The sequence below is a fragment of the Oryzias latipes genome, chromosome 17, assembly GCF_002234675.1.
Source record: "Oryzias latipes chromosome 17, ASM223467v1".
Lineage (NCBI taxonomy): Eukaryota > Metazoa > Chordata > Actinopteri > Beloniformes > Adrianichthyidae > Oryzias > Oryzias latipes.
The window spans coordinates 1,737,803-1,881,981 of NC_019875.2; the positions used below are offsets into that span (position 1 = coordinate 1,737,803).

The 144,179-nt window shown below is 40.7% G+C and overlaps 3 protein-coding genes across 9 annotated transcripts; all 3 read right to left on the reverse strand.

The window, feature by feature from the left end:
* Positions 1–18,518: 18,518 nt before the first annotated feature.
* On the reverse strand, positions 18,519–83,953 carry LOC101158884 (rho GTPase-activating protein 12). Of its 6 annotated transcripts, XM_020710647.2 has the most exons (19): positions 83,678–83,953; positions 74,312–75,053; positions 41,915–42,181; positions 39,546–39,752; positions 37,374–37,454; positions 35,189–35,323; positions 34,960–35,022; positions 31,683–31,757; positions 31,093–31,154; positions 29,909–29,990; positions 29,403–29,504; positions 26,373–26,471; positions 25,780–25,879; positions 24,088–24,201; positions 23,747–23,845; positions 23,529–23,606; positions 23,284–23,418; positions 21,703–21,808; positions 18,519–19,617 (listed from the first exon to the last, which is right to left on the reverse strand). In XM_020710647.2, the coding sequence occupies exons 2-19, from the start codon at positions 74,978–74,980 to the stop codon at positions 19,443–19,445; spliced, it is 2,649 nt and encodes an 882-aa protein (XP_020566306.1). In that variant the 5' UTR covers positions 74,981–75,053; positions 83,678–83,953; the 3' UTR covers positions 18,519–19,442. The 6 variants fall into 6 exon arrangements, with proteins under 6 accessions (XP_020566306.1, XP_020566307.1, XP_011484272.1 ...); XM_020710648.2 differs by lacking the exon at positions 39,546–39,752 and having other exon boundaries at positions 83,678–83,952; XM_011485970.3 differs by lacking the exon at positions 34,960–35,022 and having other exon boundaries at positions 83,678–83,952.
* Positions 83,954–89,665: 5,712 nt separating this feature from the next.
* Positions 89,666–110,871, reverse strand: LOC101155960 (kinesin-1 heavy chain). The gene is made up of 26 exons (XM_011485975.3): positions 110,506–110,871; positions 105,506–105,593; positions 104,770–104,843; positions 104,580–104,684; positions 103,782–103,830; positions 103,485–103,540; positions 103,318–103,405; positions 103,102–103,226; positions 102,860–102,964; positions 100,671–100,816; positions 100,396–100,544; positions 100,131–100,318; positions 99,740–99,808; positions 97,627–97,833; positions 96,281–96,424; positions 96,003–96,194; positions 95,787–95,904; positions 95,497–95,552; positions 95,246–95,355; positions 94,957–95,058; positions 94,818–94,878; positions 93,950–94,021; positions 93,750–93,854; positions 93,422–93,638; positions 92,854–92,986; positions 89,666–91,978 (listed from the first exon to the last, which is right to left on the reverse strand). Exons 1-26 carry the CDS (start codon positions 110,629–110,631, stop codon positions 91,975–91,977), a joined length of 2,889 nt encoding a protein of 962 aa, XP_011484277.1. The 5' UTR covers positions 110,632–110,871; the 3' UTR covers positions 89,666–91,974.
* Positions 110,872–121,730: 10,859 nt separating this feature from the next.
* Positions 121,731–127,009, reverse strand: pold3 (DNA polymerase delta 3, accessory subunit). Of its 2 annotated transcripts, none has more exons than XM_020710650.2 (12): positions 126,854–127,009; positions 126,388–126,443; positions 125,797–125,896; positions 125,673–125,712; positions 125,381–125,513; positions 125,044–125,293; positions 124,042–124,114; positions 123,704–123,845; positions 123,518–123,621; positions 122,548–122,633; positions 122,396–122,456; positions 121,731–122,107 (listed from the first exon to the last, which is right to left on the reverse strand). In XM_020710650.2, the coding sequence occupies exons 1-12, from the start codon at positions 126,908–126,910 to the stop codon at positions 121,902–121,904; spliced, it is 1,308 nt and encodes a 435-aa protein (XP_020566309.1). In that variant the 5' UTR covers positions 126,911–127,009; the 3' UTR covers positions 121,731–121,901. The 2 variants fall into 2 exon arrangements, with proteins under 2 accessions (XP_020566309.1, XP_004078607.1); XM_004078559.4 differs by having other exon boundaries at positions 122,396–122,474.
* Between the last annotated feature and the right edge of the window lie 17,170 nt (positions 127,010–144,179).

Below are 144,179 nucleotides of genomic sequence, written 5' to 3' on the forward strand. Positions count from 1 at the left end.
CCATGATGCTTCTTTGCAAACTGACTCTTAAGCCTTTTAGTGTGCAGTTTGTGTCTGAAACGTAATCATCATGCAAGACCGGAGAGGAACCCGGCCAGCCCGTGTGTGTTTGCATCAAAATGACTGAAGAAAATAGAATCACCATGCAGGAGCGGTTGCAGGAGACACAGAGGTGGTCTTGTTTGAAGACAAGAGGCGAGCCCCGCAGAGGCGGGCGCTGACTCCTAAGCGTTCGCTGCTCTTTCTCTGTCAGATCTCCAGATTACTCCAATTCTGTCAGACATCCGTTCACCCGGTGACATCCCCCACTTCCACTCTTTTAAACACAAAAATAAAAGTAGAAATGTTGCCTTTAATTAAACCCAGTTTCAATGAGACTGCTTCAGAGAGAACCAGATTTCGGAGTCTCTACAGAGAGGAAAGATAAAAGTGATTCATCAATTTCAGTCCATATGATAAATGACCATCAGCAAAAGAAAATACAAATCATCGTGGCAGATTTCTTGCGTGTCTCCATGTTTTTCTCATTACTTACTTAGTTACAGATCCGTGACGTGCGATCAGATGAGGCAAGTGAGGCTCGGCCTCACCTGTCATTGTGATAAAATAGAAAAATGCACATCAAGTAAATATTATTTTCCAGTGATCCGTGTTGAAGATACATTTTCAGTTGACTCAACACGTTTTCCACAGTTTCTGAGGTTAAAAATTGCAGGACTGTCGTGGAGCGGAAACTTCCGTTGAAGCTCCGGAGCGCTTCACCTCACTGCAGGACTCAGTTTTACCAGTGACGTTCAGTCACAGCGCTGCTGTGAGCACGCAGAAAAGGCTGCCAGTGAGGCGAGCCTCACCAGCAGGGGGCAGACGTGAGCTGCCAGCTGCTTTGTAGCTACACCAGTGCCATAGAAATAGAACAGACCGAGGAGTCTTTCTCCATTGAACTATTCAGCTATTCCATTAAACTAAAGGAAAATAAGGAAGACTTCTACAACAGATCACAGTTTTTTGTGGAGAAGGATCGGCGCATCGACTCAAAAGGTAAAGCCGAACATGGTTTTACATTTTTTATTTTTAAATAACATGGGAGTAAGTGGAAAAAAATGTAAGTATTTGAAAACTAAATTTTAGGCCAACAAGAATTATTTTCTGATCATTTTCACAGACAATATTCGATAACTGGTTGAGCACCAGAATCTGAAGTTGGAAAAATACCAGAAATAGTTACAGAGGGTCAAAATGAAATGTGTGCTGAAGACATCTGTATACTTTAATTGGTTTATATGAATAATTTATACACAAGAACAGTGTCCTATCCATGTCTATAAAATCAAAATTCTCTGTAGGACAAATATATTATTGTGTGTATTTTATGAGCTGTTAGCTGCCGTTGGATGAATGGTGAAATATTCAGTTCTTTCATTGTAAATCTGTCTCCAGAGGAGTCGGTGCCTCACCAGCCATCAACCTCACCGCATGTCACTGTTACAGATTCATCACACAGTGCAGCTGTGGAAATTCAGGACTCTGTAGACGAGTTGACAAAAATATATACATTTACAAAAGATGCAATGTAAAAATTCTGAACTTGAACTAGAAATCTAACAAATCTAAAAAAATAAGATGTCAAAAAAAAATCAGAAAGTAAAAATAGGCTTATGAACTGCCTGAGGATAATGCTCTGTTTAAAACCGAACTGTTGAACCAAATCATAGGGAAAGGTGTATGGTTGCATTGCTAATGCATACAGTAGCAGCCTATGTTTACTTTGAAAGTGTCAAACGTGTTGTGCTCATTTGAATTTCAACCAGGCTTTATAAGCCAAATGAAAAGTTTGTCTTCATTGTTACTTGCTTGTTGGTAAATAAAGAAAATTATTTTTTTGTGTTTTGAACTGATTTGTAAAGAAAGTTTATTGTTGCATCCATAGTAATTGGTAATGGTTAACACTGTCACTCAAGACCAAGAGGCCAACGTAAACTCCTGGCATCTTCTGGTCAAAATTGTTTGATAGATTTTGTCCAAAATTATTTCATTTTAGATTCATTCTCAGTGGACCAAACTTCTTGGAAAATTAAATTTAAACACTGTAGGCTACCACCAAATCAGCTTTTGTATCTAATTCTGGCAATGTCCGAATTCCCTCCCTACTCCCTAACTTGTAAAAAACTGTATGGTGCGGGACTATCTAGAACCCTGGATTGTAACCCTTGTGCTATCCTAGGCAACATTGGGAGTTGGGTCATCTAGACCCACTAGACAGTGCTCTGAACCTTTTTCCTTCAATGATTTGTGATCTTCACTGGTGTCCATGGATTACATGAAATCTTTCCACCTTTATCCACCTTTGTCATGATAGGGAGAACACGTCAATGGAAGGGGGGGGGGGGTCATCTAAGATAGTACAAGGGTTAAAAGCAATTTGAACACCATACACATTACTTTTTTATTTTTTTGAACAGCAAATCTGATGCACCAATTTCATTAAGTAAAAACCTATTACATTCAAGCATTTTATGAAGCCACTGTGTTCTAATGATGTAAGCGTTGATTGTTTTTTTTAAAAATTCATTTAAGTAATTTTTAAAATATTCCCCATGTATTCCCCAGTCTAGTGCACACTCTTTTTGCAGAGCTAATATTTTGCCTCTATAGGCCTACTAGCTTTTATTTTCTTTGGCTAATTTAGACATTCTTCCAGTTTTTTATGCTGATTTGGCATTTAACCATTGTCTTGCCAACCAGTTATTTTGCTAATTTTTTTATTTTGTTCTCTGTTCTTAAGCTAATTTTGCATTTAGCTATTATATTGGCAATATGCTAGTGGTTTTGCTTGATTTTTTACCTTTTTCCCATTATTTCTGCAAATTCTTTGTTATTTGACCATTGTGTTTGCACTGCGCTAAATGGTTTCCCCAATTCAGGCATATCTTGAATTACTGGTAGGCTACTTAGGCTAACTTGGCACTCAGACTTACCTTTGCCTAAACTCCAGAGTTTAAAGGAAACAATTCCCCCCAATTATTAAACATTTTTTTCTTAAGCAAACTTAAACTCCCTTACTACTTTGGCAGCATCCTCACCTGCCACATTCAGCTCGCAGCATTCACATTTGAATCGGTTAGTTCAAAAAGGGCCCAAGTCCACAATATTTCAAAATAGAGATATTATATATTCAATGGTCTTCAAGGGAAAAGCTATGTGATTATGTGCAAAAAAGTCCCAAGTCCGTTGTGATGTATTGACTGTGCTTGGGCCTTGGGCCTCTCTTGCATGGGTTTTGATTTATCCCATAGATGGCAGCACTAGTTATCCAATGTGGCAGCACCCCCTTTTAATTCAAGAAGGGCCCAAGTCCAGAGACTTTAGTTTGCGAGTCCTCTGAAATGATAAAAGTGAGGTGCTTCACATCATAGCATTTTTAAGCTATAAGCTGGTTCTAAATCTGGGTAAAGTTTTAATCACTTGGTGTAGCCTCCCTTTAAGCTATGCAGTTAAAATCATTTCCTGGAAAAACAAACCTCTTAGACTTGGGCCCCTTTTGAACTAACCGATTCAATTGCATTATCCCAGGTACTGCTATAGCATTTGAAAGCATACGGGCTGCACTGTGGAGTAGTGGTTAGCACCTTGGTTCAAATCCGGTATAGGTCCCTCCTACGGTTGCATGTTTTCCTGGTGTAAATGTATTTGCTGGAGGCACTCTGGTTTTATTCCAAAAGTCCAAAAACATGCTTAATTGAAGATTCTATATTGTCCTTATGAGTGAATGTAAGTCAGTGTGATTGTTTGACTAGTGACCTTTTAATTATCCTGCCTTCACTCAACAGTAGCTTAGTTGGTTCCAGCAACCCTGTGACCCTGAAAGGGATTCAGTGGGTTTAGACAATGGTCCTTTCCAAACACGGAGCCCTGCTGTACACCTTTGCTGATACACTTAACCCTTGTACTATCTTAGATGACCCCCCCCCCCTTCCATTGACGTGTTCTCCCTACCATGACAAAGGTGGATAAAGGTGGAAAGATTTCATGTAATCCATGGACACCAGTGAAGATCACAAATCATTGAAGAAAAAAGGTTCAGAGCACTGTCTAGTGGGTCTAGATGACCCAACTCCCAATGGTAAAGGGCTTAGGATAGCACAAGGGTTAGACATGAATAAACTGGAAATCCATCCATCCATTTTCTGAACCTGCTGAATCCCTGTTTGGTATCACATGTTTGCTACCCTGCTACTGCAGGGTGAAGGTGGAGTACAATGCGTTCATTTTCCACGCCACCACAGGGCCACACAGACAAAAAACCACATACACACTCACATAAACACCTAAGGGACAATTTAGACACCACCTAACCTCTGAAGCATGTTATTGGACTGTGGGAGGAAAATGGAGTTACCAGAGAAAACTCACACCAGCATGAGGAGAACATGCAAACTCCACGCACAAAGGACCCAGCTGGGACTCGAACCACTCCACGACAGAGCAACCTTAAACTGAAATCCATCAGGTACATTTGATTTTCCTCAAACTTCCCAAACGTTTTCCTGCTTCAGGCTTGTAAAGAATTCCCATTGTATTCGCTGCTATGAGTGATTTGGTCGGAAGTTGGTCATAAACTTTGAAGTCAATATACTGAAAAACAATGAACCAATAAAACAACAGTTAGATACAGTCTGAAAGAAAAAATGTTATTAAAATAGATGTCACGCTGTCGTCTGTGACAGTAGAAGTACATTTATTTGCAATTTGACAGGATTAGATCCAGACAAATGAAGCCAGAGTGGAGTTTCAGTTCAATCAATCAATTTCAATTTATTATTTGTATAGCACTTATAAAAGCCAAGGCAACCAAAGTGCTTAACATAAAATCAACTAAAATCACAAACAATACGATGCAATAAAGAAACAATAGGAATAAAACAATAAAATCAATTGAACAATAAAAGCAATAAAACAATAAAAGAATAAGATTAATAAAATGAACAATGAACAAGCTGGCCCACTAGATATGCTCACTGGAGTTAAAAGCCTGAGTAAAAAGATGTGTTTTTAAAAGAGTCTTAAAATTACTGACAGTTCTGGCAGACCTCACAGAATAGGGGAGAGCATTCCAGAGTTTAGGACCTGCAACTGAAAAGGCTCTGTCTCCCCGAGTCACAAGCCGAGTCCTGGGAACCACTAAAAGCATTTGATCTTCAGACCTTAGGACTCGACAAGGACGATAAACATGCAGAAGCTCAGAAAGATACTGAGGTGCCAGACCATTCAGACATTTAAAAACCAAAAGCAAAATCTTAAAAGTAATTCTAAAAGACACAGGCAGCCAATGAAGTGAGCGTAATATCGGTGTTATATGCTCACACCGTCTGGTCCCCGTTAACAGGCGGGCCGCTGAATTTTGAACCAGCTGGAGGCGGCGGAGGAGAGACTGATCTATACCACTGTACAGAGAGTTACAGTAGTCCAGTCTGGAAAAGATCAAAGCATGAATCACTTGTTGCAAAGCGTGAGGAGGAAGATATGGCTTGACTTTGCTAATTAGCCTCAAGTGATAAAAACTAGACTGGACTACAACACTGACCTGCCTGTCAAATTTAAAATGTCTGTCAAGGTTTACCCCAAGATCTCTAATGAACGGAGCATCTGAAGGGTCCAGGGGGCCAACAGCACTACAGCAGCCTGTCAGCAGGTCAGTCTTTCCAAAGACAAGTTGTTCTGATGGAGTGGCCAGCAGCTCATCCTCTGTTTATCATCCTAAACAGACAGCAATTCAGCAGATATTAGCTCAGGTCTTATCAGTGGTAGACAGTGGGTACTGGGGAACAGATGCTGAGAGTAACGCAGCCCCTCAGAGAGGCGGCTAATGATGGCCCCCGCTGTCGGAGGCTGACACTGCGCCGCAGGCGCCGCCGCTCTGCAGAGGACCCACAGCAAACAGCCTCTGTGTCGTTAAAAGATAGCTAAGAAGATCTGTGTTCTGCAAAGTCCAAGTTAATGCATATTGATGGCAGCTTTCTAATTTTAGCTGAAGTTTATTCTGAGGACACGACTCAAGGTCAGCTTTCAATCTGCAGAAGCTGAGCTGAAGAAGAAACAAATATGATTCTAAAAAGTTTGAATTTCAAATTAAATGTAATCATGTCAATGTACAGAAATAATAATGAATCAAAAACAGTTTTTCTTTTTAATTTTATGTTGAACCTGATGACATTTAAGTCTTTTTTGTCAGATGGATAAGCCATGCAGCATTCAGCTGTTAAAGGATTCCTTCCAAGGACTTTGGGATTTGTGCAGCATGCATTGTAGTCTGATTACAGAGCAGAAAAAGTCCTTCAGTACTCCTATGACATTGTGAAAAGTGCACATCTGTATTCAGTGGATGACGAGCAGAGGAACAGTGGCCGCCCTGACCTCTTCTCTGCAGGTGTGGGGCCATAATTTAAAGCAGGACAGTGTTTGAAATCAGCATATGAGCTCCAAATCCCTTTGCAGCAAAAATGAGGACCTTCAGATGAAAGCTGCCAACTTCGTCCTGGATTTAGGATTTATTTAATATAAAAACAAAATCAACATTATTCACAAACACTTGGCTTCTTTGGAAAAAGTACCACATTTGGGGCAGAATCGTTGTCCTTATTAGTGCAGATTACAGAAGCATGAACTCCAGGAGGAACATCTCCTTCCAGAAACAATCAAACTCAGCCAGACTGGAAGCACTGGTGCTTCTGTGCAGCCTGTAGAGCTCAGCCTGTGAACCTGGAGGCAGGTTCTGTCATGAGCTCTGACCCACCTGAGCTTAGACTAAGCCTACAAGAGTTTTCATTTGTTTTCAAGTAAAGTTAAATGCCCTGCAGTGTGACAGTCGTGTTTGCTTCAGTAAAGGTCTAGCTGCTTCTATCACCATCAACCAAGCTTGGCAGCAGATAATGATCATGGAGATTCATCAATTATTTATCCTTTGACAGAGTTTGAGGCAAAAAAATCAACATTTCATTTTGGAAACAATCAAAAAGTTATTTAATTTAAAATAACAGCACATTCATTATCAATATCAGTGTTAGGGTTACGTAATTATCATACACTATTATCAGCATAATATGATTGTCTCAGTTCTATCTTTCAGGAAGAAAAACCTCACGTGAAAAGTTCTGATTATACAAGTTATGTTGTTCCTGTACTGCTTGATTGAATGAGCCACTTTTATGTTATCAACCCTGGCCACCAATAAAACCAGACTGGATCCACTGGGAACTCCTCTGTGGCAGCTATGTGCTGTGACAGACCGATTCTCCTTCTGCAGAAGTCTAACAGAAATTCTCATCTCCTGTGTGTTTCTTCTCTTTGTTAGGGAAAAGTCCTAACCCTGACAATCAGTACGAATGATTAAGCAGAAAATATTGAATGATTAACTTGTCTGGATGCCAGATTTGATTGCTGTTGTTGGTCCAGTGTTTTTAGCTTTGGTACAATGCAGTCTGTAAGTTACAACGCTTTAAATTAACCATGATGACATCGGTGATTCTGGTGTTTTTAACTTGCTTTTGTGGCATTTTTCTGAAGATGGAGAATATATGTAAATAAAATAATTGTCTTTCTACAGTCGTGTCCAAAAGTTTAGAGAATTACATAAATATTGGTAATTGGAAAAGTTGCTGCTTAAGTTTTACTATAGCAGATTGCATTAACTCCAGAATGTCATTAAGAGTGATCAGATGAATTGCATGATCCTTCTTTTCCATGAAAATTAACTTAATCCCGAAAAAAATATTTCCACTGCACTTCATCTCTGTCATTAAAGGAGCTGCTGAGATTATTTCATTAATCGTCTTGTTAATTCAGGTGAGAATGTTGACGAGCACAAGGCTGGAGATCATGATGTCAGGCTGATGGGGTGAGAATGGCAGACTAGACATGTTGAAAGGAGGATGATGCTTGAAATCATTGTTCTTCACTTGGTGACCTGCAAAGAAACGCGTGCATCCATCATTGCATCGCGTAAAAATGGCTTCACGGGAAATGATATTTTAGCAACTAAGATTGTACTTAAATCAATAACTTATAGGATCATCAAGAACTTCAAGGAAAGAGGTTCAATTCTTGTTAACCCTTGTGCTATCTTAGATGACCCCCCCCCCCCCCCCCCCTTGCATTGACGTGTTCTCCCCACCATGACAAAGGTGGATAAAGGTGGAAAGATTTCATGTAATCCATGGACACCAGTGAAGATCACAAATCATTGAAGAAAAAAGGTTCAGAGCACTGTCTAGTGGGTCTAGGTGACCCAACTCCCAATGGTAAAGTGCTTAGGATAGCACAAAGGTTGCGAAGGCTTCAGGGCGTCCAAGAAAGTCCAGCAACTACCAGAATCGTCTCCTACGGAGGATTCAGCTGCGGGATCGTAGTGCCACCAGTGCAGCGGTTGCTCAGGAACGGCAGCAGGCAGGTGTGAGCACATCTGCACACACAGTGAGGCCAAGACTTTTGGAAGATGGCCTGGTGTCAAGAGGGGCTGCAAGGAAGCCACTTCTCTCCAAAAAAACAAAAAAACATCAGGGATGATTGATCTTCTGAAAAAAGTATGGCAAATGGACTGCTGAGGACTGGGGCAAAGTCATGTTCTTAGATGAAGCCCCTTTCCAATTGTTTGGGGCATCTGGAAAAAGGCTTGTCCGGAGAAGAAAAGGTGAGCGCTACCACCAGTTCAGTGTCACGCCAACATTAAAGCATCCTGAGAACATTCATGTGTGGGGTGCTTCTCATCCAAGGGAGTGGGCTCACACACAATTTTGCCCAAAACCACAGCCATGGCTAAAGAATGGTACCAAAACCCCCTCCAACAACAACTTCTTCTGAGAATCCAACAACAGTTTGGTGACCAACAATGCTTTTGCCAGCACAATGGAGCACCATGACATAAGAGAAAATCGATAACTAAGCGGCTCGGGACCAAAACGTTGACATTTTGGCCTGGAAACTCCCTGGATCTTTATCCCATTGAGAACTTGTGGTCAATTTCAAGAGGCGGGTGGACAAACAAAAACCCACTGATTCTGACAAACTCCAAGAAGTGATTCGGACAGAATGTGTTCCTATCAGTCAGGATTTGGCCCAGAAGTTGATTGAGAGCATCCCCTGTCGAATTGCTGAGGTCCTGATAAAGAAGAGCCAACACTGCAAATACTGACTCTTTGCAGAATTGTCGTGTAATTGTCGATACAAGCCTTTGAAACACATGAAATGTTTGTAATAATATTTCAGTACATCACAGAAACAACTGAAACAAAGATCTAAAAGAAGTTTAGCAGCAAACATTGTGTCGTGCTCAAAACCTTTGGCCATGACTTTAGGTATTTCTTTACTCAAACAATTGTGAATCAGAAGCGGATGACTAAAATGCTTTTTGAAAAAGATTGTGTTTGAGATCTAAAACAAAATGCTGGTCAGGGATACAAACTCCCTGCTCTGCTCTATTCTGATCATCCACTGTCAGACAAATATATCCATGAAGGTCTTTGTTTTTCTCGTCTGACTTGGAATCTAGATCTAAACTGTACGGCTGGATAGCTCCAATATTGCCCTACAACTTTTGTTAGGTTGGGGTTTTGAGGGGCTGTAAGTTAGCAGGAGAGAGTTTAAACAAAGACATGACGGGAAGTCTTGCCAGGTTTACTCCACACCAACTGTCCCGTCCACAACTCAGAGGTGAATTTCTAATGAACGCTTGTCGATCTGCAAAAACAGTGTTCTAGAAAATTACACACGGTTTTTGATTATGGCTAAAAACGGCAAAATCATAATTCAAAGACCATTGGGAACGCTTTTCAAAAAGGTTAAAAAATGATCGGAGTGGGACTTTTTCTGGGACTTTTTTTTACCAAAATGCCATAAGGTGTTTTCACGCCAAAGACACCTGGCAGATTTAACCCTTATGCTATCTTAGATGACCCCCCCCTTCCATTGACGTGTTCTTCCTACCATGACAAAGGTGGATAAAGGTGGAAAGATTTCATGTAATCCATGGACACCAGTGAAGATCACAAATCATTGAAGAAAAAAGGTTCAGAGCACTGTCTAGTGCAGGGGTTTCAAACTCATTTTGGTTCGGGGGCCACATTCAACCCGTCTGATCTCAAGTGGGCCGGCCCAGCAACATAAAAGCAAAACAACAGCTTTATTCTTGTTTTTTTACCCAATTGGAAAACATGCCTCAACCAACATGGTAGCCTAATCATTTCTTATTACACATTCATTCACAGAGGCCAATGGATCTTAAATGAAATTAATTTGACTTTAAAAAATATTGGTTTGTTCAATTTTATACAGACTGAATATTTTAAATCTGACACTAAAGCAATCCTGATAATAATTTCAAGAGGGGCTACAGAAAAAAATGAAACATCTGCTTAAAATGTAAATGTCCAAACGATGACAAAATGACACTAAATTAAACTTGCAAACATTTGTGAACATAAGAGTTTGGAGTTAACCTCCTTTCTCTCTCCTACGTCGCGGGGTCCCGCCGGAAAAGGATGCAGAGGAGCCAAGGTGAGTGGGTTCTTTCTTTATTCAAGAACGGTGAGCTCTCCACTAGCTCCACGCAGGGCCATATCAACATAGACAACTCCTTCTTACTCATTCCTCACTACCTGTGATGCACCCTTTTAAATGATGAGCCCCTCCCATTGGGCGTGGCTCTTCATCATCTTCCAGGTGGCACCACAGGTAGATATTTTATACATAAAATATACAAAAATACACAAAATAAAAACAGTGTGGGCCCCCTCGCCATCTGACGGTGCCACACAGTCACATCCGGAAACTTCACAAGACCGTTAATATCAGGATTCAAATCAGAAACTCATTTACAGAAACACATTTACTGTCATTCAAGTGAGCAAAACACAATGAAATGTCCATTATTATTATCATTCATTATTATAAGAATCTTTCCTGGTTTCTGCCTGAGTTTTGTGGCAACACCTGCCTTCTTCCTGACCTTTGATGGAGCGCCATCAGTGACCAAAATTACTTCATGTGACCAGTTCACTCCAACATCGTCCAGCACAGTAACTAGAGAGCTGACTATGTCATCAGTTGTTGTTGTGTCCATCAACTCCAGAAACTCCACTCTGACGTCTCTTCATCACCTCTAATAAATATGCACAGCTGTACATATCTGTGATGTTGGTGCTTTCATCAATAGTGACTGAAAATACAATAAATGACTGGATTCCTTCATATGGCTGCCCATGTTTCCTCAGAGATGTTAGATCTGATCGTAATTCTTGACAGACTCAGGTTTAAGGTCGACTGCTTTTTGGGAACAAGACTTCTGCAGCCTTCAGCATTTCTCAATAAGTTCATCATCAGAAAATGGATTGGATGTTTGCTCCAACTTGTTTGCAATAAGGTAGCTAGCTTTAACTGATCCATCACTGACGTCACGGCTGCAGTAAATCCAGATGGTTATTTATCGGTCCAGCTAATAGTTCCTAAATGGTTTTTTTTCTTAACTGCAAATGGTGAAACTTTTCTTTGTGGAGAGTCTCATAGTGGTGCTGAATGTTATATTCTTGGAGAACCTGTTGATGACATACCAAGCTTGCAGGTTTGCATTCAGCTCCATGAACAAATAAAACGCTTTCCATTTTCCTGGAAAGCTCAGGACTTCACTTCAACCTTTTTTTTCTTATTGACAACATTTTGTTCATTAGGGTGTCATTACTGATCATCCTTCAGTGGTGAAGCTCACAGGGAACCAAACTACTGCCTACCCAGACACAGAGCTGTTAGGTTTCGTTTTTGGCACATGCAGAGTTATGTTGCTCAACTGTTAAGCTTTTCCTTTGCTCCCCCTAGTGGCGGAATTGCGCATTTCGGTTATTTCTTTAAAAAATCATAACTCGCCACAAGAATGGACTAGAAACTTGCTTTCTTTTTTAAACATTCTTGTGATTTTTACTCTTCATGTGTGGGCCGGACTAAACTACCTGGCGGGCTGGATACGGCCCGCGGGCCGTATGTTTGACACCCCTGGTCTAGTGGGTCTCGATGACCCAACTCCCAATGTTAAAGTGCCTGGGATAGCACAAGGGTTACATATAGTTACACAGGCTGCGAATGATGGAAAATGACAATGATCAAAGCTGTGGGTATCTCGTGTAGTCACAACTGCAGCTCATTTGGGGACAGCAGTGCCTAAAACGACCACATATGCAAACAAAAATAAAACATTTGAAAATTTAGATTTAGATGCTCACCAAAACATATCGACACCATTTGCAACCTCTTTGTGGTTCTTGCTTTTACACATTTTCTGTTTTTGTTTTTCTTTTAATACCCAGAAAACTTTTGTCTTTCATCCCTGATGTAATTTGCTTCTTTTCTCAATGATCTTATAATTATTGACTTTCACACTGTTGATGAATTACATTGGGGTTTAGTGTGAAAGTGCCTGAAGGCTGCTTGGATCTAAGTGTAGCCTTGCTCAGGGACAGGGTAGATGCAGAGAGAATATCAAGCAAACCATAGAGCAGAAGTCAACCTAAGGGAAGGTCAGAGGTCATTTGGGTGATAAGACCCCCAAACCAGTGGCTGTTGTCATCTATCATTGAAATGAAGGCATCTAAAGGCTTAATGAATCAGAATGAGCTAAATTCAAGTCAAATGTTTTGATTACAGGTCACAAGTCTGGGTCTTTAAATCATAGACCTGAGTTCATACAGTATGTCTGCTTTTCTCCTTTCTTGTTTCAGAAGAGACTCATGATGGTTCTCATGGTTGGTTCTGCTGTGTTTGATAGTCTTGCACATGTGTGTCTTCATGCTCCATCCATGCAGGATCTGCAGTTTTCTTAAATCCCGTAAAATTAGTTCTCACTCCTGTCCATTTATCTGCTTGGAACAGCACTCTTCAACTGTGAGAGACAGAATTTTAAAAAAGAATCAAAAGTCAAAAACCAACATTGCTTGATTTTTACATAAAGACTGTACTTGTATGACAGTGCAGAAAGCAAATATTAAGCTCCTTAAAACAAGCACAAACCAGAATAACACAGGGGACCTGGTCAATGACCTGCAGAGAACTGGGACCACAGTAACAAAGGTTACTATAGTAAACAGCTGACTTCCAGCTCCAGCCAAATGAAGCCGAATCAGTGACCATTTTTCCACAACATGGACGCCGCCATTTGGAGCCAGATGAGGTCAGTAGACAGTGATTGGTCCGAGTCGGTCTGAATCAACATTTCTATTGTTGCCAATCAGTAGCCTGTTGGAAGTCCACACCTCTTCCACCTAAAGCAGGCTCAAGAGAATCTGTCAATCAAACATTTCAAGGTGGGGGCCACCGGGAACCACATGCATTTATGGAGGCATCTGATTGGTCAGTATATAGCTTAAATAACTTGTGATGAAGAAAAAACATTATGACAAAAAAAGGATTAGGGAGATATTAAGAAAAATGTATCAGATCAAGAATGGTTATTCTGACCAATAGAATGACTAAGTAACAGCTTTTTATGGGATTTTGGCTTCTTGGAGCAGCAGAAGCCAGCAGAATGCGCAGGGGGGGTCACCAACTCCAGTTCTCAGAGCTTGAAAACGGTTGTAGAAACTTGTGTAGCTATGTTTTAGGGCTGCACGAGATTGGGGAATATTCGCGATTTGCAATATTAGTGATCAATATTGCGATGACGATATAACTTGTGATATGAACAAAAAGCAAAAAGACTAAATGCATAATTTCCGTTTCACTGGAACAGTTTAATTTAAATGACCCTCGTCTGCATAGGAGGGGTGCATCTAAGATCAAAGGGGTCCATCCCATTGGTCAGCAACATAAAGGGTTTTATTCGTTAAATACTTCAAGCTGCCATTAGGTTGTTTTAGCACACTTAAGGTAACCAGTAATCACAATTTTCACAGACTTTTGCGGTATGTGCATTACACACCTTGATATCACGATAAATTTGTGATTTATTGTGTAGGCGTATTATGTTTGAATGTGAAGGTTTTGAATGCGAAAGCCTTAAAACGCATTAAAAGTGGCAGCTTGATCGCGCGTTGCCAAAGGTGTTGTGAACGTAGCTTTAGAGGGAGATAGGATTTGGGTACATTTCTTTTGTCATCCCCGAGTTACAGTGACTTAAATCTAAGGCCATTTTTAATCTTAAGAAGCTTTAACATCAGTAAATTTAATATCTATACAGATGCATGCTATAATTCACAAAAACTTGTTCTTTTGGCAACTTTTAGTCTCTTCTTTTCTGTAGATTTGCATGCAGAGCGAGTGCTGTCAAAGGTAGCGGGGAACAAAAGCCTGCGGTGGCGTTTCACAGCTAAAAGCTCATCTGTGCTCTGAAGCTGACCATGTGGCATGAAGCTCCTCAGACTCAGGCGTGCGCGTCACGTCATATCAGCAGCACCACGCTGTCTGAGCAGCGCCAGTCTGTCTGACCTCTGCCTGTAATTTCACACACGTCTGCTTCCCTGATTCTGCGACGGATGCTGTGAGCTCCTCTTTTGCATCAGGTAGATAACTTCCCCTCAAGACTGCTGTTGTTTAGAGGATTTAGAAGATAAAGCTGATCAGCGTGGCTTCCTCTGTCCGAGAGTGAAAGCTCAGTGATTAGAGCTGATAGAGGAGGGCAGAGGCTTTCATCTGCTTCTGGAGACTAAAGCAGCAGGATAGAATGTTAGAGACTCAGAAAAAGCTGCAGCAAAAGTCAGAATGCCCACAATTTCTACATCAAAGACGATTTCTGCTCGGCAGAATAAAAGCAGACCTTTCCCCCTTTGCAAAGTGCTTTGTATTCTCAGGGAAAAGAGTTTATTATCACGGCTTAACTCTGACCAGACATCAAAGATCTCATTAAAATCCATGAGCCGCACTTCTGCCACATTTTATGCATTTGCATTGCAAACTTTGACTTTGTTTGGCTGTAATAGGGATTTTTATGGCAGCAAGCTGCTGATGAAATATGCTTACTTTGACTATAGTTTAATTTCTACACAGAGGAGCCGCAGAAGTGACCGAGGTACTTTTGTCATTAATGCACAAGTGAATTTGTTTCTATTTATAACAACAAACAAGAAGACAGGATGTTATGGTAAAAGAGAAAAACTGGAGGTTTTCTTTTGGCTGAAACTTTAGCCTAAACATGGAGGAAAAGAGCTAAACTATTTTAACCCTTGTGCTATGATTCCTAGACACTTGAACATTGGGAGTGGGGTCATCTAGACCCACTAGACAGTGCTCTGAACCTTTTTTCTTCAATGATTTGTGATCTTCACTGGTGTCCATGGATTACATGAAATCTTTCCACCTTTATCCACCTTTGTCATGGTAGGGAGAACACGTTAATGGAAGGGTGGGTCATCAAAGATAGCACAAGGGTTATTGTAAACAGCCATGAGTCATCTCTTGATTGCATTTTAGTTTTCTGTGTCGGTCTTTAAAGCACATCTGAGATCAGTGATGTCAAGGTGCTTGTGAAGGTTGGAATGAGAATTTGACTTCAGACTGATCCATTTAGAGATGGACCTGCTGATGTGTGAGAGCAGCATCCCACTGCAGGAACAAGAAGATTTAAGTTCACAGGTCAAAATGGATCATTTTTCTTGTCAAGAACAGATCAGGAGAGATTTTAGGGATGGGAATGATGAAGATTATTTTGGGATACAAGTGTATAACGGTAAATCTTTTGGGCCGATGATGACTTTATCATGGTAGGATCTGCTCAGACCATGCATGGATAAACCCCGCAGCCGAGACGCTGATGGTGGTTGAGGCCAGTCCATATTGGTCCAGGTGGAGAATGGGGCGGAGGGGGGCCAGCAAAACCACCTAGAATGTAGAGATAAACATTCACGAATTTAAAAGCAAAAATATGATTGAGATTGGCTGAGAAAAGAAGGCAGGGAATTTAGCTATTGGTTTAGAGTGAAGGCTTAATTGATGAGTAGATGAGCAGATCCATCAGCAACTTAAGCCGTCTTGAAGTCCAAATTCAATGCTCTAATTCCCCCACTTCCCCTGTTTTCTGCTTTTAACCTCCCATCAGTTGCTGAAATTAGTGAACTCATCCAAACATCCAACCCCTCTTCCTGCCAGCTTGATCCAGTACCCACTGCTTTGATCAAGGCTACTGTCCCTTCTCTGTCCCCACTGATCACCAGCATCAGCCACGCCTCCCTCAACACTGGAACAGTTCCCACTGCTCTCAGATCAGCAGTAGTCACCCCCATACTAAAAAAGCCTGGTTCAGACCCCTCCAACCTCAACAATTTTAGCCCAATATCAAACGTCCCATTCATTTCAAAAATTCGTGAAAAACTGTAGCTGCTCAACTCCACGCTCATCTCTCCGGCAACAATCTATGTGAACAGCTCCAGTCTGGTTTCCGTCCCCTCCACAGCACAGAAACGGCCTCCTCCTTACAACAGATGCTGCTTCCATTTCCATCCTCCTCCTGCTAGCTCTGAGTGCAGCGTTTGACACCGTCTCCCACCCCGTCCTTCTGGACAGACTTTCAAACATTGGCATCACTAACCTTTGCTCAGCTGGTTCCATTCCTATCTTTCAGGTCGCACCCAGTTCATCCGGTTAAAATCATTCACCTCTACCGTGACTCCAATCACCACAGGTGTGCCCCAGGGCTCTGTCCTGGGGCCCCTTCTCTTCATCATCTACCTCCTCCCCCTCAGATAGCACAAGGATTTAAAAAAAAAAACTTATTGCAGTTTATTTCAAGGAAATTTCTGGTGTTCCAGGATTTTACCTCAAGAAGACAATTGGAGAGGGAAGAAGGTGGAAAAGTGGAGCCAGGCTTGGAGGAGATGTAGAGCTGGGTGTCGTCCACAGAGCAGTGAAAAAATGGATGTTGTGTGTCTGATAAATGTGACCGAGGGGGAGGAGGTAGATGATGAAGAGAAGGGGCCCCAGGACAGAGCCCTGGGGCACACCTGTGGTGATTGGAGTCACGGGAGAGGTGAATGATTTTAAAGCTTCACTTCATTGATTACGTGAAGTTGTCCTGGTTTTAGAGCTGCAAAGCAGCCCCAGACCATCATACCTCCATGTTAACTTTTGCTATGATTTTGTGAAATGTGAATAGTCTAACTTTAACTCTAACGAGACGTATAGAAAGGTTATGTTAGACTTTTAACTATCAGTCCACAGAATATTTGTCTTAATGTTTTTGAATCTTTTCTAGATGTTTCTGTCAAATTCTCTTGTGGATTTCAACAAGGAGAGATCTGAGGAAGTAAAGAAGTATTTGTGTTACAGAAAAATGTGCATGAAAGAAGTCCATAACCTTTGGCCATTAGGCTCTGGTCGGGACCATAGATGGATAAACCCCAGAACCTAAACACTGATGGGGGTTAGAGGTCAGACCATGACAAAGCATGGCTCCAGGTAGAAAAAGGGGTGGAGGAGGGACAGCAGAGCATCTAGAATGCAGAGACAACCATTCATGACTTTACAGACGAGAGTATGATTGTGATTGACTGAGAAGAAAACAGACTATTTAGTCATTGGTTCAAAGTGAAGGCCTCAGTGATGATGATGTGCAGAGTGACAATAGGACTCAGTGTACCTGGAACTGAGCTGGATCTTCATTATTGAAATTGCGGCCCAAACCTTTTCGTTAATCTCCAGCTGTTGAATCACAGACTCTGATCCTAACAGAGAAAGCCAGCACGTGTTGTTCTGTATCTTTTGGAACCTTTTGAACGGTCTGCCGCTCCCGGGAAGATTCTCAGTGTCGTGTTTTACAGTTTTAAGAAAAAGAACTACTAAAAAAAAAAGGACAAACGACAAAGGAAGCCCCCCCCCCCAGCACTGAAAAAGCTTCAGATAATTGCTCACTGCCTTTTACAACCGTCTTGTTTTAGATTTTGAAAAATTGTTGGCGTCTTACCGTAAATCATCCAGATATATCTAAAAAAAAGTAGCTTCCGCTCATCTGACAGAATATCAAACTTATGACTTAATCACAAAACATCAGAAATGGATACATTTTAAAAGTTACATCTGCCCTGAATTACAAAGGGAAATAATTTCCAACCCATACAAAAGTAGTAACCACAAAAGGCTCTTCCTATAGGGCTTTTTTTGGACATGCCTACCAAGCTAATTGTTGGTCATCTGCTCCAGTTTGTGTTGACAAATTTGACACATGAATCAAAATGCTTACATTTGTAAATGGACTTTAAATGCAGCAGCACTTCATACATAAACACGAATGACTTTTTTATAATCTGTGACAATCTGTCCAGTTTAAAATTTTAAATGTCTTTTCCCTCATTGTAGAAAGTTATGAATTGTAGATTTTTGTTTTTTGAGTTTTAAGGTCCTTAGTGGGTCCAGAGCTCAGCGGTAGAATCAGGAAGTGTGTTATTAAAATCTGCCACACACAGCTCAAATGGAAGATGAACATTAAAACATGTTTGTAAATAAACAGTAGTAATGATATTTAGTGAAATGTAAAAAAAAGATCAAGTGAACAAAAAAAATATTTTCTTTTTTTTTGAGGAATTTATTCCAGTTTTGTTAAAGCCAGCAGTACCTGTTTGTCAGGTAAACCTCCACATCCCAGTTTATTTCTGTGTGATCTCCACAATCATCTTCCCATCGCTCACATTTCCTTAACATTCCATGCATACAGACTCATATTAACTACTTTTTACAGCATATTATCATCAACGTTATCCATCCACACCCCCCTTCACATGAAAACACTGTACAGATTCATGGTTGGAGCTCAAACGCCATAACATCTTAAATTCTTACAGTAGCAGCTGAGTACCGTCGTTTGCTCTTGTTGCTCTGACAGCTGCGATTTGTTCTACAAACTGGGAAAGTTTCATGCAGATGTAACACGGAGGGGTGACAGAAACCCCGTTATGTGTTCGGAGGGCCTCGTCCCAGTAACGGAGGACACATCAAGAAGAGAAAGACCAAAAAAAAAGAAGGTAAAAAGAGCCCAGAATTTCCTCCCCCTCAGCCAGCTCCAGCTCCATTTCACCTGTCAGGTAAAGGATGTAAAGCTAAGCTGACAGCAGCAGTGGCGTCTATAAGCCGTGGGATCGTCCTCTTCACCCTCCAGTACTGCCGGCCGGCGTGTCTCACAGCCCAGCGAGGCGCTCCTCTGCTGCTCGAGCTGCCGGCCCGCATGAGGACAGGACTCCAGTGTCAGGACAGTTTGCAGTAAAGTGGCACAAATGCAGGAGAAATGAGATACTTCAAAGTGCAAAGAGTTTTGGTCGCTACTCTGACAGGCATTTGTGTTTTGGCTCATGAAACATTTGGGGCTGCATCGATCCAGGAAATAGATGAGCCCGGTGAGTTTGAGATGAACAGAAGCTAAGCCAAACCGAGCCGGGCCGGGCTGGTTTTGCTTAAAGGAGTGGAAACACGCCATTCTCCTCCTGTGGCGTCTACCTGCTGAAAATGTTCTCATACTCCAGCAGTATAAGATCCACTATCTGGTTCTGGTAGACCATGTGGACCGCCATGTTCCAGGTCTCGGTTTCAGGCCGAAGCAGGGTTGGGCCGAACACAATCGCTATGCTTTGGTTGCTCATTCGGTTTTCCTCGCTATGGTCGATCACCCTGAGGGGACAAAAAGAGGAATCAGATGGTAACCATGGAAACGTGGAACAAATTCTGCACTTCTCTCCCTAAAGTCTGACTAGGATCATCATTAGATCTTTTGTAAAAGTGGTTTCTTTAATGATTATGCTGCTTTTAGCCAAAATCAAAAATGTTGTTTTCTAAGACATACTTTCTGCAGAGCAGGAGGAGTTGATTAGAAATTCATCCGAGTTGTGGGCGGGACTGTTGGCGCAGAGCCCCCCCCCTCTTCCCGTCATCCATTTGTTTACATGCTCTTCCGGTAGCTTACAGCCCCTCACACCCCCAACCTAACATAAATACCGGTGTAAGAAAAATGGTAATAATAATAATAAATAATTGATACTTTATTTATCCCACAATGGGGAAATTCTTCTCCGCATTCTTCTCCACTGCAGCCGAACCGCGCTTAGGAGGCAGCAGTGTTTATGGGTCTTGCCCAAGGGCCCCCACTGGGTCATGTTAATTGCTCACCTTTGATTTGGTAATTGCCCCCAGTACCATTGTTTATTTACCATTGTTTTAATGGAACCCCGGATTCCTGCATGGCAGCCTTCTACCTCACCAACCGAGCTACCCAGCCCTTACAAGAAGTCAAACCATATCTGGAGCTCCAATAAAATACCTAAAGGCATTTTTAGTGCACCTGGAGGAGCAGGGGGACATGGTCAACCCAGTGCACCAGAGTGGTTCAAACCAGATTAGACTGGTTGATGCTGACTCCTAGGAGTGCATGGTGTGCATTATTGGAGATATAAAGAGATATCAAGGCAACCAGGCTTGGGACCGGCACAGAAGTAGAGAAGGGAACAGGGAGCAGCCCGAAGTCTAACCCTGGTTTCACGGACGGAGGGCGCCGCAAACCAGCATGAGCTAAACCGGCTCCTGATTTTCTTTCTATCTATCATCAGAAAATGTCATAAGAACACGCTAAAGACGCCCAAAATGTGATGTTCATCAGATCGGGTCTCTAACAGGGCGGGGGATGTATTAAACAGAGTTATACCATGGTCTGGGTGAATACTCGATTCTGATTGGCTGCTGGGTGTGCATTAAAAAGTGATATACCACAGGCTAACCGCACGGTGAAAAAAGAAGTTCCGGTCAGCTAGCTTAAATGTTTTGTATCACTGCGCCGGCTTCTTTAAAACAACCTTTTGCTTCATAATTTGGACAAAAACAAGCGGTAAGAGGTGAACTTTCTCTCTGAACTGATGCTTTATTTAACCCATCGGAAAGATCAGCATATATATAATCGCTTTATATTGGCAAGTATGACTGCAGCGGTGGTGCGGCGCGACTATTTGTTACGTGGTGCGGCATAACAAATAGTCCACTTTTTGTGAGAAATTGGAAAAAAACGAGAAGTAAGGACTAAAAGCGGGTTCATATTCATTTCTTTTGTAAGTGACCATGGTATAAGCGGGTTGATGGCCTTCGTAGTATGCATTATGTCTTTTTAATGCACTTCGCGGAAGCAACCGTCCTCCGTTCAGGCTTCCACAGCGTGCGTTAAAAAGTGATAATGCACACTTCGTCGGCCATTAAACCTTACATGATCATCAATGAAAGATTAGGGATTTGTTTTTTTAGGATTGTGTCTGCCATTTAAAAAAAAAAATCTAAAATGAATAGAAAGCTAGTAGACACCCATATATAAGCACCGTATATTAATGTAGAAATATTTTCTATTCCAGACCAACTGTCAAAAACTATATACATTTTATTGTTGACAAACAACAGAGAATGAGCCAATAAATCACAACTCTACCATTGAGCTTTTAGCGTGACAGTGATTATTGAAGGCCACCAGTAACATGCAACTTCAGAGGGAAATGAAAAAATAGAATAGGAGTTTAAAAAATGTATTTTTAGTGAGTCACAAAAAGGTGCAAAAACTTTAAAGCTCTTCTTGGAATGTCACCACACATCTGTATTTAAAACTCCACATTGATTCTATTATCTGAATGACCTCCTAGGGTTTATAGCTGCTGGTCCTCGTGCACGTTGGTGTGAGAATTCTTAAAAGATAACAAAATAGATAAGCAAGGCCTTAAAGCTTACTTCATGAGGTGTTTGAAGAGCGCCTGCATGGTGTCATGATTGGGTTTGGGCAGCTGTCTGACCAGATCCTTGATGGCCTGAACGCGCTGCCTGTAGTCATTCATTTCTGCAGAAGAAAAGATCAAAGTCAAATGAACCGGCTTCACAAAACAACACCGTTTTCCCAAAGGTATCAAGCTGTCAGGTTTAACCGTGAAGGTGTTGGTGAGACTGTGGGAAAGTTCAGCAAACTCATAAAAAGAGATTGCTGTGAAACAAACGGAAACAAAACTAGTGTTTGAGCAGATTCAGTTTGTCTGTGCATCTAGGATTAAGGATAATGGTCAAAAGGAGAGTTAAGACACTGGGAGACCAGATGTGTGCAACATTTTCAAGTTAAAAGGATCTTGCTAAGTTTAAATGAAGTAAAGTGTGCACAGTTTGCTTGATAAGGATTTTTAAGCCATTTCTCCATGAATTTGCACATTTCTGTTTTCCTGCACTGATGAGCATGAGCTATTTGAGGTTAAACAACGTAGACCAGGTTCACATCCGTATGACAAACGCATCCTGGAAATGTTAGTTTATGTTTCAGTGACCGGAAGTGACATCACATTGACGAGAACAAATTTAAGACCTATTCATCCAGAATTTAGGCCAATTTAATGCATAATAAGGCCTAATTTCAGTTCAGTTAAAGGTAAGACTTTTGAAGGATCTGCAGCCACCCTGATGGAAAGACTTCAGACTTGACTTGGACTTGCAAAAAGAGACGTGAGGATTTCTATGTGTGTCTGGAGCCTCAGTAAAGTAGTTTACACTGAAGTTTCAGAACAATTAGACTGCTCCCTCTCTAGATTAAGGTTCACCTTTCAGGGTCTCACTTTCACTGATTTATCATTTTGGCATGTTTTTTCCCCCAGCTCATTGTGTTCTGCCTCCTGATTGGCTGTTGACCTTTGAGAGTTTCAAGAAGACAGAAAAGTGTGAAAATGTTCACGTGGTCTGAGAAAAGTGTCTCAGGTGTGTAGTGACAAGTTTTACAGTCTTAAAACATCTTTAATCCTTCAGATTTCCCCTGTCGCCAGGTAGTTTTGGAATGTAACCCCTGCGATAAACCAGGGCACACTATGTTTCTTTTGTTTTTATTAACAAACCCCACCCCATCCACTTAACCTCTTTTCTGCATGGAGAAACAGGAGCAGTAAAGCTGTGCAGTGTGGATAAAACCAGACTTCCCAAGAGTTTAAACATCAGCTCTGCACAATCCTGGGTTTGCTTAATCTCACTTTGGCAGACGTGTGCAGCGCTCGCCGTCATCACGGCAAAATGAGTTTATGGTTCCTTGGGTTCTTCAGAACATTTTAAATCTGGGTCACTCCAGCACTGCACTGACAGAATAAATGTTTACGCTGCTTATCATAAAGATCGCAGTGCTGGGAAACAAAGCAAAGCTGCTCTACAGGTCAGAAATGATGTTTATTAAAAAATAAACACACAAAAAACCCCACATATGAGCCAAAACATGAATTTGGTGTAGATGTTTTTTAAATTGTTCTTGATAAGTGGACAGAAGTCAGGGTTGGTGTACGGTGCACGTACTGATGGCGTTAACAAACTGCTGAAACAGAGCGTAGGTGAAAAGCGGCTCCGACAGCTCTCTGAAGAACATCTTTAAAGCCCCAGTGGTCACATGGATGTCCTCCCACTTTGGGTCCGACAAGTTCACCTTCTCATCTGAAGACACAGACCATTTATTTAGTGAGTCTTTTGAACGAAGAGAGTCCGAAAGTTTGGAAGCCACTTCTAAATGTTGGGTATAAGAGTTCCAGAGAGCTCCGACTCACCGTGATTGACGGCAAAGCGTAGTTTTTGTATGACAGCCAGGTTCCCGCTGACTCTGTACAGCCCATCGATGCTCAGCCCTGGAGAGGATCAACAACAGCGCGGTAAATCAGTCTCACAGCCGCCGTGTGTCAAACCTTCTGTGTTATCTCGAGGCTAAGAAGCAAGCCTTTTTTACAACAGCTAAAGCCCCACGATGGGGTTAGTGAAAAGAACTCACCTTTGCTCTCCACGTGATCGATGCACAGCTTGACAAAGTGAGGCACCGTGCTGCTCTCCCTCTGACACAGGCTGGCCAGACTGCAGCCAAACACCTGATCTGAAAATGGATCAGACAGGAACATTAGCTGGTATAGAAAACAAAAAGAAATTCTTTTTCTGTTTTGGAGTACATTTTAGCAGCCAGATTTCATCTCTTTGTTTTTTTTCTTAATCTTGAAGAAGAGGCTGAAGGCCTCTTGTGTTGGACATATTTTACTTTAACAACAGATCTCTACATAATTTGTGTCAATTACATCAGTCAAATCAGTCTATTAAAGTCCAACTCTTTGGGTGGAGTACCTTTAATGTATCCCTTGTCTCTGACTGACTGCAGGGTGGGACGACGGGACAGGAACTTCCTCAGCTTGTGTTTGGTCTTGTCAGAGGTTTCAGTAGCGGTGGCCGGCTTGGAGGCTGCAGAGAAGCGTTGAGACACGACAGCGTTATCCACCACGCGCCTCAGCGCGCTGATCAGCATGGCTGCTAGTTTGAATGTTTCAGAGAAACGAAACCGATATGTTTTTATGGAGCAGCTGGCACATAAGCCTCCTTCAAGCAGCTTCTGTACTTTGCTCTTTCTTGTCGGCATTCTATTCAACCAATCAGTAACGGGCCTTTTGGACACATTTCTCATCCCCAAAAATCAGTGATGAAAGTCAGGCAAGGAAAAAATCCCTGAACTTTTCTTTGAGCGATATGGCGACGCAGAGAGAAATTTTTGAAAAATACATAGTCTTAGATGCATTCTGGTGCATTCTGGCAGCTCGTTATTCACTTCTTAATCAAGAAACTAAGACTAATGGGAGCATCATCATTTGTCATTCAAACCCCTAGTTTGACTCTCCATTAAGGACTTGCTGGTCCTAAAAAAGAATTTGGAAAATTGCTCAAAGTAACACAATCCTACAATCTACGCTTTTCCTTAAAGCTGCAAAACATACAATTGCTAAAATATAGTAACATCAAAGCCCCAAATGGCAAAAAGAACACCAGTAACTATGATATTCTATGAAAATACCTCAGTTATTTATACATTATTTCTGCTTTAGAAATGACTGATGTACAACATCCACTTGCACTGTTTTCTCAAACTATAATTACATCAAAATATGGGATCTGCTTTAAACTATAATTCTATAACATAATACATCAATTCTTTAACACCAATACTAAGTAATCTGGGAAATATCAAAACAAACATACAAACTAAGCTAAACATTGTAAACATTATTTTTTAAGGGAGTGCGGGTCCAAACCATCAAATACTTATAATTAATGTCAACTATACTGAACTAAATCATGGTAATTAGGAAATACAAATAAATTAGATAGATAAATGTATTCAAAATAAAAACTGAAACTCAAAACTAAAACTGTAATTATTTCTGAATTTGGTTTTGAGATTATTTTACACAAAAAGTATTTGACCTACACTACCTTAAAAATCTTTTTTTTCCAGCCAAGACCACTTCAATTTGTTTTTTATCGTCTTCTCACAACTGAGGTCGTGACCACGCTCAATAATGACGATGCCTGCCATTATTTTAACACAAATTTGATCGCAAACTCTTCAGATGTGTTTGTGAAAGTTTAGCGTGGGTCCGCCAGTTTTGGTCTCTAGGGAAGCGAGTCACGCTGACCACGTGGTGCAGACAGAGCCAATCAGACCCGTCGACGCATCCGAAAGCAACTAAAACATCCCGTCATTGGTCAATTAGGCCGGGAAGACGAGAGATGGCCACGACCATAGAGGAAGCGATCCGCGGAGAAATATAGAAAATAAAGCTAAAATTCGCCGATTTCAGACCATTTTCTAATCCGGAAAGCGATTTGTCCGTAAAGATCAGGTCTTTATTTCCCGGAAAATACGTTCGGTTTGCTCAAAAACCCGGATTTCCGGGAATTCCCGGAAGACTTTCATCACTGAAAAATCAATATTTTGATTTCAGAATTGCGTTCATCTGCAGTTCATCATTTAGCACTGAAACAGACCTTTCTCTTTCTTAGACACCCTGGAGTCCTTCTTTTTTTTCATTTCTTCACCAGGCGACTCGGGCAGGTCTTCTTCCAAGGCCTCGTCAGATTCACAGGCCTCAAACACAAAAACAGACACAAAGACGTTAGATACCAGCGGCCATAAAACGTCTCCAGCCCTGACCTTTGACCTCTAGGAAAAAGGTTTGTTTATCTTCTGTTGCAAACAAGCGAGTTCAGAAAAAGATGCAGATACTTTTGGATGTTTCAAAGAAAAACACAGTGCTAACTGAGAAGAAGCAAAAAGAACATATCTGTTTTTTTCTTTCATATTTAAAAAATAAAAAAGGAAAAAGAAAAGCTGAGCTAAATGTCTGTTCTGAAGCAAACATCAGTTTTTACAAACTGATTTTTTAAGTCAGTTTAGTTTAATTGAGAACAATGCAGAGAAATATGCAATAAATATTAACTGACGCTCATATTATTAAGGGCATCTCAGCCTCTCGGCTTTTCTTATGAAAAGGAATCTTGACATTCCATTATTTATTGCCTTATTCAGCTCTGTGGTCAGACGGAGGGTGTTGTGAGAGGGGGGAGGCACTGGTCCTCACATGTGAGTGGACGGTTTCCTCCAGCGCGTTGAACCACTCGGTGATGGTGCCGTCGTTGTCGCACTGGATCAGCAGGTCTGTGCCGTTCTGGATCTTCAGCTGAAGAATCCAAGAGAATTCATTTTTAAAAAGTCTGTTCAACTGGGCAGAAAAGGTTCTTAAAGGAGTTCAAAAATGAACATTGTCTTGGCCTAGCTTAACCCTTGTGCTATCTTAGATGACCCCCCCCCCCCCCCCCCTTCCACTGATGTGTTCTCCCTACCATGACAAAGGTGGATAAAGGTGGAAAGATTTCCTGTAATCCATGGACACCAGTGAAGATCACAAATCATTGAAGAAAAAAGGTTCAGAGCACTGTCTAGTGGGTCTAGATGACCCAACTCCCAATGTTAAAGTGCCTAGGATAGCACAGGGGGTTACATGAACTACTTCATGCTAAATCAACTTATTTGAGCTATTAAACTTCCAACTGTTTTTATCTGTATAGCGCCTTTCATTTAGGTTGAAAACAGAAAAGCGCTTTATATAAAAGCAAATAAATTAGCCACAAAAAAGAAAATTTTGACAGAAAACACAGGACAATCACACACAGTTGGCACCCCTCCCTGACCAGACCCCCCCACCCCCCATATAACCCTGAACAAAAACGTAAGAACTGCAGCTTAATAAATAGATTAATAAATTACAGTAATAAATAGATAAAGACTAGAAGACTAAAATAATGAGGCAATTACAAAATCATGTATATTATATTTGTGTAATATAATATTCAAGCCTCACAGTAGTTTGTGCAGCTTTCCTGTGTCCTCATGAATGAGTGAAGGCTTTACACAAACACATCTCTACTGACCTTCAGTCTCACTATCTGCTAAGGAAATGCACATTAACAAATGACGGAACGCCCATCATAACTAACCCCAAGGCGATTGTTTGATCCATTCACGCATTTTGAAGTATTCCCCTAAAAACCCGCGCTCTCATCACCAGCCCCTCCCGTTCCACAAAAGCCAGTGGGTCCTTACATTCTGACATCACAGACTGAGGAACAGCCCCTTCCAGGAAGAGTCTGCGCTGCCAGCACGGCCCTCAGGCTAACACACACGCCCAGTTTCACCGCGGAGCAAGCAGTGATCGAAAAACGCTTTTGTAAGGCTCCCCAATATTCACATTTCTCTTTGCAGAGTTTCAGATGTTTTTTGTTTTCGTTTGGGAAACGTAGACACACTGCCAAGGGCGACTCTAGGTTGATGTCATGAAATGGGCGGCACCCACAAGTAGCAAAAGGCGGTGCCTCCAAGATCCAGATGTTTTACTTCTGGGTAGAAAAATTGAACAGGAAAAGTAACTCATATTTTTATTTAAAAAATCGTTCTTTTGTGTGCCAAAGGTAATATATATCAGTGTTTTTCAACCAGTGTGCCGCGGCACACTAGTGTGCCGTGAGAGATGGTCAAGTGCGCCGTGGGAAATTGCCCTCATTAACTGATCTAAAAACATTTCCCATCTCCAGGAAATCAGCTCTTTGTTCATCCAAATAGGCCCTGATAAAACACTAAGTAGTTAGGAATATAAAAGATTATACTATTAAATTTTCTTTGTGTTTATTTAATTCTATTAAATACATTTTGATAAGAATGACGTTACCGCGATTTACCTGCAGCTATAAGTGTTTGCGGAAAAGTCCCGCCCCTTTAACTGTCTCAGCCAATCATTCTTGAAGGCTTAATCCCATGTCATCAGTCTGACCAATCAGAAGTGGTTCAAGTCTTCACTTCCTTGTTCCAATTTAGCTCGTAAAGTCGCTCAGTTCTAACAAAAACACCAGCTAAAGCTCGTCTTTAGCGGTGTAGCTTTCCACAGAGTCTGGTGTCAGACCGTGGAACAAATAAACAAAACAATGAAGCTCAGAGACGCGAGTCTTTCTTCCCTCTTTCGGTAGTTTTCACACTACATCTCCCATGATGCATTGGCTTAAAGGGACAGTGTCTCAACGCACAATGAGACCTCCTTGTTTAACGTCTTGAAACCACAACAAATAGTTTCTAAATTTTCTAACGTAACTTTTATTTCATCTTAGAAAAAAACTGCTGCAACTTCCTGCTTTTTCCACCACAACTATCACAAAAATGCACGTTAGATTGCGGGGGGCGCGGGGGGGGCTCGATCAATAAAGACCATGAATTTCTGCTTTTTTTTTTTCTTTGGATGCTGGTGTGCCGCGGGATTTTTGGCAAGGTTAAAGTGTGCCGTGGCTCAAAAAAGGTTGAAAAACACTGATATATATCATCATATATGTGGACATAGTTTACTGTGAAAGCTCAAGAATACTATGATAAAGGTCCTTTAAGTTTAAGGTAGATTACAAAAAGCTAGCTAAAAGTAAAACTATTTTAAGATTAAACTCTCTTAAACCTAGGCTAGCTTAACTCTCCCCCCCCCCCCCCCCCCCCCCCGACATGTTATAGATGAGTTTGTGTGGCATTTTGTGCTGCAGACATACATAAAAGTATATCAAAAGTATTTCTTTAAAGTTTATTTTAAACCCTTGGACTTTGTTAGCTCACGTCGTCGATTTAAAAGAGCTCATTTTTACTGGTTTCTTTTGCGTTCTTGTTCAGCTGCCAACTATTCCCTCAATAGATCTGAATGTTGGGCCTCTCAACACACAAACATTAAAGGAGACTACAAAAAGATTGTACATGTGAATGTATTCATATTTGAATGTTTGCTGTTTATTGTAACAGTTTTTTGCTCAGCAAACGTTTCCATGAATAGAACAACAGATACAAAAATATATGTATTATTTACTGCCTATATATTTTCCTTTTACTTTAACACTTTTTATTTATTTATAAAGATTAAGTTAAGGTTTTGAATGTTTATAAAAGTTCATCATATTGGATACCATGACGGCCCTTTAAATAATTTCCCCCTAGTTTATCCAGCAATTGCAGAGTAAGATTCAGGGGTATCAATGGTTCTGGGAGGACAGTCTTCTAAATGTTGAATGAGAATGTTCCGTTTCCTCACCTCTATAACGTTCTTCTTGCTGGACTTGTCTTTGGAGGCCCATTCCACAGAGGCGCCCTTCAGATCCACAGTAAACTCGGGTTTGGACTGACCGCCTCCAAACTACACAAGCAGAAAAAAACACAACAACAAAGAAAAGGTGCTCGTGTAAACTGCTGTGAAAACAGAGCAAGAATGTGAAGTTTGACCGAAAAATCAATAAAGGTTAGCCTGTCAGTAATGTATGTACTGTCCAGAGTATGGACATTTGTAAAACCATATTTTAAAAGTATTTTACGATTTAAAATCTTTACATTTTCTGATAGCACGGAATTACAGGTTGTAGATTTTGTGCAGCTTTCCTGTCCACTCATGTACAAATGCATTAATGAGTCACAGCTTTCCACAAAAGTATCTGTAGTGACCTTCAGTCACACTATCTGCTAAATAAATGCACATTAATCAATGACGGCACGCCCATCTTGACTAAAAAAAAAAGGAAAAAGGAAAATATGTGAATGACTCACCCAGCTGGATCCACTCGCCTGACCTTTGGCAAACAGCAGCTCGGATCCTTGGAGAACTGTCCAGGAGGAAGTCCAGTTCTTTCTGCAAAGCGTAATCATTATCAAGACTTGAAGTCCTAAAAAACACTCTCCAGACTTTTCAATTAACAAATTGGGGTCAAAGACTTTTGGAGGAATAATCCAAAATCTTCAAAAGTCAAGAATCTAAGGCTGCTACAAAGTAGGGATGCAAAGGTTACAGATTTGCATCAAAATGGATCTACAGTAGTACTGAGAGTAATGGCAGCATTGTTGAAAAGCACAGAAACAAAGATGATTACGTAGGTAAAAATGTATAGAATCCATTGAGAAGTAAATAATCGGTTTCTGGTCAACTTTGTCAGTTTCTCTTCATGTTGTGTCTCTTCTGTCTTTCCCTTTTAATGTACATGATGCAAACAAAATGACCTTCAATCACAAGCACAATCTTTTATGTATGGATTTGTGGACCATGTATTGTGATGCATATTGAATCATGTGAGCTACGTTCTCACTGGTCATGTGACATGTGTGCAAGAATGAGCTGAAAGCTGCTTTTAGCATACAACATTCACACAGGAAAAGCAGAGAGGGATTTTTCCTTCTTTTTACTTTCCTGCTATCCTAGCGCCTGTCCAACACCTACAGCTGGAACAGGCGTGTGCGACATGTCAAAGCGGTGCAAAGCTCATGAATATCCCTCCAGGCTTTTTCTTTTACTGCTCTATTCCCATACATCGAAGACTTGATGTCATAGAATTCCAGCACAAATCACAATTATTCATTTCTCTTTCATGATCAATGTTCAAACGGTTGGCAAGTCCATGAATAAAAGGGGGCGTTAACTATATGTCACTACCAAATCCGAGGTTCCAATGATTCAAAGTTCCACCTGGTTAAACTTTCAATGCATGTCAAATGGACAAGCGTTTATGGAAAGCCAGAAAAAGGTGCGAACATAAGACTAATATAAAGTCTCAGCTTTGTTTTGGGTCAAAGAATTAAATATTACTCAAGGCCATATAAAAACCGAAGCCTTTTTATCGTCTATTCATTGAAAATAATTTCAATATTTTGATAAAGCACATGTGTGTGATGTAAATGTCAGCATCCCGATGCGTCTGTGCCTCCACCAAAAAGCTGGATCCAAAGTCACTGTGACTCACCGTACTCGCTTTCCATTCTCAGTAATCTTTGTCATGTTCACCACTCCACACTTTTCATTTGGCTGCAAAACAAGACAACAAATGGTCATTTCCATGAACTGGATTCTAATCTTCATGTGGATCAGACAGCAGAGAAATGCCGTTCGTTCATCAGCTGCTTCACTTTGAAAAACCTCCACCCAACAGCCCAACACCAACTACAAGCTTTCACTATGAAGAGAAGAGGAAGCCACGCCACAAATCAGAGGCCCTTCTTAGAAAGACCTGGACACTCATGCAAGTCAGAAAAGGTTAGAAGCAAAACTTGATTCAGACACTCTGGAAAATTTCAGGAGGATTTTTTCACCAAAGCACAAAGACAACATCAAACCACTTCTATAAAACATTAAAAAACCTTTATTTTTCATGATGCTTTCTAGTAACAACATTCCTTCACAGTCTCAAACATTCCTCCTACTTGTGTTTTGTTATTGTTTTTAGGGACATGTTTAGCCTTTTATGCCATGTCTGCAGATCTGTGTAGGAACGCTGCACTAAACTGCATTTTGCCTTACAACCCTGAGCACGCTGGGTTAGTGGTGAGTACTAACAGAAGCGGGAGGCTTTGGAGACGAAGAGCAGGAGTCAGAGTCGAGAGAGGGAGACTTGGGGGCCAGAGGAGCTTCCTAGTGAGGAGACATCAACCAGGCAAAAAACACACACAAATACTGTCACTGGAGCTAAAAGAGAAATTAATGAGAGGAGGATGCACATTGAGAAGTATTGGATGATGAAAATAAGTAGTGAGATTACTATGATGCAAAATGTGCCAGCACATCACATTTTCTACTTCATGCAAAGTAGAAAATTACACTGACCAAAAATATAAACGCAACACTTTTATTATTGCTCCCATTTTTTAATGGTATGAACTCAAAGATGTGAAACATTTTCCACATACACAAAATAACCAGGTCTCTGAAATATTGTTCACAAATCTGTCTACATCTGTGATAGTGAGCACTTGTCCTTTGCCAAGACAATCCATCCCACCTCGCAGGTGTGCCATATCAAGATGCTGATTAGACAGCATGATTATTGCACAGGTGTGCCTTAGACTGGCCACAAGAAAAGGCCACTCTGAAATCTTCAGTTTTGTTTTATTGAGGGGGTCAGGGGACTCAGACAACCAGTCAGTATCTGGTGTGACCACCATTTGCCTCATGAAGTGCGACACATCTCCTTAGCATAGAGTTGATCAGGTGGTCTTTTGTGGCCTGTGGAATGTTGGTCCACTCTTCTTCAATGGCTGTGGGAAGTTGCTGGATATTGGCAGGAACTGGAACACGCTGTCGTATACGCCGATCCAGAGCATCCCAAACATGCTCAATGGGTGACATGTCCGGTGAGTATGCTGGCCATGCAAGAACTGGGATGTTTTCAGCTTCCAAGAATTGTGTACAGATCCTTGCAACATGGGGCTGTGCATTATCATGCTGCAACATGAGGTGATGTTGTTGGATTTACGGGACAACAATGGGCCCCAGGATCTCGTCACGGTATCTCTGTGCATTCAAAATGCCATCAATGAAATGCACCTGTGTTCTTCGCCCATAACATATGCCTGCCCATACCATAACCCCACCACCACCATGGGCTACTCGATCCACAACATTGACATGAGAAAACCGCTCACCCACACGACGCCACACACGCTGTCTGCCATCTGCCCTGAACAGTGTAAACCGGGATTCATCCATGAAGAGAACACCTCTCCAACATGCCAGACGCCATCGCATGTGAGCATTTGCCCACTCAAGTCGGTAACGACGACGAACTGGAGTGAGGTCGAGACCTCGATGAGGACGACGAGCATGCAGATGAGCTTCCGTGAGACGGTTTCTGACAGTTTGTGCAGAAATTCTGTGGTTATGCAAACCGATTGTTTCAGCAGCTGTCCGAGTGGCTGGTCTCAGACGATCTTGGAGGTGGACATGCTGGATGTGGAGGTCTTGGGCTGGTGTGGTTCCACGTGGTCTGCGGTTGTGAGGCCGGTTGGATGTGCTGCCAAATTCTCGGAAACGCCTTTGGAGACGGCTTATGGTGGAGAAATGGACATTCAATTCCCTAGCAACAGCTCTGGTGGACATTCCTGCTATCAGCATGCCAATTGCACGCTCTCTCAAAACTTGAGACATCTGTGGCATTGTGCTGTGTGATACAACTAAAGGTTACAGAGTGGCCTTTTCTTGTGGCCAGTCTAAGGCACACCTGTGCAATAATCATGCTGTCTAATCAGCATCTTGATATGGCACACCTGCGAGGTGGGATGGATTGTCTTGGCAAAGGAGAAGTGCTCACTATCACAGATTTAGACAGATTGGTGAACAATATTTCAGAGAACTGGTTATTTTGTGTATGTGGAAAATGTTTCACATCTTTGGGTTCATACCATAAAAAAATGGGAGCAATAACAAAAGTGTTGCGTTTATATTTTTGGTCAGTGTACTTACAGTCATCCATGTATCATTCTAACAAGTTCTTTCATTAAAGCCCCACTCCAATGATAATAGTGTTTAACATGATCTTATAGCATTTTTTCTAGATGGGGGACATGAAGACAATTAAGCCTAAAGTTCCACTCCGATCATCTTTTGATCCTTCATAAAAACGTTCTTAGTGGTCTTTTAATTTTGATTATGCCATTTTTAGCCCAAATCAAAAACTCAGTTGTTTTCCAGTACAGAGGTTTTGCAGAGCATTAGGAGTTCATTTGAATGTCATCTTTGAGATGTGGGCAGGACTGCTGGTGCAGAGGTAAGCCTCTGTTCCTCTCCTGTGATCCCCTTATTTACACTCTCTCCCATTAGATTACAGGCCCTCACAACCCCAACTCAACATTAGCAGTGCAACAAAATGGTGAGCAGTATTGGGGCCATCCAGCCGTACAGTTTTGAGGCAGATGCCAGCTCAGACGGGGAAAACAAAGATGTACGTTGATCTAACGATCCTCCATCCAAGCTGTGGCCCAACGACTGTTGTTTGTACATACACGTAGGCTCTTTTTTGTCTGCTACTGATTTACCACTATTTGATTAAAGAAATATTCAGAAATGCCAGTTTATCAGAATTTTCTTTAAAAATGACTTCCAATATGAGAAAAGTGCCACAACAATATGCTAAAAACACCAATGACATGATTTTCAGTGGAGTAGGTGTCTGACTGTTCGTTTATTTGAATTGTTGTGAATCAGGAACAGACGAAAAATATGAAAAAAGGGCCAATGTGTTCTGTCCAAACTACGACTGGCAGGCTACAAGCTTCCTGCTCCACTGCATTCTGATGCATCCTATCGTAGACAAATAGATCTGTAGATCTTGGTTTTCCTGGTTTGGGTCAAAACTGTACAGCTGGATAGCTCCAATATTGCTCCTCAATTATTGTTGGACGAATTATGTTAGCTTTGGGTGTGAGGAACTGTAAGCTAGCAGGAGAGTGTAAACGAAAGGATGATGGGAAAACACGTTGGGCTTACGGAGGATCAATGGTCCCGCCCACAACTTATGGGTACATTTCTAATGAACTCCTGCCGCTCTGCAGAAATGATGTCTTAGAAAATGACACAGGTTTTTGGATTTTGGCTTAGAAGCAGTAGAATCATAATTAAAAGAAAACGCTTTTAAATTTGATCAAAGGATGATTGGAGTGGGACTACTATACTTAAAAGCATCTTTAAAGTGTATGATTCACAGAAAATAATAATTCAAAGAATCAAAGTGGATACGTCTGCACAGAAATCTGATTGTGGCTCCTGTTTGATATTTTCATGCAGGCTGATTGTGTTGGATTGAGAGATGAGGCGGTGACGGGTGGGGCAGAACACTGACTTGGTGTTTGTATGGGTGTGGGCGGGCAGAGCCTGAGCGGGAACGCCTGCTTTTTAACAGCCGCTGCAAAAGGAATCAGTCTACAACTGAACATCCTCACTCAGCAAACAGATGAACAGGGTTTCATTTTGAACTTCTTCAGACAACAGAAAAAAACGGAAAATGCACGTCTAGATGACGACCGCTCTTCAGCTAGCAGAGACATGAAATGAGATTAGGAGGATCAAACCTTTTCACTCAGCTCAGGGAAGACGTTGCTGTTTCTCCACACAACCAAGGAGGGGGGTTTGGTTGTTTTCCTGTCCAAACTATTGGTCTTCTGGACATCTTTGGGCAGCTGAGGTGGGGAGGTGGTGTACTGCAGCTAGGTAAAATAAACGGGATAAAGGATGTTTAATCAGTTACACAAAGTATTAAGTTCATGAGATCTTTAAAGTCCCACTCTGATCATTTTTTATTCATTTTAAAAGCATTCCCAGTGGTCTTTTAGTTATGGCAAAATCAAAAAACCTGTTGTTTTCTAGCGCATCGTTTCTGCAGAGTGGCAGGAATTGATTAGAAATTCACCTCAGAGTTGGGGGGGGGGGGACCACTGGTGTCAAGCAACCCTGGCCACAAAAATGGTGGGCTGTATTAGAGCTATCCAGCAGTTTTGAGCCAGATCCCAGCTCATATGAGGAAACAAAGACGTCCGTAAATCTGTCTATCTGCAAGTGGATGCATTAGAATAGAACAGAGCAGAGTCATCTGCTCCGGATTCACAACAATTTGAATTAAGAAAGAAATATTCAGGAATGCTATTTTAAAACCAATTTTCTTAATATATGTAATTTTTCTAATCAAAAAAATGCCCCAAGAAAACGTTAAAAACACCTAAAAAACCATTTTCTTCAGAGTGGTCATCATATCTTCACTCCAATATTTCTCCCTATACATCACTGATATCCTAAATAAATGTTTACTGTTCACCTTTAAAGCAAACTGTCAAAGATAAAGCAGAACATCTTATACATTCAAACTATGTTTTACAGATATTGACAATGCTAGGTCTTTAAGTTTTAATTTTCTAGTCAGACTATTGGTGAAAGACGATCAGGAACAACCATAAGTGGCCACTTTATTAGGCACACCTGTCCAACTGTTGTTTAGCACACATTTCTAAGTGGCCAATCACATGGCAGCAACTCAATGCATGTAGACATGGTCAGACGATCTACTGCAGTTCAAAGCGAGCATCAGAATGGGGAAGAAAGCGGACTGAAGTGACTTTAGACGTGGCATAGCTGTTGGTGCCAGACGGGCTGGTCCGAGTGTGAGCGCCGGGAAGAAACTGGAGAGGGGTGGCAGCAGGGAAGTGGAGATCCCTCGGCTGCCTGCTTGCCTTTTTATTTTGTTTCAAAATTCTGCTCTTTTTCCCACCACTTCCAGGTGCGGTACATTGCTTCTTTTGATCAGCTGTTCTCGCTTGGTAACAAACAAATGTGGCAGGACATTGCTGTTATAATCTATTTATGCTGCTATAGTATCAAGATAATATCCCTTCCAAGGGGATCATTAACATTCTAAAAGGTTGATTTCTGTTTTAGTTTAATATTTTAGTTTAATAAATGAGGCTAAACGCGCATGCTCACTCAGTTGAATCGATGTTTTCAGGACTCGATGCATGTATGTACATGCCTGTGACCCCGTGACGTATTTTTGAACGTTTGTTCAGAACAAATTTTGTATTCAAGACATATCAAACTTAAAATGTTGTATTCATTTTTTTTTTTTAATTGTGCACAAAGTATTTATTTGTGCACAATTTTGTTTTTATGCATATGTTTCTTATTGACAGCTATCTTACCCCATAAAGATGGGCTACAGCAGCAGAAGACCACACCGGGTGCCACTCCTGCATGCTAAGAACAGGAAACTGAGGCTACAATTTACACAGCCTCACCAAATGGACGGTGTTTGGTCTAATGAGTGTCCATTTCTGCTGTGACATTTGGATGGTAGGGTCAGAATTTGGCGTCAACAACACAAACGCATGGATCCATCCTGCCTTGTATTAATGGTGGTTTAATGGTGTGGGAAATATTTCCTTGGCACACTTTAGACCCCTTAGTATCAATTGAGCATGGTTCCAACGCCACCGCCTATCTGAGTATTGTCACTGACCATGTCCATCCCTATACGACAACAGTGTAGCATCTTTTGATGGCTACTTCTAGCAGGTTAAGGCACTTTGTCATAAAGCAGGAATCATCTCAAACTGGTTTCTTGAACCAGTCTCATCCAATCTCAACCCAATAGAGCATCTTTGGGATGTGGTGGAACAGGAGATTGACATCATGGATGTGCAGCTGACAAATCTGCAGCAACTGTGTGATGCTGTCATGTCAACATGGACCAAACTCTCTGAGGAATACCTTGGGCAGCTCCCACTCTGACCTGGAGCCGTCTGCGCTGTAGTAATACGGTCTGCCCTGGTCGTCCACATGTTTTAACCACTGACAGCACAAAGACAGACACAGCAGAGAATGAGCATTGGGGGGAGTTCGGTTTTCCATAGAAAAAACCTCCAGAAAGACTGAAGCGACACCCTCCTCTGTTCCTCTACGACTTTCTTTTTATCCAACAGTCCTTATCAGGGCTGGATGTGTCCGCCAATTTCTTCAATTGATGTTTTACATTCACTGGGTCATAAATTGATTGGTGTTTAGTCTGATTCAAAAGCAATGCAAGAGTTTTTACAAAATACATTTTTGAAACTAAAAAAAATTGAAAATGTAACTATTGAATCAATACTACTTACATTCAAACCAGACAGAAAAGGTTTTTCTAAAGATAGATGTCATGATTTCTGAAGAAATCAACTTTAAATGAGAAAAATACATATATTATAAGATGTAAGATATGAATATTAGGCCTGCACAAAACATTAAAACTTTAACATCATTGCGATATAGATGCAGAGCTAGTGGGAAGTCGTTACCATTCAATATCCAAAAACAGTTCTTAGAAAATGAAGGAGGAACGAACTGAAGGGATGTAGGACCTTCAAGATCAAACTGATCAGAACCACTAAGAAAAGTTTCTGTGTGTCGGTGTGTGGCACTAAACCTTGGAACGGGTTCAGTAAGGAGCTCAAACAATGTTCAAATATTCAAGAAAAGATATAAAGAAACTCTGATTTCACGATATAAAGATTAGAGGAGTTAAGGATCAACAGGTGTATGAATAATTCTAAATACATGAATCTGATGGTGGTGAAATAATCAAAGCTCTTTTAATTAAAATCAATCAGTCATTGTGTAATGTGAAATAATGATTACTCATTTATACATTCATTCATCTTCCGTTTATTCCCTTTTGGAGAACATGCAAACTCCACACAGAAATGTCCCCCATTGGTGTTCTGGTTCAGGTCCCCCAGCCGGGACTTGAACCGGGGCCCTACTTGCTGTGAGGCAAGGGCGCTAACCACTGTACCACCGTGCAGCCAAGTAATGATCCCTGAAAAGTTTAAATTAAAATTAATAAGCTTTTGATTTTTTCTTTACTTGATCTGCAATGTGTAGCAATAATTACTGGTTTAATGTGATCATGTGTTCTAATAATAATCAATGATTTTTACATAATGGTTACCGTTTCTGTTTACTGAAATCATGAATGAATGCTTTCTGACAATAATCAATTAGTCAATTATTCAATCATCAATCATTACTAGCCACTAGACTTTGTTACTTGAAAAGAATCTATTGGATCAGAACCGGATTACAAAACTGTAAAACTATAAAGTGAATGAATTTAGTAGGGGTGGGATTATATAAATTCACTTCTTCCCGCTCCTTTTCAAGCAATAAATCAAGCTCTACTTAACTTTAGTTAATGATCACTATATTTAATAAAGCAAATGTGATTTAAGTGACTTTTTTGTTTGTTTTATTTTCTGTTTTTTTAAACTATTCATTTTATCATTTGTGCAATGAGTTTGATAAATCGGTGTGCATTTTTATTGCTTTGACTACAATGCTTGAAATAAATCAGTCATCAATATCAGCCTGTGCATCGCAAAAGATTATGATGAATGTGATAAATGGCTACTTTAAGTATTTCCACACATACTAAAACAACCTCATGGCAGCTTGATGTAATGATCAAATCAAAAAGAGCCCTTTAAGCATTTGACCAATTGGATGAACCTCTTCACACTGTTGACCAATCAAAAGGAGCCCTTTTATGTTAGATGTAGATGGAAATCATTTGAAGTATAAATTAAGTGATGTTGACTTTTATTTAACTAAAACAGTTAAAGTCCCATTGTCATTGCAATATCACTAACATCGCACAACTCAAGTTTTTACTCATATTGCGCAGCCCTAATGTACATACATAATATGTGATATCTATATATTTTTTTAAACACATTATTGATTTCTATGTCATACCTGTTTAGTCATATTTACTTAATGTAATTACTTATTACTCCACCTGGGGAGGCACAGTATTGTCAGCCCACCCCCTCCTGCCCCCATCAGCCAGGAAGCACCACAGTAAAGACATGAAGACAGAGCAGATCAATTCTGTGTAGCTTGTACCTTCTCATTAGTATAGTCGCTGACGTACAGCGTGTGGCCGTACTCATCCATCTCCTCCGACCAGCCACGTGGCGGGGAGCCATACTGGCTGTCAGACTGGCTAGAGTAGGTACTGAAGCAGGTGTCCTCCGGAGAAAGAGGCAGGATTCGACCGAGGGAGAGCGACAGGAAGGGAAGGAGAGAAGGCGACAGGGAAAGAGGAGTGGTCTAACAGTTGAGCAAAAAAAGAGAGAAATCAGAGAGCCTTTTATACCCCAGAACAACAGCAGACAAGCCGACACCAACAGCCCATAGATCACCAGAAACATCATCTCTGCCCAGCACCCATAGAGCCTTCAGAAGGCGCTGAAAACCCCCTTAACAGTCATACTTGATATTAGACGTAGAAACTTGGGAGGCTGCTGACAGAGAATGAAGTGAGTGCTGCTGGAGTGTAGGTGGCAGTGTGGTGCAGCCTTTGACCCAGGGTGACTTATGCTCTGTCAGCTAAGGTGCTCGTTAGTTTTAGTCATCTTGTGAGAAGTGAGCAGCAGAGAGCTGCACGTCATTTTACTGAAAGACTCCCTGAGCAGCCCGCCGTCACCAAAGCGACCTCCTGACTCTGATGCTTTCCATCTGATCATTTAAATCCCTGATGACATCCTGTCAGCACTGACGGGTCTGTTTGCACATCATTGAGAAGACACAATGTGGGATGAAGGCTTTATGTGTCACACCCAGAGTCTTTTTAAAAGGTTCTTTGACAGTTGCCAGATGTGTTTTTGCAGTTATTTCCTGAAAAAAAGTCTTTTTGGGAAGATCTGTGACGATGCAGGATGATTCCACAGCAGAAACCCCTTACAGAAAGGGTCATGTGGACATTAGGGTTTTCTAGGTTCATGACATTTTTTCTCCTGTCCATGAAGCTTTTTCATTCTGTGATTTTCAGAACTGTATCAATTTAGCTTTAAAAGCTCAAATGAGCCGTTCAGACTTCATGGGCTGATGATCAGGCTTTAGCCTTGGTGTTTAGTTTAGTTTTTTTTTTTTTTATAAGAGAATATGATTAAATAGAATCAGATTTACTAGAGAACTAAATGACAAATCATCATTGAGTCAAGTCATTCAGTGATATTTAGTGATGCTGCTGAAGTTTTTAGTCCGATCTAGTGTGGAGTCTTTACATCGGTGTATGACTCACACACACACACTAACACACACTCCTAAAATGTTAGTCACAACTGCCCTTACGAGTAGATACAGTCTGTCTGTGGGTGAAAAATGAGCAAATCTGTACAGAAACTTACAAAAGGTCGTAGGCCGCTCAGTATGAATATATATGTAATTATAATATTAATGCACATTTTTTTTCTACCTGCGAGCGACAGGTCGTAGCAAAAAATTAAATACATGCGAGGAAAAGTGAGGCTAGTAGGTGAGACACAGTCACGTCAAACATAGTTTTGATTTTTTCAACTCCCCTAAACCCTGCCGACTGCTCTACGAGCCCGTTAGTGCTGCTGATGTCATACGTGTGCTCTCCATGCTTGCAGCCTATTCAAATTTAAGAAATTAGACAATCAGGGTGCAGTTTGAATGGGCAGTCAACAAGTCTACATCCTATGTCAAAAGTGCCAGCAATATCCATTATCCTAAATAATACTTCATGATACACTTTACTACACGCACAACCAAGGTACGTTCCATTTTTAGATCGTCCCTTGGAGGTGGCTGTACGAGTCTCAAGGGAACTGCAAAAGACACCTGTGCCACCCTAAAGATAAGTCTTGAACCCGCTGCTTCTCACTACGACCCCCTGGGGGCCCGGACAATCCAAAAACCCTCCATCCAGATCAACCCCTCGTACAGGTGCATGTGACTAAGACCTTAGCCCTTTCACTTAAAGATATCTAACAATCTTAAAGGTGTTTGCGTCTTTCCAGGGCGATTTCACATCAGTACAGCTGTTAAAAGGTCTTTTTATGATGCTTAAATGATTGGATTTCTCAGCTTTGGTTCAACCTTTTGTCACTTAGAATCCCTCTGCTTTCAGGGTGATTCTATGATTCTGTGGTCCAAACTAGAGTTCAAACAGTGTCTGGTTCTGATCAAACAGCCCATGTCAACATTTTTGGTTCCAAACACTAAATGACTAAACCTATACAAACAGACACATTTACAATAAGCGTAATCAACACTAGGGGTCTCTTTAGCCGCTGTCATTTAAACATTTCAGACACTGTTATTGTGAATGAATTTGGGTTATAAGTTCAATATTAAGTTCTGTGCAGCTTTGCTGATACTTGAGACAAAATGTTTTTTTCTTTTGTTCTTCCTCATTGGCCCCAACCTGTCAGCCTTTCCTTCAGTAAAACAAATGACAGCTTTACCTCAGAGCTTTCTTCAGCGCTGTGACTCTCTCCTCGCGAGTTTCCGTTGTTGACCTCTTTGGTCCGGGGCGGTTTCCATGTCGTCTCCCGAGTGAAGCGGTTATAGTAATAGTGCCTCCCACTCTGGTCTTTGTGGGTCTCCCAGTCCCCTGATATGTGCAGTGGGGAGCCAGAGGGCTGAAGGGGCAGGTTTGCCTGTGATATCTTCAGGTCCTGGAGGTTAGTGTAGATGGAGGAATCAGAACCGACCTGACCCGACGAACCCATCTGAGAAAAAGACAGATTAGAGGTGTTATTCTATTACACAATAAATACATCTTATCCATATCTGGTAAATTGCTTACGACCTACTAAAATCAAACAATAGCCTTCTCTATCAGAGATGAACCAAACAAACCACTTCCATTAAAGACACCAGCTGCTAAACCACAGCCTCCTTCCTCAAGTTGTGCTGAGCTGTGGTGTAAACCAAACACCACCTAAAGTTCATGACATCATAGGAATCTCTGGGCATTTTCAACACTTTAGAACTTCCTCCACTGAAAAAACAAACTGCTTGGTGACTGAGCAGCTGCTAAAATGACTGTCAACAGCTTTCTTCACCTTAGTGAAATGAAAACGTACATGCTAATGCTGGGGGTCTGGAAAAACTCATTTATATTAGAACATGCCCTGTATGAAAAACTCAGTTTATGTATGCTTTGTATTCAGCAGTGTGTTCAAGCTTATAAAATAATGAAAACAAATATGTCTAGATTAAGCTGATATGCTTGGAACACTGTTGTTGGATAAACATAAAAATAAAAAAGCCTATTGATTGAACTGCTTAGTGTACAAAAAAGCAGTTTTGGATGTAACAGTTTTTTGTAAAAAGGTCAAATATACATTAACTGGACAGCATGATGTGTCACTCCTGTGCAGCTCAAAGTGCTGTTCAAATGTCAAACAGGTAAATGTGACACCTTAGTGACCCCTTCATTTCTACTGTAACTCGTTTACACACTCTGCTCGACTGCAGGAAAAGGAAGTTTGTCAGGAAAATAATAAGCAGTCTTTTAAGGTTACAAAGCAGCAGGAGGAGAAAGGAGCAGATCGGTAAATGAACAGAGACAGCAGGAGGAAACTGCAGAGGCTGCTGTTGTTTTTAAACAGAAAGTGGTCTTTATGTCCAGTAGGAATAAGAAAGTAGCAGAGAATTAAAAACAAAACACTGACACATCTAATTCCCATTGATAACGATGACCTTTTCTTAAACAAAAAAATAGAAATGAAAGACATTTAAGTAAAGGTCAGCAGCATTTCTTCTTTTGCCTTTGTCTTGGCTCTTGAAACATGAACACAATTCTTTATTGCTCACATTAATGTGAATATACTCTTATTTTCCCAAATCGCACAGAGGTATAAACATACCAACTCCAAGCTTGAAAATAATAATAGAGCCTCACAGTTCAGTCGTTTTTTGTTTGAATGAGGGGATACAGCTGAAATGAATTGGTCTGAGGACAAAGTTAGATAAGATATAAATACAATTTTAACCAGCAATCTACAGCTTTCACATTTCTCTAACATGAACCACCTACAGAGGCAACACTATTCAAGTCCCACTCTGTTCCTCTTTTGAACCATTTAAAGAATATTCCTAGTGGTCTCTTAATTCTGATTTTGATGTTTTAGCCAAACTTTAAAACAACAAACTGTTGTTTTCTAGGACATAGTTTCTTCAGAGCGACCGTAATTCATTCGAAATTCACCTCTGATTTGCGGAAATGTTGGCGAGGAGCAACCCTGCCCCCACTTCCCCTCCCTGTGCTGAGCTCAGAGCAAACAGCATTTATTCATCTGCTGCTGAGTCCCAATTTAAACAAAGAAATACTCACAAATGCAGTTTTAAGCTCAATTATTTTCATTTATGTCCTCCATCATCAGAAAAATGCCACCACATTGGAGTGGATCTTCAAAGTCAACTGATCCAGATGTACATAAATCCAAGCTTAAACATTAAGCAAACATTTGTTTCTCGTGTTATATAATAGCTATAACTTGTAATGCCTTAACATCTGCATCTTACATACTGATCATTGATCAGTGAGCAGAGGAATACTGTAGCATGAAAACAATCCTGGCCTGCTGGCTGTAATGGCGCAGAATCTTTCAGAGGAAGGAGCGATCCAGTCAATGAACCGCCTCCCATGATTATTTCATGGTGACATTACATGGAGGCTGCCCGTCTGCAGAGCGACAAGGTTGAGCGAGTCATAAATAATGCTGGAGCCCAGAGGCAGAGCAATATGGACTCCTTGATGTTTTTATTTCACAAGGATCAATAGAGATTAAATATGCACGAGCCGAACAAACAGCTGGACGGACCCGGGAGAGCTAAATATTCACTGGACCTTCAGTTTGCAACCCTAAGATATAGTCACTCTATATTCTGCAACTGAAAATAATTTGCTTCTCTGGCTGGAAAACATTTTGTTGTATAAACATTTCCTTTAAAAACTAAAAGTTTTGTCACTTTTAAATACGTTTTACAGTAACATTTAGATGGTTAGAAGCTGAGAAGCTCAGTTCGGCCGGTTCCCTTCTCAGCGGTCCTCTGGAATAAATCAAAGTGTGCTACCTTAAAGCCTTGGACGTATTCAAACTGAAAGGTTGAGGTTATTTTGGACGGTGGCACAGGAGTGAAGTGTTGCTTACTGCACCTCTGCACAAATTTTACAACTCAGGAAGTCACTGAAAATCCTTTTTTTTCCCCTCATAAAGGTGACAATAGTTTTCCTTTTCACTCATTTATTCAAAAATGCACTGTCACTAGAGAGACGATGTCTTCTGTTTAAAGGGCCTGTCATGCTTGATTTAAGCCTTTCAGGGTAAGCTATATCCTTAATTCTGATCAAATATTAGCTTTGGCACACTTAAGAACTTTTATTTTTATGAAATATTACCTAGCTCCACGGAGAAAGCGGCTGTTGTGTTAGCATGGGGGCAGTGCTGGCAGTGCAGTCTTCCTGGACCTCACTTGTCTACGTCACAGTGTAAGAACCCGCTCGTTTTTTGGGAGTTTAGAGGGGTTGGTGCTCAGAGAGCAGGTTTTTAGAGGAATATTCAGAAAAGCCTGAATGGTTTGGGGTTGGTTTTTTGTGAAGAATGAACACTATAATAGACTTAAAAGCTCAAAAAGTTGATTTTGCATGATACAGGCCCTTTAAAGTCCCACTCCAGTTAAGGATCTAGTCGTCTAGAAGTGGATCCATCAGAGCAGGGAGTGTATTTTTGACATCAAACATACGCTCTTTTTCAATCTCCGTTTTTTTTGTCTGCTCTTGATTCACAACAATTTAAATAACAAAATACCCAAATATGCAATTTTGAGCTTTATTTTCTTTAAATACTGTATGTCCATCATCATCTGAAAAATGCCACAAGAACACTTTAAAAACACCAACAACACTATTTTTGTCAGAGTGGGTCTTCGAGTGTTCAACTGTGATGCAAAGTGATTCTTAACTCCATTACAGCAGCAGAATCTTCCTGAGCAGCTGGTCCAGGACATCTGGTGTGACCTGACAGAGCGTCTAAATCAATCCAGAACTCCGGAGCACGGAACCACAAAGGCCTTCACCCTCACTATGAGGGAACTGTTTCTTTACAGCAAGAGGGTATCTGTGAACACTTTAGTATCCACTTAAACATCCTGTAGTACTGCCTACCCCAAAAGCAGCCTTAGCAGATAAAATGAAGCTGCAAGGTAGAGCAAAAGTGGAGGTGTATATCACAATAAAGCAACTGAAAGTCAAATCAAACTATACAACAAATCAAACCCCTGTACCCTGTAAGTCGCGCATGCTCAGTGTTTGTTCAGTGAAGTTAGAGAATTAGCAGATAACGTGAAAGGAGAGAGAGATGTAATTCACATTTTGTGACGATGGTTAGATAATAAAATGCACAGAGATGCTAAAACGATGAGATAAAGTGCTGCCTGGTTCACAGTTTTAGCTGCATTAGCAGCAAAGAGCGGCCACACAGCAGATGTTCCAGCTTACTTTCAGCACTCGATCTGCCGAAAACAATACTTTAAGGTCATTTTCAGCCAAAAAAAAAAAAAAGATTCTGTTTCTTTAACATCTTAATTTATTTATCAGGTATCTTTTATGCTAAGGAGGGGAGCCGGTTTAGCTCGTGCTGGTTTGCGGCGCCTTCCGTCCGTGAAACCAGGGTTTGACTCCGGGCTGCTCCCTGTTCCCTTCTCTACTTCTGTGCCGGTCCCAAGCCCGGTTGCTTTGAGAGGGTTGCGTCAGGAAGGGCATCCAGCGTAAATAAAACATTGCCAAGTTTACCATGCGACTCGTTGCTGTGGCGACCCTTGATGGGAAAAGCCGAAAGAGAAACAACAATCTTTTATGCTAAGGAGGAGAACTGAATTGTGATCAAAGCAGATATAAACGCAATGTCAGGAGGGCAGTTCATTCAAGTACATACGGAAGAGAATTGGTCCCAGTATGGTTACCTGGGGGATTACGGTCAATATTTTACCAGTGGCAGATCTTAGATTATCAATTATTACATATCGTTCTTGACCTTATAGGTAAAACGCAAACCATTAAATGGTGTGACCTGTTAAAAGTTGACAGTTTAGAAATTAGAAGGTTGTGGTTTACTGTGTCAAATGCTTTCTTCAAGTCCAACAATAAGGCGCCAACAATGTTGTATTTTCCAAGCGACTGCACAACATTTTCAATCAGTGTGCAGGTAGCAGACTCAGTTGAATGGTTGTCCAAACCATACTGTTGTGGAGTGTGGTTCATGACACGAGTCAACCAGACTGGAAATGAAGTCTGAGTAAGATGAAGATTTTTACCAGCATCAGGTCCAAATTCTGCTTCATTCAATTTAATTGTTTCTTTTTAATGAGCCCGTTCAGTGTTTATGGCACAAACTGTAACACCAGAACCAGAAATCCTGGAGCTTCAACAACTTTTTTAGTACTTATAGAACTCAGCGTGAGCCGATTTGCTCACAGTCTGACCCACAAATGCATTGACCAGAAAGCCGCGACGACATCAAAGGTTAACTGCATAAAAACAGACGCCCTGCCGTCCAAACACAGAATCTCTGAGGAGTCTAAGGCCAAACCACACTGCAGCAGGCAATTAACTGTCCTCATTGAAGCTCCACAGACTCTTAATTTACCATTTCGGTCCAGAGATGTGCTTAATGGGGAGAGAAAGGAAAAAGGATAGAACAGAACGATGCTAGTTCAACTGCAAATGGAGGACAATAGTCTTATCAGTCCTGCCTCCACTCTGCATAACAATCAGCTGCTTATGTGTTTCTTCAGCCAGAGATAAAGCTCATCAGAACCCAGAAAAATGGGCTAAATGCGTCACCACTAATAGAAGCGGCAGCTGCTTTCAGATCACACGGTTTATATTTTGACTACTCTGCTGAGGGAACACTGCACTTATTTTCTGCAAAGCTGTTGTCCTGATTCACTTGAAGTTGGGGTCACCTTATCTCCACTGGCTGTAGTTTTTTTCAGGCAAATCCCTCAGAAATTGGGTCAGTTTGGCAGAATGACCAGTTATGGATGCAGTGCTGATTACAGTCAGGTTGGTACACTGGACTATGCCGGATTTCTTAATTGTCATCATTTTATTCACCACTTGTAAACGCTATAAAACCTCTTGATATAATCTAAAAACTTGATGACTAGATGTAAGCTGATGATGCTCTTTTCCACTTGTCATGTTAATTATATATGACAAAAAACATAAGCTTTATTACTTTAAATGAAATGTTAACAGGTGAATTTGTTTTACATTTTTGGATTAGGGACATTTGTCTGGTAGAGTGTTCTCGTCCCTAATTGGTTGAGCTTTATTTTGGCAAAAAATTAGAACAGGTCCCCTCGCTCAGTGTGTGTTTAAATCGCTGACTGTATTTGAGAACTGGTCTTAGTGACCCTTCCACTTGCGTGTCAAACAGGAAGTACCCGCTGATCCCAAGAAGTCAAAATCCCGTAGACTTCTAGAGAGAAATAAACAGCTGTTAACGGCTATTAATTCAATTACACTGTAATAAACTTTCAATGTTTAACCCTTGTGCTATCTTAAATGACCTCACCCTTACATTACATGGCACAAGTCTTTCATATATCGGAATGGAGCTGTGAAAGGAAAAGCCTGAAACAAGATTCACAAGATTTGTGCCACTTCGACATTTAGGGTCAAGCCTCTTCTAACTGAGTACATGCGCTAGCATTGGGTAGCAAAAAATCAACATGAACACCATAAGCTAAAAGCGCTCAAAAACCCACATTCAACGCTTTCTTGAACACGCCACAACACAACACGCCAGTGTGAACGTAGCTTCAGAAACATTTGGTCTGAGGAGCCTATTATGTTTGTGCTAATTGCCTCCATGGACAAAAGCACATCACTTGAACTGTCAATGTTTACAGCCAACAAAAATCTAAATACTTAATGGTAGACAGCTTAAATATAAATAATAAAGCAAAGCCGAAAGAACAGCATGAGTCTAGAACAAAATATCTGTCATGGATTAGTTTCTATATCACCACCCATTGACAACACACGTTTCAACTACTTTTCATATTGTTGGTTTCGGTCAGCATGGTTAAGACCAAAAAAGAAAGTTTTTTTTTTTTAAACTCAATTAGAGTGGATGAAGCTGCAGCGTCCTTTAGGTGGCAGCCTGATTATGTATCTGGATGTGCCACTTATCTAGGAGGAAGAGGAGAAGGAGGTGGAGCTCTTCGCCTCCTCTTTGCTCCCATTTTTAGTCTGACACAGACAAACCTGCTCTGCTGCATTCCACAGAGAAGCGGCCGTGCAAACACAAACTTGCACAGGCCTACGGCGCGCACTGACTAAATTGTGTGTGTGTGTGTGTTAGACTAGTGTGCAGAAATGCACGTCCATACATGTTATGTTATTCCCTGCTCCGCTTTCTGTTCTAATGACAACGTGTCTCTTCTCTGCGTTAAACGTTCACTCAGTCATGCTCCCACCTGCAGCTCTACTGCAGAACATGTGAAATGTCTGTTAGATTCTCTTCTGTTGAATATAAATTCTGTGTAGCATGAACTTTTTACTTCATGTTTTAAACACAGGCGTTATCTTTGAATCAGTGCATTCATTTTGGTCATTTAAACTCATCATGTGAAAGTATGTCAATAAACATATCATAAATGGAACATGAACAAGCAAAATGACCTGTTTGGTTACCAGGATGTAAAGAACTGCAATCACCAAAGCTAAGTTAAAAATAGTTACTGACAGTTACCAGATGGATGCAAGACTAATGACCTGTGCAACCGGTTGGGAAGTGTGACAGCACCTGATCGAAACAGGAAGAGAGGAGAATTCATATCTGTTGACGTTTACAGCCTCTATTTTCTTATATGACTGCATCTCTGCATGGTAACATTACAGGAAAAAGCCTGAATTGAACAGCGGGCTAACCGCACTAACACTAACCACTGTTTATCTGCTACAGACAAGGGCAACGATGGCTAGCAATTTATTTAAAGAAACATTTAAAGAAAGAAAAGTCATTGCGGTCAATAAGAATGCATCTGATCCACTATACAACCTTTCTATATAAAAGTGAAAATGTGCACAAAAACACTGAAAGTGTATCCACCTTAGATTTTGTTTTACATGAAGTTTTGACTCAAAATCAAAGGAAAATGCTGACAAAATATTAATATTTTATTTCAATAGTCTCCTGTGTTGTTTTCAAGGCCATAGTTTCTGCTGAGTGGGAGTAGTTCATTAGTAATTCACCTCTGAGTTATAGGCAGGACCGCAGGTGCAGAGCAAGCCCAACCCCACTTCCCGTCACCTATCTGTTTACATGCTCTCCAGCTGGTGTACAGCCCCTCGCAACCCCAACCTAACATTACAGGGGCAACAAAAATGGCAAACAACAGTTTTGAGCCAGATGCCAGCTCAGAGGAAGAAAACATAGACAGACATGGATCTATTTGTCTACCAGTGGATGAATCAGAATGGAGCTGAGCAAAATAATTTTCAGACATGCAGTTTATAATCTTATCTGTCTTTATATTTGTCAATAATGCAACAAGAACATGTTAAAAACTCAAGAAACACAATTTAATTTGAATATGTTTTTAAAGAAACCTGATCATCAAATAATGAATGTAACACCGCTGAGAAGAGAGAGACTGTAAGACGGCACGTACCAAATCTAATAAAGCCTCTACACAAAGGAAAGGAGGAATTAAGTTGTGTATGTCGATGTGTGTGGGTGTGTGTCTGTGTTTATGCTGGCAGATCTGGAACAGGACATAGATGCCGTTCTTTACCCTCTAGGGACCTTAGGGCGTATGCTCCAGCCTGTGACATGCAACTTTAACACTCAGCTGCAAGTTTGACAAATGCAGGATCATTCTGTTTTACCAACACTAATCATTTCAGCATGTAATCTGAAAAACCTAACCTGACATTAGATGTCTAGATTGCTCAGGCCTTTAAAGTATTGACTATAACTTCCAAAACTGATTGTTTTTAGAGGGGATGAATGCATCAGAGGACCAAGTAAAGTATCACAAAGCAGTGAAGCAGCTCACTGCTTCAACTGGTTGACTAATACTAATTCCATTAACCTAAACGATTGAAACTGATGACGCCAGTGCTGTTGTTGGCAGCAGGGTGGAGGGGTCCACCTGCCAGCAACAAATAAACGGAGTAAACTCAGTCAGTTCTGCTCCTGAGTAAACTCAGAAACGGTGGTGTGTAGGTAGTTAAGTAAACTCTGCAAAGCTCTCATCTTTGAGTAAGGCTTTAAACTGGAATTCATTTGGTTTATGAACAGACATCAGGCCACAAAACCCTTCTTTTTTTTAGAACTTTGTCTGGTTTTTAAAGTAAACTAAATGCCAAAATTAAAAAGGTTAATAATGTATAAAAAAGGGAATAAAGATCAATTTAGGAGGATAAGGATTTGATTTTACCTACAAAAAGCAAATGATGTTGTTCAATCCCAACCGCATCTTTTTATGTATCCCAACGTGGTCGAAAGGCAGAGAAGGATGAAGAGTTGCTGCTCAGCTCATTTCTGCAGCTCACAACTTCATAAACAGCAATTCACCAAACCTGGCGTACCATCAGGCCTTTTTTAAGATGCTGTTCATTTTTTACATCAGTCTGTCAAAAGCATTGGCTCTTCAGTCCTTCAGTCTGTGGGTAGTTTTCTGTAAAGTTCCTCATGCTTTAATTAGGCAGAAAAAAGGGCAAACAAAGAAAACCAGACAGGTTTAATACACCCAGACGTGTGATCAGTTAGACTACAACCAAACTAATCTTTTCAATCTGAATGGATTCTGGCCTATCCAGGAGATGGCATAAGGCGATTGATTGACAACAGTCCTCCAGCTATCAGGACGCAGGACGGTTTATAGAAGAAGGGATGAATGTCCCTTCCTAAAAATAAAAATCTGCGATAAATCTGGGTTTTATTTGTTTTATTATTACCAAGCAGATGTCTTAGTCATGTAGTTTATTGGGACATCTGCTTAGTAAGTCATTCCTCATTTTATTAGTAATTCATTATTTTAATTAAAAGTAGGTTTTCTTTAGAAGATTTCGCAGAACACAAATTGAGAGAACTATGACCTTAGAGTAAAAAAAACTAATCAGAATAAAACTAATCAGATAAATACCTGTTGTCCTTGGAGTATGTTTTGTGTTAAAAATTGTTTTAGCAGATTTTATCAACAAAGAAATGATGATTAAAAAAAAAGAACTTAGTGAGGTTTAGTTCAAAATTTCGAGGTCTTGGGGTCTGTCAGGGTTGGGATAGTCAGAAACGGTCTGCTGTTCTTCTTCTAAACCCTTGAAAAAAGTCTGACACAGCAGTCTTTCAACTCTCAGCTGGATGCAGGTTAAACTCCACACGCCTTTCCTGACACGCTACACCCCTGATTGGTTTTGACAGCAGTGAGAACAGCGCCGTATTTGTGGCTCTTTGACGGTGTGTACTGAGATCTCTGTGACTGGATTCCAGCTCATCTCCAGTCTAAAGTGCAGAAGAGGTTTACTGTTAATTACTTAAACCAACAAGTTCCTCAACTTTCTGATTCATCAAATACATCACTCAACTTCAGAAAAATAGTGCAGATGTTCAACATCTAAACCTCTGACAGCATCCAAATTTATCTCTGATTGCTACTTAAGTTATTGTTTCCTTTGATCTTTAGGTAAAAATAGTCTTTGTGATGTAGATATGATTGTTTTTTGTAAGAATTCAAACATTTATTTAAAAACCTTGGGTTAAAACCTCAGTTAAGATTCTAGTTATTGGAATGAAAACGTGACCAGAAGAAGAGAAAAACAAGGAGTGCAGCAGATGTGAAAGGAATGAAACAAACAAGTTTGCAACTATGTAACTATGAAAAGAAAACCCCATTATTTACGATTCCTTTTGACATTTTTGTTTGACATTTATTGGTTCCCATTGTTTCATTACTTCTGCTAAACTTCTAAGTATTTTCTAAAAGCATGTCAAGAGAATTCTTCTTTTTTAAATCTAAAAAAATGCTTCCAATTCTGAATGGAAACATGTTTTTCAAGGTCAGTCTGAATGAAGCAAAACCCACAAATAAATCAGTGCTTAACTGTTTGTTGACAAGTAGAGTTTTGTAACCTTCCAACATTAGCTCAAAGACATCCCAGTCTTTTTTTGATGAAGCTATGGTTGAACTAGTGGACATATTTGTTTACTTTCCTGATAATCTCATCCAGCCACAATAACAGACACTGTTTTACTGTTGAGCAGGCACGGACGGCCTAAATGCACCCGCTGCAAGTTTAAAGACCAAATCCACCAAGCAGGAAGAGAGAGGGCTGGCTTTTATCTAACCAGTATGGACACAACTTCCTCTGGGCCAAATGAACATAAACGAAGATGTGCAACCATTAATCCACAGAACAAAGAGACCAAACTGACATGAAGCACTGATCTAAAGAATAAATAGATCAATAAAAAGACACTTAGTGGGGAGCTGGGATTATCTGATTCATTACGAATGGAAATGTTTGACCTCCAGCTGAAACACACTGGGTAACATCTGAGTTACATTAGAATAATCGTTGAACAGATATGAAAGGCTATGCCTGATTCCTAACCGTTGACACCACTATAAGGAAATTGATGATCGGAACTAACAAGTAAGCAAATGTTCCATGGACAAAAAGAAACCCATACCCTAAGCCAACTTTTAAAGTAATACCATCTTGTTTTAGCTACATATTCTGTTGCAACATCACCTGTTTCAACATATCTCTGTTGCATCCTCATTCCACTCCAGCTTTGCCCAGCAGTCACTGCAAGCTCAGATATGCTTCACTGGAATCCAAACACGTTCAGATGCAAATCAGGTTACCTCCCACCACAATGCCAACACACTCAAATGAAAAACTCCATGCAACATATTAACACACCGGAGCAGGAAATAACACGCACTCTTTGATTTACCGCAACTCTACGACCATTTGCACAACCAACATCATTCCTTTTGTCTGCCTTAAATCCACTGACATTACAACTGAGGAGTCAGAGTAATTCAAAGAGCATCAACAAGCTATAAAGCTTATAAATGAATTCATTTCTGATTTCTGTAAAATAACAGTTTAATTTGAAAGTATTTTTTAATCTAAGTCTGTATATGAAAGAATTGATTTTTACCACATGAACATAAATGTATTTACATTTATTTAAAACACACTATTATTATGACATGTATGTTTAAATTGGCAGTCATTTGCCACCTGCTACTTTATTGTTGAACTTTATGTAAAGTAGAAAGTAAAAGTCTAATCACAGCAGTCAGTTCTGCTCCTTTGCATTCATTTGCTATGCAGCAACACAAGCCACAAAGTTAGCCAACTTTCGCTATGTTTTGTATACATACCAACAGCTCTGGGGTCAAACGTGCATTTGTCTCCACAGAGGATAATTATCACCATATTCAGAGGTGGAACAGAAAAAACGCACACACGCACACACACATACACACACACACACACAAACATCAGGGGGGGGAAAAACAGGAAGACATTCAAAGGAAACAGAAATAAGGGGCTGATGAATAAAAGGAAAATCTGAGTGTCACAGATTTACGCCATAGAAACAGTAATGCCATTGCACCATGGAGTGGAAACCGGAAAAAAAGTATTCAAGGTGTGGAGAACACACTACAGAGGAGGATGCGTTACAAACACTCGCCCTGTTCCTTCTTCATTCTCAGGCCTTAACTGAGCTTTACATTCAATCAACAGCAAAGCATGAATGCTAATTGGGAATGTTTTCTGACAATAGTTTTAGAAAATTTTGTAAATAAAAGGTACTAACTTTACTTACACAGAATTAAAAGATCTGAGGCCTGGTTTTAGGGTGGTGGTATTACCATGGCCTGATTGGCCAAATTCGGTTCATGGATGTTCAGGTATAAAGGTGCAAACAAATGGTCCCAGATCAGCTTTATTTAAAAAAGCCACAGATTGGTTTCTTTTATTTAATCAGCACAGAAAGAAACTGACAAATCTTTGGGCAAATTCAAGTTGCTTCCCTTCCCCTCTGGCTCCTCCCTATTGCCCCAGTTGTAGGGGTATTTGAAGCTGTAGTGGTGTCCGACAGTATTTTTTTAAGGGGAAGCCATAGTGACAGAGTGGAGGCCGAGTGGCAACAGAAAATGGAACAAACATTTTTTAAACAAACAAAAATAAACTATATCGATATATATCTATATTATCTTCCGTTCATCTCTAAAATCCTTGAAAAACTGTTGCAGAACAACTCCGCATACATCTATCACAGAATAACCTATATGAACAATTCCAGTCTGGCTTCCGTCCCCTTCACAGCACAGAAACGGCTCTCCTTAAAATCTCTATTGACCTCCTACTTGCTGCTGACTCTGGCCTACTTTCCATCCTCCTCCTACTTGACTTGAGCTCAGCCTTCGATACAATCTCCCACACCATCCTCCTAGACCAGGGGTCGGGAACCTTTTTGGCCAAGAGAGCCATAAACGCCACATATTTTTAAATGTAATTTCGAAAGAGCCATACAATAATGTAGCGTCCCTTTCCCACACTGAGGCACGGAGACTTAACCTCTTTTAAGGTTCTTTATTCTGGTTACTGTAGACTGCAACAAACGCCGTACAATTAATTCAGCAACTCCTGAATCTCTCCCGCAGAGACAAGAGCGCTTCTCCCAACTTTATATTCGCTCCTGCCGCGTCAGCCCTCCCATTTCCCTTATTCGGCCCACAGCTGAACCCCATTGGTCCAAACTACCTAACAACAGCCTGAGCGACAGAACTGAGAGCCAATCAGATCTCTGCTTGATGCGTTCATGAACTCCAGAACTTTTAACGCGGCCCAACAGCCACCCAACTCAGTCCGCGACAATATGTTTAAAACTAAATATACAAATGAATGTGTGCATTTGATGTAAATTCAACATTTTTAAAGTACAATAAGTCTGTGGATTATTTTTTAATAACATTGTTATTCTGTTGCTAATAAATGATGAGTATTTCTCGTGGTAGTTTTGCTGATGGTCTAGTCTGGTTGATACGTGGTGAGTTTCTGCTTCATGCAGGTGTTGAGACTTCAAACGTGATCGTAGGTCTGAATGTTCTGTAGATATGACAAAGACTGATCACATGCAGACGTGGAGCCAAACACACACTCACACGCTGCAGTGAGTGACAGGCAGCGGGTTTTATGTTTCTTCCTCACACATCCCGTCCCCGCAACTGCGCGCTCTTTCTCAGAGACGGGAGCGTGCAGTTTTGGGCACGGCAATTCACAGGTTTCCGGCTGGTACAAACTCTGTGAAATAATAGATAATAGTAACTGATAGCGCTGGCGCTGATTTTCTCTCCAAGCACCGATACTACTGCGCGCCTCTGGCATCGCATCGCGCCCGAGACGGACTGGTCTAGTGAAAAAAAAAAAAAAGTATAATTAAAGATTTGTCTGCGAGCCACATGTGACCATCAAAAGAGCCATATATGGCTCGCGAGCCATAGGTTCCCGACCCCTGTCCTAGACAGACTGTCCGCCATAGGTATCAGAAACACACCTCTCAACTGGTTTCACTCTTACCTCTCTGGTCGCACCCAATTTATTCAATTAAAACAGTTCACTTCTCACTCAGTTCCTGTCACTACAGGTGTTCCCCAGGGCTCCGTCCTGGGACCCCTGCTATTAATCATTTGCCTTCTCCCTCTTGGTCAAATCCTCCATTAATACCAGATTCACTTCCATTGTTATGCAGCAATTCCTCAGCTCTACATCTCCACCTAGGAGATGTAGAGCTGAGTTGTCATTTTGCACCAAACCATAAAAATCACACCCAGGGCCCCGCCCATAGTATTACAGTATTTGAGTTTACCGTTTAGTTCATTACATGGGACGGGCGCTACACATACAAAATACTTCTCCTGACTTTTAAATCCATCCACAACCTTGCTCCATCTTATCTATCAGATCATGTGGCCATTCCCACCCGTACCCTCAGATCCTCCTCCTCCCTTCATCTGGATGTCCCCACTGCTCGCCTTGTCACTATGGGGGGCAGAGCATTCAGCTGCTCTCCCCCCGGCTCTGGAACTCTCTACCTCCGGACCTCAGAAACATTGGGTCTCTCTCACAATTCGCCAAAAAACTGAAAATTCATCTTTTCCAACTCGCCTATCCCCTCCGATAACTTCCTATTTCTGGCCTATTTATATGTATATTTTATTGTGCATTCGATTGCTTTTATTTTATTTTCACTTTTATGTACAGCGACCTTGGGTTCCTTGAAAGGCGCCTTACAAATAAAATTTATTATTATTATTATTTTTATATTATCCACGCTGAAAAACTTTAATTTACTGAAGAAAATGGATTAAAACCCAATCAGTGCAAAGATGCAGTACTTGCCAAGTCTCAAAAACTGGAAAAACGTATAAAAGGCACTTTCACTGTGGGAGTCTGAATTACTTTGTTTGATTGGCTGGGGGGAAAACATTGATAAAAAAAATATATATATATATTCTTTCATGTGATTCTTTGTGTTTACACAACACTTTCAAGCCTGGACAAAATTGCCTTGAACCGTCACAAATGTACAACTGTACTTTGTGAGTTTACAATCTCAGAACAATGTTTGTCAATGAAACTGCTGCTAACAATATTTTCAGGTTAAAACCTATTTTTAGTGTAATGCACAACTCTTACAGCAGATTCTTTCTTTGGTTTATTTCCTGGCTTTAATGGCTAAACTGCTGGATAACTTGTCTGCATTCACACTAAACCACATCAAGGTTCACTTGCAGGCAAACAAAAGAGTGTTTAAAAGTTTAGGTGGACTGAGACATCTGCTCAAACCAAGCATCCTTTCGCCGTTGGTGATTAATTACCTTTAACTTTAACAAGACTCAATATAAGTCACACTTTATACCATGTGATCAATCCTTCAGGCTCCCTCTCCTGAGGTACACTCATCATCACTACCTTTTCAAATACACAAAAACACAGAGCTGCTCCTGAAAAACAGGTCAAAGCAGGACACCGTGTCTTTAAAAAGGAAACAAGACTTAGTAGGTTACCTTAAAAAACATGATTAAATGTTTTTTTTCTCCAGTTTGTTGTAGTTCACCAATAGCCAATACTTGGTCATTTAAAATCTGTGGATGTGTCAGTGTTCTAAATGAGGATGAGCAATAGTTTCAAAAATTTGCATGGTTAACACTTTCAAATACCACCACATACAATCTTTATTAACTTCTCCCTGTCACTCACTAAATCCGAAATAGCATTTGTGCATCGCACAGCTCGCTTTGCTTGCTGTTCCTCAGCAGAATCATGTTTTGACCTGTTTGTGAAGAATGCAGTGCAGAGAAAAGAAACGTTTAAATCCTTCTCTCCTCTAGGGCCAACTTCCTTACAGACTCTTGTCTCAACAGTCTTCCTCTATGGGGGGATTATACTTAGCCTGCAGAAACCTTTAGTTTTATAAATTATATTATGTACAAGTTAGGTACCAAAACTTACAAAACCAGTTAGAGTTTGTGGTTGAAAAAAAAATGTACCACTTGTCTTCAAAAATCATTAATTCTCTTCTGCTCATCAGGTTCAAAAAGGACTTTTATTGCAACAATACAAGACATATTTGTTAACTGCTAAACCTTTAAAACTCTGGGGAAAATTCATAGGTATCAATTGTTTGATTTCAGTCTAATAAACACAAAAGCTCCTTTTCTATGAGAGTTCCCTGAAGGCCAGTTTGCTGTTTGCAGTCAATATCCTGCTTGGTTTTGCATCCAGTTTCAAATGTCAGCAGTTAAAGAAGGAAATGTCACTCTGAACTGATAAATCACAAACAAATAATAGAGGTTTGTTAGGTGGCTAGAGAAAAAAGAAAAACAAGTCACAGATATAGTCATACATGAACAGTGCTGTGGGTAAGGAATTACAAAGTGACAAATGACTATTACTTTGGTCGGTGACGGAGGAACGTAGCAAACTACAGTTCAAACTTTGGTAATTAAATAATTACTGGATTACAGAAACTCTCGTCACTTCAAGTTTGTAGGCTCTGACATTTTATCCTGGTTAAATAAAATAAAACTGAGATCTTTTGTTTTTTAAATAACGGAGTAACTGGTGCATACGTGCACCCATGCACACTAATGCAGAGTGTGCAGTAACATTGATTAATACTCAAAATCCAATGACAGAAGGAGATGCTGCGAGGAGACTCCTCATCTCAAAGTGTCAGACTTGCATCCCTGAGGGGCAGCAGGTGAGCAGCAGGTGAGCAGCAGGTGAGCAGCAGGTGAGCAGCAGGTGAGCAGCAGGTGAGCAGCAGGTGAGCAGCAGGTGAGCAGAGACTCGCCCCGTCGTGAATGGAACGGCTCTTAGGTGTGACCGACACCAGCCAGCTCCTTCCTGGGAGCCGTGATATTCTTTCACCCTTTCTTACTCTCTAAGCTGCATATAATCGGTCAATATGAGTTTGCGCCAGTGACTGTAAAGGATTTCTTTTCAATGGTGTGCAGTGAGCAGAAGAGGGAGGGGCAATAGTTGGCTACACTCGCAGTGGCACAGGAACTGTGTGCGTGCACGAGGGAGAGACGGGTGCAACAAGAAGTCATTTTTTTTACTTTATTTGTTCTACTTCACTTGTCGCTACGCACTTGAGTTCCATTCTTTATATTTACATGCATAAAATATTTGCTGTATGTAAGGAAAAATATCTGATTTAACGACGTACACAATTAAATAACGGTCGTTAGACAATCCTACATTGGACAAAGTCTTAAACTTGTTTACTCAATTCACAAAATATAATCAAATATTATGAATATTCTTATTTCCAGTGTATAAATTTGATTTAAGATGATTTTCAGTTTTAAATGACTTGTAATAGTCATTTAAAACTGAAAAAAGCTAAATAAAGTAACATAAAAAACTGCACAAGTGTCTCAAATGGATACTGGATATTTTTTTACTCGAGATTTACTTGAGATGCTAGCATTTATCAATACTTTTGCTGTAAAAAATAAGAAAAATCTAATATTTTGTATCAACAATTAATGATAAACCAACACTTGAAAAAGAACTGGCACTCCGTCAAGATTAGATTTCAATATTTACATGAATAACCTGAACACACCATGAGGACAGATGAGGCAGGAAACAATGATCATTGAAAAGTTGTTTTTTTTTAAACTTAAAATGTGCTTTAAAGTTTTTTAAATTCCCTCCTTTTTCCTATTCTGACCACAAGTCATTCCCAAACTGGAACCAGTCTATCTGGTCTTAAAAACAAACGCTCAGTAGGGACCATCCTGTCTCTTCTGAGACTGTCAACCTGGACAAGCCACTACAAACCCCATCAAGAAAAACCAGTTCAACCAGTTCATGAAGGTGCTCTCTGAAAGATGCTGGAACCTCTCTGTGAAGGTGTTGAACAATTCTTTTTGTTAGCAGTGACATTAAGTGGAAGGCAGTAAAGAGGAAGAGACAAGAACAATCTAGCAATCAGACTAGAAATGAAATTTTAGCAGGAACTCAGCAGAAACAGGAAGTTAAAGAGATTTTATCCAGCAGGAAGAACTAATGATGCACCGCTCAGACCCTATTATGACTCTGCACTTCTGCTTATTCATTCTGCACTGTTCATCCATTCATCTTTTCTCAAAAGAATGTAATCACAATCCCTCCCACCAGAGAGGGAATATCTAATAGAATTCAGCGATAAAGACAGTCAGACACTGTGAGAAGCTTTGAACATTAAAGCTGCACAGCGGCTGTCAGTTTGACAAATAAAGCACCAACTATCTGCATGAATAACTAGATTATGCAGCTGGAACCATTGATTATTTTGCTCTCCTTTAATGCTGCTTGAATATGCAACAGGTGCCAAAAGAGGCCAGGGTCCGAAAGAAAAATCAGGTCCAAAAACACATTTTTTGGTCAAAACTATCAACATTTTTCTAATTGAAAAAAAATGTACTGGTGTAAAAAAGAACATTAAATTATTTTTATTACCGATACAAGCTTTAATATTTATAGGATAAGCATGTTGATTACTGCGCTAGTTATCCTAAATTGGTTAATTCACACTGAACAGTTCCCAATTCTAGTCCATTTGTGGTTTGGTTGAATATGGATTCTTTTATTCCAAAATTAACTTTTAAGAAACGTTTCCAACCAATGATGTAAACTGACCAAAGTAAAGCACTTCATGGCCAAAAACAGAATTTTCTCATTTTTAGGTGAAAAACAAAAAATATTTTTGACTAAAATACTGAAAATTGCCTTAGAAAAAAAAATGGATTAATGACATGTATGAATCGATGTTCCATTTTGTTAAAGGAGACTTATTCATCCATTTATTAAACTCACCTTTTGACTGATTAAAAGAATAGCCAGAAGAATAAACGATAAATCATGTAATAAAATGGTTACAGTAGAACAGGGGTGGGATTGTACAAGTTCACTTCCTTCCACTCCCTTTCAAGCAATATTTGATTTAATATCTAATTATTCTACGTTTGATACATCTCTGAGTGAATGTATGAACGCTTATTGTATTGAATTTCTTGAAATAAACCATTTCAAATCAAATCAAAGCAAAAATCTTCAATCGTAAAGAAACCAAATTAGGAATAAAAGGTATAGACATTTTTTAAAAAGGATATGAAAAAACAGAAAATGCTGCATCAAAGAACCGAATCAGTTGTTTGATTTCCTTGTTTGAAGTAAAAATCGTGCTTTTAGAGGTTTTAACATGACCTTGTGGCATTTTTCTGATAATAGAGGACATATATTAGACAATATTCAGATCAAAATTGCATTTCTGAGTCTCTTTATTAAAACCGTTGTGAATCAAGAGTAGATGAAAAAATGCTGTTTAACAAAAAGCTTTTTGACGTAGAAAACACGTTGGGTGGAGCACAAGCTCCCTGAGCCAAGCTCAGAGGAAAGGGAAGAGGGAAGGGTGGGGGTTTGGTCAGCACCAACAGTACCGCCCACAACTCAATGGTGAAATTCTTCATTTATTTATTTATTTTTACTTTTCCTGTCCAACAGCTGAGCAAATAGAGGAAAACCACCCGCCAGGCAATCACATCCGCCACCCAGGCCAGGGCCGGTAGAACCGCCACAGGGGCCCCCGATGCCAGAAAGCAGGGAGGCACAAGGGAACAGAGAGCGCAAGCTTCAGCCCAACCAGAAGAATAGCCGCCTTTCCGCGCCCAATGGGGGGTCCAAGACGGGGCCCAGCCCTGCAAGAGCACCCCCAGCCCCAGAAGAGCAGCCCACCACCACCCAGGAGTTCTGCACATCCCCCCACCCCAACCCCAGGCACGAACCAGGGAGATCCGACCCACACTCCAGGCAGCCACCCACCCAGCAGGGCAGGGGCCACCCACTCCTACCCAGGAGGAGGACGCCCAAGAGAAGTGGGGGCCCCAGGTGTGTCAGAATGTTAGAAATTCAACTCATCTTTCAGAGAGGAATTTCTAATGAATTCCTCCAACAGTTCAGAAACTATGTTTTGTTTTAATTGTTTTTACATCGTGTTTTAAAAATGGCACAATTGTGAGACCACTGGGAATGCTTTGAAAATAGATGTTTTTTTAAAGATTGGACTGGGACTACAAGTAATTAACCAGCATCTACACAGCACTACAACTCAGTCACATTAAGCAAAGGAATACTTACTTGCCTTAGCTTGTCTTAAGCCATTTATGATACAAGCTTAAATAAAGAGGCCTTCAGGTATGAAGAAATGTTCAAACCTGTCTCACCTCAAGTACATCATCAGAAAGGAATTATAAAGAAAGTGCAGATGTGTGATCATCCTTATGTTTAAAGATAAAAAAAGACCATGTCAAAACGTAGTTGCACTTTTAAACAACCTTGTCTGCAATCCTGTGCCATGGTTTTCTTAATTACATGTCTGAATGTAATTAAAGGTTTATATGTAAAACAGAGAGGCTTAAACTGGGATGGTCCCATAAATGCTCCTGGACTGATTCATCTTTGAAACAGGGCTGTCACAACCAGTCTGAACTTGAGAGTGGAGCTTTGATCAGGGATGAAGACACCCCCTGACATGAAGGTTTCCCCCTACTAGATTTGTAAAGAAAGTTTGTCTTTCTCACTGAAGACTAAAGCAATCTGATGTAAAGACACAAAACGCATGTACGACTCCTCTTTAATTCCGCCTGTTTGTTATGACATGGAAACTAGAAAAAAGGCTGTGCACATGATAGCAATGACATGCCTTCATAATTGTAGCATATTTAGAGAAATGTCCTCTCTTTAACTGGGGGGAGAAATTCAGACAATCTTTCATCAAAAGTTCAACTTCAAACATATGATTCTCAGATCAGGACCATATAAAACAAACAAAAAATGTTCTTGTTTGGATTTTCACAACAGGATGAGGACAAATGTAGGACTAAGAGGTTTACCCACACTAGACTATTGGCATTTTCATGTGGAATCCGTTAACATTTCTCTGCTCCATATTCGGTGACAGTTAAGCCAGTGGTGCCATGGTGGGTTTACACAGGTGGGACAGAGCACACTTTAGAGGATTTCGGCTTGGTATGGATCTCTGGGACCACTTGCCATAATTCCAATAAAAACACATATCCATTAGTCCAAATGTGTCAACCTAAAACCACAATGTAAACCAAACTAAACAATTGGGAGTCTCCAAGGCAGAGCGGTGAAATTGTCAAAAACAGAAAACAATCTGCATTTGTTTTATGTGAATTCTCATTTTTTATGCATCCACAATATATTAGGGTTTTAGTTTATTAGTACCTACATATACCTACATTCAGTGTATGAGGTGTGTACACACAAAAGCCCACATTTTTACCAGCAATTTAACCACAGCATGTGGAGAGGTCCATACTGTGCACATACTGTGCCTCAGTATAGTTCAGTATATTTTGACTAACAGTAGCATGCACAATTTCACATTTCCTTCTTGAAAGAAAAAAAAAAGTCAACATTTACTTTAACAATAAGTTTGTCTTGCTTCCAAACATCAATCAAAAATCTATGTCAGGTTAAAAAAATACCCAGTGTTTACAGCACTAGCCAACTAAGGCAAACCTAAAATAATGGTTACTATTGTGTAGGAATCAAAGTCCAAGAAAGGGGAAACTCAGAGAAAGGGAAGACCAGAACTCAAACCACATTTCTACAATACAAAGTTAATCATTCCAGCGCTTAAAGAGCAAAGTCCACAAAGACAGTTCATGTACAGTGAAGTTACAACAGTAAGTACCTGTTAGCATGAAGATGGTTAGCACAGATGGGACAGAGGAAACCAAGTCTTTATTTACTCTGGACAGGAAGACTGCATGGTGTAACGGTTAACCATCATTTGGTGGTTGTTGAGGTAAGCATGCTTGGCCCAAGCTGACCAAATAAAGGAGAACCAATGCAGAGATGTGTAGATAGAAACCTGTCCAACTCTGATGATTTTCTCTGGAGCCATGGCACAAACAACTGCTACTTTTTTAAAGATAAATGTCCTTTTATTGTGTTATTACATTTTTAAAATGCTCACAGTTAGGCCTGCACAATATACCGCAAATTTATCGTTATCGCAATATCCAGCTCTGCAATATGCATATCGCAAAAGGCGGCGAATATCACAATAAATCGCAAACCCAAAATGTGTTAAAACAATCTTCTAGCAGCTTGAAGCATTTAACGAATCAAATAAATCCCTTTATGCTTTGACCAATCAGATGGACGCCTTCCCATTGTTGACCAATCAGATGGAGGCCTATTATGTTAACCCTGGTCCTGAAGAGCCTCAACCCTGCCTGTTTTCCAGCTCTCCTTAACCAGCTTGCTGTTGATTGGCTGACTCAAGTGATTTCACATCCTGATTGACAGAACACACCTGATTTTGGTTATCATTATCGAGCAGTCTAGGGAGAATTGGAAAACAGACAGGGTTGAGGCTCTTGAGGACCAGGGTTAGCCACCCTGACGTTTGTCCCCCATGTCGATGAGGGTCATTTGGAGTATAATTTTTAAACTGTTGCAATGAAATGGGAATGATGTTTTTGTTAATTTTTCTATTTGTTTATTTACCGCAAATTTATCGTTATCGCAATATTGATCACTAATATCGCATATCGCAAGTTTTCCTCATATCGTGCAGCCCTACTCACAGTAGAGATTGAGTCAATTTAAATGAATAAATTCTTAACAGCCCTAGTCCTGCACATGGTTTTAAAGATCCTCTGTGAAGTCAAAGTAAAAATGTATTCAAGAAAAAAAAACACTAAAAATATATGTTTAAAATAAAATTGAGTTTACAGCAAACAAACAAAGCACATTTTACAGACAGAGGGTTCTCTGTACTGCACATAAGCTCCACCAATCAGAATCGGAATCAAGCTGCTGAACACACAAACCTGCAAGTCAAACTCCTCCTCCCCTGCTGTGCCATTATCATTGCTGCCCTAAGCTCCTCTCAGCAGGCAGCTGGCCAAACAAATGTTACGTGGTGGGCGCTTATGTAACAAATCAAAGCAAGTTCTCTGTGCATCCTCCATCACCATCCGGCCTAAAGCCATCATGGGTTCAAACGGCTCACGATCCTCATGAACCTCTGCAGACCTGGTCAAAATCATAATTAAATAGTCATTTTTGGAAATGCAGAAAACTGGCTGTAAAAGCAGGAAGCAAAAAAATAAAGACAAAATACAAGAAAGATTTAGTCATAAACTTTGAAAGGACTTTTTCTTTCTTGCTTGTAGAAAAAGATAAAATTCATAATTCAATAAAAGTTTATTTTCTCTTGAAACAACTGCAAACTGCATAATACCAGCTTCATGATCAGTATTTTAGATGAGAACACTTTAAATGGTAGCCAGTACACAGATTACTTTGGTTCAACAGAATTCAATATGCTAGAGGTTGAGCTGACATCACAACAAAATGCACCTGAGCTAATCCAGATACACCCAGAGCTCATCCGTTTTTGCACCGTAGAGTCTGCTGGTGCATGCATAGATAGAGGATCCGTCTTACCGTCGTATTCTCATCTGGGTACATGTTTCCTGCGTCTGTAGGTGCAGAACAACAGCAGATCCTGTAGCTGGGGGTCCTGACGAGGACACAGATGATACGCACTGCTCCGCTCTGCTCACCAAAGTCTATGACATGTCACATGTCTGCGCTAAAGCAGACAATGTCAACGTGAGACCCCACACACACTCCGGTTCACTCTTTCTTACATAAATGGAGAGGGAGCGGGAAGCCTCAGTGATGCTGGCATCTCTGTGCTGCCGCGGCTAACACTGACTGACCTGTCCTTTCATAATGCCATAATGCTGCTCTGGACAACACTGCAGCTGACAGAATAAACAGCAGGCGCGTGTGCAAACACACACACACACACACACACACACAGGAATATTCAACTGAATCTCTCCGAAGGATTAGGAAAATATCCACAAAATGTGGGACTTTTTATCGTCTGTTCATGCACACACAAACATATGTTTGTGTGCTCGTACATATTCAATGAATCCAACTCAAGATTGAATACTGGAAACAACGGCTGTTTCTTTTGGATCATCTCTCGGAGGATGCTGGTTACACTCCACACTGTGTTGAAAAAGTTCAACTTTCAGACAATGTTTTGGTCAAAATAGATCTACAAAAATCTTAGCTCACCAGTTAAATGAAAGGAGAAGAGATCAACTGTGGTCAATACATCCACTTGAAATTCTTAAAGCAATATTCACCAAGAACCACTGCTAAAAATATACTAAACCAATTATGATTTTTTAAAACACACACACACACACAATATAGTTTCAAAAGGTTTAAGATTCCTTTTGCTGACCATAAAATAAGAGTTGGTATTTTTGCAGTGGTAGATCAAAGCGTTAAAAGTTTCCAATTGGCTTACAGAGTGAAACGCATATAATTTGTACTTGCCTGAAAACCTTAGCATGAAATTTGCCTCCTCTTGTAAAAATCTGTTTTTGTAAATAAACTCTGGGATGTGAAGCAGTTTTCTTCAGCCAAAAGCTGCTTAGAGTCTTTAATCTGACAGAAATATTAAACAAAAAAGCACGCTAAAGCCAAAAATAGTTACAATTTCATTCTCATTATGAGAAAAATGTTCGATAAAAAAAGTGATTGCTCAACATTTTAAGCAGCACAACACATTGCTGCCAGATGAATAGTGATTTAACACAAGAAGGAAATATGATGAAGTGAGATAAGATGCAGAAGAATGAAAGATAAAACTAGGAATAGAAATGAGGCTGTGGAAAAGAAAAGGCTAGTTCTGCTGCGTTCTTTATGTTCAATGCATTGACTGTATATGAGAACTGGAGCCAGTGGGTGGGACTTCCCCCATACAAAATGACTTACTTCCAGCTCCAACCAAATGTGGTCGGTTACGTCGACATTTTTTAGCGATACGGATGCCGCCATGAAATCTGTCACTTAAACATTTTCAAAATTCAACATGAGACCACGTACATCTATTGAGCCATCTGATTAAATGGTTTATAACTTAAATAACTTGCACTACAGACAGTAAAAAATTAAAAATGTAATTAGCAAGAACATGTTAAAAAGGTAGCAGAGCATCAAGGGTTATTCTAACAGATGGAATAGTACCGGAAGCTGTTTTTACACCAATCCTGATCGGCTGGTGATTGGATGCTAGCGTCACCCCTCTATAAATAGCCAGCCCTTTAAACCTAATGGGTGTTCAAAGTCCTGGTCCACGATAGTTTTTGTCAGAGGACTAAAACCCAAATGCCTCTGCAGCATTAATTAGGCTAAGTAATCAAAGAACTGAGGAGGTGCTTCAGCTGTGAAAACCTTCTGAGGGTTCCTGCAGGTTTTTAAGTCGATTGCATTCATCATCAAGACACATGCTGGGAAGGAAGAGAACACCTCACAAGATCCACAAAAAGGTGGTGTGCAACAAACACGTTCAATTAGACTTCTTCAGCAGACTGTTTGGGGGTTAAAATAGAGCTTTTCATAACATTAGCTGCCGTTACATTTGCAAAATGTCTTTGCTCGGATCAAAGATCGGATTAGAATTGAACTGTGTACAAGGACCCTAAAAACCTTTTCTGGTTATAACAGGTATAAAGGTTTACATCCGCCACACTTTGGATCAGAATAAATCATTTTGAAATGTGCAGAAATATCTAAAATACCGGAAACGGCAGTAGAAGAAGAAATAGTGAGTTCCGTTTGTAAACAAACAAAGCTGTGGCACTTAGAGAGATGATCCTCCAAACATGCTTTTGTAATTATTAAGTGCCTGTTGGCTCTTAATTTTCTAAATCCGTGCTGCCAGTTCTTGGCCGCACGGACCCGGAAGAAGGGTTAGGATTAGGTTAACACATGCTAACAACATTTAGCCTTGGATCCACCTAAAACACCTTGAATTAACATCAGCCTTCATTTTGTCTGAACATGATTTGAAAAACAAATTCACGTCATTGTCTGCACAGTTTCTCAGGACTGCACGGAGCGGGATTCCGCATTCAATAGCCGCCTCCTCCGCCAGCTCACACACTGCTCCCAGGCTGCACAGACACAGTTCTCCCGGGTGACAGGGTTCTCCTGAGTCCAGCAGCTCGCTCACGCGGAGCAACCAGACGGACTGCGGTCAGAAGCCTCCTCCGGAGTACACAGCGTAACAATGCACCCTCCCCTGCCCGCACACACGAAGCTACGAGTCCGACTGCTCTGCTCAGAGACATGCTTCGGTCGCGCAGAGCAGCCAGCGGCCTACGCATGACACAAAAGCCAGAGTAGTAGTCACACACAATTTGATCCCAATAAGTCTGATTGGGTCAGATTATTCCGAACGCCATGTTTATATGAAATATTTTTGTTCTGATCAAGCGTTTATTCTGATTACTTTTGTCCATGTAAACACAGCTACTATCTAAATCAATAGTTTACATTTTTGGCAGGAACATAGACAAGTTTTCTGGACCAAATATTTCTAAGGATTTTACCAGGATCAAAGAAAGTAAGGCTTGGATTACTGAAGGCATGGTTGAACAGACACCAATTATGAACCCTCTGTTTTATAGAAGTCCTACACAAATTGGCTCAACAGCCAAATGATCATTGATTCAGTCTGCCTTCTTCTGCCTGTTTGTTTCTATGCATGTCCATAACAGCGGAGAAAAGCAGTGGTCAATCAGCTAGTGTTTGGAAATGACACATTTTCTACTTTATCAGCTTTGACAGGCGAGCAAAGTCACAAGTTTGATTATAAACCATTGTTTTAGTCTTTTCACCTGAACTAATCCCTCCAATGCATGCTTTGTAAACTGCATCTGATAGCAATCAAAGAAAGCTGTAAATCAGAGAGTGAGTTTGACATGAAACCCACTTCATGCCAGCCTGAAGATGACGCTGTGGCTGGTTGATCCAGATTTAGAGAATCTACATGTTCTACTTTTCAGTGACCTGAAAAAATACTAAATGGATCCCAATGATAGCATGTACTTTGTTCCCAATAAAAAAGTCAGAGAGCTGGATGAAAGGGAGAAATCAGAAACATTAACCAACAAAAAACACAAGAAGGAATAATGCTTCAACAAGAAGTGGAATAAGAAAACAGCCCAATTCTCCACCAAGCATTTAGTTCACACTTAAATTACAGATTCTAATGAGGTGTGGACTTTGAGATAAACACTTTACTGACCTAATTTAGTTATAATATAAAATATGTGCTTCTATTTTTTAAGCCCATCTTTTCCAGTTAAAGCCTTAATCACAACTGCCCTTGCAGACTGCAGGTGAAAATAGGCAAACCTGTACAGGCCATGGAGGTAGCCCCCATGAAGTATCAAGGTTGTAGACCACTTGGTGAACCGGTTGAACAAAAATGTTCATGAGCATTTTTTTATAGGCATGCTAAAAGCGACACGTCGCAGCAAAGCCTTGTACAACACACAAATATATGTAGGAGTGAAGTATGTGAAACGGAGGCATGTCATGTATATTATTTATCCTTTTTTTCCCCCCAAACCCTGCAGACTTTGCAAAGGGGGCTTATGAGTGCTGATCATGTCAAAATTGCAGATTCCTTGTGGGAGCCTTGCGTACAGCCTAAGGAAACGAGAGAATCAGTACGTAGTTTCTGTGGGCGTCCTGGGGGCGCTTCCATATCACATGCACCCCCTGTGCTTGCAGCACATGCGCAGGGTCAGTGAGGGGCTAGTACTGGCACCTTAATAATGACTAGAATACTGCATACAGCTGCATCACCTGTTGGTCATAAGTGCTTGCAGCCTACATTATTCCTATGGATACTTCATGATACACTTACAAAACGCAGGACAATAAAAGGGAGCTTGTGGCCTGCCAATTGTAGTTTCTATGTAACAACTACAAGCTTTTTCCAATTGTATTTTTTATCTAGTCCTGATTTACAATGATTTGAATAAAGAAAAACTCAGACATGCATTTTATTCTTCATTTTCTTTATACATGTCATCTATCATGAAAAAATGCTACAGTTATATGTTAAAACACCAAAAAACTCTTGATTGGAGAGGGTCTCTAACGTTCCTGTCCTTTTAATCCTTGTCAGGTCATCTGCTCTGTTTTGTCACCGGTTTGTTTCTCCCCATAGTTTTGTCATGTTTCAGTTTGTTTATTAAATGTTTTATTTCCTGTCACCAAGCCTGCTCTCCTGCATTCTGGGTCCTCCAGCACCAGTTCCTGACAACTGGAGGAATTTCCCATGGAATGACAGCCATTGATGAAAGTATCCCAGCGACATATATTTATTCCTTTGACAATGCTGTGAAGTTCCACAAGATGAACACAAATTTGAGCCATTTTGGAAATCAATTTATATTTCATTAGGTTTAGTTGAAAAGATAACAACCGATGACAAACAGTGACATGAGAAAAGTATGGCTGTGTTAGCCGGCAGAGGAATAAATGTTAAATAACAAGACCAGAGGTTGTTTTCTCCAACTTATTATTTGAGATCCTTAAAAAGCTGTGTCAAAAATGATGAACTATTGTGATCCTGAGGGTAGAGGAATGATTGAAATCAGTGGAGGAGAGGGCAGTCAAGCAGTAAATTAAAAACACAGAAATGTTGATGGCCATATTTTCTACAGGCTGCAGGGAAACGTCTGCTTTAGTGAACTCTGTGTCCAATCCAACATGACCGCAGGTTTTCTGACATCCTGTACACATGCACATGAAAGCTCCACAGTAGCCTCAGTGGCTCATGGGAATAAGGCAATAAATACTACTTTTTTTTTTTATGCTTTTTTTTTAAACATTCATTGAAACTTTACAAAAACATAAAACGATAAGAGTGAAATGCATCGTCTGTGGTTAACTGGACAAGCCTACAGCTTTTTATTCAAGTGCATGCAAATGAATCTAAATACAAATTTAAAATCTAAACTGTACCACTGTCCAGGTATTGACTACCTATCATATCTTAGGTGGTAGAAACCCCTTTGAGTTTTCATGACTAGCTCTTATCATGGAACTTTTTATAAGTTTCCCGTTCACGATGTGCAGACATCTAGTACCTTATTTATCTAGACTATAAAGCGCTGGTCATCTTATAATTAAAATGAAAAATCCAATCCCTGATCAGGAGACAACATCCCATTTCGATTGAGTCTGCAACCACGCGATCGGCCTGATTTCAAATAATCAGATCGGGACATCCCAAATTCACAGTATATAAAAATAACCTTATTCTGTTTTATTTATCTTGTTTTGTTGATCTGATTCTGTTTATGTATATGCATATGTATACGCCCTGATGTTTTAGTTTAACGGTCATTTGTTTTTTTCTTTTTCTGCCACTGTCTATTGTAAAAATAAATCCTCTGGTGAATCAGAGATTCAAGGTTAGTTAGGGCGTGCTTATTATAGAACGTCCAGAATCAAAACTAAGCAGGTATCACCAGCATCAAGCTGTGGGGAAAACAAACACGCAGCCAAGTGAAACCAGAGCAGTTTCCCATCAGCAGGCCTGCATGGGAAAGCTTTGGTCTCAGATCACCTTCACAGGACTGTGGATCTGAGCATCAATCCCAGTGGGAAAGGCCAAAGCCTTTAGAAAACCACAAATCTACCTGGCAACAGTCACTGCAGCCTTTTGGTGGACTGAAGAAATAGTATAATAAATATATACATTTAAAAAATAATTTCAGTGCAAAGACTTTCTACTAAACAGTAATGAATGCAGTAAAATGATCCAGATGAATGAAAAGAACAGCTGTGAGGTGTAAATCCCCTCACTTTGTAAATATTTAAGACATGCAGGCTAGTTAAGTGGTGTTACAGATGTGGGTAAAAAAAAAAACTGATAAAACAATCAATCTTTATCAAATTGATAGATTTTCCTTTCAAACTATTTCTTTTAGTTGTTTCAGGCAAAGAAAATTCATTTCTATTTTCTAAATTTCTGATTTGATAGTGAAAGTTCAGGTTCTGTTTAGTTTAAGTCACTAGTTTTGCACAACATGGACTCAAATTAGAATTAAATGATCATGATGATTAAATGATCAATACTTCCAAATCACGTAGAATCAAAAATCAAACAAATTTCTAAACTAAAATTAAATTATTTTTTTTATTTTAGCAGTGATGCCAAGCGATACATACCTAAGTTTTTCTATGATGCAAATGAACCGAATGAAAATTCTGATGGTGCTTTTTCCTGCTATTTAAAAACTCTAAAACGCTGTACAGACAGAGGAATGAAAATATAACCACTATATTTACAGAGAACCAAAAAAAAGTTACTAGCAAATAAAGTTAAACACGTAGATGAGTAGAACCAGCTCGACTACTTTGACCTTTGTTCTATTGTTTCAATGGAACAAAAAAGGCTCAGAAAGGAAGGAAATCTATTGTGGAGTGGGCTGCTTTACGGACTTTGAACTCATATATGTTCCCTGTGTGATAACCTTTCACAGAAAACATGCTGTCAATCTAGTATATCAATATTACAGAGAAAAATGCATTAGACGACATGTTAACGTTTCTCTGTAAATACAATGGGGCAGAAAAGTATTTAGTCAGCCACCAATTGTGTAAGTTCTCCCACTTATAAAGATGATAGAGGCCTGAAATACTCATCATCATCATCAACTATGACAGATAAATTGAGAAGAAAAAAAATCCAGAAAACCCTATTGTCTAATTTTTTAAAGAATTTACTTGTAAATTATGGTTGAAAATAGACCTGCACAATGAATCGCAAATTTATCATTATCGCAAAATCAAGCTGTGCAATATGCATGTGGCAAAAGGCGGTGAAAATTGAAACAAATTGTTACATTAAATGTGCTAAAACAATCTTACTGGAGCTTGAAGTATTTAAGGAATCAAATAAATCCATTTTTGCATTTGATCGATCACCAACTGGATGGAGTCCTTTTATGTTAGATGTATGGTTATTTGGAGTCTAATTTAAGTTGTGTTGACTCTTATTTAAATTAAACTGTTGCTGTTAAATGGAAAGTATGTTTTTGCTTGTTTTGCTATTTGTTCATGTATCGCAAGTCATCGCAATATTGATCATTATTATGGTAAATCACAAGTTTTGCTCACACCGTGCAGCCCTAGTGGAAAATAAGTGTTTGGTCCATAACAGCAGTGCATAGTTTACCGACTCAGACGGAGACCATTAAACTCTGAAACACAGATGTCAGCGGCGGCACCAAAATATCACACACTCTTTGAACAACCCCAACTGTGTATGCAATTTACAGAATTCCAAGGAATTCTGACGAGGAGAAGGCGTGACTTTACTGACGTAAAGGTTGAACAATCAGTGCAAGACTGCTTTTTTCAGCTAAAGAATGTGTTATCATTAATTTAATTGCATATGTTACAGTAATTCAAACAACATCAACACTGGAGCTAGAAGGGGTTACAAAGTTAAAGAATCAAGAAGCCTTTGCAGATGTTTTGAATTATATGGCTGATTATGTTGAGACACTAGGACCTTTTATTGTTGCATTTTTTTAAATATAATTTTAAGAGAATCTCAGTTTGTTTGTTTTTTCTCTGTTACCCACAATCATCAACAATTAGAAGAAGTAAAGGCTTAAATAGTTCAATCTGTGAAAAGATGTAATATAAAATGAGTTTCCCTTTTTGAATTGTTAGACAAACTTTTCATCTTTTTTTGAAATTCAAACACATTTGAGACAAACCAGTGTATCACTTTAAAACTCAAAGGTTAAGTCACGAGTCGTACAGTAAATGAAGGAGCTTTAAAGCAGAGGGGAAAAAACACTTCTGGTTGCGCCAGAGCATAACATCATATTTCTGAACTCTATTTTTAGGGGAACAATTCTATGGGTCTGCAACAGACTGGGGGCCTGTCCAGGGTGCCCCCTGCCTTTGCCCACAAGTGGCCGGGATAGGCTCCAGCAGCCCCGTGACCCCGAAAGGGACAAACGGAAGAAGATTAATGAATGAATGAATTCTATAGGTAGAAAAAAGCCAAACACTATTCCACAAGTAAAACATGAACATGCTCTATACTGACCAGTTTCTTCCTTTGTCTGCACAAATCGGAGACTATATAGACTATTTGAAGACATTTGCTTTAAACATAAAAGAGGAAATAAGCGTGCAGTTAATGTGGAAAAGAATGCTTTTAAAAATAATAACTGTGTCTGACTATGCTTTTTTGTGTTTCAGAAGCAACTAAACATCGATGACAGCAATGACTTCAACAGGGTGGCCTCAGAAGCAAAACTGGCCGCCTTGTTGATTAAAAAAGAAATAAGACCAGTCTTACCTGGAGATGTTCGGTGGAAGAGCCGCTCAGTTCATCTCCAGACTCAGAGTCATTGGTGCCTCTATCTTCCCCCGCAGAGTCACAATGAGTGCCATCACCCTCCAGGGGGTCTCTGACCAAGTCTGGGGATCTAGCTCGGCTGCGGGGCAGAGTGATGGACGACCCCTGTTGAGGTCTCTGGCTTCCAGCCTCCAGAGCTGGCTCGTGGTCAGTCGGACTAAGGGGGGGTTGATAGTGGTTACTGTTCCTGCGTTGACTTGGGGGAGTGAAGTGACCTGAAGAAGCGGTTTGAGCAGACGGAGACCGCCGCGTTTTGGATTCACGCCGACTGATGCCTTCAGCGGGTTGATCTTTTAGTCCCAGGTCCAGATGAGCTGGTTTGACCCAGTATGAACTGCCAGGAGTTTTTGAAGCACCACCATGGTGATAAGGAATGGGCTTGGGAGGAGGCATGAGAGCTTTGCGAACTTCCCGAACATACTGAGCAGGTACATAAAACGCTTTTGTCCCGTCATCTTTCTTCACCTGCCACCAATCTTCATTGGTTTTCTTGACCAGCAGGTAGCGTTCACCCTGGCGGATGGAAATGAGACGGTCCTTGGACGTGTACTCATAGTCGTAATCCACCTCCACGTAGACCTCACCTGGGGCTATAGGCAGGTGTGCCATATTGCCTCAGACTGTCTGCTTGAGAGTTCAGGGCAAAACAGAAGTAATTCCTACCATGGCATCGTGGGAAAAGCTGAGAAAGAAAACAATAGCTTCAGATTAATATGGCGTTTTAAAGGACACGTGTTTACTTATATCTTGTCACTGCAGGAAAAAGAATCATGTCTGTGAAAGTCTTCAAGAGTCAAAAGAAATGAAAGATTGTCTCCTGATTTACAAGAGTAATTGAAACGATCAGAGGTACACAGGAAACTAATAATCTGAGAATGACATTTCACATGAACTTTTCTCTGGTAAAACAAACAAAAAACTAGGAAAACAAATCCCAAAAATCCCTAAACTTTGTGACTTGCAGAAAAATTGATCACATCCTCCCTGAAGCAGTTTGTTACGTCAAACAATGATAGGCTCTCTAGAACCAAGTCTGACACTAAAACTGCTCCCATCAATCAAAATGTCTGCAAAGGTGGTTCATGATGCAACATTTGGTTTGGTTGATGCTGTCGTGGCTCTCTAGTGAACTTTTGAAGTTCCTCTCAAATCATCTTTTGATCCATTTAAAAGTCTTCCCTGAGGTCTTTTAATTGTGATTATGCAGTCTTTAGCCTAAATCTGTCTTTTTTTTAGGACATAGTTTCTGCAGAGCTGCAGGAGTTCATTAGAAATTCACCTCTGAGTTAAGGCCAGGACCACCGGTGCAGAGAAAGCCCTCCTCTACTTCCCATGATCAATCTGTTTACACTCTTTCCTGCTAGCTTACAGCCCCTCCCAACATTACCAGAGCAACAAAAAACTGAGCAATGATGGATCTATCCAGCTTGGAGCCAGATGCCAGTTCACCAAACATGGATGTACCAGTACATGGATCTAGTCGGTTGTTATGTTTTCAACTAAACCTAGTGGATGCATCAGAATGGAGCGCTGCAGGGAGCTTGTGGCCTGTCGATTGTAGCTTTTACATCACAACTACATAACTTTCCAAACAGCATTTTTTGCCTGCTCCTGATTCTCAATGTGTTAAGATGCAAATTAACTGATTGTGTTTGTGTCCAGACCCCAAAAAAGGTGTTGCCCTTTATTCATGTCGGCTGTGTTTATGTAACATTTATATAACAAAAACACAACTAATGTGGTCTGCTCGAGCTCAATCAGATGTGATACGCTGGGTTGACGTTTAATCCGCCTCCAAGACTAAAGGCCCGTTCACACCGGGACGAATTCCGTCGGCGATTTTCGCCTACGTTAACGCCTCGTGACTAAACAAAGGGCACCAATTAGAGCAGGGGTGGGCAATTCCAGGCCTCGAGGGCCGGTGTGTCTGCATGATTTCCAGATACTCTTGCCCTACTCATGGCTGATTACCTGGTTCAGGTGTGTCCAGCCAATCAGAACATGCCAGAGCAGGGTATGCTGGAAAACATGCAGGACTGCGGCCCTCAGTGCCCACCTCTGAATTAGAGTGTGCACACCGACGCGAAAAAACGCCACGCGTCAAAGCTTCAAAAAAAAAAAAAAAAACGCCTCGGGTTCGCTTTTTTTTTTTGACGCGTTGCGTCGAAATCTATTCGACCAATGAGAACGGCGCTTTTGCACACGTGTCTGGAGCCTCTGAAGTTACAGTAAAACACAACTTGGGGGCGCTCAAACACAAAACTGCCTTTCTGAGCACACATACCAGTGAAAAAGATAGACGCCAAGTAGCGTCTACACAGCCGTGAAGAAATAATGACGGCCATTCTAAAATATCCCCGAACCAAGCACCAGTTGGAGCTACTGGTGCTTGAAATATTCATGTTTTCTTTGTATGATTCTGACAAGCGCGTAAATACTTGCTCTCTTCTTCTGAGTAAAAAGCGACTTTAAGAAGCGTAAAGTTGCGCAGCGCCACCTTGTGTACAGGAGTATTTATGTTTACATTAAGCGCCATCTAATGTCAGGGAATGAAATTGCATGTTCGCTCGGCTCATCGTCAGCAAAAATCGCCTGGGTGTGAACACAAAAAACGTGGCGAAAAACGCTGGCGAATAACGCCTGGCGAATATTTGTCCCGGTGTGTACGGGCCTTAATAAATAAGGCATCCAACTCTTTACTTCTGAGATTATGTAGTAGAGTTCCTCTGGTTAGTTCACTTCAGCTGTCCTTCAGGGTGGATTCAGACTGGAAAGGTCTATTGGTCCGGACCGATGAATTTGGTCTGGATTGAGTCATGCACCTTACGATTGGTCTGTTTTCAGACTGTGGTCAACCGGAGATTTCTGTTTCAAACTAAAGCCTGTAAACAAAAGCATGTGACTAAAATTGTCTTCATTCATTGGTCAGGAATTACGAGAGTGGGGCAAAGCAATAAAAAGTTCTACGCTTTGCAAACCTTGTTGGGATAGTTCACGTCTTCAAACTTCATATTTCTCTGACTAAATTTTAACATTTGTGTCAACGTCAGGTACAAAACTTTTGCTACTTTTATATGGCAGAGGTGTGCTGCAAGAGGAGACCGAGGAGATAATGGCTAGGAAGGTACGCCGATAAGTGTTTACGACATATAGATTGTTGAGAAATCAGCGCGAGAAGCAATGAATATCAGATTTGAAGTTTTTTTGATCAGCCTGCATTCATCCAACCAAATTTCAAGGAGTTGTTGTTACACTGCTGCTCCAAGTTTGTGTGCAGCTCTGTTTCCATCCTGTAATGACCCACTACGGGGGCCATTTAGGTTCAGTTATTGAATCAATTGAAGCATGTTTCCACTGAGCTGGAAGCCCAATCCAGTTTTTACATGGCTTCCTGCTTAAATCACATGTGTAAACACCCAGTCCCTGTTCCAACAGCAGGAGAGGTTGCAGCAGACCATGATCCTCCTGTGCTTTGAAGCAGATCTTCATTACAGTAGTTATGTGCAACAGATAGAACCCGACTCTTCAATACAACTACGGTACATAAATTGATCTGAACTCACTTGTACTCAAATAAAGAGAAAGCTTCTGATCCAATTGCTTAAAGGAAACCTTGCATTTACCATTAAATCCAAACAATGTTTAGTAGGAGTCACTATTTCAGTGACAAAAGGTGAAAGAAACTGCCTTCATTGTGCAACTGCTTTAAAAATGTCAGCTTTCCAGAGTTTGTCAAGAGAAAACATTTGCTGGGCTGCATTCCACGCCTCACAAAATTCAGCGCACTGGTTCTTTGACAACACCTTTGCCCCTCCCAAAAAGTTAAGTGCACTTCCTGCAGTGACAAGTTGAGTCCAGCACAGAGAAAAGGCAGCCTCAGGTCAAAGTCAGAGGTGAAACTATTCCAGCTGTTCAAACCACAGGTCTGAATGTGCCTGACATCCAGAAGAGCTCTACTTTGATGGAAAATGACATACGAGTGTATTTCTGACAAACATAGAAGCAGCTGTTGCAAAAAATAAAGTTGAATGTATAAAAAACTTTGTTAAACCCTAAAAGGAAATGAATTCTTCTATATTTAATTCTTTATTTAACTTTTTTTATAATCTCTAACAAATTGGATGCAAATAACAGAACGTACCAAATTCCAATGTTCTTAACTTTTAGATGGCTATATCAGCCAAAACCATTTTTTTAACCAATTCTGACTTTCTTCTTTAAGTAATAAATGAAAACACGCACAAACTAACTTCCTGTTTTTAATTCAATAAAGAATGTTAGTAACAGAAAGGACAGCGTTTCGTAATGCGTTTTTTTCCTCTCTTATTTAGATTTTTCTCCTAAAAAAGGGCGTTTTAGGTTTAATTAAAGGAAGTAAGAATGAAATGACTGAGAAGAGAGAAGCTTGAGGCACGTCTCAGGTACAGCAAACAACATCAAGAGGAGTGCTGATGCACCGCACAATATCACACATTTAGTTACCGTTTCAGTCTGTTTGAGCTAAACAGAATCAAAGAATGCTGCAGCACTTCCACATTTGACAACAGAGCAGGACTGTGATGGATAAGTCAGAGCTAAAATAGGCAGCTTTCCTTGTTAACCTCTGACCTCCTTACTGAAGGGTTGAAATGACAGAAGGACGTCTCTTCTAATCCCAGACATATTTAATGCAGCCTGATCTTCTATGAAGAGCATCCATAAACTACAAATGCAGTTTAGAGTTAAAATATTAATTTTTGTCCCAATCTGATGTTTAGAACACTCAGATTTTAAAGAGACTAACTAAAGTGAAGCTTTCTCTGTGGAAACAGAACAAAACTGATCCTTGTTGCTTCTGTAAATTGTAAAAAATGGTTCTAAAATGTCAGTAGATTTTTGACAAACAATGTGTTTACCAACACTTTGAACATCCTTAACCTCACAACACATGTGGGATTATATCTATATATAGATATATATGTAATACATGTTTACTTAGGGTAGCTATAAACAGAAAATGTTCAAAAGAAAATCAAACTAAAATGAGGATTAAGTAAAAGAAGTTAGTTGTTTACATTTATTGCAGGAAACACAATAATTCCTTAAAACCAAACATTTATTTATGAAAGAAGTTAAATAAGATTTGCTTCCTGCAAATCATTCCTCTTTTGTCTTCATCATTCTCTTCCTCACTTTTCAGATGCATGTATAAATCTAACAGGATCATTTATGATTAAATTCAGACACATTACATCTAAAAAAAGAAAAAGCCAAAATTGTACTTCCTTAAGTCGTGTTCTGTTAAGTAGTTTGTGTAAACCTTGATATCCATCAGAACTGGACCTAAGTAAGACATTTAAAACGAGTTCATCTTAGCAATTTTAGGAAACTTTGAGGCGAGTCAAGATAGTAAAAATGTGGCTAAATATACTAACTTATTGGGTAAATGAAGTTCTGTGATTTTCTCTCCTACAAAAAGTAGGAGAGAAAATCTGGCACAGTTAGTATATTTTAAAGCTAACAGACAAATAATCTAGTAAAAGCATGCTTTGAAAATGCCTCAGGGTTTAAAGTGAGGTTGAGTCTGGACCAGAAAAAAACCCAGACACACATAGCAGCTTGTGACCCTCACACAGCCTCCCTTCTTCATTCTGAAGGACCTTTGGAGCCTTAAATACCTGGGGGTTGCCGTCCGTCTCATTCACTTATCCCTCCCTACACTAAGCTCCAGTTACTGCACTGCTTTACGGCACAAATCTTCTCAGAGTCCAATCAGCAAATTCAGAGGAAGCACCTTCATTTGAAGCCATGGTAATAAGCTTTACAGTGGAGCACTGAGGGGACTGCGGGCTAAGAGGGTAGCAGTGAGCAACAGAGAGGCAGGCGCCTGTGAGTGACGGCGATGTTCAAACACATTGATGTTCATTTTTGTCATGGAGAAACACATCCTCCCATGTTCTGTTCTGCTTGAGGATAAACAACAATAGAGCCTGTAGTGTTTGTGCTGGAGCCCAGGGCCACCAGCACATGACTCCTGTTAGCACACATCAGACAGTCTGTGTACAGATGTGGACAACCATAGTGTTAGGATGAAAGCACAGACCAGAGGGAAACAGTTGGAATAAACTGTTTTCCACAAATCTAATCAAAAAAGCCTTTTTGTCATTAAAAAGACCCCCTTTGATGAAAATCATGTTTCAGTGTTTTTAACATTTGTAGCATTTTTCTGCTAATTAAATTATTGAATTCAATAAACTTCCAAAGGTTATTTATCACAAGAGAGGAAAAATACAATTTTAGGGAAAAAGATAAATTTGTCATACATAAAGCACGTACAAATAAAAAGAGATTCTGTGTTTCAATTTGTGGAGTGAAGTTGTGGAACAGAACCAGTAAATGCTTGAAACAATGTCCAAACATAAAAGAATTTAAATATAGATACAGAAAGATGATCATGGATAAATATGAGCAAATACAAAAAAATACAGAATGTCAGCATTTATAAATCTGCATACTTTGACAATACATTTTGTTATTCATTTGCATGTTGTTTGGAAATGAAAATTACATGTATATATGTACATATACACTTGGGTAGGGCCCTGGACTTTGATGGTGGGAAAGTAAGGGCTTAAGGTAAAGGGGGGTGAGAGTTTATAAGATTTTTCTTCTTCTCACTCCCTTTTGGACTGGTGTTTATATAATTTTTTTTTGTTTTGTTTTATATAATTTACTTGTCTTTTTCTTGTTTATTTTTTGCAAGTTTAGTCTCGTTTTTGTCTTATTTTGTTATTTTACACTTGTTTCACTAGTCCAAAATAAAAGGAAAGAAAAGAAAAAAAAAACAACTTTATTTGTATGGCACTTTTCCTGTTACAAAGCCTATCAAAGTGCTTCCCATTATAAAATAGATAACAGTAAGATAAAAAAATAGTTTTAAAAATAGCAAACCTAGTAAAAATATCAATAATAATAATCAGATAAAATAGATAAATAAAAACCCAACACATACTAGCGGTGTAACGATACACGTAGTTGAACCGAACCGTTTCGGTACGGCAGTCTCGGTTCACTTCTGTACCGTTTTGGTCCGTTTTTTTCCCGCATAAGCATTGTAACGACTCAGCTGCTTTATCACCCTTAGCGGGGAAACGAGAGCGGAGCTGCTATTTAACTAGCTGCTAAGACTGTCCCCCCCCCATACTCCACACGCCCTCACACAGTCTCAGAGAGAGATTAGACAGATACATGGATGCTCCTTCTCCTGTCTGGCAGTTAAACCCATTTATTGTGAAGACACACAAACAGCATAACAACATGAATCCTCAGAGCTCTAGTCATGCGTCGCTCACCAATGAAACGGCTCTTAGAGTTTCACGGGATTAACTTTGCCCAAGGCAGAAGTAATGTTAACCGTGAGTTTCCTCTAAGACGCTATTAGGTGACGGTCAGTTAGCATGTCAACATATGACTAATGCAGACGCCAGGCCAGAGATGAGGACCCCCCCCATCTCCTTACGCTCTCCTGTGTTGGGGGGACACTTTGGCTTTGTTGTTAGCATCCATGAAGGGAAAAGACAGTTGGATAAGTGGAATGCTGTGTGTTGACAATGTTACACAAAGATAGCGTAACACAGTTAACACATCTAATCTGCTACCCAACTTAAAACGGCATCACCGACTGGAACAATCAGGTCTACAAGAAAAAAAATGTATTAAGCAAGTAAGTATTTTTTTTCTGCCTTAGTTTTTTGTACCAAAAAAGCTACAATCAACAAGCCACCAGCTTCCTGCTCTGCTCCATTCTGATGCATCCACTAGCAGACAAATAGATCCATGAACGTCTTTGTTTTCCTCGTCTATCATAAAACTGTACTGCTGGAGATATATATATATATATATATATATATATATATATATATATATATATATATATATATATATATATATATATATATATATATATATATATATATATATATATATATATGTGTGTGTGTGTGTGTGTGTGTGGTCATGAGCTTTGGTAGAGAGCTCATGTTGAGACAAATAAAGATTCTGTTGTTGTGTTACATAGATTTTCTTGGGAATCATCAAACATGCCATGACGAGCAGGAGGTTCACTCTGACTGCTGTTCTGGTTTCAGCTCATTGTTTGGGCTGTTTGGCACGTTAATTCCTGTTTTAGCAACTGCAGGAAGCTTCTTCTGAAAACCCACAATGCAACTTGCCTGAGACCAGAGAAGACAGACAAAGGTGAGAGACTGTGAAACCGGCAGGAATGGAGGATGCAGGAACCACACAGATGAAAAATTACCTTTTCAAAAAAGAAGAGCATGAAACTTGGTGTTGGTTTTCTGTTTTGTCATCTGTCAAATGCTTCTATATCTAATCTATACATCCTCCAAGCTTGTCATCTTCTGATTACACTTCAGACAACTGATGAATAGTGTTTGCTGTCAGAGAAAAGCAGAACCACTCAAGTAGTTCACTGTGACCTTCACATGCAGCTCCTCCAAATATAGACCCACATTGACCCAAACAGCTTGGATTTAGCACAGACTGTCCCACTTAGTCATTTCCAACCCAACTTCTCTGCAGAATGAACCCTTGGGGCATCCTGAGACTGTTGGAACAGCAATCTGTCATCTGAGCGGGGCAGCCTTTAATGAAAACATGAACCTGAGTGAGCAGGAGCTGCAAATCTACCTGCAGCAGATGACAGTGACAAGCCCCGCCCCCGAATTACAACAGTTAACTCTACGTGTCAGGACTTTTCAGCAAACCCTCCTTAACAGACAGAAAAACATTCAGTCATGTCAACAAGCAAATGTTTGATCAGATTTCTGTCAATTAGCAGATTGGTGTGATCTCTCCATCCAAATCTGGGCTTCTCCCTGTGTTTATAAACTGATTTCATGATAAGAGCATCAAACATGTTTTAGTCATGAAGACATGCTGGTTAATAAAAGAAATGTTCGATTAATACAAAAAAGCGACATAAAGGTGTTTAAAACAAAAATGAACTGTCAATAAAAAAAAACGATCAAATGGGCTTTTATCAGATTTAAACGGAATAAATTTAAAAATGCAAAAACTATCCATGTCCAGCGTCAAAATTACGTTGGTGATTTAGGAATTTTTGTTTTTCTAAAGTGAGTCAACTTCTCTGCTTACAGTTTCCTTCTAAACTTGTAAATTTCTTGTGTGAACCACAACAGCTAAAAGTTTCTGCTTCACATTCCGCTAAGGTTAGCTAAGCTAGCAGAATTAGCATTCTGGTTAAAACCTCCCAGTTTGTCCCAAACAAACGAGACCTGCATCTACCTCTGCTTCCAGTCCGTCCGTCCGTGGGGAGAAGAAGAAGACTCCCTCAGCGGCTCGTGGACGGAGTCAAATCCCGGAGAGCTTCCCTTTTCTCTGCTCGTATGGCCGCCAAAGTTTGATTTAACGGGCTACTTGACAGGTTGGGTCGACCCCGCCGTGTCTCCTGAGCTTCCCTGGCCGCTGTAATCCCGTGGACTCTCGCCTGTCCTGACAACTTGGCCAACCACCTTCAGTCAAAGATCGTCTACTAGCAAGATGTATCGCCGAGGAGCCTTTTCAAAACATTACCCAACTTCCGGTCCATTCACTTTAGGGGGGGGGAACTTTGTGTCTGTTTCCATGGCGATAGGATTGGTAGACGCACCTCTTTAAAAAAAATACATATTTTATTTAAAAATATAAGAATATGTGTAAGTAAAAGCGAGCAAAGGATTTAGTCATGTAGACAAGTGTAATGCATGTTTTAGCTGGAATATGTGAAGAGTGAGAAGTCACCCCAAACGTGTTTTATGCTTTAGTCCGATCCACAGGTGTTCTGAAGGTGAAGGGCCATCGGAGCGCCCCCTGCTGGTAATCTTCGGAATTACAACAGTTTTCACGCCAAACATTTTCATCCAAATTTTTCAGAAGTTTTCTAAAATTGGAACAATTTGAAAACAGTGTTTTTTACACAGAATCTTAAAGATTCTGTGTTCATTTAGATTTAAATTTTTATAATTAGTTTAAACCGTAAAGGTAAAGTAAACAACGTTCTGCGTAAATTATTTTAAATCAGAGAATTTGTTATTACTGTACAGTAATTATAGAAATATTACCTTAAAAATGTAACACAAAATAACAAAACATTGTTTAATTGATTTGGTCAGTGAGTTCGTCTTGTTGTTAGGACTCCTAGAACTGAATTTGATTGTCCACAGATTGAATGAAGGCAAAACTTTACAGTTAATTAAAGGCTTCAGTACTGTGTGTCCCTGGACACCACGTGTTATTTAAAGCTGTTGGCTCAAGCTGTGAATCATCATCGTTTACACAAACGGAGCTCTGCTTGTTGGTTTTGCAGTGTTGTCTGCATAATGAAAGCAACATTTTTTAGAGGTAGCCATGGTGACCTTTAAGGTGACCTTTGAGCTGAGGGATAGGCTTGGCTTAGAAAACCGTGTGGACTGTAATGCTGTCTAAATCTGTCCTTTAAATGTTACCTCCCTAAATTAAGTTCAATTACACAAAATGATAAAGAAATATTCCATAATAACCTCCTGACCACAGCTTTTGCAAAACTTCTGCAAGCATGGGTATGAAAAGTCGTTCTAGACAAAAACCTATAGCCCCAAGCTTCACACAATGAACACATTCCCTCCTTGTCCAATGCTCCTTTTACATGTTGAAAGCCTTTTTATGGTCAGTGCTGCTGCATGTGAGTAAACATTTAAACATATTTAAATGAAAAGTCTCAGACGTCTCTTTGAATGAATGTCTGCATGTTTACATCAAGACTTCTCTAAACGATTGAAGGTTTTCTGCCTTTTGTTTCCTGCTAATTGGCAAAATGCAGAAATTCAAAATAAGAAACAGAACCTGACTGCACTTTTTAGCCTTTGCAGCGGTGAAGTGTTGCAGCTTCTTTGACTTGTCCAAACACAAACCAGTGCAGGGTTTTGTGGTGCTGGGATAGCAAACCAATTTGTAGGAGTTTGTGTTTCTACAATGAATGATTGTTTGAGGAAAGTTAACTTAGAGACGATCAATGTTCTCAGATTAATGGTGAACGGAGATCACAGATGATGAAATGGCGTGGCAGAGAGGAAATTCTTAAATGGTGAAGCAATGTATTAGTTTGAGGCAGATTTTATTTTTTGTGCACTTTTCTTCATCTGAGGAAACATTGCTGGTCAGACTTTCTGACTCCAGAGCCACAGTCTCGTTCATCTTTTGATCTATTGTTAAAGCGTTCCCTGTGATCTTTTAGTTATGACTATTAAAAAGTAAAATAAACTGTGTCGTTTTCTAGGACGTAGTTTCTGCAGAGCAGCAGGAGCTCATTAGAAATTCACCTCTGAGTTGTGTTCAGTTGGCACAGACAAACCCCACCCCCTTTCCCATAGCTCATGACTGAGAGCTCTCTGTTTACACTGTCTTGCTAGTCTACAGCCCCTCACATCCCCAACCTAACCTGAATGGTGCAACAAAAATGGCGAGCAATCCAGCAGTCCAGTTCTGATCCAGATTCCAGCTCAGTCGAGGAAAACAAAGACGTTCATGGATCTGTTGGTCTGACAGTGGATGATCAGAATAGAGCAGAGCAGGGCCTGTGGTCTGCCCAGCGTTTGTTCTACCTAATAAATGAACCCTTCTATGAACAGCTTTCTTTTATTATTAAAAAGGTAAATTCAGAAAAACAATTTCAAGCTTAATTTCCTTTATCTATGCCCTCCATCATCAGAAAAATGCCCCAAGAACAAGGCCTGCTCCAAAACCCTCTGTGTCTCTACAAGACCAGGAAGACAGCAGTCAGCTTCAGCTTTTTAGTTTGTTAGTTAGTTGGTCCTTTTCATCATTTATGTCCCCAAACTCTTCAATCTTCAAGTGCTAATCCTCTAATTTGATTTCCTGAGCGTCCTCTGTGGAACAGCTTTTCTGAAAATCTAAGAGCTTCTGTCTATCTGGGAATATTTTATGGCGAGCACAACACTTTTCTTCTTTTAATTCTGTCTTTGACTAAATTATGCTAAAAAATCCAAAATGTTTCATTCTTTACTATTTTTATTGCATGTTAAAAAATATTTTTTCAGGTGTTTAATTAAGAAAACGCTGTTGTGTTTTTGCATTGGATGCATTTTGTCCATTTTTTATTCTTGTTGTTTTTGGTTGTTGTAACTTTTACATTTTCTTAATATGTAACTATACAAACACAACTTCATTAGTCTGTTGTTTCTAGATGATCTCAATTTGATTTTGTTGTTTGTGTCTGATATCTATCAGTGTTTCTTCATTATTAAGGTCAGTTTACCCAAACTACATTTTATGTCTTTATTTTAGTATCATAAACTATATTTGGGTGAGCTTGTGCTTTTTATTGTGTCGTATCATTTTTTGTCACTACATGTTGACACTTGTTTCAGTTTAACAGTGCTCTAAACAAAGGCTGGTTGTTCTTTTGTGGTGAAAGGAATGATGAAAAAGGACATGTGTGATGAACCAAGGATGGATTATTTACAGTCATCTACTTTTTGTTCTTATCATCTCCATTCTGAATTGTTTCTTTGAGCGTCTCGTTTCTGAAGTGAATTCCTTTGAACTCGTGGTTTTGTTTTGGTTCCAGCTGTGACAACCATGTCGAAAACCCAACAATCCTGAGGGATGTGAGAATTATTTTTTGCATTTGTATCTTTGCAGTCTCCCATGAATCCCTTGCTGTGTTTGGTAAATATGATGGTTGATAGTTTTTGGTCTCTAATGACTGAAAAGTTGGAACTTAGAGGAGCTTTATTTAACTTATTTTAAAACTTCTGTTTGACTTCAGAAGTAGGACTGAGTGGTTGATGGAAGTGTACAAACTAACCACCTGCTGAACAGAACACGAAGGAGGAAAGGAGAACGTTCAATTCATGTTGACCTGATTGTGGAGTTTCTTTTCACTTAATTGACTTGAATGAGGGTGGCACAGTGGTAGTGCTCGCCTCACAGTGAGAAGGTCCTGGTTCTGGTCCCAGCTGGATCCTCTCTGTGTGGAGTTTGTATCTTTTCCCTGTGCATGTGTGGGTTTTCTTCCAAAAACATGCTTCATGGGGTCACAGGTGACCCTAGATTATCTCTATTAGATGGGATTGTGTGTGAGTGTGTGACCCTGCAATACAGTGACGACCTTACCAGGGTCTAAACCTGCCTTCCCCAGTGGCAGCTGGGATAGGCTCCAGCAACCCTGATCCTAAACTGTATTCAGTGGCTTCATTTGAATGAATGAAAACTTTATTAATCCCAACAAGGAGAAACTCAGTTCCAGTACATCTCGATGAAGAAGGTCAGACAAACAGCAACACAGGATACACACACACATCTCGAGAGGTCACTGAGGTCAATGCAGCCGAGCGCCTTAGATGACCTGCGCCGGCGCACCTTTGTATAGCATGCAGATGGACCATTAAAAGGGCTGGGGTTGGGTTTGGTGACAAAAAAAAGTCGTATCCCTACACTGCGTACAATGTGTTGATACAAGAAAAAAACTACACCGTTTAAACACAAATAGCACATATTCAGACAAAGACACAGTACATGAGGCTCAGGGGGGAAACGGTGGTGGACAGGAGTGGGGGGCCCCCCATGAGTCTGTCCATCAGGTGCAGCTCCGTGAGCCAGGCACATCTTCCGGGCAGCTCACAGAGGAGGTAGGGAGGGGGTTGGGAAGCCGAGGACAAGCAGGGAGGGGGTGAGTTGCAGTTATCAACCCTCAAGAACAGCTGCTGTAGTCCACTCTGTAGAAGCGGCTTTGTTTTGGTGGAGCCAAGGACAGTTGTCCATAGCTCCTTCGGGGAGTCTGATTAGATAAAATACTTTTGGGCGCCATGGATGCTTCAGGATGAACTGCTATTGATGGAACTGAGAAAGCTCACAAAGATTTATTTCATTTCAAATATATAATCCATCGGTCAGAAGTTCATCCATCATTCCATCTTCTTAACTCACTAAATCCCTTTCAGGGTCAAATGGTTGCTTGAGCCTATCCCAGTTGGTCAACGCGTTGCAGGGCCACAAACTCACATTCACACCTAGGGACATTTTACAGTCACCATTCACCTATGAAGCATGTTTTTGGTCTGTGGGAGGAGACCAGAGTGTACTGAGAAAACCCACACATGCATGAAAACATGCAAACTCTACACAGAAAGTACCCAGCAGGGATTTGAACCAGGAATTCTCACTGTGAGTTGAGAGTGCTAACCACTACACTACCCCACCGTGCAGCCCTGGGAATTAAAGTGAAAATGCATCTCTGACATTTTAAATCCATTAAAATCAATACAAGAAATAAAAATAGCACAATAGTTTTAAGTAGGGGTGTAACAATGAATCAACTTAATCAATTTATGTTCCCACAAGCCAATCAGATTGATCTGTTTGAGGTCATTTGTTAATTAAATCAAATCAACCTAGATCATTATAAAATTGATTCAACATGTAATAGTTATATCAATATTGGAAAATACCATTTGGATTGAGACGTGGTAGATTTATTTTACTATAACGTGAAAATGACAACACATGTGATGTCATCAAACACGAATCTGTCCATCATTCCAGTCCAATGTGGGGAAAGACTTTGAATAAAGTCATGTGACCATCCAGTGTCTAGAATGTTCTGATCATGTTCCCTTTGAATTATTTGGATGTAGAAAAACAACAGTGGGCTGAACTTTAGGAAACTAACATGTGAATGGATTTGACATTCATTCTAGTTTGTTTGTTCATTTACTTATTTCAGACTTGATTCAACCTCACCTGCACTGTCCAGCATCAGGTATTCCTCTCTGAGTCACACTGGTTGAATTTTTGGCTAAAGATGTGGTGGATCCATTCTAGGTCAGCGAATCGGATCGTTCAAAATGAACCAAACTCCACTGAATCGTATCGGCAAACACAAATTAAACGAATCGTTGATACCGCTAGCTAAAAGGATGCACATGGATATCAGATGACCAACTATAAAAAATGGGTTTCATACAGGCAAAAGTCTGAGGTTGATGGTTTGCCTCTGAGCAAGGCAGTCAGCCTGCTTTCCTGTGTGAAATTTGAACTGAGCATGAATTGATAGGACTGTCTCAGTGCATTCTGGGAAAACAAGTTCAGTCTCATCGTCTTCATGATCCTCCAGCTGTTTCTGTCATTTTCATTTTCTGACCAACCGTTGATGGTTTACCTGACGGAGCGGCGGTGAAGCACAGACGTGGTGAGACTCAAATGAGCGCACGCACACACACACACACACACACACCAGAGTTTCCTCATATTTAATCACACATACATGTACATCAAGCAGTCAATCCAGAACTGATCTCATGAAGCTCCCGCCTCCGTCAGAGCCCTGCTACTTGTGCCCCAGTTCTCCAGGAATGATCCAGTCCCTTTGTCCACCGACAGAACCCCCGTTAAAAATCGACCAACTATTACACAGTAATAAAAAAAGTGGCTACACTTTTGTTTTTAATTTAGAATTAACACAACATTTTATTCAGGTAAACACCAAAAGTAATCTTTGTTTTTGTCATCTCCTCCTCCACATTTCACATCCAGTTTTGGTGGAAGGTCAAAGCATCAACATGTTGAGGTCCACGCTGCAAAGTCTCAGCTAATCTAGTTACACATACAGAAGCCTAGATAGACGCCAAACGCTGCCGTCACCGACGCCAAGGTGGAGCCGCTGATCACCGTTTGGCTCCACACGGCTCTAGAAACTCTGGTGACCTCTAATCACAAGCAGCCATATTTGGAGGGTTTTATTTTCTGGAGTGCAGACATAGTGAAGACATGGAGCCAACAAACCCACGTTTGGTTGTGTGCGATGACAGCCTAGAGTCTGACATCCTCTTTCCTTCTCCATGCTGGATCTGGGCACAACAGTCGAAAACCTCCTCCTCGTTCTTTTGCCAACGCTGCATCTTTAAGCTGGACCGTCCACCCAGGTGGTCGTTTTTTCTCTACTAGACGCTTCTGCATCGTCTTTCAGCTCTTCAGAATAAACCAGAAGGCTTTCATGAGAAAATCCAGCGTGACACAAACAAACAGAGGTGTGGCACACAGCCCGATCACACCTGCCGCTCCACTGACTTCCAGTGTCTTTTACAGTATTATTGCACTAGCACAGGATGTTAGTGTTCTCATGCTGGGGGTACAATCACAACAACAGTTCTTCCAATGCACCGGGGGCTTCACAGGGCAACAAAAATGGATGTGGTGGTAATAGACAAAAAAACAGGAAATCCCGCACCCCCCACCTCCATGACAGAAAATGACTGTGCAATTTTAGACCCTGCTCTCTGACTGTCAGGTCAGCAGCGAGGGTCCGACTCCACACCCCCACCCAAAAAAAACCCAAAATATACAGAACAGAAAACCCAGCATTACAAATCTACCAAACTCAACAAGACGGTGTGGAGGAGACGAATGAGAAGCGAGGCCCCCCCTTACAGAATTCATGTCAGGTCCAGGACAGAGTGAGTGACAGGATGAGTGTGCGTGTGCGTGTGTGTGTGTGTGTGTGTGCCCCATCACAGTCTAAACGCCTGTGGTTTTAGTGCTCCCATGTGCAGAGAAAAATAAATAGCATCCTTCACCCACTGATATCAGTAAAACAGTCTATGTAGCATCGGAGCTAAAAGGTGGAAGTGTTACCGGATCATTCTGTTCTCTTTCTTCCTCCTACAATCTTCACTTCTTCCTGACACCAACGAGTAGATCTCTTAATTTAACTTAAACAATTGGCCTCCACAGGTATTTAGATAAATACATCTACAGTAGACCCTCGCACTCCTTCAGCCGCTCCGCCGCCGTTTCTTTCCAGCTATTCCAGCAGAGGAGCAAAGCCGATCTTACATCTGTACAACACCAGAAACAACAGTAGTGCTCAATGCCATCTAGTCAAATCAAAACTATCTTTTTTTGCATTTTTTTTTCTTTAAGAAGCATGTAAAATCTATCCAGAGAAAAGTGTGGTTGACAACCAAGACCATGACATGTACAGAGGTAAGCCTACAGAGTTTAGCCGCCTTTGGCAGCATCTCCAGGGTTTTTGGTCTCTTTCTCTGCGTACATTTTCTTCAGATCTGGTTATGATTACATTCAGCTTGGCACAGAGCAGAACTACTCGCACAAAGATGACCGATGACGACGGGCTGTGCAAACAAACAAACAAACAAAAGCTGAAACCGTTACATGGTTTCACTCGCCGAGGGCTGCGCTCAAGACTGCGTTTGGTTCAGTCAAGAAGGAGGAGAAGAATATTCTTTGTAAATTAAAATAGCCTTTTGTAATTAATATTATTGTTATTATTATATTCCATATGAGAAAAAGACTTCATGATGAGAAGAGGTGGAGGGTGAGGGAGTGTGGAGGCTGGAGCTGTACAGGTTGGGAATATTTATACACATTTATTTATAATCCAGAATCTCCTTCATGGCTCCAAAGCTGCGACGCGGAGCCTGTTAAATGGAATGACAGGTCGCCTGGGCGGGCAGCCGAACAGGGAGGGCGGGGCGGGGGGTGTTGGCTTCTGTGGTGGTGGAGGGGTTCTTTTGTCCCGCTGCTCCTCAGCTGCAGACAAAGACAGAAAGAGTCAAACATCTCCTCATCTGCTGTCACTCAGACTAGCTGGCTTGAGTAAAGCCAACAGCCTTTGGAGTCACTCCGCTAACTCAACAGAAGCTAAACTTGCCAGGAGGATCAAACCCGTCCCAGACCGAGGCAAACACAACGGCTGCCCCCCCAGAACATAATACTGCATCTTCTACACTAGAATGCTCCCTTACGGTAGAAGCCTTTTTCTGTTTGTTTTCCAAAAATCAACAGTGCGCCTCATATATGAATGAACCCGTGTTGTGCTCACTGATGCTACATGTTAGCCACGCTAATGTGGCTAACATGTAGCAGGGGATGTCCAATTCCAGGCCTCAAGGGCCAGTGTCCTAAATGCTTTCCAACCAACCTGCCATTGAAGCTCCTTATTGGCTAAACACACCTGATCCAGGTAATCAGCAGCAGATGAGGCAGGGTTTCTGGAAAACCAGCAGGAGGCCGGCCCTCCAGGCCTGGATTTGGACACCCTTGAATTGTAGCGGTTTGGGATTGTGTGTCTTTGTGTGTGTGTTACCAGCAAGGTTGGGAGTTAGCGTAGTCACAGTAACGTGTGTTTTAGCAGTATTAGTCTGTTGTGTTTTTTTACAGGTTGCCTTTAAGGCTGGGAGTTACAGATATTGTAAATATGCTAACGTGGCTGATGTGCAGCGTGTTACAAGTTCTAGAGTTACCGGTACGGTGAACACAGTGAGTAAAGACTGACTGACTTATCTCAGACTCTTTAGTCTCGCCTAGTGCCCATCATACATGACAGAAGTTTAAAAATACCCATTCATTGACGGAGCGCCTTATAATACAGCAAGTATTTGTTGAAAAACAGCGTTTGAGCTCACTTCTTGTCAGGCTTGCTGCCTCCTCCTCTGATAGACACCGTCTGACTGTTCTGGTAGAAGCCTCCTCCGCTGCGGTTGAGGTTGGGGTGGGTGGGAGACGCTACAGGCTGCTGGCCGGGCCGGATGGGCTTAGCTAAAGACAAAAAGAGAAGGGGGGGAGGCTTTTTAGTCACAGAAAGGTTTAGACTGCATTTATGGGAAAAAACAGGCCTTTTTCTATCATTGTCTGGGTAAACACGGTTCTGATTGGCTGCAGGGTTTACAATAATGAAGCGCTGATGCCTTAGGAAGTCTCCATTATCAGAAATGAACTTGAGGAGTGAAGCATCAGATACAAAACCTTTACCATGACAATTCACAACTCCATGTACCAGTTAGTTTACTTCTTATGAAAACAATTTAAATGTTAAAAATAACAAGATTAAAGTACTAATACTTTATTTAATACTTATTTATTTTGTAAGTGACCATGGCATAAATGGGATAATGCCCAACGAGGTGTCCATTATCAAAAACTAACGGGCTTTATCCCTCACGTCATCCAATGTGCTTCTCCGTCTTTACTAACCAATCTGAGCCGAATGCCCCCTCCTGGCCATGTTCTTGGCCCTGACAGCCTCCTTGATGCGGTCCACCTCCTGCTGGTAGCGCTTGCGGTCGCGGGCGGCGTTCTCCTTGGCCTCCTTCAGTGCAGATTCCAGGGCCTTGACCCGCTCAGCCGTAGCACGAAGGCGCTTTTCCAGTTTAGGAAGCTCACAGCGAAGGTCTGCATTATCACGAACCAGCTGTGGGGGGAAAACCACAGCACCCATGTCCAACACGCATTTGCAGGAGAATGAAACATCAGCTAATCAGCAGGAAATGGGAGGAACTAGTATTGCAAAAGAATGTCTAACCTGTTTGTGAACTTTGGTGAGCTGCTCAAGATTGTTCTCAAGAAAGGAGATTTTCTGTTTCTGGGCTGCACTGCCACCCGTGTCGTCTGAGTCCATCTCAGCACTCTGCAGCAGAAGAGTTCAGCCACACATTAATCCTTCTGAAAATCCTACAATCCGCTTTTTATAGTCTCACAAATACAAATGAAAAGGGGCTTCACCTTCTTGACTCTGGTTGCCAGGTCCTGAACAAAGAGTTTCCTCAGGTTGTGTAAAGTCTGCAGCTCCTTGGCCTGAAATGTGAGCAAAAAGTGCCATTTTCAATGATAAGGCAACATTATTTGTGCAAGTTAAAGACCCACAATGATAAAAAAAATAGTCCATTCGGTGTTTTGAATATGTTTATGTGGCAATTCTCTCATGTTAGAGGACACAAAAATTGTTCTTAATGTTTTGCCTGGTGAAATAAAGGTTTCTATCTACATATTAGGTCAAACGCCTTATTTGTTCTAATTATGTATTACTACAAAAAAATATGAATTCACACAACAAAGCCATTTCTCTACTCTTATTGTGTAGTTTTATTCAGTTATTTCTACATAAACATAGTATTTTAGACTGAAGATATATCAGAAGTTGTCAACTGAAGTGGAATAAAGTGACTTTGGTGCATAATTCCCTGTTCTACATGTCCTGCACTGTCATGTCAGAGTGAAGAGAGAGCTCTGAGTTATGGATGACGGGAAGGAGGGGCGGGGCTACTAATGCAGTCCTGCCGTGCTGCAGAAACTATGTCCTAGAAAATCACAGTCACAGGTTTTTTTTTTAATTTGGCTAAAAATTGCACAAATCCTAATCAAAAGACCACTGGGAGCCGCTTTGATACTTGATCCAAAGATGATCAGTGGGTCTTTAACCAATGAGAACCCATGGTGACATCAGTGTAACAGAAAAACCTCAGAAATGGATTCTGCGGTCCACTTGGTCTGTCTAAAAATACACAATTGTATTTTAAAGAAGACAAGGTTCTTATGGCAATTATTCCAAAGGGATTCAGAACGGTGTTTGAGCCTCCTTTGATGAACTCACCACAGTCTCTTCCAGACCCTTCAGGTCCTGTCTGGCCTGCTCCCTCCTGTCCTGCATCACCCTGAGCAACACAAACGGCGGTCATAAGCAGCAGTAATCAGAATGCAGGCCAGCACACGTGTTCATGCCTGAAACATACGTGAGCTCGTGCAGCTTGCGACTCTTCTCCTGGTCTGTGGATTTGAGTTTCTCGTGCTCCACCCTGAGCCTCTCCTGCTCCAGCATGATCTTCTGGTTCAAGCTTGAGCAAACAGATGCAGTCAATAACAAAGTAGTCTAACGTATTTAGATCCAGATCATATGTTCTCTGTGCTGTAGTTAAACTAATGCTGGCTAAAACTTCCAACTCTTCTAAGATTTGAGCTGCTTTGTACATAAATGTAACGATAATTTGAAATCAGGCGTAGCAGCAGATTCTCAGCTCTTACTCCTGCAGCTCAGTGATCAGTTTCTCTTTGTTGTCCAGCTCATCTCTCAGGCTGCTGATCTGCTTCTGGTGAGCTTCACGGTGGGAGTAGATCTGCTTCTCCACGGCTTCCTGAACACATTTTCATTCAGGAAATATTAAGTCAAATATTTGCAATAAAAACTGGAGTTTAGTGAGGGTAAACTAAGCAGAAATATTCAGTGAAGGACAGAAAGCTGCAGGTTTGTGATCTAAACTTGGACATGAGCGTACCTTAACCTCATTGGCCGTCTGGATCTCATTTTCCTTCTCCATAGCGTGAACTTTCTCTGCACGGAAACAGGATTGTCATTAGTGACTTACATAATCATCAAATGTAAAAAAAGTGGGTAATTATAAATTGAATAATAAGCAAAATATGCACCCCCTTATGGACTCACTTTTCAGTGAAAGTTAAGGAAGAAATAATGAAGTAGATATTTTTTGAAAACATTAATTGCCATTTTTGTTTCATTTAAATATCCCACAGAAGTGAGCTGCATCCGTCTGGAGCAGCTTCTTACCCTGAGCACTGAGCTTCACAAGCTCCTCATTCAGAGAGTCTACGTTCTCCTCCAGCTGCCTCTTCTTCTGCTCCACGTTCTGCAGGTACTCCGTCAGGGACTTGATCTTAGCCTCATGCTGTGTTGAAAAACAGGAAACGTTTCGTGCTTCGTACCGTCTTTGATGAGTTTGAGGGTGGCAGAACAAAAAGGTTTCTGTTGTCACACTGGAGTTACCTGGGAGATGCGCAGCTGACAGGCAGCCAGCTCTTTCTCATTCTCATCCATCTTCTTGTTGCTTTCTGACTGGATGCTTTCCAGCTGTTTGCAGCGTTTCGCCATCGTCTTCACCTCCGACTTCATCTTGCTGATGTACAGACGGGCCACGGTGAACTCCTCGTCTATCAGGCCGCTGCCTCCCTCATGTTGCTGAAAGAAAAGAGGAGAAATGTTATTAAAGTCGGAAAGAAGGAATGAAAAAGGAGAAGTTTGAATAGAAGGAGGGGAAAATGCACCTTAATGTCATTGCTGCCTACTGCAATGCCGATCTCTGCCAAGTCTTTGAGCAGGGAGGACATCATTTCTGTCACCCTTTTCTTCTGGTGGTTGGACATTTCTTTGAGCTTCTGGAGCTCAGAATCCAGAGATGACAGGATGGACTGTGAGGAGAGGAAGATGTCGTTAGCCACCCAGAAAACGGGATCCCTGACAGCTGGATTTTGGAACAGCGACAGCGAAAAATAATAATAATTCCCAGACGATACAATACACAAGCAGCAGAGTGAGTGACAGACAGAGCTGTAATCTTCCCCAGTATTGAGTGTTTTTAATGATAAAACTGTAGAAGAACTGAAATGAGCGAGCATTACATCACCCAGAGAAAACGGCTTACTTCTGGCTCCGTTTTCTGTGAAGTGAACGCCACCATCGGGGGCCAGATGAGGTTGGTAAGCAGCGATTGGTCCCACTTGGTCTCAATCAATGCTTCTATGGCAACTACTGTCACCAATCAGGAGTGAGCTTGTTGGAAATCCAAGGGTTTGGGAGAATCTGTCAAGCGTTGGACATGGGGGCCAGCTGGGCCCCCCCACGCTTCTATTGAGGCATCTGATTGGCCAGTTTAATAGTTGAATAACATGCAATAAAGAAATATCGTGAAAATCAAGAAAATTGTTTTTTTAAACGTAAAAGAGCAAGAATGGTTGTTCTGACACACAGAATGAGTAACAGCTGTTTATTTCTCTATAGAATCCTCTGGGATTTTGGCTTCTTGGAACCAGTGGGTACTTCCTGCTTCTAACGTGAGGGGGAGGGATCAGTCCAGGCTCACATGACTCTTCGAAGTTAAACTTTGTAAACCTCCACATTCTCTAACTTCTAGGACGATTTCTATCGTCACACTTGAAGATGTCTGTGGCTGAAACCAAGAGTTTGGTGATTTAAAACAAACAAACGCACCAGCTGGGCGTTTGTCACGTTACAGGTGTGTTATCCAACATGACCTCAAATGACTTTAACACAGACACGCACCCATAGCTTCCAATAGTTGGTCAGGGCTGCGGTTGACCGTTTGAGTTCTGCTTGGTTTCACAGATGCGTTCCAGCAGAAATATTTCTAGAGAGGACCGGGTACAGCAGGAAGGAGAGCAGGCGCCAAAACAGACAAAACTAAACAATGAATGCGTCCACGCCAGATTGAAAGACAAAACAAACAAACCAAACTAGTTTGTTAAAAGCCTCATCCATCACTAAAGAGTCTGAACAAAGCTCGGCAGGTGGGAGGTTTTCTTTCATAGAATCTATGGTGGGAGGTTCAAACTCAGAGGAAGACTCTTTTGTGGAGATGTTGGTCCCGACTCACCGACTTCTGGCTGAGCTCCTCACTGATGGTCTCAAACTCCTTGGTCTTATCCTCCACCTCCTGGCTCTTCTGGTCGTAGTTGACAGCCAGCTCCTCCAGAGCCTGCAACACCTCCTTCACCTCCTCCTTTGAGGCCTCGTTCTCTGCCTGCAGGCGATTCAGCTCGGCCTGGAGGTTCTCGTGATCACGTCGGGAGGAGGCCAAGAGCTGCAATGTAGATGTAATGATTACTGTATTTTCACCACTATAAGGCCCACTTCAAAGTCTTTATTTTTTTCCAAACAGAAGGGGGCCCCTATGAGGCTGATGTGTAGTTGGGGAGCGTAGATAAAGGCAGCATGAGGAAGGGGGAGAACAGTATGAGCCAATTGCAGCATAACTCTTAATGCAGCTAATGAGACTGAAACTGTTATAGAACTGGTTGAAATAGTGAGCTGCCAGTCCTCCGCCTATGTCCCAAATCTTAACAGGTTCACCGAGGTGTGGATGAGCAGAGGAACAGTTCACCAACACCTGTGTGCAGAACAACAACCTGTTTGCTTTGACCAAACTGTAACAACACGAGGGTTACTTCTCTTCACAGCTCCCTAACTCATGGTGTGGGAATCAACACTTCCCATAAGTCTTAGTGGCCATGGGCGGGGCTAAGTCTCGGGTCCCCACCACATTGTTAACAAAATGGCTGAAGTCCTGTTCAAACTGCAGCTACACAGGTTGATGATGGATTTTTGATGCCGTTTTGAAAATAAAAAAAACTCTTATTTGCTCCTGCTGCATTTTTAAACACACACTGAGTGTTTGTGTGTGTGCTTAAGCCGTGTCTTTGCTAGTGCGTGTAGGAAGGAGGGAAACAGACGCACCCGCATGAACAACAAGGAGGGGGGTCAGGCGCTGAGCACAAGTGAGTCTGTGATGTGCATTCAGTTTGTGCTGCCCAGTTAGGGAGAACAGCATTTAAAAAAAAAAAAGGTTTTCTCTGAAAGAACAGAGACCCGTTCTTTTATTAACCCACTCTGGAGGTTCTGAGGGTCTGAACGGGGCGTTAACGTGCCCGTGCCTTAACACCCGGTGCGCCTTTTGTATGTGTCAGACTGAAAAATCCCTGTAACTTAGACCGTGCCCTATAATCTGGTGCGCCCTATGGTCGTAACAGATACGGTAGATGTCTGTAACGGGACTTTAACCTTCTGGCACCATGCCAACAAAGTCTGAACTGAAGTGAACTTCTTTAGTTGTTGTTTTCTTGATGTTGGACAAAACTAAGGCTGCAGTGATGCAGTATCATCAGTTTGTTGACTCTACCTGGTTTCTACAGGCTGTGTTTTTGGAATGCACAACTATGGGGAAAATCTTTAAGGCGTTTTTGGCAGATTTTTGTAGTGTTTGCAGAGATCTTCATCTCAAACAGACGTGCCTTAATTCCAATAACTCTAAACTAGTCCCTCAAAAAAATTCTGTGATGTAAATTCTTTTTATCCATTTGTCTCTCTTTTATAGGATGAATTGTCTAGATTTTATATATCAACACTAAAGGCATTAATATATTTTGATTCTACTGAGTGGAGTCTTGCATAAAAGCATTATTTCAGCATGTTTTACTTCACACTGGGTTATTTGTGGTGCAAATGTGCAGCTTGCTTGAAGATAAAATCACCAAAAAAGATGACAAATGATATTGCTATAATCTTTACTTGAAAAACGACATTGATTCATTATGTATCCACGGTTTTTTAAATAATTTGCATATTTTAAGGGGAAACATATTTTCAGTTGGTTTTCATTTAACAGAAATCTTAGTTTTATTCGTTAAACTTAAGTCTTTTTCAGTTTAAATCCCTGGTTACGTAAGGGGTTGTCATAACCCAAACAATTGTGTTTTTAATGCAAATTCAATTAATTCAGTATTGATTTTTTTTAACTCTGAAACAAAATGAAATGACTTCAGTATTTTGCAGTGAAACCTCCAACTGAAGCTCACTTCAAACAGTCACACCACTGTATGTAAAACGGTAGAACCCCCAGAACATCTGTCCTCCCAGCTGTGGAGCAGCAAACACCATGACCTCCCTCTGCACCTGCGCCTCCTCCCACCTGTTAGACCTGCAGTACCCACCTCCTCCTGATCCAGCATCTGCTGCTTCAGCTTCTCAGCCAGCTGGCTCTGCTGGTTGATTTCTTCATCCTTTGAAAGCAAGAAGAGCCGCAAAGCTGAATTAGCAAAGAGCAGTTGTTAGACGATGGCCACAGTAGTCAAAATGGATAGTCAAAAATTGTTTTTAAATCAACTAATTTCACAAATATGATTAATAAAAACATGACTTCAGCTTTAACCTTCCCTGTCTGTTTACCAGGCCTGAACAGAGGGAGACATTTTCGGATTAACCTTTACTGATAGAAATCTAGAAGATAATCTCTGCATCTGCCGACAGAGATTTGAAGATCTGCAGGATTCTGAGCCACACCTGTGAAGAAGTGAAGAAGCCTCATTTTGAGCTCTTCCTCACCTTATCATCCAGCTGCTTGTAGAGCTTTGCCAGTTCCACCTCGCACTTTTCCTTCTCCACATCCGTCAGGCGGACGCCGGGCACGTTGGGTGTCGAGGCCGACTTGTCGTTGAGTATGTTGTCCAGCGCCAACACCTCGGCGTTGGCCTTCTCTTTGTCAAACTGCTCCTCCACGGGAACACTCTCACCTGTGGACAGAAGCGTATTTTCCATGACTTGAGTGGATGTAATCACGGCGTTCATGGAGATCAGTAGATGGACGGACCGTTCCTCCAGCGGTTGAGCTCATTCTCCAACCAGGTGACGGTGTTTCTCAGCGTCTTATTCTTCTCCTTCTCCCGCTCATACTTCTGCTTCCACTGCTCTGCTGTCAGCTCAATGTTCACAGTCACCGTGTTCTTGATGGTCTTTGCTCTGGGTGGGAGAAGGAAAAGTTCTTTTAATATCATCATCTTTTCATCCCTTAACAGAAAACCTTTAACTTGTTGGTCTTTGCCTTTCCCATCCAGCTCATTCATAGCGAGGTTTTCTGCTACTGACCTTTGTCCGAACATCAGCGTGGATTTGGTTTCTGCTTCGTTGTAGGAGGAAGGGGAGCAGCAGATGACGATGGTGGTTCGACAGTTACCACCCAGCGAGTCCTGAAGGATTCGGGTCATCTTACTGTCTCGGTAAGGGATGTAGGCCTAAAGAAGTATGTTGAATAAAGAAAAGTGGTGAATTTCTTAACCCTTTAACACTGGCAACAGAAAATAACAAACCGTCTTTGAAGTGCTGCAAGTCTTTGATCATTAGAGCTATTGGCGTAATTCCAACAGACTCCAAAAAGTGAGGAAAGCAACACTTTACACTAGTCACAGTGGTGGTGTGAGGGATGGAGAGACAATTAGATTGTTTTTTGCAGTGTTTCTGATTAGGGTTGTGCCGATGGACGATACCATCGTCCATCGTGATGGGTGAGTGACATCCCGATGGAGAGACACCATCGTGATGCCACGCCCCCGCCACGTTGCGAGTCGACACCATAAGCCGCGGTTACATGATGATTTATATGATGTTATATATAAACATATATAACATCATAATGATGCCGTTTTTAGCCAAAATGGGGGGGGGGGGGGGGGGGGGGGGCGTGTCGTTTTCTAGAAAATTATTTCTGCAGAGCAGCAGTAGCTCATTAGAAATTCGTCTCAGAGACTGCGGAGACCGTTGACGCGAAAGTAAGCTTCTGCTCATTTCCCATCAACCCTACCTTTACACTCTCTCCCGCTAGCTTACAGCCTCTCCCAACATCAACCTAACTTTACCGGTGCAACAAAAATGGCAAACTACTATCAGAACTATCCAGCCGTACAGTTCTGCGCCAGATACCACGTCGGACGAGGAAAACAAAGATATTAATGGATCTGTTGGTTTGCAAGTGGATGCATCTGAACGGAGCGGAGCAGGGAGCTTGTGGGCCGCCGATTGTGATTTATACATAACAACAAACTGTTTCCCACTGCATTTTTCTGTCTGCTCCTGATTCAACATAATTTGAATAAAGAAATATTCAGGAATGCAATTTGAATTTGAATTTCCTTTATATATACATCCTCCATCATCAGAAAAACACTACAGGTAGATGTTAAGGAGCCCAAAAACATGATTTTCATTGGAGTGGGTCTTTAAAGGGTTAATGGGAAATACCAACTAAGATCCACTCAGTTCTTCAGGAAAACTGATGGAACGATATATGATCAGCAGCAGGCTGCCACCCCTCCCTCTGAGCCATGGCTTCAGTGGTGGATAACCACTCATCTGTTTGGAACCACCATGAATACACGAGCAGCCGTCTGTCTGCCGCCGGTTGTTTACGGAGCGGATGAGCCATCGAACAAACAAACACTTGATCAAAGTGAAATCAGCATGAAAAGTCTGAGCACAGAATCTCTCCAAGCAAAGTTATTTTTGCAGCACAAAGGCCCCGTAGACGACTGAAAATGAAAGCGTCACTCTGAGATAACTTAGGGGGGGTGTTGATTTTCATCATGCACACCGAGCTCAAGGCTGTGAAAGTGAGGAAAGAACAGACTTCTCTTCTGTTTGCTGTATTAACAGCAGTGGGTCATTAAACACAGTGGCTTTTGTTGAGTGTGGGTGCAATCCCGGCATAAAGCAGCAGGACAATGCTTATTGTGGTGATAAGGTAGATAACCCAGCCAAAAAACAGATTAGGGCTCATTTGAGTCTGTAGGAGCTTAAGTTTGACATTTAGGCCGTTTTAACAATTCAAAACAAGAAATTCAACTTTCTTTAAACGTTAGTACCCTCTGCACCTCTTATTATGCAGCTATTTTGTCATTATTCTTATTATATATGTCTTATATTGATCTACAAGGAAAATGGTCATCCTTGTACATCTCAAAGAAATATGAAAACTATAATAGCTAGCAACTCTTAATAATAAAAAAACATGTCTTTCCCTTTTCTGGTTTTTATGATTAGCCTAAAGCAAAAGAAAAGGATCTTATTTAGCAGAGACGTGGTGGAGTTCCTTCCCATGTAGAAAAAAATGGTAGAAAAACGTCTGAACATATGTTTTAAATGACTGTGCTTTCCTTCAGTGTTGGAGAAATACTTTAGTTTTCCAGAAGAATTCCCCAAACATAGAAAAGGAGAATAAGCAGAGCTAGCAAGCACCCCATAAAAAAATCAGAATTCCACAGAACTTAAGAGAAACTACGAACCGTTCCTTCAGCAAGCGCCGAGATGACGTTTCCCAGGGAGGACAGGGACTTGTTGATGTTCTTTGCCTCATCCAGAACGGCTCCCTCAGCACCCGTTTTACTGACCTAGAAGGGACAAAGGTCAACCCAAGGTCAACATGGACCAAGGACCTGCCACTGCCTTGCAGCAATAAGTGACAAAACCCCAGCTGGAGAGGAATAAATGAATGATTCTTCTAGACATACAGGGATTGTCACTTTACCTTTTCACTACCAGCAAGATCCACCAGGTAGAGTTTTCCACTGAGCTTCTGTTCTGTCTGAGTGTTCTCCTGTTTGACGTTTATCAGGAAGATGCTGTGACTCCTGGAGCTGTGCTCATTCATGTCTGAAGATTAGAAAAACAAACATTTGGTCTCAATGCATCCCTCTAAAAACCACAACAATCGTTGCAAAGGAAAATGATGGCGGCGGCGTACTCGTGACAGCGACGTGTCTGTTGGATTTGCCTTCATCAATGGTGTCCATGACCTCCTCTGGGCTGCAGACAAATCTTTCAGTGCAGCCCTTTCAAGACAGAAGCAGGACACGAGTCAACTTCTGGAGCAGGTTATGGCAGATTCCTGTGACTAATCTGAGCTCTCACCTTCACGTAGGGTACTCTGTTCTTGTCTTCGTGCACTGATAAATTGGTCTTAGACACTGGAAACAGAAGTGAATACAAACATCAGGAAAAAGCTTCATATCAATTCTGAATAGGGGGACTAAGACATGGTCCTGACATTTTCTATGATTAAGACACTTGAAAAAATGAGCTCCCAGTGCTCTAACGCTTTAAAAATGAACATTATTTCTGATGGAGGTTTTCTTTTTCTTCTTCTTCTTTCTCTTCTCTTTATGCTTTTCAGCTTCTTGAGAAATGAATACCAACACTGTTACTTACCATCCAGAAGATCTCTGATCTTGTCTAAGTAAATTTCAAAATAGGAAACCTAGGATTGGAAAAACAACAACACATTATCTAACAGAAAAAGGTATATATTTACAAAATAAAAAAAGAATAGAATAACCTGTTTTTCATCACACACAGCCCTCATCTTTAACAGCTTTAAGCTCTTTTCATCAGTAAGGATGGGTAAAAATATTAATAAAAAAAACAATTCATACATCTATTTCCCCTTTAAATTGACTTACTGTGTTTTTCCAGACAAAAAAAATCAAATAAGCTTTTAATTCTTAATGTGACAAATTCATTTTTTTCTTTAAATGAAAGGTCTACTTTTCCATTTGAATCACAAGTTGTATGGAAATAACTTTAACCAAAGACATAATAAATAAAGTATTTTCTGAAATGTAAATCTTAACAAGAACAAAAGGACATAAACTATATGTTGTCCACGGGTGCACGGTGTTTTCATGAATGAGAATTCTATATTTAAGTATTTGAAATGCCATAAAAGTGAAGCCCGAGCTACAAAGAAAAGACAGGAAGCATGACTCAGCAGAATGGAGCCGGTCTTTACACACAGGAGCATTTGGGTTAAGAGACGGTAAAAACGTTTTTAAAAAAAAGGGCAAGTGAGGCAATGATTTCCAACACCAAAAATATCAGTTAAACTCTACTGTTTAGATCCTAAACATTAAGTATTAAACTCAGGTTCATAAAACTGAAGACGTTGATGTTACATTTTAAACCACACTGAAGGATTTGATGAAATCACTTCACTTTTGGATTTCTTACTTTGATATGAAACTCCAGGTTTTCATCCATGGAATAGATGTAGTTGAAGATATCTTGAACTATTCTGGGGATGATCCCCATTGAATCTGTGTCATGGAGATTTCCCTGCAAACAAACAACAGAAAAAATGTCATTTCCTTTTTTGGTCAACAACTCAGAAAACCCCTCAACTTCACAGGGTTGTCCTCACCTCCATGGTGTGTGTTTTTCCAGATGATGTCTGCCCATAGGCAAAGATCGTTCCATTGTATCCCTCAAGAACATCTAGAAAGCAGCAGAAGGACATTTCAACACTATATTTATATATTTTTTTTAATATTTAAAGCCCCACTCCGATGAAAATCATGTTTTTTGGTGTTTTTAACATGTTCTTGTGAAACAGTAGGGGAAAAATGTAAAAAAGAACAATGTATTTGAGCGTTTCTTTATTCAAATTGTTGAGAATCCGGAGCAGCCAATACGTCATTTGAAAAAGCTTGTAGCTGTGACATAGAAGTAAAGCTGGACGATTTTGTATTTAACAAAAACTATTTTATCTTAACATCTTTGGAAATTTGCACTAACACAAAGTTCAACTAAATACAAACTGTAAAAATGTTTGTAGATCAATGCAGCCGAGGTTTTAAGAGCTACTGCTACCGCTCACCATTGTTGTGGTAAGCTAGCACGAAGCACGTAAACAGATGGGTAGTAGGGACGCTGTTACCAAGTCTAGTCATAACTCAGAGGTGAATTTCTCATGAACTCCTGCCGCTCTGCAGAAACTATGTTCTAGAAAATGACACAGGTTTTTGGATTTTGGCTAAAAACAGTCTCATCATAATTGAAAGACCACTTTTACGATAGATCACAAGATGATCGGAGTCTGACTGGAAATCTTGAGTTTGGGCCATAACCACAATGACATGTAAATAAATAAAACGTACCTTTTACAATCTTCTGGGCGCAGGCGTTGTACACTTGCTCTTGTGTTGTGCTTGATTGAAAGACTCTGTCAAACATGTAAGGTTTACCCTGGAAAACAAAGAATGAAAATGTCAGTAAGGCTTAGGTCAAAATAAATCAGAAAACTAAAGGAATAAGAATAAATCAATCAATATGCCCTTCAGATTAACGATATTGATTTGGGGGTTTAAAAAGGTGCACATGCATGGAACAGCAGGAACTGACAACATTTAGGGTTTTTTGCAGACATGCCTCAGCAACCCCATGGAGGGTCACAGATTTCTGGGAACAAAACCAACAAGTGGGTGTGCAGAACCCTAAAAGCATGGAGCTTTATGCCAGTAAGACTGTGTACAAGTCAGAGGAAAGCTCTCTAAAAATGATATCTGTTTATGTGATTAAGAGGGTTCACCTCGTTTCAATGCAGATAAAGCAGAAAATGCAATAAATAAAAAAGAAACCTGGAAAAGCAGATTGAATACTTAGTGCACTACATAGGGGCATTCGCCATATTTTCCGGGTATGAATCTACTATTCCAAACTGCTGTGCCCTAGAAATGTATCTCTGTGAAACACTAGTGTGCATCACTGCTCAATCCATTGGTAAATATAGACCACAATGCAGTGCATCTGAAAGCTTTAGTAGCAGTGGGGCAATTCAGACATTGAGCGTGCGCCCTGAACCTTTTCAAAATAAAACTCCCAGTTAATAGTTACATGCTATAGCTGCTTGAAGATCCAGACTAAGTAAGTTAAAGCACTGTTGTTTTTGAGCGCTCATTGTAGTGATGCAGCAGAACTAGGCCATCATGAACCTCAGATAAAAGGCTTGCATGAATGTTGACATCAACAGGAGGAACTTTCTCCACACAACACGCCTCACCAAACCCTTATCGTTGAACCTTCTCACTTTTATCAAACTATACGAGAATACACTAAAACAAACCAGTCGTCAAAACGTCAAAGCACAATTCCAGTGACAGTAATCAATGACCTGGAATTAGGATGGCAAAGTGCCAGGCGATCAAAGTGGTGTTACAGGCAGCTCTGAAGTTGAGATAGAATGCTGTGTTTGGGAGTGTTTTCAGTCCCAGCTGCCTCTTTTCCTCTCCGCTCTAAAGGGTGGAGCTCCTGTGATGTATTACACGAGTCCCCACTCCAGTTAAATTGCTGGACAAGCCAAGAATGTGGAGAAACAGCTGCTGTCACCTTGAAGGGGTCTCTGATTAGAGCTTGCTGGTGTAGAGCCAGTCACACATGTGAACACTGAAGGTTAAACCACATGTTTGTCACAGACAGGTAACAACGGTATGTTTCCCACTACTGGAATTATTCAGTTAACTAAAACTAAAAAAATCCCCCCAACAACTCCACACCTATCCATATTCTGTTGTCACAGTCCCATCCATACGTGACAGAGACATCTGGAGTTTATGACAGATCAATACATCCAGGCAATTAATCCTGTCCAGAAAAGAAGCACAGAAAACCCACCACTGCTGCCGGGTTCAGCTAGCAAACAATGGCAAGCTTAAAGCCTCCGTTGCTTCTGCTTTTGTTACTTACACTTCTGCCTAATTACATTACTGGCTGAAATTGCAATTACAAGGAGATTTATTCCTGTCGTGTCCATCAGGGCTCACTCATACTCCCTCCTCTCCGTGGCTTTAATAGACACTGCCCCAGTACACCATATAGACACTACAGTCATTAAAAATGAGCATTGTCTAAATCTTAAGAAAGTCCCCTTTAAAAAATAAAAAAAAAATAAAAAAAACTTCTAAACAAATTTTTTCAATAGCAAAATAATCTTAGGTTAAGAAAACATGTTTTAGGCTACATTCACTCTGACCTCAGCTAGTCTATGTAAACACACATTTAGGGCACATTTCTCATGGATAGTTATGCAACTTTCTATGACCATTTTCGGGCTCTATGCAGAAAATGTACGGCCACTGAACGCGCACTGTAAGTTAAACCAGGCCGAACTTTGACCAATCAGGGACTTAGGTCTGGTAGTGATGTATGCATGACATCCCTTTTAATCCACAGAAGTAAAAACCATTTGAACATTGATCACGAAAGAGAGATGAATGAAATTAATGATATAACATCAAGTCTTTCATTTATCGAGTTGTGAAAAGAAAAAAAATCTGAAACAAGATTGACGAGATTTGCATCACTTTGACCTTTGGCCCCACACCTCCTCCAACTGGAGGTGGCAGACATGCGCGGGTGAAGAGTAGAAAAAGAGGAAGAAGCACCTCTCTGCTTGTCCAGTGTGAACACCATGGCCTACGCAACCACGGGCTGTTCAAGAACATGCGTTTAGTGCATTCTTGAGTTTAGCACATACCTCAAATGCCCGGTGTGTATGTCAGTGTCAAGAATTCTTTTTGTAAAATAACAATTCTTGGTAAGATTATTTTTCTTACCTCGATGGAAGATTTTTTTTTTTTGCATATTTAAGAAAATCTTTCAGATTTGAAGAAAGTTTTACTTGTTTCTAGGGGGCCTATTTTTGCAGTGTACACATTTTTTGTTGTACTACGCAAGAAATTTAATGTTGATTTTTCTTTTAAAAAGTATGAACACCCAGGTTTTGTTCTTTCTGTATTTTCTTGCTGATGCCGGCAGTAAAAAGAGAAAAGAATAGCAGGTGTTTCAGATTACAAGTGTGACTCTGATCTCTTTAATCCTTTTCCTTCCTTTTATCTCTCACACTCTTCAGTCAGGTAAGGCTCCGGCAGCCCATGACCCCAAAAGGGACAAAAACGGGTTGAGAAGATGGATGGCTCTCTGCAAAATGCAGAAAAGATGATCGCTGCATTCCTCAGCAAGCATCGTTTGTAAATGTATGAAAGATGAAAAAAAGGCAACTGGAAACGATCTGATCTTGAAGTGTAAAGACCAATGAATTATTCACCTGCTTCTCACTCACATCACTGGCAAAGCTGGGTTGGTAAATGGATCTTGATACAAATGCTCATGCCAGCCTATCTGGAGGTTTCTGCTTCCTTTTATCTGGAGAATGACATGGTTGAGTACGTGTTCTGCAAAGGTTTTCTTGGTAACAAACTATATGGATAATCCCAAATGTAAAAAGGAGCGTCACATTGCTCTGAACAAAAGACAAGCTAGAGACGTGTCTTGACAAAGTCGCTGGTCCTGAGACCTGCTCGCTTCTTAGAATCTACACCAAACAAATTGTCATAACGGTTAAAAAATATCAGCCAAGTAAAGTCGCTTCAGCTCGCAAAAACCATCAGCAAAACAAACTACATCATCATCATAATTACCTTCCCCACCCACATAGACTGCTCAGTATCCGAGCAACGGGCTGCTCTGATTGGTCTAACAGCTGGTAACCAAGACAGAAAACAAGAGGATTACCCAAAGGCCCATACTGCTGTTGCTGCTTATGGGTACCGTTAACAGGCCTTCTCCCAGCAGATGCAACAGCAGGCTTGAAACATTTGGTGTCCCTCGCAAAGTGAAGTGGTATTTCAGCATGATGACAGAACTGGGCATGGCCACGCCTTCATGACATGGACAGTTTGCCTGCTTTTAGCCAAAGGCTCAAAGCTGACCGAGCTAGCCAGGAAACCACTATGTTTAATATGGACTACACTACACTCTGGCACAGAGCAAATAGAAAGCTCTGTGGAGTACTACAATCTGCATTTACACATTTTAAAAAATGTATTGTGTTGTATAGAGAACAATGTAATTTCCATCCCTGGTCTGTTAAATAATTGACTATAAAGCTTCTTTGACTTTAAGATTTCAAAGTTCGCATTGAAAGACAGTTAGCTGCAAGTAACGTTTAACCATTTTTTATGGCGTGCATTCACACCCATGATGTGTTACAAGCTCTAAAGAACAAACTAAGATTTGTGAAAATTGCTACACATATAGAAGGTTAGTTTGTGCAAAGGTCTCTTATGACAAAATGTGTGATAAAGAATTAAAGATGAATGTGTTTTATAACTAAATTTCCCTTCAGGGATTAACAAAGTTGATCTTGAATCTTATAAGTCGTTTGTATGATAATAAAAAATAAATAAATCTAAAGACTATTCTGGACTGTTGGAGTAAAATGTGTCAACACCCAACACTTTCTTAGACCCCTTTACTACTCATAGAAGACTAAATACACTGTTAAAATGTAACTCTTTAATGAACACACAGTGGAAAACAAAGTAGCTTCCTTTAAATTAGTTGACCATTATTAAGTGATAAAACAAGCCCACGTTTTATTTACACAGAATCTCTTGTTTACATAAAGCTGCTTCCTTTTCCTAATTAAAGCATTGCCCCGATAATATAATATTTGAATAATACACAGGTTCTCCTGCAGGCTGGTCAGTTAGCTGCCTTTAGCATGGTTAAGCCCGATCATAGGCTAAGTATCACAGCCCAGCTGGCCCAGCCTGTTAGTGGCAGCCAACAGCGCGCTAGCTAGTGACAGGCTTACGCTTTGTGCTGTCATTAACTGCTCCTAATTTATAGCTTTACGACAATAAATGCACAGTCCGCGTACAACTTTCTATATCACGATGAAATGGCAGCACAAAGTTGGCAGACTGACAGGCGGGTTTTTGGGCGACACTTTAAGCTGTACCAGTCTCTGTTTGCGGCTTTGTTGATGACAGCTTAGCCGCGACCGGACAACTCCACCAAAATAGGGATTTTTTCCCCCCCCAGGAAGAACAGCAGGTGGAAAGGGCATCAGAAAGGAAATGTGATGAATTTCATAGACCATTACACATTCCTTTTTCAAAGATACATGCTACATATTAGGTGACACCAGCAGTTGGCAGCAGCTTTAGGGCCAGCGGTGAACAGGTCAGCCCTGCTAACATTAGCTAGCCAGCTAAGATGCTAACGGCTACCAGACAATCAAAAATGGCGTACAGCTGACTGTGCCAGAGGGCTCGGACTGACAGGGAACCGAAGCTCCTCACGGCCAATAACTCACCGCAATAACGACAGTGTCCTCCCCTTGAAACTTGGGAATGTATCTGTCGCCTCTGGTGACCTCGGAGCTGTTCAGAGGCCTGAATCGGCACATCACTTTAATCGTGCACTCCGCCGGGTCGGCCATCTTCGTTCGACCGCGTAAGAATGGAAATTCACCGCTAAAAATGAACAGATATCGAGTCCCGGGGGCGGCCGTGCGAGGGAAAGGGAGGCCGAGCCCCTCTGTCCCGAAGTCAGGGTCTGAAAAGGGTGACAATCAGTCTGTCATTCAACAAAAATCCTGGGTGTCCTCCCGGTGGTTTAGGAAGCCATGATACCGGTGGTTCAGCGACGGTCTGCTGCCTCACCCCTCCGTGGATGTGGATCACGGTGACGTCATGGCGAGGGCGCTCCCTCAGTAATCAGCAGCAAAAACACCAAACGGAACCTGACCGCGAACCGAGTCGCATCCTCCGCCCAAACACATGCTTTACAGCGCCTTAGGAACTTTAGATCATCACTGAGTCATTTAGGCAGGCTTTTCTGGACTCATTCAAACTATCGTCTTTTATTTTACTCCAGAAATGCACCCAAAAATCAAAGAATATTATGTTTCCATTTGTCGACTAATGCTAGAAACATTCTAAAAACTATACCCCAACACAATACAAAATGAGGCCATTAAACTATCATTTCAAAGAGTTTCAGGTTAGAGCATAACATTTCTCTGATTGGAGAAATGTAAATGTGTGCCTTTATTTCAAAATAACGACTTTTAAAATAAGTATTTATAGTTATAAACTGCATTTTAAATCACAGATTCATGAGAGTTCTGAAAAACACCTTTAGAAAAACTTCTAAAAAAAAGTGCAATCTGATGATAAACTCAGCATATTAATGTCTATAAAGATGGGTGCTATTTGTCCATGTAAATGTTCAGGTAGGATGTTAAAAACATTTTAAACAAATTGATATGTTTACTGAAATGCCTTTAATTACATCAGACACACTCAAAGATATTAACCCTGCAAGAGTCTTAAGTTCTGATTTATGTTTCTGGTTTTGACTTTGCTTTTTATTTATGCTACATAATCGCTTCCATAGTAGCATACTCTGACATTCAATAAATGTAATGTGTACACTAACTGGCTGCTTTATTAGGCACACCTGTCCAGCTGTTCATTAATGCAAATTCCTAATCAGCCAATCACATGGAAGCAACTCATCAGACATGTAGACGTGGTCAAGACGATCTGCTGCAGTTCAAATTGAGCATCAGAATGAAGAAGAAAGATGATTTAGGTAACTTAAGTGACCCTATGAAGGCTGGCACACTGTAGGACGTTTCCGTTAAGGAAAATCTTAAACACAAGCGTTATAGTTACACCCAGTAGGATGATGTCCACTGAAGTAACTGTAGCCTGTGACTCAGCTGTCCTCAGGACAGCACGCTGGATTCTGCAGCTGTGAGATCTCTCAGATAAAATGTCTACGCTCATTCAAGAGATTCCAGAATGGACAAAAACTCAAACTAGCTGGACATGCCTGCGGGCCGCTCCCTTGTACTGTAGAGCTAAAGGATATCCTCTTTCATGTTTGAGTGTTGTGCTAATACAAACACGCTGCAGCAGCTTGTGTGCATTCACAGAGAGCACAGAAGGGTGTGGTCCCACTGTGAGCTAACAGGTCTATCTGAATTTCAATGAAGGACTAGTTTCCAAAGAACTCCTCATTTGCTGGTCAGTCTACTGCATGCACCAAGCTCTTAACTTCTGTTCCCTCAAAAAGAAAAAGATCAAGAAAGCAGTTCCTCAAGCTGCCACTGGAGGCTGGATTCAAAGGGACATAGTTCCCCATTAACTCCCATGTAAAAAAATCCAACTTTTTTTTAAAATTAATTCATGTACAGCCTAGTATCATAAATATTTCCAATTCTTTTTGCTTAAAAAAACGTTTAAGTGCTATAGTAGTAATGTGGTTGGGAGGATTAATGCGTTTTTAATTTAATGGAGCTAAATGTTATTCATTATTAAAAGGCTTGTATGTTTTCCCCAAGAGTGGATTCTCATTATACAGTACATCTTCTAAAGTAAGCTTTTTTAGATTGAGTTCAGCAAAGTAATCTCCGTCAATGTAGCAGTGTATAAACTCACAGGCTACTTTATTAGGTACACCTGTCTACCTGCTCATTGACTTCTAATTAGCCAATCACATGGCAGCAGCTCAATGTACGTAGGTATTTATACATTTATAGATGATCAGGGGGGTATTCCAGAAAGCAGGTTATGCTAGCTCCCACGGTGAGTTTAAGGCTAAGGAAGTTGATAACCTCAGCTTTCGGTTCCAGAAATGGAGGTATGTTTCAGGGTATGTCAAGTTGCCATAGCAACTCATGCTCTGAACATAACCTGGTCCGGAGCAGGTTTAGTTGAAGGTTAGTTTGTTTTCAGAGAGGTGAAGCAGCATGGCGTGTCCATTTGAAGATGATTTAGTGGATGAAGAAGCTTAGATAATACTTTTTCCACCGTGAGAAGGTGATAAGACCACGTATGGATGTTGGAAAGAGAAACTTTTTACTTTGATCTAACTTAATTATTTGCTTCAGTTAAGATGAATCATTTTTTTGTTAAGTCCGCTTGAAAATAACACGTAGTTTTCAGACAATTATTTTACTTTCATTCAAATTAATTCAATTAAGTAGGTTTAACTTTGGTGCTGCTGTTAGAGCGGCACCGCAAGGGATTCTGGGATATCATTCCCTTTGCCTGTCTGGACGGATTTGGGTTTAAGTGTGGCTTTTTGACAAAATGTGTTAAGTTGTTTAACTGTTTTACTGTGTTTTGCCGAGTTATTTTGTCCTACTGTGCTAAAGCTTCTGCACCATGAGTGAGAGGGAGGGAGAGGAAATGAGAGGCCGCCTGAGAGATAATTCAAACTTCATACTCACAGATACCATCATACTCTCACACACATACCACTATAGTCTTACTCACACAACAGTATACTCTCATATGCACAATCATACTCTCATGCAAACACTACTATACTCTTTTACAGAGGGTAGTGTTTGAGCTGCAAATCAAATTCATGCATACGCACAACTATTCTTTGTTACAAATACAATTATTTTTTACTTACAAATTATATTATACTCTTATGCATGTTCCATAGTTTTCTAAATAGTGCTAGGAAGGTGTTTAAAAGACTATAATTGTCTCAATAGTACTATATGTGGGAGAGCATGACTGAAATTAATCAAAATAACTTCCGTTTCAATCAAACTCTCTTACATGTGCAATTCTTCTTCTTCTCATGCCATATCATGTTGTTTTGCATTCACATTTATTTTGTCACTTCCATTTTACATAATTATGTTTGTATGTGCAAAATGATACTGTGGAACATGTCAAAGTATTGAAGTCTCTGTGAGCATATATGAATGTAAATACAAGAAGATATGACTGTGCTTATAAGACAGTATATATAAATAATTATGAGAGAGTACACCAATATTTATATAAGAGGTGAGCAAGAGAGTATGGAAGTATATGAGAGAGAGTATACTGTTGTGTGAGTAAGACTGTAGTAGTATGTGTGTGAGAGTATGATGGTATCTGTGAGTATGAAGTTTGAATTATCTCTCAGGCGGCCTCTCATAAGAGGATGATGAGTTTGGATAGCACCTTACTAAATTGAGATGTAATGACAATGTTGGAAAATTCCTAAATCAATTTGTGTACTCTGTACATGTAGCTTTGTTCTTTTTATTGTTACGCAAATGAGAATATCTGCCGGCTCAAACTTAAACCTATGAGAGTTCAAGAATTATAATTGATTAAGATGGAAAAAATATTAATTCAATTGGAGTAATATGACAATTAGTAAGATAAATATGTAAATTTGAGTTGTATAAACAGTTCTTGAGTTTTATAGACGTAAGAAAGTACGTTGAATAAATTTAACTCAATTACTTGTTTCCAATAGAAGTAATTCATTTGAGTTGGCAAAATTGGATAAGTTTTATATATATATATATATATATATATATATATATATATATATATATATATATATATATATATATATATATATATATATATATATATATATATATATTGTCCGTTCTTTTTCTACACGCAGAAACTCTTTTTACTGATGCAGCAGTGTTACTTTTTTGATGGATGTATAATCTTCATACGCCGTCATTACAATCTCAGACTCTGTCTCACTGAAGTATAGCGCTCTCTTTTTTTCTCCATGCGTTTCCATGGTGACTCCAGAAATCGGTGATCTATTGAGAATGTCTTTATGTACCTGCTGTACACGTGCATTAACCCAGGGTTACCAAGTGGAGCGTAATTATGCTAACTCATATCCGGTCTTTTGGAACCAACATACCCCGAGTAAGCAAGTTCAGGCGGATTTCAGCCAGAGTTCAGGCTTAAAGTCAGGCTAGTTTAAACATGCTGCCTGGAATACCCCACTGATAGCATAGATTTGTATACTCTAAGGTCAACCATTGAATTCTACACAACAGCAATGAAGCCTATATTGAGAGGGGAATATTTTGATTGATGGAATGATAGATTGGTTAATTACAAGCAATTTCATCACTAAAACCAAAGAAAAAAAAAGACAACAATAATTAAATCACAGATGCTATCTTCTTGACATTGTGGTGCTGCTGTAGAGCAGTTGATTTCTGATCCCAGATTCTGTTCCTGCCCTGTCCCCCACTGAGCCCCACATTGCTCATGGTGGTTACAAGTTTGCGTCAGTGTTTGGCAGCAGAGCCGCCATTAGTGAATCAATGTATGGGTGAATGGGACTGAGACTGTAAAACGCTTTTAGCACTTTGAAAGTAGAAAAGCGCTATAAGTATTTGTCATTTACCACTGTAATTTTTTAAAATCATAAATTTACTTATTTGCACTTGTACAATAATAACACACATATTAATCCATTAAATATAATGATTGTCAGATAGTTTGCTTAATTGCTTAAAAGGGAGTGAGAAGGTCCTAGGTCCCACCTTCCTTGCAAAATGTGTGTGCGTGTATGTGTGTTTGAGAGGGTGTGTGTGTGCATGTGTGTGTGTTTATGTTGGAATGTATATATTGAGGGGGGAGGGGTGTGTGTGCTAAGGGGGGTGCAGTTAAAATTGGCGGGTAGGGCACTGAGGGGACATCTCCTGATTACTCACAGTGACGTCCCCTCACCCTCCCCACCAAGGGACCCTAAATGTCTAAGGTGGGACCTAGGACCATCTGTCCCCTGCCTCTTCCCTGGTGGGGGGTACGGGCCCCTTTGCAACGGCGGCCGTGTCCCCGGGGTGCCGGCTTCCTGGGCCCGGCGGTGCTCTCTCCGCGCGGCGGGGGGGTTCACATTACATCTGAGCCGGGAGTGTTCGTGTCCCTGGGGGGTGGGTTCTGGTCCTTGCTCCTGGGCGCTGGGCCCCGCCATATTTCCAACTGTGGCCGAGCCTGGTCGGGCCATATTTACAACACCCCTTGTGGGCCCTCTTTTTTTTTTCCCCGGGGTTCCCCCCCTCTTGGGCGGGGGCGGCGGGCCCCTGCCCCGCTCCTCCCTGGACCAGCCGCGGGCCGGGCGGATGGCTGCCTGGAGCGCGGAGCGGGTCTCCCTTGGGGGGTCCTGGCTCGTACCTGGGGTTGGGGCGGGGGGATGCCCGGAACTCCTGGGTGGTGGTGGGGTGCTCGTCTGGGGCTGTGGGCGTCCGTCTCCGGTGGGGCCCTGCGTTGGGTTCTCCCGGCGCGGCGGGGGGGCTGCTCTCCTGGTTGGGCTGGGGCGGCGCTCTCTCTCCCTCCGTGCTTCCCTGCTCTCTGGCTCTGGGGGCCTTGCGGCGGTCCGGCTGGCCCTGGCCTGGGTGGCGGGCTTGGTCGCCCGGGCGGCGGTTGTTCCCTGCCGGTTCCCGTGTGGCGTTGGGGGGATTCCGGCTGCCGCTGCTGCTGCGGTGGGGGTCTTGGGGTGGGGATGGCTGGGCACTCTCCCTCCTTCTTTCCACGTTCCACCATCCATTTTAGAGGAACATAAACACTCACCTGAGCACAGGTGTTAGCTCACCTTTGCACTTACAGTTTGCATGACTGAATGACTGAAATATTTCACACTAGTTGGTTTTAAGGCATAAGTATGCGTGTGAACACTATCTGTTTTGTATATATGTCGACAGGTGGACATTTTTTGCAGCTAGCAGGTGTGTTTATAACATTTGAGTGTGTGTGTGGACAGGCTCCGCCCTTATTGCACTACATTTGAACGTTACCATAATGATTAACAACCAGTAAACTTGTTGCTTTATGCTGCTTCATGGTCTTATCCCCCTTCCCCTCCTATTATCACCCCCTACCCCCCCTCTCTCTATCGTCCCTCTCTCTTGTTCCCCTCTTTCCTTTTCCGTCCGGTCCAACACCAAAGATTTTCAGACATGATTGAAATTAATAAAGTTTGGCCTCAATTACAAAAGGGGTTTATCCAGACATACCTTTGGTTTGTCTGAAGATTAATAACCCCTCTTGTTAAAGTAAAATCTGTCCAACACAAGAGGCCCTCAGCTCTCATCTGTCTGCCCAGCTGTTGGACAGGACAAGTTAAAAAAAAAAAAAAAAAAAAAAAAAAAAAAAAAAAAGGGAGTGAGAAGGAGTGAATTCATCTCACCCCTCTCCTAAAAATTTTTAACTTTCTTTTTCACATAGTTGCTGTAATCCAGTTTTCTACCTTTTCCCCAAAAGCAGACTGTAAGGGTTCTGTGGTTTTGTTTGGTTTTTGTGATTTCTGGTCCTGTTCTGAGTTTCCCCCAGTCACACTGTTTCTATCATGATCCACAGCTGTTGTAATTTTAGTTAATTGCCCTCAGCCTATTAAGTGTCTGGTTTGCAGTTCATCCTCTTTTCTCTGCTCTTTTCTACTTTGTCACCTTTTTGTTGCTCCCCATGGTCTTGTCATGTTTCAGTTTGTTGATTAAATGTTTTATTTTCAACAAGGCATTTCCGCCCACAAAATTCCCACTCACTGGATATTTTCTCTTTTTCCAACCATTCTCTGTAAACCCTAGAGATGTGTGAAAATCCCAGGAGATCATCAGTTTCTGAAATACTCAGACCAGAATATACACCGCCACCAACAACCATGCCACTTTCAAAGTCACTACAATCACCTTTCTCCCCCATTCTGATGGTCAGTTTGAACTGCATCAGGGGGGTATTCCAGGAAGCATGTTTAAACTAGCCTGACTTTAAGCCTGAACTCTGGCTGAAATCCGCCTGAACTAGCTTACTCTGGGTATGTCGGTTCCAAAAGACCGGATATGAGTTAGCGTAATTACGCTCCACTTGGTAACCCTGGGTTAATGCACGTGTACAGCAGGTACATAAAGACATTCTCAATAGATCACCGATTTCTGGAGTCACCATGGAAACGCGTGGAGAACAAAAGAGAGCGCTATACTTCAGTGAGACGGAGTCTGAGATTTTAATGACGGCGTATAAAGATTATACATCCATCAAAAAAGTAACACTGCTGCATCATCAGCAAAAGAAAGAGTTTCTGCTTGGAAAAAAAGAACAGACAAAGTAAGCGCACGAGTTTCTGATCTTTTTTCCCATTACATTATGATGTAATATCTATCTATCTATCTATCTATCTATCTATCTATCTATCTATCTATCTATCTATCTATCTATCTATCTATCTATCTATCTATCTATCTATCTATCTATCTATCTATCTATCTATCTATCTATCTATCTATCTATCTATCTATCTATCTATCTATCTATCTATCTATCTATTTAGTATAAGTTATGTATTAGTATAATTTCTTATGTCTGTCCAACTCAATATTTTTTTATAACTCAAATTTACACATTTATCTTACTAAATGTCATATTGCTCCAATTCAGTTAAATGTTTTTCCATCTCAATTTATTGTACTTCTTGAACTCTCATATGTTTAAGTTTGAAGTGAATGACACAGTGTGGGTTTGCAATAAATTACATGTATTCAGTTACCATGACACTGATTCGAAGTCATCAGTTCTTGCAATATTTTACAAAGCACTAGGGGTGATAAATAAACTCATCACCTTTTAAGTTAGATCAAAGTAAAAAGGTTTATTTTTCCAACATCCATTCGTGGTCTTATCACCCTCTCATGGTGGAAAAAGTATTATCTGAGCTTCTTCATCCACCAAATCATCTTCAAATGGACACGCCATGCTGCTTCACCTCTCTGAAAACAAACTAACCTTCAACTAAACCTGCTCCAGACCAGGTTATGTTCAGAGCATGAGTTGCCGCATGGCAACTTGACCTACCCTGAAACATACCTCCATTTCTGGAACCGAAAGCTGAGGTTATCAACTTCCTTAGCCTCAAACTTACCGTGGGAGCTAGCATAACCTGCTTTCTGGAATACCCCCCAATCCACAGGTAACATTCTCTCTTCATAATAAACACTTAATGCTAATTTTATTGTGAAAATCTTCTCTGGTGGGGATAAATGTTTTCACCTGCAGGCATTAGACTTCTGCATGATCTGTCACCTATGTGTGACTTTTTCATAGAGTATTTTCCAAAGGTACACACATGCATGGGTTAAAGCAACACACATACTTTCATATCACACTAAGATTTTCCATTTGATTTGTCTTAATGCCCAAAAATTAATTTGATATCTACAAAACTTTTAGATTTTTGACACATTACATAAATTGGGGCAACAATACCGTCAGCAGTTTGCTGTGCCGCAAATAATTTCTTCTCCCAACTTTATTAAGATTTGAGAGTTGGCGTTGCAGCAAGCAGTGCGTCATGGTGCCATAAACAATGAAAATAATCACAACAAAGGACCCGTTCTCATCCCTGCAGTGCATAACGCCACAATAAAAGACAGTGAGCATAAAAGAGGAACTGATGAATAAATAAACAGACGAGATGCCCAAGGCACCCAAGTCTGTGACAATCTTAGGCAGTTCTCCTAATGTACTGAAAAAAGTAGTTGCAAGTCAAGATAGATGCATTAAAAACACTTTTTAAATTAGAAAATATAGAAATGCCCTTAAATGTGAGTGGGTTCAAGGCAATAAATGCCATGTAATCTGCATTAGTGGCGGAGACATTAGCAATGGAGGGAGGTTTTCAAATTGCAACAGGCACAGACAAATATTCCCCCCGCTTCAACTGTTGATGTCCCAAAGACTTAAGGGTACCACATATTTTAAAACTCCAAGGCCAAGACATGCCAGTAAACTCCTCCACACTGAGAAGAAATCTGCTCAAGGAGAAATGCTATTCCTTTTTTTATTGCATGGTCAGTTTTTTGATTGATTTGGTTTATTTTAAACAATTTCAGCAATAGAAATATAGATTACTGAAGCAGTAAAAATTAGAATTTAAGATGATAATTCAGAAGTTGATTTATACATTAAAAAATCATCAAATAACTTTTTTGCCAGATGAAGTTTCTTCATGTTAGGATCCTGCAGTCAGTCACTGAGCTTGTTCATGTGCCTAATCAAACAGACCACATAGCAAAAGTAATCTATTTAAGTGTACTACATGCATACTTTGTCTATGCTAAAAGTGAGGCAGTATACTTTACGTTTACTTTTATATACTACCTAAGTACTGTAAACTTACAATATTCCATATTATTTCAAAGACGTATTCAGTTAGTTTACTTCCAACACTCCTACACTACATCTAAATAGTCTATATCAGACGTCCTATACTTATACTAATACTCAAGCACACTTCATAAAATAATCTTCAAGTATACTTCTGTTTGCTAATAAATATTTGCCGTAGTAGATAATTCACATTTCCAGAGTTTTGAAATTTAATCATAAGAAAATGTAGACACTTGGTTTATTTTGGAAAAGTCAAGTTTTGTTTAAATTTTCCACCAGGCCGTTTCTCGGTAAACACGGTTGCGTTGATGGTTGTTGCTTCGCTTTGCTAATATTGAGGCTAAACAGTCTGTAAAATTGAAAAAAACAACAACATATTGATGCTCCCGTCCATTGGAACTCCATGATGAGGAATGAGCCGTTTCTCCAATGATCTACTGCCCTGGTTTTACTTTCATGTTTCTTACACAAGTGCAGATATTGGACAGCTGGATACACGTCAGTAAAAACCGGCTTTGTAGGAGAAATCTAAAACATAAGAGCAAAAATAGAAACAGAAATAGAAAGCCTTTATTGTCATTATACCTGGTAAAACGAAATTCAGAAACAGTTCTTTGAACAGTGGCAGAAAATACAGAAAACATGGCACAAAAAGTAGTAAAAATGTCCAAGAATCGGTCAAATCAATTTGGAGTTCAATAAAGTGAAAGCTTTTGAAACGAAGCTTTCGCCCAGTCTGTTGGTTCTGGCTGGTTAGAAATGAGACCCAATGTCTCCCTGCTTGACACTCAGCTTGAAGGGGTTGGATTTGGGGGTGGGGGGGTTTCTGAAGTTGGCATCCGATTCCCAGCCTTAGTGCTTTGCGAGGGCACTAAGGGAACATGCCACTGCATTTTCCGCACTACAGTATAGTCAGCTAAAACCGGGTCCTACTGAAAAACCTCTGGACCTAGACTGCTTAAACCTGGATTAAAGTTTTGATTTAGATTCTAAAGAATGCATTAAACACAGTTTCTGATTTGTGAAACCTTTACCTGATTTGTGAAAATGTGAAATAGGATGATTTTTATAGCATTTTATGAACCGAGTCCACCTCAGACCAGGTCCTATTGAAAAACCTCTGGACCTAGACTGCTTAAACCTGGATTCAATTTTGATTTAGATAGTAAAAAATACATTAAACAGTTTCTGATTTGTGAAACCTTTACCTGATTTGTGAAAATGTGAAATGGTATCATAAAAGCGTAAAACGTGATAAAAATCATCCTAAATTTAATAAAGGTCATTTTTTTTCTATACTTTTAGAAGATGACAGCGCCGTGACCTTGGAGGAGGTGTTCACGTTAGCTGCAGGTGTGCCACGTGTTCCTCCTGCTGGTATGAGTCCTCTGCTTCACTTCCCATCTTCAACATCAAGATTACTGTTTTAAAAACCAGTAACACCGGGGCTACAAATGACCCTGTCTGTCTCCCAGGTTTGATTTTCAAAAGTGTGTGAATGAACCAAAAGTCCTCCTGTCTGACTGGTCCACAGCACAGGAACCGTTTGTAAAGTTCTCTACTTTCTAATGTGGATTAAAAATAAGAAGACGCATGCTCACACAATATTTTCAGAGTTTATTGATTATCCCGTGTGTTTACAGCAGGAGACAGAAAGGATATAAAAATGGTTTTCCAGGCTTTGTTTTGTTTTTCAAACTGTCCATGTGTGAGCAGTGAGTCCACACCAACAAAACTGACCTCCTCCAGCGGATCTGGGCAAATGTTCTCACTTCTTCTGAAAAAATCCCATAATAGAAGCTTGTTTTCCTCCTTTGTTGGAGTTGGCCGGAGCTTTTTTCTGAATTTTCTTGTCGTCCTCTTTGCTCCCCGGGTTTGGTTTGGCCTTAAACGGCGCCGTCTGAGCCGCTTTGGGGGCTTGGAAATCCTCCTCGGATTCAGAGTACGATTCACTCTCAAAGCCTTTTTCTGTGACTGTAAAAAAAAAGAAAAAATATTCAGTAAAAAAATCTATGGCGTTTAAAAGGTTTAAAACTGTGTTTGTCATTTTTAATGAACCTTAAAATCATTTAGACAATACAAATGAAGAATTTACTTTGAGGACTCATATCTGAGCTTTGGAAAAGAAAACTTTCACCTTTGAACTATGAAGACAATAAAAGATGATGGAAAAAAAATGTGTGTTGAATTTGCAAAGAATTATAAAGTCATATTTCTGAGGAAACTGTGATTATAATAGTAATAATGATTGCTTTTTCATACCCATACACCCATCAGCGTCCAGATATGTGCGAGACTTCAGGACCCGTCTCCTCTTCCTCACCTTCGCCCCAGAGTGACCCTGCAATATAAAGGTTCATTTATATGAACCTAAGCAACTCATCATTTGAATTTTAAACTAAGAAGTCACTCACATTTGACGGCTGAACAGTTTCCGTTTCTTTTTTAGGACTTCTCTCTCTAGTTAGAGTCTCTTGGGGCTGTGGGGAATCCGGAACGACTGTAAATAAAACAGAAACAGAAACAGAGCCCAGGTTTTAGAAAAAAATTAACTAGAAGTTTATACAAGGTGCTATTTTCTTAAAGGACCTAAACATTCAAAGAGCAAATAAATGACACCTGAAATGGATAAACAGACACCAAAATGAAGTTACATTGATCAGCTGAGATCACAACTCGACTGACTGGAGGAGTTTTTCCAGAACAGGTTAAAAAGTCTCAGATTTGAAAGAGTTGAGAAAACCTGTCAGTTTTTAACTTTCACTGAAATTCAAAGGAGTATTTTGGCCATGAAAGACAAAAAAACATACATGAGAATAAACTCATAAAAGTATGAGAAAAGAAGGAATATTCACAAAAATAGGGTTGTAAAATTATGAAGAAAAGAAAAAGGAAAACGGCAGACCTTGGTTGTGTAAGCCTGAATCCACATTACGTGACTAAATGCAGACGTTCATGGTGATGCCATAAGGCTTAAACATTGGTATCTAGGTGCCACAATCCGCTTGGACCTCTGCAAACACTGCCACAGCCAAATCCACTCCTTTTGGGTCAGAATCTTTCAGGGTCCTGGAAATTCTTTTCAATATCCTTCTAATAAAACAATATTGACTGGACTTAACATTTCCTTATTTGTGAAACCAAAAGTGGTAGTACCCACTTACGTAATATTAGCACTTTTCCTCATTATTTCACGATTACTATTGTAAAATTGCACATTTTTCCCATAATTTCACAACTTTATTCTCATAAATGTTATCTCTCCGTTTTAACAATAAACTGAAAAGAGAAAAATGTCAGTTTTCTCTGACAAACTGAGAATCTTCATTTAATTATTCCTCATTTCTCAGCATAAACTGATCAATCAAAAGAGCATTAAAAGACCTTCTTCATCACTGCTGTCTGGTTCTGGTTTCTTAATCCTCCGCCTCTTCTTCTTGTCCATCTTGTCCTCTTCACTGTCTTCGTCTTCCGCTCTCTTGGTTTTGCTGTGGAGGGAATAAGGCAGCACATTCCCATCAAGCAAAAGGAAAAGCTGGAGTGTTTTTTGCAGGTCAGGGGTAAACACACCTTCTGGGGTCTTTTTGGGTCTGCACTGCTGCACCGTCAAACTTTTCACAGGGTTGAGGACTTTTACGCTGCGGCGGCGGCGGCGGCTCAGATGTGGAAGACGTCTGATCTGCTTCCTCCTTCACGGCTTTGACTGATTTTTCTGTCGAAATGAAGAACCTTTAGTCTAAAAATGCCATTTCCTGTGTGAACATGAGCAGCGTTTGGTGAACCTCAACTTGAGGTAAAGACTAAGAAGATTTAAATGCAAGATATGGAATTTTCTGATGTCGACACACTAAACGGAAGCTGGAAATAGGATTTGGTTAGTAATAAACTGTATTGATGATGGAACTGACTTGCTGTTTGACTCCCAAAGAAGTTCATCATTGGATTGGCTTTTGCAGCTGGCTTGTTTTTAGCAGTATCCACCTACAAAACACAATAATCATAGGTGCCAGAAGCAACACAGAAAACAGGAACACACTAAATAAAGCATGGCACAAATTCATGATAAATAAAACAAAAAACACTTTTGTCCTCCCGTAAAATGGAGGCTTTTCTGTTAGTTTTATATCCATAGCACCCATTTAGGCAAACAGCTCCATGAAGTTTTACAAGAATCAGCAAAAGTCCATTTTTGGATTTACTAGGCTGTTATCCGCGCCCACATTCCTCATATGTTCATGTATTTATATGGTTAGTTTGCTTGAGCCAACGAGTCATATATTGAATTTTCCCAATATTCTGGTAAAGAATGTGTGAGAAACGGAGGAACAACCCTTTTGTGAAGTCGCCAAGCGGACGCCGTTAGCAGCTTTCAGGTGATGCTCAACACAACAAAATCCCTGTTTGTAGCCGCCACAAATGGGAGAGGGGTTTTAAATCCAAGATGGCGGGCTCTTATCGAGGTCAAAGTTCGACTAAACTTTGGTTGGGGTTATAGACTTCAGACGGTGGCCTGGATGTGAAATTTTGTTGGGGAAAACTGCTCGAACTAAAGTTTTTTTTCCTTTATTGTGCAAAAATGTCAAAAATTCACACATAGCCACAAAACAAGCTGTAGGTCCTATGGCCATCCCATAATCATTTCTAAACTTTCTCTGGATCTCCCCGATACGTGTGTCTTGGTTTTGTTAGATGATTTTGAAATATAACGTTTTCAGCCCTTTAAGACATTTGGGTCTGATTCATTTCTTTGACAGTTTCTCCTGTTGTGATTTTTTTTAAATGTGGGTCGTTCACCGCGTCCAAAACGTATTTTCAGCGAGTTTTGGGAGAATTTTATTTTGGAGAGTTTAGGTGGGGGGGGACATTTTTGCTGCGGGGCAGAATAAGAAGAAGAAGCTGCAGCAGCCTACCACTGCTGGCTCATCTTTCTGCTCAGGTTTGACTTCTTCGCTTGTATTCTGACTCTTCACTGCAGATTTCTTTGAAAACATTCCCATGATGCCTTTTGGCGGTCTGGGGTGGGCCTTGGAAGCGGGGTTGGTTTCTCTGTTGGTCCCAGAGTTTCCAGGCTCAGACTGAGGAGGGTTGTGTGCTTTCAACGCCTGCTGCCGCTCCAGGGAAGACACGGGCACGGCGCCGGAACACTGAATGGCGCTGTACCTGCAGGAGCAGGAAGAGAGGAAGGCAGCGGTCACCACCTGCTAGATCTGCAGCTTTCTGTCCACGCATCACCAAAATCCTTCGTACTTGCTGCAGTTCTTTAGATGGTCTTTCACGGCGTCATAGTCGACGGAGTAAAGGGGTCCGCTGTCTTTCAGCAGAGCTTTCTGTACGCTGTAGACATGAACGCTGACTATCAGGCTCATCTTTGATTTGAAATCTGCAAAAGAAAGCATCAAGTATTTTAGCCCAACTGTGCCAGAAAAACAAGCATTAATGAAAATTTGGACTCCAAAAATGTTATTTTCTTTGCCGTTTCGTAAAAATGATCATGAAAAGAAACTTCAGTTTGACGGCGCTACGGAAAGCATCAACACACCTTCCAACTGATCTTCTCTCACAATCGACACTTTGTGACACTGGAAAGGAGGACATTTCAAACATGAATTGAATCAGACAGAGCTGTCAAAGCGTCCTGGACAGAAGCTGTCCCAGTTACTCACAGTTTGACCGTTGTCAACAAACTTCCCGGTTACCAGGTAGGTTGCATGCAGCTGAGGTGAGCTCTCCTTCCTCTTGTGCTCCAAGTAATGATAAAGCATTCTGCAAAGTTAGCAATTTACACATTTTATTAGGATTAAAACGAATGTTTTCTTTTTCAGGTCATAAATAATTATATTTTAAAAAATCTATTTCTGCTTTGTTGTTTTTATAGAAAGAAGTTAAACCTTTTCTCTTTAAATCTGTTTACACAACACCTTTTTTAAAGAGTAATTTTAGTTTTTATTTCCTTTAACAGAGTCATGGTAAAAAGGTAATTTCCCCTTTGTGGGATCAATAAAGTTTTATTCAATTCTATTCAATCTTAAAGAAAATGCAAATTCTTAGGCAGGTGATAGTAACATTTTAAAAATATACTAAAATTGGACATATAATGTTTAGCAGCTTTGTTTGACTTGGACTGAAGGTCATTTACTTTTACAGAGACCATTTTAAGAGTCTTTAAAAAACACTCCGTTCTTCTTTTCCTTTTTATTTTAATTTAGATTAAATCTGAATGTAATAACCACTCGAAGTGAAGCTGGGTCACTTACTGCTTTGCTGTGTTTACATGGACTCCAAGTGTCAGACTCAACGATTTATAGGTAACCTGGAAAACAGATCAGTGATTATCAATCAGGTTGATCCTGTCACACTAATTCTTTACACAAACATTCTGGGCTTTATATACGATGACAAACATAAAACATATTAATTATCAGCCTCTTTTAGTCAAAGTTTTTTTCAAACTAAGAAACCGACAATCTAATCAACTGTAGAAGCATTTTTTTCTGCAGTTTAGTAAAACTACATTTCAATGGCTGAATTATTAATAACCTCAACAAATACATGAGTTGGAGTAGAAAACAGAGCTCGTCTTCTTTCTAGATAAAGCAAATATAATTCAACGCATGATGAGTGTTTTTAAAAACAAGGTAAACAATTCGGCACTTCGAGGCTTGTGGGAAGCTAAACTACAAACATCACAGCAACAAAAACCCAATCTGACATTGTACTTACTATTTTGTTGTGATCGTTCACAAATTCGTCAATATTATCCAAGTACAACTCATCCATTTTCTTTGTTTCAGTGTAAAGGTGTTCCTGATCTAATTTGACTGCGCGGGAAGGCGCTTTATTTACTTCCTTTCTGGTGTCACGTTCATGCACCTGCTTCCGTTGTCATGGATGGCGCGGCTGCCCTCTAGCGGTTGGGAGAGGTATTACCGCGTGTAGTTCACTTTGACTTGAACTGATTGAGCGCAAAATGCTAATGAAATGTTAATTTATTGTCACGAAACACCAATTTGTGCACACAAAACACTAAGCTGTGGCCACAACTTTTTTATTTGAGGGAACAATATATATATATATATATATATATATATATATATATATATATATATATATATATATATATATATATATATATATATATATATATATATATATATATATATATATAATATCATGTCAAGGGCTCTGTAATTTTCTATTGACAAACAAGTATAGCGTTTCATCTCTGCCATAAAGTGAAAGGGCGTAAAGACAACTGAGCGCAACGGCGCTCAAAGTGAAGTGGGTATGAGGGCCGATCTTTCTCCTGCTGATGTTGGAGAGAGATAATGAACCCTAACGCTTTTTTTTAACTGCAAAAATCTCAATCCCAATCACCCAATCAGGATTTCAAATCTGAATAATAGAATTGTATAAATGTTTTGATTATTCTTTCACATATGTTTGGTCACCGAAAACGATTGATTGAACAAAATTCTGAAAGGAATCCTGACAATCACAGCTGCAGCAACAACAGAAGACATTGTTTTAAGCGTGTAGAGGCCTAAAAAAATGATGATTCATTTAGCATTTTAGACACACACACTGCACACTGAATGTTAGCAGCACACACAAAGCAAGCACACACCAATCACAGAGGGACCCCGGAGTGGGGGGGCTCTACTGCTTGGCAGCAGTGGGGCCCTCCACACTGGAGACCTCCTATTTTGCCTGCAGCACACACACCCACCATACATCGGTGGGGTCTGGGAGGGGCGGCCGGCCTTCACCCGCCTGGTCCTCTCAGGGCGGCCAGGCTTGTGGGGATCCTGTCGGCTGCAGTGGTGGTCGGGCGTGCGAGCTTGGGGGTCGATCGGACCAGAAGGGGTTACTGCGTGGCGACGGAGGGTGGGGGACATCCAGGAGATTGTGAGCAAGTGTGGGAGAGTGCATGGCTCACCGGGATCCTCTGGGGCCCTCCCCATTGCAGAGTGGGGAGGGCATTAGGGGGGGTTTTGGGAGGAGGGGTCGGATAATATGGCGGGTGAGGAGGGTTGTAGAGGGTAGAGCAGTGGGGGGGTGGGGGGGCGGGGTTGGAGTTGTGGGTGCGCGGTGATCTCTGGGTTGCTTGGGTCGGGTGCAGGGGCTGGCTTGCTGAGACGGGGCTCCGGCTGGGTGGTGGGCGGATCATGGTTTCTCGGGGGCCTGGCCTCGTCTGTGGCCTGTGTCTCGGTGTCCGGCGCCCGGTGGCCCCCATGGCTTCCCCCTGGTACGGCCAAGCACGCCTGTCCTGTGGCCTGGGGGCCCAGACGCCGGGTTCGCCTATGCCTCTCGGCACTAGGGCTCCCTCTGCGCCTGGATGGGTGGGTGGGCAGTCCCCCCCCCCCCCCCCCCCCCCCCCCCCCCCCCCCCCCCCGGGCTGCTTGGGTCCTGTCGCCTGGGGCGCTTCCGGCCTGGGTGTTCCCGGCCTGGGGATCCCCCCCCCCCTCTCCTGGTCTGGCTGGTCAGGCTGGGGAGGATTTGGTTCCCCTTATGATCACAGGGTTCACTTCAGCAGCATGCTTGTATCTCCACCCCAACGTGCACGTGCACACTGCTCCCTGTCTGCTTCATCCCTCCTCCTAAACCACAGTGTATTGATGGACAGATGTCTTCCACTCATCTTCGTGTCAGATTTTCACCTTTGGTGTAATATTTGTCTTTCCATCAGATCTGGTATAATTGTTACAGCTTAAAATAATAACTTATTCAAATCAGTGCTTGTATCCCCCAGTTTCTCCACCTCCTTTCCTTTTATTCTCTTCCAACCCCCCCCCCCCCCCCCCATTCTTCCCCTCTCCCTCCCCGCACACTAAATGTAACAAATAAATATAAAATAATAAAAAGCAAAAAGGGTTTATACAAATTTTCACTCTGGTTTTTAGAAGTTATTTGACTTCTTTTTGTGATAGTAAAACCTGTCCAACACAAAAGGCCTTCAGCTCTAATCTGCTTGCTCAGCTGTTGGACAGAACAAGTTAAAGAAAAAACAAAACAAAACAAAAAAATACAGTTACGAAACAAAAACACACGTGTTGGGGATATCCCAAGAAAGTTTTGAAATCATAATGGGACGGCCACACGACTTACGGCTTGGCGGCCATTTTGTGGCGATCTCTGATAATTGGCTAATTTTGTGTTTTTCCATGATATGGCAAAACGACACTTTTGTTTGTGCGATTTTCACAAAATTGCACACACTTGCTGCCAGCTCCAGTCTTCAAACATCACAGAAGTGTTGTTAACCTTTGACCTTGGGAAAAGGCTGCCATCTTGCATTTTTAAAAAAAAGCCCCTTTAGCGCCACATACAAACGAAAACTCGTCCTTGAGATTTTTTACGATTGTCTCGTAACTTCTCAGGCATCCATGGCAAAGTACCGTGGACAAAATGTTGGAATTAGAAGTTGTAGATTTAAACGGTGTGCGCGTGGTGAGCTAGCAAAAGTGGCGCACTGTTATGACTTATGTTTTTCAATGGAATACTGTGAAATTTGAATATATGCATCCAAGGCTGGAATTGAGCATATTGAAAAACACTGGATATGGACATATAAGGAATGTGGGCGTGGTTACCAAAAAAACCCTCAGTTGCTAAGGACAACAAAAAGTTGACCCTTTTCCAATTCGTTTGAAACTGACGTCAATCTGTTCGTCATCCAGAGGCGACCAAAACATAAGATGGATGCTATGGAGATAAAATCAACAGAAAAGCCGCCATTTTGAAAAAAGAGGGTTTATTATCAACTTATGACGTATTGCACTCACCAATGGAGCAATGGGTTTTCGGAGTCAGTTGATGATGCTGATCGCTAAGCACTTTTAGCCATGTTAGCAAAACTAGCATAGTTAGCATAATAGCATCTTAAAAAATGTGTTTTTCTGAAAGAGTTGATGATGCTGATCGCTATGCTAGCACTTTTAACCACATTAGCATAGTTAGCATAATTAGCATTTTAAGTAATGCGTTTTTCTAAGAGTTGATGATACTTATCGCAATGGTAGCAACATTAGCTTAACCTGCATTGTTAGCATAATTAGCAGATGCAGCTTTGACCAGCCTTGATAAAAGGTAGGCGGTTAGGGCGGCTGTGCTGCGTAGATGTGGGCAGCAATGGCGTGGCTGTGGTGCGTAGAGGTGGGCGTGGAAGGCGGGTTGCGCCTGCGGGCCACACAACGCCGCTTGGGGCTTTAATTTTTAGTTGGATTTCTAAAAATTATGGTTGAGGTGCTCCAATAACAGTAGGATAAGCAGATGTGTAACGTTTCTCTGCCGACCTTAGGGCCTACTCTAAATCAGAAGCCTTTTGTGATCTACTTTTTCTCAAGAAGACACACTTCATAAATACAAAGCCAGATATTGATAAAAAGTCAGTTTCTGTAAACTTTGTTTACTATTAGAACCAGCTTAAACCACATGCTATGTTATGCCACACATCAATGTTTAGTTGTTGTCCACATGGGATGTGTTAAATATACGTATTTCTACATTCTCTATATATTTTCTATTGGAGCAACAACCGCTGAAGTCATGTTTGTATTCAGGTTAACAGCAGTAGTAAGTAGGAAAAATGAGGTCAACCCATTAAATTACACTTAAGGTCTACAAATAAAAAATGCTATTTTTTTTCAATTGCGTTGTATAAAATGTTTTCCATGTTGTACATTTGCTGCAGAGAGATAATCAAAAGTTGCACAGGGTGTCAATTGGTGTTTTTGTTAAAAGTAAAAACACATATTATATTTTAGAGAAAATTGTATTTTCCCTTTGTATTTCTATGCCTTTATTAATGCAAAAACAATAATCCATTTCATAAAGACATAGTAAGAAATCATAATTACAAAGCAATGCTGCAATTTCTCAGTTTTTGTCTTTTAAAAACCTTAATAAAAACCTCTAAAGTGGAAGGTTGCTAAGGCCTGGATCAGACATGCAAACTTTAACATTTGACAAAAAGCCACTTTTGGTTTGTTGAGTAATAACTATTCACATTCTTTTTCTTTTGTAACATCTTAAAGTAGGTACCTCAAAGAGAAAACGTGAAGCTCCCAAAGCAGGGACGTATTACAGGCTCCATAAACAAAGCTGGAAGTGAAAATCCATAAAGATGTGAGGTCTCAAAGTGCCATATTCCTGCTTCCTCTTATTATCATGTTTCAGCCTTTTTTTCCAGGTCCAGGCAGGAGGCCAAAGATTGATTTGCAGAAAATGAAACAACCTTTTCGACCTCCATCATCACAGAGGCATAATAACAACTGCCCTTTGATCGCTGTGCACCTGGGGGGCCTGCATGCCATTTTTGCAATAATGCAACCTCTGTAATAATAAAGCAGGATAAAAAAAAGAAAACCTGTCAACCTATCTGCCATTGTCGATTGAATTTATGTGTGTGTGTGTTTGACTTCACATGAAAAACAGGAACACAACGTGAGAATCAATCAGGGTGAATTACCACCTACCCAAATGTGGATTGTGGAACAACAACAACAATGAATATGTGGCCACAACTGCAGATGATTCTAGGTTTTACAAAAACATCTTTCCTTTCTACCACAGAAAAAAGGACCTGTGAAAAATCTTTTGACTCTTTTGTATTTTTTGAAATGCAAGATTTGAGGAAACATAAACACTGCAGATTATTCTTAATCATTCAAGGCATTATAATTGATTTGTGTTGACAGGTGTTTAATTTCTTTGCTGGTTTTCATAGTTTTATTCATCTAAACTAAAAAAATTTTTAAAAGAAGTACTTCTTTAAAAAAAGAAACAAAAACTTAACCCAACTGTAACAAATGAACTTGTGCAATTGAACCAAATATTTATTCCAACGCTACACGCTATTTGTGAAGTTATAGTCTGGACTTTTACTTTTGGACGATTTAATGTATGACAGTTTTGACAAATAATGTATGACAGTCTTGCAATATAATATAGGACCGTTTTTAATTTAAAATAAATGTTTTTGGTATTTATTTATTTTATGTAACCTTATTTAACCAGGAAGTTCCCATTGAGATCCATTTTGTTTCTTTTCCAAGGGAGTCCTGACCAAGAGGCAAAACGTTACACACCCTAGACTCTTTGTACTCTCGTACAAATGTAAAAACATGAAAAAGTTCAAAACAGCCACAGGTTAAGGATTTCATCTCGAGGTTCTTCATAATGGTGTCAATCTGAGGCCAAGATTTGAGATTTGGTAGTAGAATTGTTTTTTTTTTTTGTAGAGAAATCCTTGCTGTAGGTATCTAAAGTGAAACACCTCCCCAGGGAGGCGTCCAGGACGCATCAGGACCAGATGCTCAATCCACATTAACTGGGACCCCTCTATGCGGAGGAGAAGCGGTTCTACTCCGATCTCTCCGCGGGTGACCGAGCTCCTCCCCCTATCTCTAAGGGAGCGCCCAGCCAGCCTACGGAGGAAGCTCATTTCAGCCGCTTGTAGACGATATCTCGTTCTTTTGGGCATGAACCAGATCTCATGACCATAGGTGAGAATTGGAACGAAGATAGTCCGGTAAATTGGTACAGCGACACTGCTCCAATCCGCCTTTCCATCTCATGGTCCCATTTTCCCCTCACTCATGAACAAGAGCCCAAGATATTTAAACTCCTCTACCTGAGGCAGGAGCACTCCCCCCACCCAGAGAGGACAAACTACCTTTTTCCAGTCAAGCGGGGCTGACCCTCGTCCCAGAGCAGAGAGGAAATCATGTGGTCCCCAAACCAGACCCGGCTGGTCCCTGGCTGCACCTAAAAATTCTGTCATACAGACTATGAACAGCACTGGTGAGAAAGGGCAGTCCTGCCGTGGTCCAACGTGCATCGGGAACAGGTCTGACTTACTGACAGAACAAGCTCCTGCTCTGGTCATACAGAGACAGGACAGCCACAGGACAGCCCTCCGTAAGGTCCCCCGGCTCCCATACTGCCAAAGCACCCTCCACAGGATACCACGAGGTCGAACGCCTTCTCCTAATCCACAAAACACATGTGGACTAGATACACGAACTCCCACGTTTTGTGAGGAGCAGATTTTGCCAAATCAAAGTTGTACACAAATGTATTTGAATTAAAGCTACAAACATTGAAACAAAAGTAAAAAATATTCCCAGAAAGAACAACAGCTTTTAATGGGGTCTCTATAAACCTCTACTAAGGATTCCCACCATCAGTTCCTGACAGTCTTAGTGTCAGTTGTGAAATTTGTTCTGCTCCATCAAACTGCTTCTTGTTCAAACCTTCAACATCCTTCAGTGGGTATTGAGAGTAATTTGTGTTCCTGATATGTTTGCAAAGACGTGCAAAACCGTCAAAGTATTCGCAAAGCAATCAGACGCTGCAGAATAAGGAAATTAAATGTTTACAGTTGACAAAAGCCATGCACACATGCACCTGGAAAACTGCATGTCTGGTTCCTGTTCCCAAGAAGACTGCACCATCTGGACCCAGTGATTACCGTCCTGTTGCCCTCACGTCCCATGCTGCCAAGGTGCTGGAAAGGATTTTGTTGTCCCACTTGAGACCTCTGGTGAAACCATCTCTTGACCCACTTCGGTTTGCCAACCAGCCACGCCTGGGGGTGGAGGATGCTGTCATTTACCTGCTGCAGCGTTCTCATTCTCACCTGGATGGAGGGGGAGACACTGTGGGGGTCACATTCTTTGATTTCTCCAGTGCGTTCAACTCCATCCAGCCCTGGTTACTGGGTAAGAAGCTGTGGCTGATGGGTGTGGACAGGGCCCTGGTCTCCTGGATCATTGAAAGGTGCTCACAGCTACTAGTTTTGCTAGTTTTATTTCTACAACACATCTTCTCACTTTAATAGAAAACAATCCCAATTCAAACCTGAAACATTCTGTTCTTGACGCAACACTCTCAGCACCTTCCTTTACCATACAGACCAATAAACAACACTTCAACGTCCTGCTTGATGCTGGTTCACAAACTAAAATGAATGGAGCGGAGTCAGTCCAGCGTGTAACCACATGCTGGACTGTTACATTCAGGTCCCTACATAACTTCTTTTTTATATCTCTGCCAGTCTCGGTATGGGGATTTCTCAGCTGACTCGGTTTTTCACATTTAAAGCATCTTTAATATCTCTGTTTATGGGAAGCATGAACCGATGATGGTTGTGCCAGACCTGGATGATGTGGAAGGACTACAGTATTTATTTAAATCCTGGTTTTGGTCTTAGCTTGGCTGTGCTGTAATAATGCGCCCTTTAATACCAGTAGGAAGAAATGATGGTTTTGTCCTCTGGATGGTTTAGTAGAAAAGCATCACTATTGTTAGACAGCTTGTCTATGAGAATGAATGTGTTGAGCAGAAACTTGTTTTATTTTCATGTTTTCTTCTCACTTGTGTGAACTTTCAATTCCTTTGTCTCAATCTGAATTCTGACTTTAAAGCCATCATGACAGAAAAACAGCTGAAAGGGAAGCATTTGCTTTGTCTCTCTGTGCTAAAAGCTGTCAGTTAAGTGAAAATAATGGAACAACAGATTTTCTTTATAGTTGTCTTTTATCTCAAATGTTTTAAGATTTGGAGAAATTCTGAGCAGAATTGGTGGAACACATCGTGTTTGAAGCTTAACATTTTATGTTGTTTTCATCTTGTACACCACAGGAAAGCGCTGAAGTTTGAAAAGGTGTTATCAGGTGTGCTCTTACTGTTTCTGCACGAGGCTGATTTAAGGGAACATTTAGGTTTGAAGTCTTCTGTGTTTTTGTTCTGCAGGATGTTTTTCTCAGGCTGGAGGAAAACGAAAACTGTCAAGCAGGAGAATGTCTTCATCATTATGAGAAAAACACGCCCGTGCTGTTCAGCTGTAAAATGATGAGAGAGAAAAAAGAATAGCAAACGTGCTCTACTGAGCAGATAGCTCCAAATCCTTTTCTGTATCTGCGTCTATTTGAACTCGGAGTTGCCACTGAATTAGGGAACAGTTTTTCACATGAAAAGGCTCACAGCTGTGTGAGCAACACAACATATGAGGGGGATCTGCTGCTGCTGCTGCTGCTGCTGCTGAAGTGACAAGAGAATATCACACCTTTAACCAGGGAGCTTCTGTGTACAGCAAAGCAACTGCAATGCAAATTTAAACATCTTTAAGCCTAAAAAAAATATGACATTAGTGATGCGTATTCTTCTTCTGTGTGTTCATATAAAAGCATACTTTCAGCAATAAAAGCATACATTTTACTCTGATTTTAAGAACAAAAGCTGAACTGCTTTGAAACTTGAAAATGCAGCTAATTAAAAAAGAAAAAAATAAGAAACATTTTTAATTGTTTTAAATCACGGTTTGCAACCTTTAACAGTAAAATAACCATTTAGACCTGTTTCTTCTGATTTAAACCAAGTGGGAGCTGCAGTCTTATTTCAACCTTCAGGAAAATTAGAAACTGCTTTGCATTCTTTACATTGTTGCTTTTATAATGAACATGTATCTTTTTCTTTTTGCGTGAATAATTATAAAGATTGGAAATTTTTTCTTTCTATTGTGTATGACTTTCTTTTGAAATAAAAAACTTCCTGTCCCACACAGGATCATCCCATAAAATGCTCCTACACAAGGTTTCAAATAATGCAAGATGAAAATGTCATTTTCTCTTTTGATATCATCTTAGGTTTACTTTTGTGAGCTGTCATCATTTCTCCTTCTTATTAGTGCTGTTAACCTGAACATAAACAGAAAATTCAATGGTTTATGTTCAGTGAAAATGTACAAATGTCTTTTTTTCAGCAACTACCCAACAACCATTGTTGTGAAGCTTAAAGCTATGTTCCCATCCAGGGGCGCAACTACCTAATTTCATGGGGGTGTGCAGCCACATTACCCCCCCCCCCCCCCCCCCACACACACACACAAACACAAACACACAGACATAAATGCACATTATAAAACGTCCCATCCACCCCTCCCAAAGCTATATAAACATCAACACAACCCCTTTGTTTAAATGTACAAATCTCATTACTTCTTATCTGATTGGATATGACCCTGCAGAACATTTTTGTGAGCTATTTTCAACAGTGTATTGCCTCAGATGCCTCACAAACCTCATGTCTGTCTCCTTCACCTCTTGTCTGTGTTCTTCTCCACTAAATCATGCGGCCAAGAAACAATTACTTCATGTTTTAAATAAATGAAACATCTTGCTAATGCATGTTTTTTTAAATGACGAATACTATTTCAAAACTTGGTATTAACTGGCTTTGCCCTGAATGTCCATCATAAGACTAACCTGTTTCTTTCCTCCATTTTTTTCCAAATTTATTTGACCTTTTAAGGCTCTAGGTACAAAAAGCGCAGCTATTGAACAAACTTTGAAAGTTAAGTCAAACTTTGACCAAGTAGGGGCTGGGATTTGGTATTGACATATGGATGGCGCCCTTTTAATACACAGAAGTGCTATTTGAAAATAGATCATGGTGGAGAAAGCCTGGAGCAAGGTTAACTAAACTAAACTTAAATCAAAGTGTGACTCACATACATGCAGTAAAGTGATAAGGCAACGTTCAGGCTGGAAAGGTGGCGGTCATGCGCTAGTAAACAGTAGAAAAAGAAGAAGTCCCTCCCTGCTTGTCTAGTGTGAACAGCATTGGCTAAAGCTACTCAAGAAAGCACATTTAATGTGTTATTGAACGTGTGTCAAATGTCTAGATCAGGGGTCGGCAACCCATGGCTCCGGAGCCACATGTGGCTCTTTCATCCATCTGTTGTGGCTCCCTGTGACTTTGCAAAATAATGAGTATTTTATAATAATTAAATTTTATTTTAGTTTTTTCAATTTTCATGGCATTTCAAAGGCGCTGCTAGCTCCGCACGAAGCACGAGCCACGTAAAAAAACAGCTTCGTAATGAGCTCGTATTTATCGGGCGAGACCTGCAGAGCTGATAGCAGGGAGAGGCACGCGGGGCGGCTTCAATAAACACTCCGATCTTCTGCCGGGAACTTGACGTACTGCGGGGCAGAGACTGATGACAGACTGAGAGTTCGCGGCAGCTTTGCCAGATAAGAGTCACAGGTTTCCAGCCGAAAAGTCATCTGAAAACCGCCAGACCCAGCCAAAAACCGCCCAACACAGCTTTTGTTTATGTTTTTTTTTCATTCTGGACTGATAAAATAAAAGATTTTTCTAAATAAAAGATAGTTCAGACTAAAAATAAAATGTGTACAATATTGAATATTTCTTCAGCGGGCCGCCTTCTTCCATTCATTTTCTTAACCCGCTCTATCCCCGCTATAACCTGCGTCCGGCTCTTTCATCCTTGTGCTGCGCTGGAGCGACCCAACTATCGTATTTTGCGCTCTCTGTGTAGGACACACTGAGGAGCGCGGGGGAAACAACTCAGCTGTAGAGGATGTGAACAGGTGAACAGGTAGAGAGGAAAAGCAGGTAGAGAGGCGGAGGAGGGGCTTTGGCTTCAAACTCTGTCAGAGATGCAAACACGGGCGTCAGATTCAGACACAGCTTTCCCTGCAGGAGTTGAAGCAGAGACTTTCCCTGGGATGATTTTATGAACTCACACATGGAAACATGATTACCAAGTAAAACTCTTAAAATAATAAACCTGATCTCTCCACATTCTCAGTGTCTACCATGCATTGATAAACACATCGCTCCATGCAGCGATCAGACCAGAACCAGTAGCTCCTCCCAACGCGACCGCGGTATCATCCTTTAAAGAACACAATGTGCATTTGCAGCGGCGTATGCTTCAGACTTCTCAGTGAGGATTTTGATTGGCTGGTGGATTTTAAAGAAGTACTTTTTTTTTTATCTTTTCTGGCCCGCGATCTACACTCAGGTCATTTAAGATCGACCGGTAGATCGCGATCGACGTAATGAGCACCTTTGAATAATATATACATGCATAATATATATAGTGATGTCAAAACGGGTTGTGGCTCCGGGAGCTTTCTTTTTTATTAGGGGCGGTACCAAATGGCTCTTTGAGTAAAAAAGGTTGCCGACCCCTGGTTTAGTGTGTACACACAGCTTCAGAGAGAAAAAAAATCCGACTTTTGACCAAAGTTTTTCTTAGTATTTGAAGTCCGTGCATTTGGAGGAAGCCTAAAGCCTCTGTTAGCGGGGAGGCAAAACTTTACATAGTTTATTTACTTGTAGGTGCACTTCAGCCATGAAATTATAAACTTAAAGATCCACTCCAATGAAAAATGTATTTTTTGCATATTTAACATATTCTTGTGACATTTTCTCTGATGATGAACAACATATATATAAAAAGCTTAAAACTGCTTTTCTGAGTATCTCTTTTTAAAATAGTTGTGAATCAGGAGCAGATGAAAAAAGTCATTTGAAAAAGAACTTATTTGTGACGTAGGAAATCCGCTGGGCGGGCCACAAGCTCCCTGCTCCGCTCCATTCCGATGCATACAAGACAAATTTACTTCTTTGAATTCCTCGTCCGAGCTGGCATCTGGCTCAAACTGTACGGCTGCATAGCTCCAATATTGCTCGCCATTTTTGTTGCACTATTACTGTTAGCTTGGGGGTGTGAGGGGCTGTAAGCTGGCTGGTGATTGTAAAAGGTCTCAGTCATGGGTGACGGGAAAGGGGGGCCAAGGTTGCTCTGCTCCAACGGTACCGCCCTCAACTCAGAGGTGAATTTCGAATGAACTACTACCGATCTGCAGAAACTATGTCCAAGAAAACAACACAGGTTATTGACTTTGGCTAAACAGCATGATCACAACTAATAGACCACGGGGAAGACTTTTACAATAGATCAAAAGATGGTCAGAGTGGAACTTTAACTAATCTAAATTAAATTAATGCTAATTAAGTACCTTACTTTAAAGAAGGATGTGATCTTGTTTTTCCTTAACCAGAGAGCCACTATGGAGGCGTAGAAGAGCCACATGTAGCTCCGGAGTCTCCAGTTGCTGACCTCAGTTTTAATCAATCAGTCTAAACTTAACACTTTAACTAGTTGATTATGTACTCACTACTTGGTTCTTGTTTTGGAGACTCTACCACATCACCAGCAAACACTCCACAGAGTGAGTCTAGATCTGAGTAACAGCTTAAACCGTCTTTTCCAAAAGGAGGCTGTCACTTGGACGTGTCTAAAGGCAGGACCCTGGGGGTGTCCCCTTTCAAAAATGTTTTCAATTCATTTATTCATTTATAGAACACCTTCCACCACAATTCAGGGAGGCCCAAAGTGCTGTGCACAATGTTACATCAATAAATAATAAAATGATAAAAACAATTAAGAACAGAATGATAAAAAGATAAAAAACTGTTGAGAAAAATATTAAAAACGTGATTAAAGGTCAGTTAGGCAGAAACTTAGAAAGTAGTATAAGAAGGTTAACGTTCACTAACAGGCTGTCAGTTTTACAGCTTGGGCTAAATACAATTTGGATCTTAAAATGAAAACAATTGGAATCCAACCTCTGATTAGTTTTGAGGCAAACAAATTGAGTGCAGTGGGATCAAGTCACAACACCCCTAATGTTGCCCCAGGGTGTCATTTGAGTGTCTTAATGCCCCCTTTGGTTGGCTCAGATTGCTCTGTGGTGTGGACTAATGGATTGAAAATAAAGCTCTGTAATTTAACCCTGCACTTAAAAGAAATGTCTTCATCTGTGGTGCTGATCTGAGTCCAGACTGTTGCCGCATCTGCAGCTCTCTTCCATCCCACTGAATGCTTTTCAATCTGTCTTGATCTGAAGGCTTTATTTTAGAGCAAACAGCAGATATTGGAGTGTAGATTAGAAATCCAGTCTAAAGTTTAAAATTACAGATGTAATCTCTCTGTGAAGCTCGCAAAAAGACAGCAACTGAGCTGTATTTAACACGCCTCTCTGCAGGAACATAAAGATGTTCTTCTCACACCTGCAGGAGTTGATGAGAGTCAGTGAAGCGAGCGGATGTCAAACAGGGACATGTTCAGGCTGTGCTGCAGGCACACTGTGAGGGAGCAATTCTTCCTCACCATCCACCTGATCTTCTCATCCAATGTAAAAACATCTGTCACCCACTGTTAACCTACACATTCATAGCCTTTAATTCACTTTCTGATACTGAGACGTATTGCTCAGAGGGGTGAATATAAATCTCAAGCAGTTCCAAACACAGAATAATAGCATTAATCTTTCAGTAGTGTGGATTCTCAGTTGAAAAAGTAAAATAATTTAATCTGAAGGAGAAATTGAGGTAAAACCAGATGAGGATTTGCAGAATCTTTAAATGTTTTCTTTTTTTAAATCAGCTTGTTATAACTTTATCTGTTTTTTAAAAACCTAAATATGTTGTTTATTGGTAAATATTTACAATAAATGAAGTGTAAAAGTCCATATGCAACATTTGCTTAACTCTCTGCAGGGCTGTCTTTTTTCAGGATCCACCGGTGAAACTTTTTGTTTGAAGTAGTTTGCCTAAATATTTATTTTGATGCTCTAAATTTGACTAAAGCTGAAGGTTGCTCCTCCAACTGTACTTTTAGAGCTTTTAATTCAGCAAAAATAAACTATTATTAATGGTCATCGTTAAAACCCTCATTCACATTTGTAACTTCAGATCATCAGGTCATCTTCTAATACTGAAAGGCCTATGAAGAAAAGTGGCTTAGAGGAAGACAGGTATGGAGTTAATTCGTGAGGCTGTGTGCATTTCTGATTATTGAGACTGAATTAACTCCATAGGACAGGTGTGCAAATTGCAACTTTGACACAGTCATATTTTCTCTTCTGTGAGATCAATGAAATCTTATTCTATTCTATTTTATTGTATTCTATTTGAACAACAGCGAGTCATCTGCTAATTGCTGGTGAAACAATCAGGATTTGATTCTTTTGGGCTTTAGTGTGAGAGTGTTGGGCATCATCGCTGGGATATGCAAATAAACAATAATAATACGTGAATGCACAAACCTTTACATACATATTTTACATTAAGCTTTTTAGTATATTATACTATAAATTTATTTAAAACTTCACTGAAATCTTGTTTTCCAATGTATTGCGTTATTTTTCATCTATTTATCCGTTTCCCGCCTGTCACATCAGAGCATATAACTTTGTTTAAAAGCTTAACTTCTGTGGCTGCAACAAAGACAAAAGTTTCAAAGAGAAATTTGACACAAAATGAAACTGAAGCGAAACAGGAAAACAGGTTTCCTGATGTTTGTGATCCAAAAGTGGGCATAAAAAATGCATCTGCTGTTTTGTCTGGCTCACCCCCGAACAAGGATTGTGTCAGAGGCAGAAGGCATCACCTTTCTCATAAAACTGGCATTATGTCAACTTTTTCTGGCGGCTGAATGAAAGCCCTGTGATAGCCTTTCTGACTTCTCCCTTTCCTCTGATCTGCAGCAGATATCAGTTCTCAGAAAGATGCATAATTAAAGCATTAGATCTCCCTCAGGCTCCCTCATTTCAGAGGCCTTTCCTCACAACGGCCTTTAGGATTCCTTCAACATGGAATCCAGATTGGTTTTACGATGTAAGATGTCGAGTCGGCAAGCTCAGGGGGAAAGTTATCTCCTTAAACCCAGCTTCCTAAAATGCTTGACAGCAATAACACCTCACATTTAAGCTTTTAGGAAGGCAGACACACATGCAATGAAATGCAGAGATCAGAGGTATCCCCTCAGAAACACAGCACAGAAACAACAGGCTCCTGCAGGGGGGTTTGGTTCAAATGCTCCGTCTCTTTTTCATGTCAGGAACGCGGCAACGACTTGCTTCAGAGCACAGATGAAGATGTGACAACATGTTTTCTTTTCAAACCCCTGCAGACGGCATTTTTGTCATTACGTATGACATCAGATTGAAAGTGTAATTGTTTTGCGCTGCAGGTGGTGACGCTTCATAATAGTGGGAGAGATGAACTGCACCCCCAGAACATGTTTTAAACATTTTTCTCAGCCTTCTGGTCTGGAATAATGAGATGAACCTTTACCCCTGAAGAAGCCCCTTATAGAAAACTCAGTGTGGACCACCGTGTTCCACAACAGGGGGGAGTTCATGTTTAAAATAAAAATCAGCTTAGTGCTGCTTCTTCGCCTGGGGCAGCTGGTGAGATCTTTTTGGCTTCATGGACTGAACACCTCCAGCAGGCACAGGGACAGTTTGGAGCTGAGTTTGATACAGCTGGAATGAGAATTAAATGCTGACCAAAAAGCCCCTGCTGAGGTACTCAATCCAGGAAATCAGTCCTTAATTCAGGGTTAAATATCTCTGAGCCTCATTGGAACCACATTTATCATCCTAAAACCACCAAATGTAGAAGTAAAAAAGTGTGAAATCCTCCTAAAGCCCCATGAGACAAACTGATAGCCTGCCCAGGATGTTCTCCGCCTTTGCTTGAAAACAGCCAGGATGGGCTAAAGTCCCACCCTGATGAAATGTATGTATTATACAAAGTGTCCTCCTGGCATTTTTCTGAGGATGGAAGACAAATGAGGCTCAAAATTGTTCTAATTCTGAATATTTATTTAATTAAATCATTGTAAATCAGGAGCAGACAAAAAAAGGTTGAAAAGGGTCATATTTGTGATGAAGAAAATGGACTCAATACACAAGCGTTCTGCTCAGCTCCATTCTGATGCATCCACTTGCAGACAAATGGATCATTTACGTCTTTGTTTTCCTCGCCGGGCTGGCATCTAGCTCAGAACTGTACTACTGGATGTCTCCATTATTGCTTTGCATCGATAATTTTAGATAAGATAAGAGAGCTGGTAAACAGATGGATGACAGGAAGTGGGGTTGGGCTTACTTTCGCACAACAGTCCTGCACAACTCAGAGGTGAATTTCCGATGTACTACCCCCGCTCTGCAGAAATTATGTCCCAAGAAACGAGGCAAGTTATAGATTTAGGCTAAAATGGCATAATAATAGTTCAATGACTATTAGGAATGCTTTTAAAATAGATAATCAAAAGATAATCGTCGTGGGACTTTAAGGAATTGTTACTTACTAAACAGTTGTAGCTAATGGCTGAAAGACAAAGAATATTTACCAGTTAGATACTCTAAGTTTTGGACTGTTTTGAAATGAATAAACTGTATTTTGCTGAGATTTACATGGTCTACCACTTCCACAGTTGGGTTTAAGTTTTTTTTAAAGTCTGCTCTGTGAACATTTGGATTTTTGAACCCTGATTTAGAATTCTTCATTGGAAAAAACAGTAAATTTCTTATTTTGTTGTAATTTTTCTTCAAACTGCATGAGATGTTTGAAGTTCATGTATTGATTTTCCTGTTGCAAATGTCAGTTAGATTTAACGAAAGTTTACATTCTTCAGGCCATGCCTAACTGTCCTTGAAATTCATCAGATTTGATTTGATTGGAGTAGAATTAAAACTAATTGTTTGGAATTGAATTGATAGGATTTGATTAGATTGAAAATGAATCTGAAGTCCAAACTCGAGAAGTTTTGTGTCTTGATTTAGAAATAGAAGAAAAGCCTTGTTTGTTGTCTTGGGGAGAGACTTTGCAAAGTTTGTCCCGAGCAGAGATCAGTGCTGAATTGAACATTGAAAGTGGAGTTCTGGCTGTGATCAGCGCCTGACAGCACTGATCATTCTTGTTTGAAACTCGTCTCTTCCAGACGGATTGATCAGGTGACCTTGCAGTCATCAGTCTCCTTTTCCAGCATCTCAGCGTCCTCCCTTCTGAATTGTAATGGTCCTGTTTGATGTAAGTGACTCTGCATGCTTTTGCAGTAAATGAGGATTTTTATTGAAATTACACATTGCCTGTCGCTCCTGCTGCCTGTGCTCCACAGAGAGGTTGTTGTGGCTGCGCCTCAGGGCCTGTCTCAGGCTCTGTCAGCGGAGACGATCATTAGCGCCCCTCCCTGAGGATCTGTTCTCTTCTCGGCATCCGCTCCACTTCACCCGTCAGCCCTTTGTGGCGCCTGCTGATAAGGCCAAGCTAATATCTGCTCAGTCGCTGACTGCATGATAAACATGGGCTGAGCTGCTGTCCACTTCATCAGGACAAAGGAAACCAGATTCTACCTGCAGGGTTTTTGTTCTTCTAC

What these genes read in the sequence shown, in the direction of transcription:
- LOC101158884 (XM_020710647.2), bottom strand. Translation starts at nt 74,980, where the DNA reads ATGGCACACCTGCCTATAGCCCCAGGTGAGGTCTACGTGGAGGTGGAT. An exon ending in GCGACTATACTAATGAGAAG is followed by an intron (nt 37,455 to 39,545) that starts GTACAAGCTACA and finishes TTGTGCTGTCAG; the next exon opens with TGGTTAAAACATGTGGACGA. An exon ending in AGGCGAGTGGATCCAGCTGG is followed by an intron (nt 29,505 to 29,908) that starts GTGAGTCATTCA and finishes CTGCTTGTGTAG; the next exon opens with TTTGGAGGCGGTCAGTCCAA.
- LOC101155960 (XM_011485975.3), bottom strand. Translation starts at nt 110,631, where the DNA reads ATGGCCGACCCGGCGGAGTGCACGATTAAAGTGATGTGCCGATTCAGG. An exon ending in AGATGCTGGATCAGGAGGAG is followed by an intron (nt 97,834 to 99,739) that starts GTGGGTACTGCA and finishes TCTACATTGCAG; the next exon opens with CTCTTGGCCTCCTCCCGACG. An exon ending in CGCAAGCTGCACGAGCTCAC is followed by an intron (nt 94,879 to 94,956) that starts GTATGTTTCAGG and finishes TGTGTTGCTCAG; the next exon opens with GGTGATGCAGGACAGGAGGG.
- pold3 (XM_004078559.4), bottom strand. Translation starts at nt 126,910, where the DNA reads ATGGATGAGTTGTACTTGGATAATATTGACGAATTTGTGAACGATCAC. An exon ending in AGAAAGATGAGCCAGCAGTG is followed by an intron (nt 124,115 to 125,043) that starts GTAGGCTGCTGC and finishes TGTGTTTTGTAG; the next exon opens with GTGGATACTGCTAAAAACAA. An exon ending in AGACAGCAGTGATGAAGAAG is followed by an intron (nt 122,634 to 123,517) that starts GTCTTTTAATGC and finishes TTTTATTTACAG; the next exon opens with TCGTTCCGGATTCCCCACAG.